Raw genomic sequence first — 144,179 nt, forward strand, 5'->3', positions numbered from 1 at the left:
GGGAAGATTAAACACCCTTTCCCCCTGTAACTTGGGTGGTACCTGTCATAACCAAATGAGTTGAGTGCCCCTGTCACAATAGAACTGCATAATCGCTCCACTTTTCTAATCTGGCATTTGGTCAAGGGGGCATGTCTAAATGGAGAATGACCAAATGCCAGTCAAATGTAAAACATGAGGGTGAACTATGCTCGGAGTGTGAGGGAGTCATGATGAACGCGCGATCAAATAGCCTCAGCCAATCAAGGGTTACATGAGGGGCGTGACCGCACGGCCGGCAGTCACAGCCTCCTGAAAGTCAGCAGATACACGGGACACATTTTGATTGGCTCGGTAGCTTATAAAAAGGGGCAGAACACAAGCACAGGGGATCCGCGCGTCAGTTTGGAGAGGCCTGACCACCCTTTCCACGATCCTGCGTCCTCGATATCCTTCCCCTTGGACACCCCCACTCGAACGTATCACTCGACTGTACCACTCGAACGTACTGAGCTCTCGTGTTGTTGTTGTTGGTCCTGTTATTGTTCGTGCTGTTGCTGCTGCTTGCAACTGTAACGTCACAAACAACTGTTAAGAAGTTCTCTGGCGAAAACTGTGAGTAAAGCCTCAAGCTATTGCATCATTTCAATTCATGTCCCTTTCGTCCCCGGGCCTGTTCGCATCTGAGGGTTAGCCATCCACCTCACGTCCCGCAGGGCGACAGTACCCAATGTTGTAGTCCCCTCTCCAAATGTAGGGAATGTTAGCAGGGCAGGTGCACTGTGGGGTGAAACTGCCTGTGGCACAGTTTTCCTCCTTCCCCCTGTAGAGCAAGGCCAGAACACATGTTAAGGCTTAACTATATACAAATTTAATAATATATAAAGGTATAGTGTTAACATATTTACAGATAAGATATAGGAGATAAACAGCTTAGATACAGGTCAATACAAACTTTCTATATACAGGTGAGAAATCAAAAGAGGTCAAAGCAAGTGTCTCATTAAAAGTCATTCAACCTTATACTCTAATGACGTGTGAAGTTCATAAAATATAAGGCGCAGGGTTCACAAAATATGAGGCACAGAAACATCAGATGAAAAAGCTAGATCTCGAAATGCAACAAAAGAACAGCCCATGTTGTGCTGGGGCAGTGGCAATGCCCCAAAGACAAGGAGAGGGAAAAGATCTCCAGGGTCCTTCAGGCTCCCCACTACCCAGCTTGAATAGCCCATGAAGACCCCTGGCAGCGTCTCCCTTTGGGGCCTTCCCTCCAGCTGCTAGCCCCAACTGACAGGGAGGAACCCCTCCTCTCCTGTGTGAATCCCCCGTCCGAGGGCAACTCACAGCTCTCTGGGCCTGATGAAGCTGCACTGGCTTCCCTGGGTGAAGCATCTCCTCCCTTAGCAGGGAAGTCCCCAGCTGCTCATGGCTCCCTCCAGCCCAGGCCCCCTCCAGGCCCTGTGCACTATCCTTGCACTGATAGCTCTTCTACGCTGCTGTCTGGCCTTATGCCAGGGGTTGGAGACTTGAGCCACCTCGTGCAGCTCCCTGGGTCTCAATCCCTCTCATACCCTCTGTGCACTGCTTGCCACACTCCCTTGTGGTAGAGCTGGGAAATGTGGCTGCTTTGCTGTTCCTTTCCTGATGAGGAGGCATCAGGCTCTTCTGGGGCAACAGCTCCACCCTGCTGGCCAGCTCTTCACAGCCCTCTTCTGTGTCCCACATTGTAGCTGCCCATGTGCCAGGCATGCTGCCTTTTTATTCTCTTCTGGGGCTCTTCCCCAGATTGAAAATGGGCAAATCAAAAGGAAGGAGCATTAGTCCCCTTTCAGGTCCAGCTCTTTACCTCATCCCTGGGTAGGAACAGGGCAAGGCTCTCCCCTGCCATCGCCTGATTGGTGGGAATGCCCCACCAATAACTCGGAGCCTTTCTGAGCCAGCAAGCTGGGCTGCTGCCAGTAAGCCACCACACCCCAGTCAAACCTACTGCTGGCTGCAACTGTGGACTACAAATCGCAGAGGCACCTGGAAGCAAGGAAAGGAAGTGATGAGCAACCATGCAGAGTCCTGGTACTGTGATTTTGGACTGCAAATCCCAGAGACCTTGGGGGCAGCAGGAAGAGGAAGCAAACACACAGCCCATGCTGGCTACATGCCAGAGAAGCTTGCTCTATCACCTCCTGGCTTCTGGCCTGAGCCACTGCAGGCCTGTGGCTTCATTACCTGAATCAAAGGTAAATGTCTGTTCACTTCTGTTTCAATTTAATCTCTGCAGCTTAGACTAACTTGCAAAGACTGAATCAATTCAGTCTTGGGCTTTTTCACTGTCTGCACTTAGCCTAAATGTTGATCTATGCTGGTTTTCCTCAACACATCTGCACATAGAGTTACGTTGCAGGCGGTACAGAAGTCTGCCTCCACCTGTGTGCAAGGTCCCTGCAGGATACTGTCTCACATGGTCTAGTGCTGAAATGTATTTGGCTGTCCTGGAGGATTTCTTAGTGTTCATCATCCTTGCTCCTCCTCAGGGTGCAGCATGCTGCAGCAGCATGCCTGTGAGTGCTTTAAAAGCCAGTGCCAAAACCCTCCCACTTCCCTGGCTGGCCCAGACTGACTTCTGACACTGAGCCTACATCATGGGCTCAGACTCTGATTTGCTCCCTCTCCCTCCCTCCCTCTTCCCCTTCCCTCTCATGCTTCAAGGCTCCAGTGTTTCCCATCCTTTTCTTTTCTTCCAGCTTTTTATTTTCTCTCTCAGCACGCCCATGTTTTTTCATAGTTTCTGTGAAAATTGTGCAATCATAATTTTGGTACATCCCTAAGTTATAATATGTGCTTTTGGTCCAGTGGTGACATAGTCTGTACTGATGAAGGGGCACAGAAGGCATCTGGGTCCATTGCAAGGCCTGGTGCCTTGGTAAGAATGGGAGTTAGGTAGCCTGTTGCTTGAGAGTTTAAGCCAGTGACTGGCAACCTTTAACAAGCTGCAAGCTGGAATGACCCAACTCCGGTTTGCTGTGAGCTGGGTGGCTTCAGCTGTGTGTCAGGAGTAGGGTACTTTGCCTTTACCTATGCTGCCATCCTTACCTCTGCCCTCCTGGTCCCTGGCTGCAGTGCAGGTGCCTTTGGAAGCTTTTTCTCATAGCCCTCCACCTCCACGCTGTAGCACACCTCCCCACTAGCTAGAACCTGTGGCTGTGCCGCATCCAGGCAGGTAAGCTAGGGGAAGGGCAGTGACATGAGCACAACTTCCAGCTGCCCGGCCCTAGTGCAGCTCCTTGCTGCCTGCCTCTGCCAGCTTTGTGGGCCAGATTCTGTGGCTCTGCAGGCCAGATCGGACCTGCAGACCATATGTGGCCAACCACTGACTTACCTTATGCATCTCTGATTTAGTTAGTTTCTAAGGTGCAAATCTACCCTCTCTTTTTAGAATCAGTCTTTGCCCAAATACAAATGCAATGATGAAAGCCACAAGGCAGTTCTACAGGGATAACTGAGCTAGCTTGGGTACTGGAAGCAGTACAACTATGCCAGTATGATGCTCTGCTGGGACTAATTTACCCTACTTCACAGCAGGCCTAATTAGATGACTACCACTGTTCAGTGTACAGAGCTGCCCCAGGTATCTCTATATGCAATGTACCAGAGAGACATACTCCCCACAGCCATTAAGGAAGTGTTTGGGCAGGAGACAGGAGGCAGAAAGAGGTCATACTTTCATAACAAGAGAGGGTAATTCCTCTTTAAGTGCAGGACCAGCCAAGATCAAAGTGCTAACAGCGAAACATTCACACTGCTGTAAAAGGTACAAGCTAAATGAGTGGGCAAAAAAATGTTGACAAGTACAAGGTAATGAATTTGGGGGAAAATAATCTGAACTATTAAGTACTCAACGATGGCTTCTCAATTAGCTGTTATGACTCAGGAAAGAGTCCTTGGAGTCATTGTAGACAGTTCTCTAAAAATGTCAGCTCAATGTGCTGAAGCAACCAAAAAAGCCAATAAAATGTTGGGCATTGTTAAGAAGGGAATTGAAAACAAAATGGAGAACATCATCTTATGCCATTATACAAATCCTTGGTGCATCCATATCTTGAATACTCTGTGCAGTTCTGGTCTCCATATTTCAAAAAGGATACAGAATTAGAAAAGGTACAGAAAAGGCCACCAAAATGATCAGGGCTCTGAGTATTTGCCATACCAGGAGAGACTAATATGGCTAGGACTCTTCAATTTGGAAAGGAGAAGGCTGATGGGGGCACATGATAGAGGTCTATAAAATCATGAAGGATGTGGACAAAGTGAACAGGCAACTGTTGTTCACCTAGTCCCAGAATACTAGAACTAGGAAGTATCTACTGAAATTAGTAGGTAACAGGTTTAAACCTAACAAAGAAAAAGTACTTTTTTATGCAGTGCAAACTTGTGGAATTCATTGCCACAGGAGGTAAAGGCAGAGAGCATAGCCAGGTTCCAAAAGGGAATAGACAAATTCATGGATGACAGACCTATTAATAGCTATTGAAAGAATAGTTGGAGATGTATCCTCTGGCATCTCTAAACCAATAATGGTGAATGCCAGAGAGAATATTGAATAGGAGATAAATCATTCTGGATATATCTGGTTCAGTGCTCTCCCTTTATAGCATCCTTTCCGCCACTATCGGAGGCAGGCTACTGGGCTAGATGGACCATTGGCCTGACCCAGTATGGCGCTTGCTACATTTTTAGGTAGTGCAGCTGTATTCATTTGTCCACTTGTAACTTGCAGGAAATGAAGCCAAACTGCAGTAATTTGCCCCTCTCATCACCCCAAATCAGTTAGTGTGTGCTCCCAAGGGATGAGCTCCATACCTCTCTCTTTATACCCATGCACATTTCTCCTGTCCATGTCCACAGAATCCAGGATGTTGTTATGGGAGAGCCAAGCAATTCTGCCCTTGCGCACACTCCTGCAAACTTTGCTTCACCATTCCCACCTAAGAACTCTACAGTACTGTGAGGCAGGGGTGTCAGACTCAACTTGGTTGGAGGGCAGCATTCCCTCCTTTGCAGAGGCTAGCAGGCTATGTCCTCCTCTCATGCTGGCAGCCCCAGAGGTGCCACAGGCGGAAGCTCCACCACTGGTAAGGCGGCTTCCCATGATGGCAGTCAATACCCTGACAGCAAGGAAAGGACACAAAAGAAGGAGACCCTGTAAGGACACACTGGGTGCATCTACACATGCAATTAATACACCTGAATTTACTGTGCAGTAAATTCAAGGTCATTAAACTTTGCCTGGGAAAGCATCTATATGTGCACCAGTGTTAGGTGCATATTTGCATCCAATGGGACCACCCTAGTCCAAGCCTACTCCTGCCCTACTCCACCCCCTTGCAGCTGCCTGGGGAGCTCCAGGCTCCCCAGGGTCCCAACTCCAGGTTGGCAGGGTGTAATGATTTAGGTCCTGCAGTGAATAATGACAACTAGGAATGAGGAAGAGAACAGACCTTTAATGATACCACAGCATGGGGTTCCTCTAGCACAGGCTGTGTGGCTGCCTCCATCTTGATTTCTTCCTACTCCCTAGGGATCATGTTCAAATTCCTTACATGATAAGACATTCCCTTGTAAGGGATTGTTTCCAAAGTCTAACCCTTATCACTACATCTTCCCTTAAAAAAATAAATAAATAATATAACCATCACAATATAACAACAAAAACTCCACAACAACATCACAGACACAACAACAATGCAAGACAAAACCACCACCACACCAAACCATCCATAACCTACAGAGGAGAGGTTACCAGCACTTCACTCTGGAGTGAGTCTTTACCACTCACTTTCCTATTCTTCAGGTCCCTTTAACTTATTCACAGACCTTTATGAACCTTTCTAGCCATTTCACCTGTCTCCTGGTTCTCTGGAGTATCAGTTCCTAATTGGAGGTTTGGGGACTCTCTGTTGGATCATTAATACCTTCACCTTCTGAGGAGGAGGAGGAACAACTAGGAACAGTTAACTGAGGCTGATCCAAGTCCATATCTCCTGCCAATGTCTGAGAACTAAGTGGAAGCACGAGTAGGTCTCAGCAATTACGTCGAAGCATGCCCCCTTGATCTGTCTGAATTAGATAAGACCATGGGTGCACTAGCTGTTTCACCATACCTTGCTGGTTCCATGTTCTTGGCAAGTAATTCCTCAGACAAACTCTATCACCTGGCTTTACTAGTGAAAGCTAATGAGCTCTTGTATCAAAGTAGTATTTCTGTTTCTTCTTCTGATCTTCTTTCATTCTCCTTATGGCTACCGTGTCAGGACTCTCCAATAGTGTTAGTAATGGGCATATTTGGCCATATCCACCAGCCCATTAACAACTGTGCTGGAGACCAGCCATTGCTCAGTGGTGTACTATGAAAAGCCAGTATTGCTTTATATAAATCCCCTTCACTGTCCAATGCTTTTTTCATTAGGTTTTTCACCATCTAAAGGAATCGCTCTGCAAGGTCATTCAATTGGGGATAATTGGGACTTGACGTGCTATGACGAAAATCCCAGTTCATGGCAAATTGCCTAAACTCTGCACTGGAGAACTGTGGCCCATTATCACTGAATATTTCATCTGGAATTCCATGCCTTCAAAATATGGCCTTCAAGCAAGCTATTACTGAGTGACTGCTAGTACATTGCAGTGTACAGATTTCTGGATACAAAGAGTAATAATCAGTAACTATTAAATACACCCTGAAGCTCCACGTAAAGAGATCAGTGCTCACCTTCTCATAGGCCCTATGTGGAACAGGGTGAGGCCTTAGTGGTTCTACCTGCTGGTAGGGTCTGAATTTCAAGCAGGTGGAACTTTTCAACTGTATTAGCAATGTCCTGATTGATCCTTGGCCAATACATCACCTCTCTTGCTCGCTTCTTGCATTTCTCAATACCTAAGTGTACTTCTTGGATCTTCTGTAGCATTCCTTTTTGGAGGCTCCAAGGTATTACAACTTTACTGCCCTTGAAAATAACTCCTTCAATGAATGAAAGTTCATGTTGGCAATTCCAGTAGTCCCACACATGCAAGTCACAGGTACTCCTGTCCTCTGGCCAACCCAAAATTATCATTTCTTTCAGGATCCCTAATGAGTCGTCTTTCTCAGTTTCTTCTTTTATGTTGTAGCCTCCTGTCCATGACTGGAAGTGAGCTAACAATCAAGTCGACATATACATTGCATCTCTGTCTCGGAGATCTTTTCTGCTTGTCCAGTAGAGGCTATTGCCCTGGACAGCACATCTGCTGTAAACAGAAACTTGCCAGGTGTGTAGTTCACAACTAAGTCATACTTCTGCCTTGCAGAGAAGGTACTCACAGAGGCTCTTGTTCCTTGTTGCTCGTATCTTCCAGACCCTGAATTACCACCTTTCTGCTAGGGATAATGCTGCAGATCAAGCCAACATTCCCCATTCACCACTTCTGACACCATGTAATGATTTAGGTCCTGCAGTGAATAATGACAACTAGGAATGAGGAAGAGAACAGACCTTTAATGATACTACAGCACGGAGTTCCTCTAGCACAGGCTGTGTGGCTACCTCCATTTTGATTTATTCCTACTCCCTAGGGATCATGTTCAAATTCCTTACATGATAAGACATTCCCTTGTAAGGAATTGTCTCCAAAGTCTAACCCTTATCACTATACAGGGAGTATGGGGTCAGGCCTGGGCTCCAGGTGGCAGGGGGAGTGGTTCCTCACTTGGAGGGCAGCTCCCAGCCCCATGGAACTTGGGGTTGGCTGCAGCCAGCACTCTTGGGAGGAGTGTGTGTGGGTCTGAGCCACCAGCTGGGAAGGCAGGGCAGGTGGTGCCTGTACCATACTTGTCCTTCCTTCCCCTTGGAATTGCAATAGAAGCAGCAGTGGGGCCCAGAGCTTCCCCACACTGTGTGTCCTACAGCTGAGGGGGAGGTGCTGGAGTGCAGGGCAGTAGGGACAAACGCAGCACCCCCAGAGCTGGGAACTGCCCTCTCATCGCTGAACAGTCAATCCCATCCCCAGCTGGGCTGTCCCAGCCCGTTCCCCTGCAGCATCTGGTATAATGGCAGAGCCCAGCCTGACTTGTCACCAGCTGTACCTGGCTCTGGGGCTTCTGTGGAGCAGGGGTCTTGCTGATGTGCCTCTAGGCCTGCTTCTCCCTGCACAATTACTATACCAGTGAAGGGCTGCTCCCAGTACAGCTGCAGAGGTCTTGGCAAGGAGCAGGAAAGCACTGGTGTGCCCAGCCCCCCTGTATCCCCATGCCTGCCTGCTCCTTGCTCTCTGCCATGGGCTGTGCATGAGGGCAGTTCCCAGTCCTGGGGCTGCTGCGTGGTCCCTGTTGCCCTGCACTGCAGCGCTTCCCCCTCAGCTGCAGGACATGCACTGTGGGGAAACTCTAAGCCCTACTGCCACTGCGATCACAGCTCCTGAGTAAAGGAAGGATGGGTATGGTATGGGTGCCACAGGCCCTGCCTCTCCAGCTGGTGACTTGGACACACATGCGCTCCTCCTGGGAGCACCAGTTGGAGCTAACCCCGAGGTCCGCAGGGCTAGGAGCTACCCTCAGAGCCAGAGACAGCTTCCTCTGCCCCCTGTAGTTTGGGGATTAGCCAGGCAACAGTGTGGGCTCCTGCTGCTTGAGCTGATTGAGAGCAATTTGGTCCTGGTCAGTGTCTACATGTGCACTAATGTACATTTTCTTAATGTGCCGTTTTTCTAGTTCTTCTATGTAGTCTAATGTTCAGTTTGCTAGTACCAATAATGTAATGTGCAGTAATTGCTGTACATGTGTAGACAGTAACACTTTACCAAACATTAGATTACTCTAATGCACAGTAAAGCATCTCGTGTAGACATGCCTACTGTGTGTGAATGAGCAAGTGTCAGTATGTTGTGAGTGTGAGCATGAGTTTAAGAGAGACTCTGCAGGAACAGGCATCCCACCAGGACCAGGCACCGCTTCTCTTGCTTTTCCCCAGACCGGGATCATCCTGACCTGGTTTCAGAAGGCACAGAGCAGGGAAGAGGAGATGGCTGCAGCAGGATTTCAACCCAAGCAGCAAAGGGGACAGAAACTCCACCACTGTAGCCAGATTCCCAGCTTCTTCTGGAGTGCCAGCAGCTCCACCAGCACCATCGGCAGAAGCCCCTTCACCATGACCAGAGCCAGGGCTGCAGTTACACTTGTGGGGCTTCCCATGATGGCAGCCAGAGCTTCAGCAAGAGTGGGGGAGCAGCACTATAGCTTTGGCTGTCATGATGGAGTTTCCTGTGGTGGCAGTCAGTGCCCTGTTCTTTGCCAGGAGACAGGCAGCTCCAGCAGCACTGTAGTAGCCAGAGCCTGCTGAACTGGGTATTTTGTCCTGGCCTGGCAGCTGTAGCAGGGCTTCTGCTGACAATGCTGCTTAGTGCTGCACTCCCTAAGGTGCTAGCAGCTGCTGTGGGAAGCCCCACTGCCACAGCCAGAGCTGGGGCAAAAGCCTGCTGGCTGGATGACCAGGGTCAGTGGGGTATGACTATGACTGACACCCTGCTGTAGAGTATTCCAGCTCACTAGTAAACCTGAACTTGTTTTCCACAGGTTCTTATGTAGCTACAACTATGCCAGCCTGCTTTGCTTTCTGAAGTCTTCACCAGGGTCTAAACTTCTTTTGGACCCACAGTGAGAAAAAAGGCAAAGGGCCAAGGAGCAGACAGGAGAGCACCAGTTGCTTTAAAAGGTGGAAACTTAAGGCCTAATATGGAAGGGGACACTACAAAAGCAGTGGTATAAAAGTTGAGGCATAGCACACTGTGCAAGTCTGTCCTTGTTTCAAAGAAAAATTGGCAAGGCTAATGGAAACTGCTATGCCAAAATAATACAATGTTAGGTCCTCCTGATCTTTCCTCCAGTGCTTTCTTGGCTAACTTACAGAAAGGTCATTTGCACATTATGCAAGCTTTTAAATGAAAGGCTGAATAATGAAGAGTAAAATACAGGCAACCATGAGAGAAATAGGCTTTTGGGATGCCCATAGGTTCTTTCAGAATCCTCAGACAAAAGCCAAGCTATTCTGGCAATTTGCTTTCCTGAGTTCTCCAGTCCCATTTTCTTTAGGAAATTCCCCTTTATTCTCTGAGGGGAAGAGCACTTCACTTAGCTTTGCTGCAGTCCTCCAGGTCTCTCAGATCATCCTCATTACAACCTAATGGCCTGCCACATGCTTCCCACTTGTGATGTTCTTCAAGGAGAAAACCTGCAGCAAGCATCAGGGGTTCTTTACATTTCCTTTTAAGGCCAGCTTTTCAACTGACATAAAGCAGGGTAGCACCACTGAAAGCAGTAGAGCCATGCTGATTTACAGTAGCTGAAGAGCTGATCCTCATTTCTCAACTCTCATCGTAAAATAGTTTATAAAACTCACCCATATCTCAAAAATCCTCCTTCTGAAGCACAGCCTCAGAACATCATCTCCCAGTATATGAAGCCCTCTGGAAGGGATGACATCAGGCTTAATTAGGGTCACTGTGTAACTTTGTGTTTTAACCTGCTTGTGTGCATTCCCCAAGAGTAAGCCAAAAAACAGCCATTTCTCTGCAGTTAGTCGTAGAACAGACTGGTCTCCAGAATCCCTTATGATGCTGGGAGAAATTGCTTTTCAAACCCTGTTCAATCATTCTGTATATTTAAGTAGAAATCATTTGCTTTTACCATAGTGGGAGTTAACCAAACTTCAGATTTCCTGCAGCTTGTTGGCTTTTTGTACAACTTACAGAACACTTCCCCCATTACAGCATTACAAACTCTCTGTTAATCTCATACTACTACTGCACTGTAGGTACACATTGACTCCATTGTACAGATGGGAAAGGGTTGGACTGAGTGATGGGAAAATTGCCTCTGACTGAGATGCCATTACAGCTGCAGAAGTTCCTGCCGGACAGACCTGTATTCCAGCTGCACCTTTCTGACTTGTCAGAGCTTCCATCTGATATTGTTACCCTCATCCTCATAGTATGGGGGTAGCATAATACCCCATCCCAGTACTTAATACTACTTCCCTCCTTCACAACACCCCTATGCGGGAGGGAAGGTACCATCAGCCCCACTTTACAGATGGGGAACTGAGGCACAGAGATAACGTGACAAGTCCAAAGTCACAAAGAAAGTCTGGGGCAGACCAGGGAATGGTCTGCAAAGTCTCAAGCTAATGCTCTGACTACTTGACCATCCTTGCTCTTTGATCTCCTTCAGATTCTCTCTCTCTCTCACACACACCAGCTCTCCCAAAATTCAGCAACTGTGAGCTGCATCCAGCAAGTTCTGTTGGCTTGCTAACAATTTTTAAATATAATGCCATAGACCACATCTGTGCCACTGGTGCCACCAAATCAGGAGGACTTTCTCTATAGTTTTTTCTCCAGCGTAGAGAAGGCTCCAGAGTTGTTGCTAACTCTCCAATCTCTGCAGAAATTCCAGCTCTCAAACTGAGCAGAGAGATGGGAACAGAGCATTGACCCCATGTTCACTGCACAGCACAGTACAGTGCTTCTTCCCAAGTGGTTCAGTTTTTCAGTAGAGGCCAAGTAAACATGAATCTAAATTCTCCCCAGTCAGCATCTGGGAAAAAATCTCCTTCTGTGCCTAAATCCAACATTGCATAACTGAAAAATATTTACTCAAAATACATTCTTTTGGAAATAATTTATCACTTCCACAGACAGCTATTGCAACAGCACACAGCCTGAGGACCAGAGGTAGAAGCAAACAGAGCAAGCAAACAGAGGACCGGGATAGAAGCCGGTTCCTACTGTTTTTATTGAAAAACAAAAATATTAAAAACCATGCCAAGTTTTAGAGCTCTAGTTGTGAGCTTCAGATTCTGTAGTCAAAATAACTCAGTACGTGTTCATCTCTCATTAACCAACTGTTACAATTGTGTCTAATGAAGGAATAATGCATCATCTAGCAACATTTCTTCTTTGGCAATCCCTCACAGTTAAGGATGATTGTCTTCCATGGCTGTTTTATCTGTGTGTCCAAAGATGGCTGACGATGCCTATCCAGGATCGACAGACTCTACTGCAGCTCGGACATGTGTTTCTGTGTGGGGGGGGGGAAAAAAAAAACTAAAAAACCAACTCTGTTATGATCAAGAGATTAAGGTGGTTGAACTGTCTAAACAACTCTGATTGCAGTGTGATAAAAATTTGTTCCCCTCCTTCCCCCATTGCAGATTGAAGGACATTTGTTCTAGCTAAACACATGAAATCATAAAAGGAAAGATGAATTAAAAAACTTAATAACCTTAATTTTTTTGGAAAGTCAGCCAGGACTGAGAGCAAGCTTGCTTCACCGACTGAGGAAAGGACAAATTGTTTACCCTTTCTAAAAAGTAACACCAGCCTCCCCCCACCCCCTCCATACTGACCACTCCCATAAACCAGTGTTACTTAACTTTTACATAAACAAGCAGCTCTTAGAAGCATCAACTTCAGAGAGAGGACTGGAATTTGGACTGGATTGATGACTGTTTGAGAGCAGAAACTGCAAGCAGCTAGAGGAGTTTCTGGAAAATCTTTGAAAAGGTAGGCAACAGCCTGGATTTTTTTTTCTTTTTCCTTAAACAAGCTAGCTGCAAATGTGTGGCCCAAAATAAGTCTCCTTGAAGACTGTCCTAGTGGGATTTGGCTTAGATAAACAATTCGCCATACTAATTAAAACAAAAATCAATTGAATGAACTTTCAGGTGATTTGATTTCTGTAAGAAGGAAGCAATTGAAGTTCTCATCCGAAATATAAACTTCAGGTCTTTTTACAGTCAGATTTGATAGTCTGCTTATGTCTAAGGAATATGTGCAATGATAGTCTTAGTTCAATTTTGATTCATTATAGTAGAAAGAAATTTAGAAGCAAGCCAGGACAGTAGTCATGACCACACTGTTTGGCTGTTTTGCTCAGCAATGCTGTAGGCTAATGGTGTGCCTAGCCACCGCTGCTCACTTTTCACTTCCACTTTGCATTAAGAGTTGGTATAGTTCCCAACCCCCACTATTTGTCTTGGGAGCCTTTTGATTTGAAATGGCCATTTTGGGCAACACCTGGGTAAATGGTTGTAAGTGAATGAAGGAAACAGGATACCCAAAAGGCTCCTTCCAGTTCTGTTTCTTACATTTCCTATATTTTTGTAGGTTCTGAACTGCCAACATGTTTCTATCCCTTTGTCTGGTATCCGTGGGGCTGTTCCTATCCTTACCTGGTGTTGTAAGCGGAGAATTGGAGCCTGTTCCTGAAACAGAAGGCCTGTTTCAAGAATTACGGAAAAAAGTGAATGACTTGTGGCAGAATTTGCTCTACCCACAATTTATCAGAGACAGTGACTGGACGGCTTACGCTACTTGTGAAATGAAGCCCAGCTCCAAATTAGATGCTGACAAACCACAAGTGACAGGACAAATCTTGTTCAAACAGTCCTACCCAATTGGAAAGCTAGAAGCTTTCTTTGACCTGGATGGGTTTCCATCAGAGAACAATCAGTTGGGTAGGGCTATTCATATCCATAAGTTTGGAGACCTCAGCGACGGCTGTAACACTACTGGAGGACACTATAACCCCTTCAATGTGAACCATCCTCACCATCCAGGGGATTTTGGCAACTTCTACTCTAAAGAAGGCAAAATTAGAAAATACAAGTCAAACCTGTCTGCTACTCTGTTTGGCCCATATACCATTATGGGCAGATCTGTCGTTATTCATGAGCAGGAAGATGACATGGGCAAAGGTAACAATAAGGCCAGTTTGGAGAATGGAAATGCGGGCAGACGTCTGGCTTGCTGTGTCATTGGGATATGCGACAAGAACATGTGGGAGAATAAATTCTCCAAGTTTGTAGAAAGGAAGAAAAGAGGCTCACAAAATGAGCACAGAAGCAGGCCCAACTGAGGGCCTGAATACCAGCTCTCTCCAAGGCAGCCCAGAATAGATTTAGTCTATGCAGTTGTTGCTAAGAGATATGGCAAAAGATTTCCCATTTCCATTGGAACTTGGCTCTGTTGTTCTCTAAGAAATGCATGATGGTATGTAGAGCTTTTCCCTTCTGTAAGCAGATTAATAAAAACAGCATCAACACAACATTGCAATGTATTCTTTCTTCTTAAATGTAAGACTCCCACTTACGCAGCTCTGAAGTTTACTGCATCCCAGTACGGGCAATAAGATATCAAGTTAATGAAATCAGAAAAGGATGTTTCCACTCTAAGGGATCACAAGCTAAGGAGTAAAGGAAAAATAGCACAAATAAATGAGAAATTGCTTTTGACTTGATGCTTCCCATCCGGATAGTATTTTCCTACCCATCTGAAAGGTATAAAGATTTCTGTGCCATCAACTATTTTGGGCAGCGAGCCAGTAGAACTAGATAATGGCCTTCCCCTTCAGATTAGGTGAAGTGTAGACATTATTTCTATTTTTGACTTCAGATCCATTATAGTATTCTTACTTATATTTGCCCTTTTTATTCTCCTACATGTATAAGCGTCTTAACTGGTTTCAGTTAGCTATATGTTTATGGCTGAGTCATGCTGTTTACATTTGAAAGCAGATTTATAAGAACCATTCTGGCTTTTTATTTTTTTAAATAAAAAGCCAGTTTGAAAGTGTTTACTGTGTAGATAATGTACCTAGTAAAACTTATTTAATGCCACTGACATAGCATAGACAAATTAAGTTACAAATAGATGCTATACAGTATTTTCAAGATAAAAAGTAGGGTGCATATTCATACACAAATATATGTGGCAAATTAGTCTGTTCAGAGCGCAAGCACTAAATGATAGTAGAAAAGGCTTTCAGTTTAGACAGGATTTGTTTGGTTTTGCCCTATACAAAAATCAACATTCCCTTCTGTAATATATGATCACAAATTAATGCATATCCCACTGAAATGCAACATGTTAAGTCATAATTAAATGTTATCCTATACAAAATCTCTCATAAGTAGAAGATAAAGAAAGAATCAGAGCAGGCAAATACATCAGGAAATGCTTTTCTTTATTCCAGGTGACAAAATATATATTTATGTAGTTTAGTCATGTTACAGGATGATTGCAGATTGCAACAAAAGAAAGGTTTGCAAATAAATAAAAAGTGCATCTCTTTTTAAATAAAGCTATAAAACAGCAGCTGGTAAAAAATCCCCATCTTTTTTAATTTTAATAGGCGTTCAACGTAATCTCAGCTAAGATTCTAAAATACATTCCTGAGCTCATATGGATTAAAGAAATTCTGATTTCCTTATTATACAAATTGCCCTTTGCATAAAAATAGCTGCATTTAGAAAGGAAGCAGCTTTTAAAAAATGTTTCTTAGTCTGCCATTTTCACACACTTGTGTTTTACAGATTCATTGAATACCCTTTCTGAAATAGCCACAACACAACAGTACCCTTAAAGTGCAACCTGTTCTTTCCAGTTAACCCATGGATTTGCTATTGGTCTCCATTACAATTTTACTATCTCTTAGAAGCATACAAAATAAGGGAAGTCGCCCAAGTGTTACCATTAATGATAGTGGAGTCTTAAAAAAAAATCTCTGAAATGTTGGCTTTGACTCCCCTCTCTCCCTCCCCAATCCTATTATTGATAAGGTTTGTGGCTGAGTAAGCCTACCACAAGACACTTTTAAAATCTTAGAGAAGGAAAGCATGTCTCAACATGGAAAACAATGAGCAACTCCACAAAGACAATAGTTACACTGTTATCAGAAGCGCAGGGACACCTTGGGCAGGGAGGTGGGTATAGGGGTATGCTGACCACTGTGCACCACAGGGGAGGAGGGTACAGAAGGGGGAGATGCGGGCGAGGGGAAGGGAAGGCTTGCATTCCCAGGCTAGTGCTGCCACTGCTGCTTATACAACAACAACAGTAGCAGCATTACCTCTGCTCCTTGACTGAGCCCTGTGGCTGGGCTGTCAGAGCTGACTGGTGCCTCATTTGCTTTCTCCCCCCGACCAAAGACATACATTAGGCACAGGGTTGTGACTGCTCTTGCAAAGGCTACTGAGGGGCAGGAGGAAGGGGAATGCACCATTCCGCTTGTTCCATTCACCCCCTGCCCCCTAGATGCACTGCTTGGTATGGTGGTACCCTGCTCAGCTCCTCTGGCTGGGCAGAGGCAGTGCAAGTCCCATGGGGGGGCCACAACTTTGCATCCGGAGCTGGCGCCCTGCTTGTCCACCCTAGTTACACTACTGACCAGCACAGCAGCAACTTCAACGGAAGGAGAATAAAGACCACAGTGTACAGTCAATTGTATGTTAGTACAAACAAATCTTACTTAAAAGAACGGTACATATGAAAAGAGCACAAGCTACACCGGACTCTGTCAGGAGAGGCCGGTAGTATAGTACTGAAATGAGGTCTACTTGGTGGTGCCTGGCTAGAAATGATGGCAAAAGAACAGAAATGGAATCCACGTGGGAGGAATGGCATGAGGTTAATCCTTAAGAAAATTTAACATGCGGGATGACGATATGAGTTCTCTTTCAGAGCTGCTCATCTGCCCCCCCCCCCCCCCCAAAACAGAAACAAGATAACATTTCAGGAACCAAAGACAATTGCATAGATTTCATAGACATTAGGGCTGGAAGGGACCTCAGAAGATCATCGAGTCCAGCCCCTGCCACAGGGGCAGAAAGTCAGCTGAGGTCACAGGATCCCAGCAAGATAAATGTCCAATTGACTCAATTTGTGGACCTTACTCTTCTCTCATAGGCCCCAGCACCACCTCCATGTAACATTACTGTTCATTTGCAGACTGATCCAAAAAACTCACAGAAGTCATGGAAAGACTCTCACTGACTTAACTGAGCTTTGGCTATGGCCCTGTTCCATGTGGAGGAGACTCAGGGACACGAATTCTATCCCCATTACATTACATAAGGAGTGTTATATAACAGTTTATCATCATTTTTAAATTTCCAGAAAGCCCCAATTTTGGCTGCATTTTTGTCATATCTACATTGGCATTGAGCTTTGGACCAAAGCAAGCTGCAATGAAAGATGGAAGAAAATAAACTCCTTGGAATGCCTGCAATATTTCAATGATTTCAATGTGGGGCTTTTTCTTCAGGCCTGTCACCATTGTTGTATACTTGATGTACAGACAGACAAGCAAAGTTCCCATGAGATAAGGAAGGGCAGAGCTTTAGACCCTGTCAGCTGTTCCACGGTAACAGCCTGTGCGCGCACACAGCCTCAACTAACCTGCAGCAACCTGCTCCCACTATCACCGAGTACAAAGCTAGTTAACTGTTAACTGTCACTTACCTTGGGTAAGAGCATTCACATGGGTAGTTACTACGCATTGTAAATTCCTTTCCTTGTTTCCCCTCCATAACTTATTCACATGCCCTCAGTAATGTAGACTGGGGTGGCCGTAAGCAGTACAAGCAGCTTGTGTGTGTGCCAAATGGCAGAACAGGGAGGGGCAGGCAGCACAGAGACAGAGAGGTCAGGAGGGAAAAAGCAGAGCAGCAGATCAGGCAGGGGGAAGGGGATGGAGACAAACTCGGGGAGGCTATGGGACAAACTTATGGCATGTCTGCCAAATAAGTTGGCCCCCACTGATGTAGACAGTCATCATTAATAGCAACAGCATAATCACCGTTCAACTCTTCTCAGTCTTTGGGTTAGGATGAACTTAGATTAGAAATAAGGGAAGAAAGCTTCAACTTCTTATTCTTGCTTGCCCCTAGAGTATTTAAATGTAAAACAAGCAAGTCTGGTTTCAAAGGGCTGTTTTTTATACCAGTGAAATGCCATACCAGACCCTTTAAATACAAAGGAGACATGGTAGAGGAGTGCTGCAAGTATTCCTTTATTGCCTGAACATGGTGGCAATGACAGAGCAGTCAAACACAGTAGAGAAAGGGTTACACGCATGCTCCCATTAGGGCGAATGCATAAAAACACAGAGGCAGGTCACATTTTTCAGTGTCCCATCATTCCTTATATTCAGATGTTACCATTAAAAACAGGCTTTCTTCTGCCGAATACAAACTGCTCATGGAATTAAACACCTTTGATTATGGCAACACCTGCTAGCTCAGCTTCCACATACAGAGAAGCGTGTCAGCGTTCCTAATATAAACCCTGTTTTTCAGTAGCTGACAAGTGGGCTGTAAAAATTTGCAGCTGGCAGATATTTGTCAAACGAGGACTCAATCTGGGAGGGATTTTCCTTTTTATTAGTAGCATTTTATTAAATTTGGTTTAATTCTCTCTGATTGGTTTCAAGTTTCTAGGAGTGAAAAATGAATATTTACAGACAATTAGGTCCCAAGCCAGCAGAAAAATTGCCTCTACGGCTGCTGGCCCATAGGATCTTCACAGCTGCAGACACTGTTCCTTCTACAACAGGAGAGGAAGGAAGCACCCTCCCCTCCTCCAACAGCTGCTATCACCAACATTAAGCATTGCCTTGAGGCTGCCTTTCTTGGAGGAGTGGCATAGCTCCAACATCACTGGAGATCTGGAGATTTGCTCTAAGGAACCCCCTAACATTGAAATGTTTTTCTGAGGACTGACTAACAATCTGGGAAGAAAGTTAAGAGGGCCACTGGGACTCAAATTACTCCATCACTATCCCAAAGAGGTGGTAAGCAGATGTGAACAAGAAACACCGCCCTCCTTCCAGATAGAAAAGTCCACTTTTCTTTAAAAAAAGAAAAAAAAAATGAAAGTGTGGATAGACTTAGATTAACTTTGTTTCCTGCCAAAGGGCCAACTGCCCATGCACTGTTTCAACTCCTGAGGGCAGGAAACATACACTTCCATGAACTGATACCAAGAGTATGGCAGGAGGACAAGCCTATGCCTCTTTCCCCAATCAGCTCTGCCATACCTCCTAGAAAGGAGTGCGTTTTTCCAGGGAACCTTCCCTTCAATAAAAGACAGGACTTCACAGCTGTATCTAAAACAAATTTTCATGCAGTTTCCAACGTGAGCGGAGGAAGGAAAAATTTACACTCTGTAGAAGAAATGGAGCTTTGAGATGAGGGAACTGTATGTGCTGGTTTTGTTTTTAGAGCAGATCAAATGCTGCTCTCCTAAATGCTCACTTGCAGCAACTACATTCAGATAGGGAACAGAAGTTTAGAAAACAAATAAAACCCTGTAAACCTCAAAATTCTTTTCAGTTTAGAATGACAAATCTCCATCAACTAAAAAAGACATTTCTAACCCTTAAAAAACATGTTCTGCTGCCAAGAATATACATACCATTGAGATCCAGCTAAGACTAGATATGATAGAGCATAATGGTGGGTCTCCTGACCCCATTATTCTCAGTTATGCCTATCCACCTAGAAACTTTAAATCACTGTAAATACTAGAAGCATGATGAAAAAGCCATCAGCTTCAAGTTCTCCCCATTACATATTTACATTTTTTGGTACAGTATAATCACTATTAATAGGGAAAAAAACCCTTTTTAATAGACAATTGTTGACAAACTGATGTAAAAACCAACTCTACGGCAACACTGTTTCAGCGAGTACCCACATTCACAACAACACAGCGTGCACTGGCAAAGAATGACAGGAGATGCTTGAGGGCTTGGACTTCATACCTCAAGCCAAGCTGTTATCCAGTTATTCAGTTTTCAGCAGGATCTGATGGTCTGTCACTCTCTGGTTCAGGGGGATGGTCCAAGATGTTATTTGTGCGTGCAGCTGTAGCAGTTACATCTCCAAGTCCTTCGGTATCCAGTGTCTCACTATTTTCATGCTTTTTCTCATTCAGATTTTCACAAACACTCTCTGAGATTTCATAATTGTCTTTCAGGACTTGCTCAGTCTCTGAGCTGGAGGCTTCTGTGGGGTCAAATGAATCAGGGCTGGATAATGGGGACTGTCCCTCAGATGAACCACTGAGCTCTGGTTGGCCCCTTGGACTCTGGCCCTCTGCTGGACTTCCTGTTTTGCTCCCTCCGAGTTCTGTAGCTGCTTGTTCTTCTGTTAATTTTATTATTTCACTTCCAAGTCTGTTTATATCTTCTTCCTCAGAAGGTAACTGGGGTAGCGAGGGGTGAAGATGCTTATTTTGGTTACTGTTATTTAGATGGGCTTCAGAAACCTCAGAAGATTCCTTTGGAGCTGTCAGCTTATTTGTAACAGTGCAAGTATCATCTAGTTCTCCCACTGCTTGTGCTATAAAGGAAACAGGACAGCAATACACTGATTAGTCACTTGAATTTGTATGAATGGGGCTGACAAAGAAGGCCAGAGTGACAATGTTGATGTAAGTAAGTTTGTGAAATCTGAGTGGCCAAACACCATGGTAAGAGATTGATTTGAATAAAATATCATTGTGTACATATCTACACTGACTCCCTGTCCCATTCTTCAGAGATCAGAACCAGAAAGTTATCAAGCCAAGCTCATTCAGATTGTCTTCCTTTTAGAGAAGTGTGACTGCTGTAAAGAGATGCTGGAGCTGATGAAGGCTGGCAGACAACATTTAGGGAAAAGATCATACTCTCTGAAAAGCTCGTGGTTGTACAATTTCTGGTTAGAGATAAGTAATAGAACTAGAAAATGATACTCTTCAAATGAACCTTTCTCCAATAAAGAATAACCTTATGGAATTAGTCTGCAATAGATTTTGTGGACAACTTCAGAAAATGTGCAACTTCTGGTAACAGCATAAGGCAGGGCAGCAGTGGAAAGACATGTTAAATGTACCATTACAACAACACCTCAGAAAAAGCTCTTCATAGGAGGCAGAATGTAGAGGTGAACTTCTCTGTACCAGAGAAAACCCTTAACCTTCTCATCTGGTGTACAGAATAAAAAAAAAAAAAAAAAAGGAAAACGTCATTAAATTCAGGTGCAACAGTCAAGCACCCAAAAGCTCAAAAATGCCTGAATTAACGTTGCCCATGTAACACATAAGTCACACTCCTTGACCACATACATTACAATAAAATCTATAAACTACAAGCATATACTATTTTCCTCACAATAATTTTGCCTTGTTTGGCATACAGAACAGACTTACCCAGGGGATAAGTCAAGGGCTATGTACCAAAGGAACCTGCCTTCTACAGGACAGCTCTCTCCCCCTTGCATCACCTGTAATACATTGGAAGATTCTCAACTGGCGAGATAACGGATTGCAGGAAGTTCATGTTTAAGACTGCCAGGAATGCTGCTACCCCGGAGAACGGCCTATTCTCATCTCTGCCACACAGTTGCTGTGTGCTGCCAGGTGCATCACGTAATTTTTTGTCATCCTTTTTGAGCATCCAAATTTGAGACCCTTTTGCCTAATACACAGAAGTGCTGCACTTTGAACATACGAACATACATAACAGTATAGAAAAGCATTACATGATACAAAGCACTTTGAAAGATCAGGTCCCACATATTTCCAATTAGGCACCCAAAATGAGTGGAAATTCTTGACCTTAATCTATGTCTCAGTTACCTATCATACCACAGAGATTTTGTGAAGCGCTCATTATAGCAACAAGCACCACAGCCCACGAGAAAAGTATCAACAGTGTTTTAAGAGCAGGGTTTGGATACAGTGAAATAAGACGGGAAGTCACAAATTGAACAAGAAGAAAAAACATACTGAACAGCTACTCATTAGCTGAGCCCCATTCACCTTGCACAGGGAATGAGGCAGCGGTCCTGTGGAAGAAAACAGCCTTTAGTTAGTTGACCATAAATGCCAGAATGTAGCACAAAAGGGTCCAAATTAGGTTTACATCCCACAGACTTCTGCCACCTGAATTAACAGATTCACTGATAGCAATAACAGTTTGTTACCGTATTATACAGGATAACTAGGACAAGCTGTTGGAGGTTGGACCAGCCCAAGAAGGGGATAGCATACACACCCAGACACTTCCTGGGAGAAGAATGGTGAGACAGGAACTTGGGTTTCATTCTGGGTTCCTGGGGGAGGGGGGAGAAGAGTCTGGACCTTGAGAGCACACCTCATTATTCTCCTTCTTCCCCTCCATTTATTTCACTGGCTCCCAAATCCACTCTCTCTCCATGAGTGCCTCATTAATCTGTTTCTTATCACTCTGCCACTCAGCATCTCTTCCTCTATCACATGCTTTGGCAGATCTAAGCGATACTCCATCCCAGCCAATTGCCCCACCCATTTCCCTCATCAATTCCCAATCCCAGCCTCCGTTTCCCTGTCCCAATCTGTTCCTTTCTTTCTACTGATGAAGGTTTTGTCTCATCAGCCTGGACCAAAACAGTTTGTGCCCTCTGGGCACCAAAGGGGATCATTGGAAGCACATGAGAAACAGGCTCCATGCACTCAGTTTCAGTACTTGGACCCATCCCAGCCTGGAGCAGATAGGAATAGGCACTGCAGGAACGAACCTTCCTTGCCCTGTTCTGGAGCAGACTGCCACTTGGGGAAGAGGGGAGGTGGCGGGTTGGGGGGAAGCACCAGAAGCCATGATGGGATGTGAACATGCCAGGCAGAGATGGATTTTTGGTATTTAAAAGCTAAAATCTCTGAAGTCACTACTGAGCATGTGTGAATAACTTAGTCAGATTTGGTGACATTTTTCACATGGAGGATCACATGGATAAAACCCTGACCCAAGGGCTAGCTAGTTGCCCATCACATTTCAAGTTTCAGCTCCACAGCATGGAAAAGATCACCAGATCTTAACATGGGAAAACAACAACCAATATTTTCCAAAGAGGCAGGGGTGGGGAAATCAACCTGAAGCAGAAAGCTGTGGAGAATGTCACCTTAAAATGTTAAAGTCTGATACAATTATAAGCAACTAAAAGCAGTCTGCTAGTAAGTATTGCATGGCCCTACCAGATAGGCTTGGCAGGATCTCATTTTGATTGGTAAACACTGATAAATGGCAAGCTCACCTCACACTCACAGGTTAATGGAAAAGTATTTCCATTGGTAATAATCAAAATTTATAGAAAGGGGACGTAAAAGTAAGCTGCTACCACAGTGCCAGGGCAGGTTCCTGCTGTGCAGAAGTTGGAGGTGGGAGGTGAGCTGGGCAATGTGTGTTTGTGCGTATCTGTCCCTGCCCCTGCCTCCGCAGCTCCGTGTCTGCAGGGTGCTAGCCAGCTGGGCCCTCCCTTGCAAACTCGGGTGGAAGCCAGCAGGCAGAGGGAGTTGCTGGTTGCAGGGGGTAGTTGCTGCTGCAGCAGCCAGAGGTTTTCTTGCTGAAGAGTGGGAGGGGGCCAGGGGGCAGCGACTGCTGTGGGACAAGGAAAGCAGGTGCTGATTTCAGTGATGCTGTGCACAGGGGCAGTGTGCTGGGATGGAGAAAGAAATGGGTGTGTTTATGTGTACATGTCTGTGTGTGTGTGTGTGTGTCTGTATGCATGCCCCCACACTTAATATCATGCAATACTGAAAATTCAAAATCAACAAAAAATCAGAATGCTTAAAAATAGAAATTGATATCATCTGTCAAACCTTTTTTTTTTTTAAATCAAATTTTGCCAAGCCTACTAGTAGATAATACTACCAACTGCATGCTATGTCAAATAGGGAAGGCAAAGACAATATCATGCTACAAACCAAATACTGAATACAGCGCTTAAAGAATTAATTAGAACAAAATGATTAAGTGCTCAAAACAAAAATGAATATTTATAAAGTTACTACTTTTCAATAGAGGAATATTTAAATACAGTTATTTTAGCCAAAAAATATCAGCTGATCAAGATTATAAAAATGATCAATCTTGCTGTCAAACTTTATCAGATGATGACATGGATAATAAAGTCAAAATGAAACCATGATCTATTTAGTTTGAAAAATTAGCACAATAAAGCATTTATGAACCTTCATGATTGGCTGAATAAGATCTGGGCATACCAAAGATCTCATGGCCATTAAATAGCTTATTCAAATGTTGATAGGCAACTATCAAAAGGCATTTCCCATCAGCACAAAAAAAATAAAACTAAAGAAAATTTAGTGTGTCAATTAAAATATTGGCGTGCTGCTTGGTATCAAATAGAGCTGGGACAGACTCATGAAAAAAATGTTAAAAGCCTTTTCAATCAAAAGCTTCATCAACATCCATATAGATCTATAAAAGAAGAATAAGTGAGAGGAGTTTATTTCCATTTACAATCAGGAAGCCTTTCATCCAGAGATCAGGTATAATGCAGGAGAGTTCTAATCCAGTTCCATAGTCTGCTTACCTGCAGTTCATTGTCATAGAAGAGGAAGAACAGAAGGAAGCTAGTAACACACATCTCATTTTGTAGCATCAGTGACATTGCTTTATTATTTCTCTAGCACTGTGCATCCATCAGACAGTCATTTTTCAGTACCTATATACTGGCATTTTTACTGGGATGATCCACCTCCTTTTACCTGCGGTTGCTTCATTCACTCCTCTAGGCTTATTGAATCTTTACCTTCTGCTATACAGTCATGAAAACTTGGCAGTCATTTTTATTTTATGACTGCCAAGTATAAGATGAAAGGGGAATAGTCTATGAGCACAATGTTCCTCTATACCCCAGATGCTCACCTTCATGCCTCTGTGCTTCATTCTGTGGTGGCTTGCCAGTAAACGTTAATGGTGATCTTGACCGCTGTATAACAGGCAGGGTTGGATCACTGAATGTGATAGTATCCTTTCCACCTAAAAAGAAGAAAGCATTGGAAACATTAAATCACCAATTAAACTGTATGTTCACCAATGAGTTTGGTGTTGTTTAAGTACATCTTAAAATTTAACTATTTTTTCCATTAAGAAGTACAGTGATACCTGTCAGTACAGAAAGTTCAGTACAGGAAGTTAGATAGGCAATAAACTGCAACTGAAGTGCACAAGTCAAATATAAAAAAGGGCAGATTTCTATCAACACTGCTGGGTAGAGGACAGTTCTCTAATTTGTTGAAAGGCTACCAGATTTTGCATTCAGCTGTAATCAGATCATATCTATGTGATACAAAAAGTATTTTTAGATTAAAGCTTTATGCTAATACAGAGATCATTTGCATTTAGACTTGAGTAGCACACCATTACCAACAAGTATTCAGCACTGACCGTGTACCCTCTACATCCCGCTTTCATTGCCAAAACCTCCCTTATTACAAATGCAATTTTGTGCATTATTCTTTATGAAAATTTTATCCCAAAGTTCTTTCAAAAAAAGGTAGTTTAAGAGATGGCTCAGAATCAGGGCAGCAAACACAAACATTGATACTGCAGGGAAAGGGGACTAGAAGGTTTTTAATCCACTGAGCCAAATTCATTTCTGTGCATTTTAGTTCAAATCCAGCTGGAAAGCAGTAAATTGCCCCGTTCCTTGGTGGATGAAATCTTGTGAACTAAACTCTTCAGGCCAGGCACTCTGTTGTATATGACTAGCTAGCAGGGGCTTTAGATTCCATGGCAATGTGAAAGTAAACTACAACAGCTTACCCCACATGCCTTCTACCATGCAAGGCACTCAGAGGTCATCAGGAAAGACACTAGACAAACTGGAAATAGCACACATTTGCAAGCTCAAATGACAGTGGCATTCTGAAGGACAATACCAGCTGACAAATAACATCTGGTAAGGTGGTTTGCTAAAACAATTACTACTGTTCTACTCACCTCTATTAAACACATAAGACCACAAGTTAGTACACCATTACTCTATACGTTCAAATTAGCTTTGACATAGCTTGCAACCTGTCTTAAATCAAGATCTTAAACCTTGGGAGTCTTAAACCAAGGCTAGGGGTTTCCTGGAGGGACTAGTGATTTTGGTGTCCTCAATTTTTGGCTCAGCCTGAAAACAGCCTCCCCTCCAAAGCTCTCATCCTTTAAAGCAAGGGCGAGCAATTATTTGGGGTGGAGGGCTGCTTAATGAGGTTTGGTGAGCTTCTGAGGACCACAAGGGTAGCCCTGCTCCTTGACAGTTGTTCCACTGCCTGGTAATCATCTTGGGACTGGAAGTCCTGCCCCCAACCCCCCTGACCTTTGCCACCGGAAGTCCCTCCCCCTTTCCCTCTGGAACTACTCCTTTTGGGAGGGGGGTTACATCTTGCAACCAGAAAAACAACAAATCATACACTAGAAGTCAAACACTTACTAGAACATATTTTAATTTTAATACAAAAAATATTTTGTCATGATTTGTGTTTGTCTGCTGAATATAGAGCTGACTGCATAACTTAAAAATAAAAATAAAATAAATTCTTAATCTTGTATATTGTGTGGAGGGTGTGGTTGGGGATGGTGCGGCGGTTGAGGGGGTGTGGCTGTGCATGTGGGGGCATAGGGTATGTTGGGGGGGTGTCTATGTGGGGGAGGTTGTGAGGGCAGGGTATGGGTGTGTGGCATTTGTGGGACATGAGGGAGGTTGGGGGGTAGGGACCCCCTCCACACTTCCCCCATGGCACAGCAACAGCAGGTGGGGGCGCCCATGGAGCTTGTGCTCGCGCCAAGCATGAGCTCCCTGAGTGCCCCCCCGCTGCTGCTGCACCATGGCAGAATTATGGAGGGGGTCCCTATACCCCCCGCCCATACCCTACAAATGCCACATACACCACTGCAAGGAGCTTCCCTCTGGTGCTGCACGAGTGTGGGGGATGCAGATGCGCAGCGGGTAGTGCCAGTGATAGAGGTGGACTGGCTGGGCTGCACCTCTCACTGTGGTGTGCAGTGCTGGCTGGAGCTGCACTCTGCCAGGCATGAGTGCTCCTAGCGCCTCTGCCTGCTGTTGCTACCGCTGCTGCCTGCCAGAGCTGTGTGCAATGGGCAGTGTCTGGAGGGGGTCCCCACATTCCCCCCCACCCTCCCTCACACCCACAGGCTGCTCACCCAAGCTCTGCGTTGCCACCGTCCCCCTAGGCGCAGGCTCCCTATTGCCACCAGCTGCAGCCCCATGCTCCCACCCAGATGCAGTTCCCCCTCACCCACAACTTCTTTCCTACTTGGTGCATGGAGTGAGTGGGACGCCAGGGAAGCTGAGCAGGTCCCTCAGCAGCTGCAGCAGCAGCTCTGTCCAGAAGCAGCGTGCTGGCTGGGCTAGGGTCTTCCACTCACAAGGGTGGGAGTGAGGCACAATTGGGTATGTTGGCAGGGGGGGTGTTTACATGGGCGCCTCACTCCCACCCTTGCTGGCAGAAGAGGTCGGTGGGGTACAATTAGTTGTTCGGTGCCGCGAGCTGGATGAAAGTGCCCGGTGGGTTGGATCCAGTCTCTGGGCCATATTTTGCTCGCCCCTGCTTTAAAGTGTCTTGAGATAGAACCCTAACATTTCTAGTCAAGTTTACCGACCTTGGCTGTACGTGTCTGGGGACAGGACTTTTCCCTGTTTTTCTACTGCCTGATACAATGAGGCTCTGACATTGCTGAGGTACATGTTTACAGTAATACAAATAAATAATTCTTGAGACACTTTGACGCTGTCAGGATATTAGACAACAAGCTTCAACTGAATTTGCATCTGCACTCTGCTTCTTCTATAGCACATAATACAATTAAGCAGTTAATTAACAAGTAGCCGAGTGAGAGAGAAACTATAATGTAAAGCCAAAAGGAGACATTTTTAGCTAAAAATTTGAGGGCTTCTCCAAATGCCAAAAGCTGAAGTGGGAAAAAAGTCACTTAGTTTCCCATGACAGTAGCAAGACTATGCAAAGAGATGGGCACAAGGTCAATGTCAAAGGGGCAGTGCTGGTAGGAAGAGGAACAGTACACATGGAAGATCTATGTGACAGGGAAGAAGTGATTAAATCACCAGTGAGATTAAAGAATGGAAAGGGTAATTTTCAGCCTGAAGAAAGTAGCTGCCAGAGGAGCTATTTGTGCTAAATGCCTCGCAAAGTCATCTCAGAAGCAAGAAAGTAAATGTAGGCCTGCAACTCTTGTGGCTTCCAATTCAAATATTAAATGACAAAAAGTGCTGACTTGCACCAGCAATTACACACTCACTTTCACAACATTTTACTTTGAAACTGACTGGTTACACATGTACTGGTTAGATTGCCATCTACCATTAAAGCAGTATTGTTTCACTGGCCCAAGTGGTATTATTTATATAATGAAACAGTGATTCATGTCCTTGTTAAGTAGGAGGCTAGAGTGTTGCAAAAGCACAGCATGATTGGGGTATACTAATGAAACCTGAATTAGTTGACTGAACCAGGTTACCTCTGGAAGCTACACTGCTCAGCACAGTTCCTGGAATGTGCACAGTCCATTAGTGAACCTCTTGGGGGGGGGGTTCAGTTAAAAATGTATGGGCAAGTGAATGAGAAGCTACAAGGTAGAACAATAAGCTAATTTGTTCCTTTCACCAGAGGAATATTGTTTTCCCAAGTGTAACCTGGTTGATCCCTCTCAAATTTTTGCCTGCATTTAAATAGCTCTTCTAGAAAGGCTCCCATAATGGCCACCACCGGTGTACCCAACACCTGCAGAGAATATCAATGTTGTTTCTCAACTGGCCTAAGTTAATGACTGTTTAGAAACAAAAGCATCTGCAGCATTTCTTGTGGTCACAAGAAGAAATGTTGTTCAAAACTATTTTTCTTTTTTGCTCAATTCTTTTGCAGTAGGAATTAGTATTTCAGAGCACAGTAAATAAAGCTGCAACGAAGTATCCAATTACACTAATGTCTAAGAGAGCTAGACTGACACTTTCTATGCATATTTGTCTAGTGAACCAATCACTCCAATACCTAGGCAGCAAATAAAGGCTCCCAGGATACTGAAACAGTATATTCTTTGTTTCATCCTAAGTGAAGATGAGCTCATATTAATGGGATCCAAAAAAATTAGTGCCCAAGACCTCTCCATGTAAAACCATGTCCTCATGACCAGTCAACTTCCACTAGTACATCAGCCACAAAGGGAGACCTATAATTGCAGAGGGCAAAACTTTCCCAGGGCCTGAGCCACTTCTAAAAAAGCACAAAACTCTTGCTGTTTGTTACCCATATTTCTTTCATTCGTTACATACAAGGTAGCAATCAAAACATCTACAATTTGTCAAGCTAGTTCAACTATAGGATGACTTAAGAAGGAAGCAAATATTACCATATTTTCTTGCATATAACCCACTCTGAATATAACACCCTACTTTTATAGCGTGTGATATTCACTTTATTTTTAAAATATTTTTAAAAATATACCCTATTTTTAAAAGGTATCATGAAGAAAAAAAGATCTTGCCTTGGGTAAATATCTGAGTAGCCACAGCTAGGGAGCCTGTTGTCAACTCCACGCGTCAGATGGGGACCAGGGACCTGGTCTGGGGCTGCATGGTGAGCCCAATCTAGCACAGCAGGTCTAGGGCTGCATGGAAGGTGTGAGGCTGTGCAGCCTGAGAGCATGTTGAGTCTGAGACCACCCATGTGCCAGGTGCGATCCCATATCCTGGCTCCAAGGCTGCCCACCAAGTCCAAGGCTGCACGCTGGCTCTGGAGACATATTTTGGGTCCGACCCAACACTTGACTGTACAGCCAGCACACTAGTGGTCCTAGACTTGGTATACCAAGTCTAACCTGACACATGGCTCTGGAGCCAGCACACAGGGTTGGACCTGGCACATCAGGTCCAGGGTTATGTGTTAAGTCAGACTCAGCACACTGGCTCTGGCCATGGACCAACCCTATTCACTGGCCTGATGTGGTGCATGGATGGGATAGAAGATCCCCCATAGGTAGAGACCTACTGAATTCACGGAGGAAGTGGGCTGCACACCAGCTTCTTTATTCTTGCAGAGTCCCCTGTGCAAAACACCCCCTTCTCCCTCGCTGATTGCTAGAGGGGCCCTGCTCCTTAATCAGCAGGGAGGCAAACACAGTCGTTTTAAATATGGACCTGTTTTTGCCTCCCAGCCAGTCAGCAACAAGCAGCAGGGCCACCAGGGTCCCTCAGCCAATCAGCAATGGGGAGGAGGGGCCCTGCACAGGGGAACCAGCAAGATTAAAGGAGCTGCTGTGCAACCCACTTCTACCATGAATTTAGTAGATCCCTCCTCATAGGTCTAGAAATTTAGTGGCTGAGGGACAGAGAAGGAAGCAGTGGCAGTGTTAACTGTCATGACTCCCAGAGCTGCAGCAATTATCACTGCCGTCACTCTGCCCTGCCCTCCCACCCCTACTAAACTTCTGGACCTGAGGGGATCCCTTTTTCTCATATTTAATGCCTCCCCAATTTTCCCCAGCTGGCTTTGGGTGGAAAGGTGCAGATTATAAGTAAGAAAATATGGTACTTCTATTTTTAAATACTTGGAAGATGTTCCAGTAGCAGAGTGATGGGGAGTGGTGAAAAAATATGTTCTATTGATAGTGTTCCTAGCGGTCACCACCTGAACCTGATCTAGACTGACGGGCAGCTTTAACCAGGTCTATGGGCCTCCCTACCAAGTCTAGAACCATTTGCTGCACTTATGTGTGGGTGAAGTGGAGGGGCCTTTTCTGGAGAGCAGGCTCAGCGAGGAGGCAACGTAGATGTAGCCTTCCCTAAGCATGATTGAAAAATCAGTTTTCCTCAGCAAGTCTTTACACTGACAAAAAAAAAAACCACCTCGCGGCAAATTAAGTGATTATATTTTGTTTGAACTCTAGCATAAATGAGATTAGGTGCTCTAAGGTCTCCACCACTTACTCACCTAAACCCACATTCAGCCTCAGGGTCCATTATGATAGTCCCAACCACAGTTGAAAATTGTGCGCTGTTTGACAGAGCAGAAACCAGTCTACAACCCTCTGACAAGAATACCCCCATTGAAAATTTATGGTAGATCCCAAACAAAAACACCGTCCTGATTTACTGGTCTGGTTCCAGAAGTAAACCCCACTGTTCATCAGAACTACCAATCCAGTGTAAAATTCAGTTACAACTATTTAGCATCATCCTTCATTACCATTTTCCTCAATTTAAAAGAACTGCCTTGCACAGCACTCTCTATTTCCCTTGTGGCCATCTAACTCACTCAGTTGAACATCTTAATCTGACAGATATAAAAATGTTCAGATAACATTTCCATTTATTTACATGCAGTGACAATATTTAACGTACTGCTAAAATTAGTTACTAAAAATATACACGTCAAGCAGAACCTACTCCCAAATCCCACTGAGACATTGTAGCTCAGGCCTTCAGGCAGCAAAAGAAAGGAAGGAAAGAGACAGTTGTTATTGTATAAATATTAATTTGAGATCTTACCTAAATAGACCAACAATGAAGCAAGACATTCTCAGTGTCCCAACTGTTCTATTTTACTCTTTATACTTTCACAAAAGTTAAAACACTGCATTTATTAAGCTACAAATTTCAATGAACCCTATTTTTGAAAGAATGTAAGAAGCACCAACAGCTTGAATTTGAACAGGTTAAAGTTTACATGCTATTTCTATTAGCATATTAACCTGTAATACAGAGTTCCAGTATAAATATTACATTGGCATCTCCCATCAAGAAGATATGGGAAAACCAGAACTTGGAGTTGACCTGACTAGGTTTGTTACCAGGATTCCAGATAAATTGCTGACTATTTAAATTTTGTGAAAAGTTTTGACCTAACTGACAGTGTTAAAACACCCGTAGCCTTGTTTATATTAGTTCCTGCACATGGTAGCAAATGTGGGAAACTAGGCAAAAGTAGCAGAATGGTGCAAACACTAGGGAGGAAGTGGAATCATTCACAATGGTTAAAACAAGACACAGCTAGATGTAATGGGAGGAAAATAAACAAAAGCTGAATACTGAACATTTTCCAAACAAGCCAGCCTAGTAAGCAGTAGCTTAAATCTCCCTCTACTTGAGTAATTTAAAGCCAAAAAAAATATTAAGAAAATGTTCTGTTCTGGCAAATATGGACTAGATCATTTAAGATCCCTGTGGTAGTGTTAAGGGTACTGCTGTGGCCATGATGGTCCAGGAGATATGCAAGAGGCAAGGATTTTTCTGGGTGATATCTTATACTGGACCAACTACACGGTTGGAAGATATCACCCACAAAAGTCCTAAGATCCTTTACATTTTCAGTTTCTCAGTTTAAAAAATTCTATAGAAATTATCAATAAATGTTGCAAGTAATACAAGGTTACTTTAGTTACTCAAAACAAGTACACAATAAATAAGCCTTGCAGAAAATCATAGCTATAATCAGTTTATACAAGAAGCTTAAATCAGTTTAATACTTTTCAGCATCAAACTATGGCAATAATTTGACTGTTTCATTTGTTGAAAATGATTTTTTTCTATTATATACAATAGCTATAAATTAGAATGATATACGAAGTAAACATTTTTAGGAATGACTAGGCATTTTGGGTGCCCAAAAGACTTGCATTCAAAGGGCCTGATTTTCCAAATGTGTTGAATACTTTTCAAAACTAATGGTCACATTTAAAAACAAACACATTTTTGCAAGTTTCTCATAGAATTCATACTCAAGGAATTTCTTTTAAGTTGAAGAAGTTGCTTTCCTGATTTTTTACTAACCTGGAAGACTCCACAAACCAGAAATTTCCAATGTCCTTAACTTCTTCTCCAGCTCTGCCACTCGGTTTCCTAGAATTCTTGGAGGGGGGACAACACATAATTAAACAATGTTTTGGTGAGAAAATACAAAATTAATTCTTGAAGAAATGTAGTCCATCAACAGATATTCATGTGATTACTGATACATTCTCCACTGTCCCAGAAAATGCATATTTATTAGTTAATACTTTTGTCACTCATTTTAATAACAGTGATGGACAAAGGTCACTACAAATCAAGTCTGGATGTTTAACTAAGCCTTGCTCGAATGAAAAGGTCTCAAATCTCTAGTAATTCAGGGTGCAGACAGAAGTGCAGCTCCATGGTGTAACTGGGCATGCTTCACAGGAAGTGTTCTGGGTTACAACCATCCCCTGGACCAAACAGAAGTTCACTGCTGGCTCCAGGGGGGAGAAGAATCTACCTGCTGGCTGCAGCCTGCAGCTGGTTTCTCATAGCAACAACCCCTCCTCCCTGCCAGCCTGCAAAGTTTTCAGAATGGGGGTGGGGAGGGAGGGAGAAGGGAGCAGAGGGAGCCCAGCTAGTGCTGGACGGTGAGGTGAGTGAACTGGAGCCCTCTCACTCTGGAATGGGGTAGGTGAACTGAAGTGCCCCTCCCCCCCCAAGTGTGTGTGGGGGGGGGGGGGGAAGGGGAGCTCCAATTCACTCACCTCACCCCTTAGCAGGTGCTGAAAAAAACCTTGACTGACCTCCCTCTGCTCCCTTTCCCCCCTCCCATTCTGGAAACAACAACAGGCTGGAAGGCAGCACAGACACAAGTTACAGAAGACACTATTTAAAAGTCTTCATTTGAGCCTGAGGATTTTCACCCGAATGGCCATTTTTGAAGCAGTCTGCAGCCATGTACTTGTGTTTGGTCACAGCTATAAAGTGCTTTCTGTTGCCAGATCAGGTGAAAACTGTCAATTCTGTCTGCACTCAGTGACAACAAAAGCACCCCAGCATACTTCCACTTCCTTCCTTGGCTCACACTGTAAATGAAACAGTACATAGAAGTTCTTCTTTAAATCCAAAATATTAAGGTTGGCTTTAAAATATTTGTTGTAGCCTTGGTCCATTTTTTTAAATTCAGTTTAGCTTGCTCACCACTCTATAATATTCTATTTGATACAAACTCTTTACTTTTTCTCTTGTTAAACCATCTCAACTTATCAACTGCTTTCAGTTTTCTCTGCATTTCTTAGGTCTTGTTTCCGAGTTTTACATAAATACTATTTGAAACCAGTTCTCTTGATTACACTTCAGCCTAACAAGTGCTTTAACTCCTATGAATTCTGACTCAATCGGGATTTTAAACAATTCCTTACCAGATATTTGAGACTCACGCTTTCAAGATACCTGCCTTGCTTCCCAATTTACAGCACAGGTTCCCCGGGTGTCCAGTGCTAACATCTGCATTAGGAGGGAATAGCTGTCACAGGGAAGTAGACAGCACCTTTCATGTAGGGAAACTACTACTGGTGGATTCCCATCTTCCTGTTCTAAGACCCAGTACAGGCTGGCTGGGAAGGCTTCTAGGGGGTCACGGGGGAAGGGACAACTTCTCCACACAAGTTCAGCAAGTGCTGCACACTCTCATGATAAACTGGCCTCCTGTTTGAGACTCAGGGTGTCACTACTTCAGCATTCATGTCACAGCTACTAGCAAGAGAACAGATTCCCTTGCCACCCTCATTGGCACTAGTATTATTTCACCTCCTTTTCATTGGTAATTCTAGAACCGGGACAGGAAAAGGAAGGCATGGCCCCACTCTCTCATGGATGCCACTAACTCAAAGGGATAACTTGGCCCTCTATATGGGGTCAAATTTACTGCCATGACTTTTGTTATTGATGCACTGGGTCTACCTCCAGGCCTCTTGCTGGATTCCTTGAAACAGGGGCTGGGGAATTGTCTACCCCTGGTGACAAGTCCCCAGATCAGAATATCATTATGAGCCTGGGATCACTAAATTACAGGATCATGCTTAGCTGCACTCCTTACAGGTAAAGACAGAGTAGAGAGGTTTTAAATATGTGGGCTGAATTCTGTCTTAGTCTGTCCCAGGCTACATTAATTTTTCCATGCTTCTTTTCAAATATGAGTGAATTGCACATAAAGCCAGTGCAAACTTGTCAAAATACATTCCTCAAATAATTTTCTAGTAGTTTTCACTATTGCTTGCTTTGATTTTTGTTCTTTAAATAAAATCATTTGTCACTACAGCAGGTGCTGGGAAACATGGAACTGTACTACTGTTAACCCAAAGCCCTTGATTCCTGATCAACGAGTATTTGTATAGAGGCTATAGGGAACAGAAGCAACAAGTTCCCCACTGTGTGCACAAATCTCTTTTCTAGATCATGCACCATTAGATGTCCAGGTGATGTAAATTGCAGCGTCAAAGACAAAGCTGCTGCTGACATCAGAAAGAAGCACTATTGCCAACTCCCTGTTACCCATATGTCTGTCATCAAAACGGTCAATCTGGGCCTCTTGTCATGGATCAGGTTTTACTGCACATCCACCTCACTGTTCACACCACAGTAGCAACACCAGCTTCCTCCTCACCTCCTGTCTGAATTTAGCAGATCACACCAGAGCTATCTTATACATGGGCAGAAACTCAAGGGAGCTCTGCTGGTTTATACCACCCAAGGTGGATCCTCCTTTTCTTTCCATTTAGAAGGGTACACACCATGAAAGGCAGTGCCCTTTTTCTCCACTGACAAAATTTCCCTGCTATCTATAAAGAGTTGTCACTGTCACATCCCCAATTCTACTTATCACAGAAATTTTAATTTAGCCTCAGAATGACATAGTCCCACTCTCAGTCCTGTCTATATTTAAGTTAAGTTTTAAAACTTTAAGCTCAGTGCATGCTAAATGCTTGCTGGAACAGTCTGTAGGTTTATGAATGGGGGCAAGCTAATCTATGGGTATACCTGGGTAGCAGAAAGTCAGCTATAAAATATTTATAACTAATTCAACTCAAGCCAAGAAAACTGTTGTCCCCTTTTAGCCACAGCCTTAAGAGTATTTTATTCTCTCATTTGCATAATTGATGCATCTTAAGCTGAAATAATATCACATACAGAATTTATTTACAGTCAGCTTCATAAATCAAGCTGATATGCTTGAGAGAAAAAAACAACAACAGATGAACCAAGAGCAAGCAATACCCATTGTGAACAGGAATCCTCCTTAGTCCTTGCCTTGCATTTAATGACAGGGCCAAAAAACAACGATCAAAGTGGAGATAACCCAATTATGCCATAAACCACATACTCCCATGATTATATTTAGCATGCAGTTCTCCTCAGATGTCATTTCCTTATAGAAATAGCAAGAATAAAAACACTTACACTCCAGGAGTAAGTGTCAAGGGAACCTAAAACGTTTCTGCAATAGCACTAGAGCAGAAAGTCAGGCTCAAACATATTATCCAATATCTGATCTAACTAAAACCTATTCTAGTGTGGTTCTAATGTTAAACAAAAAAAGCTGCTCTGTCACTTGGTAATTAAATAGTTGTGTCCCAGGCTTCAAACAGTGAAGAAGCTTTGGACTTTGGGAGACAAGTGAGTTCACAGAGACTCAGGATATTTTTTCTTAATCTCTTTTTATTTATAATGTGTACATGGTAGTTAGTGTTGCTGCCTTGAGCAAAAATAAATTAACAGTAAAAAAAAAAAGGAATGGAAGCAAAACTCATAGCTATATTCCCAGAGTTCAGTAAAATATAGCTTTGTGTACAAATCTAAATCTACATTCTTCTGTCTACTACTGCTAACTGTTGCATCTGTACCCTGCAACCACCACACCAATACCCTGATGGGACGGCATGCACTTGGTGTGTCACTCAAAAAATACTGCTCTCCTATACACTGAGTTTTGGGAATTGTGTTCATCACAACTTCTTGTCTGCATTTAGCACTAATCAATCTTTGCTTGTCCTTCCTAACAAAGTTGGAGCTATTTAAAATGATTATATTTGAAGAAATTCCTGCCACTGACCCTAACAGAGAATTGCCTTTAAAACCTACTCTTAAGTACTGAATAGTATAAATCCATTCATGATGCAAGGGTTCAATGGCCTGCTTTTGTTTCTTTTCCTCTTAGTAATTACACCCTGGGGAATTATGCAATCATGCACCCATGTAATTTTGCCCATAAAAGGCATGACTGTGCATAATTGCATAATCTTGCATAATTTAACCATGGGAGTCTCTGTGCCTCCACCTCTATGATGGAGGCACAGAGCTGTACAACTGGATGCTGGGTAAGTGGGGAGGGGAGCTCCTGCCTACAGGAGGGGTGGGGTTTGTGGGTGGGTGTGGACCATGCACCATTAGGCCAGGCCAGCTGGCTCTGTGCCTCCACATGGGGCTTCCAGCACTCCAGCAGGAAGCTACATGTGGAGGCACAGAGCCTGCCCAGTCTGGTGGCATGTGACTCTGTGGGTCCATGTGCAGCTTCTTGTTGGAGTGCTGGAAGTCCCATGTGGAAGGCCGGCCCAGCCCGATGGTACACAGACTGGGAGCCAGGCAACATCAGACTGGGTGGGAAGCTACACATGTAGGCATGGAGCTACGTGCCATCGGGCTGGGCAGGCTCCTGCTTACTTGCACGTGCGGCTTCCTGTTAGAGTGCTGGAAGCCCCATGTGGAGGCACAGAGCCTGCCCAGCCCAATGGTGCATGTGGTACACATGCCATCGGGCTGGGCTGGCCGACTCTGTGCCTCCTCATGGGCCTTTCAGCACTTCAGCAGGAAGCCACGCACGGAGGCATGGAGTCTACCCAGCCTGATGGCACATGGCTCCTGCCTGCAGGGCCACAAGCCCCACTTGATTGCACAGAGCCAGCCTGGTCTGGTTTGAAGGTGTGCGCCAGTAGGCTGGGCTGACTCTGCACCAGTACATGCAGGCCGTAGGACTCAACCAGAGGCATGAGCTGCCGGGGCCTCTGCCTGCCACAGCCATGAGCACCCTGAGGGCCACTGCCTGCCTGTTGCTGCTGAGCTGGTGGCGGCGGCAGGGGTTGTGTACCATGCGGGGGGGGGGGCCCACACAGCTACAAACCCCATACACGCACACACCCACATCCCTTCACAACCCCCCCACAAACTTCACCCCACACCTTCACAAATCCTATAAGCCCCACACCTGCCTACAAACCCCACACATACCTACATCCCCCATACATACCCCCAACCATACGAAGTAACTGCATATATTTCTAAAGAAGTTTCAAATAGTGTTATAATTTATTTATTTTTTTACAATTAAACTAAAGTAATTAATTTTACATCATTTTGAACTTTCCTGTGCATCATTTTGAATTTTTCTGCACATAGTTTCCTGGGGTTTAAGTAATGCCAAAATCCACCATCTTTTCAGATTCAAAATGTTTTCTCCTGTAGCCAGCCAACAGAGGGTGCACATTTTTTACCTAATTACATTCTAGGAATAACATCCATATGATCCACAAAGACGATGCACACAAAGACAAAGCAGTAAAAAAACACAGAAGTTACATTTTCTTGTGCCAAAAGTCAGTGCTGTTTGATTAAGAGGAAAGGAGGAAATTAGTAGGAAAATAAGCGGTAATGCTACAGTACTGTAGTAGCCATGACAGTTTAGGAATTATGTGAGAGGCAAGGGTTTTTTGGGGGGTGACATCTTTTATTGAACCAACTGCATGGTTGGAATAAAGTCAGACAAGCTTTCAAATGCAAGACGTTCTTCATCAGATCTGAGGAGGGAAGCAAGCAAATACAGCTGAGAGTAGAACCATGAAGATGAGGAGGGGAGGGAAATTTTCAGGGGTAGCAGAAAAAGAATTGTTTACTGGAAGAATGAAACCCATCAATATGTGTCGCCTTTAAACAAGGACACGCCAGTAGAAAAACAGAAATATCTTTGAAAGAGCCATTTAAATACTCCGCAGTAACCTGTTACAGTATAAAAAGAACCCCCCTCCCTCCAGTGACCATATACTCTTGGTGGTCACCTACCATCCCACACTGGAATTGATCAGAAGAAGCATCAAACAATTTATTAGACCAGGCCAAGAGAAATATTCCAAGCCCCTTCAGTTCCAAACCCCCCAGCCTTGCCCAGTTCACAGGAAGCAAACTCCCCACTGCTCACCAGACATCAAATGGGACACAGCTTTGCCTTAGCAACAGATGCTTTAACCTGTCAACACATCTCCACTGCTTCCACAATCAACACTCCCCACAATGGACCCATAAAAATCCATGGATCCCACATGTCTTTCCTGTCACAACCCAAAGTTGTGATTTGTTGTTTGTGTGCGCTTCGGCATTGCTAAATTATTTTTCCCGCTAAATTGCAGCCTCTTTGCACGGTAGAACTCTCTGCTGCAGAGGAGAGCTCTGGTGCAACAAAGTATTTCCCGCCAGATTTGTAGCTGTCTTTGCATGGTGCATTTCTTATTGCATTTGAGAAGTGCTCAGTGCAAAGAGTTCCCGCCATTTGTATTAAGATTTGCGCCACATTATTGGCCAATTCTGAGTAAAGGCACACGTGGCGGCTAGCTATTGGCTTGCTAGCCATACAAAAGGCTTGAGTGGTTTCCGCCCAAGCCAGAGAGAAAGGAAAACTGGAGAGAGAGAGAGAGAGAGAGAGAGAACTCGCCAGGAGGAGGAGGAGACTTCGCGCTGTGTGAAGATCTCAAAGTGATGTGGACCCTTACGGACCCAACGCGCCTCTCTTAAGAAGGCAACAGAGATCTAAATAGCCTTTGGCCTCTCCCCGTCGCCGAGCGCAATCCTAGACGTATCCATTTCCTATAAACCCAAGCCGGATCTGCGGAGCCTTAACAACTCCGTGGTAGAGGGAACTGAACCAAGCCCGCAGAGCTTTAATAACTCCAGGGAAGATTAGTACCGTACGAACCCAGAGATTCAGCCACTCCGGAGGGAACCGAACCCACGGAGCTTCAACAACTCCGGGGGAACTGAATCCACGGAGCCTCGACAACTCCGGGGAAAAGAGCTGACTTGTTATAATCCTCCAATGGGGATTCAAGCGGAGCTGTGCCTGGAAAGCTATCCAGCCTACACCACTACCATCTTTTGGTGTAAGTAAACAATCTTTTAATCAACCACTACGCGTCCGTAATCAATTCTAGTTTGCCGCGGTCTTCTCCGGCCCCGCGTGCCCAGGCTGCTGACCACAGCCCACGTGCACAAAGACGGGCCCTGGCTTGCCCCCTGTCGACCTGCACATTTCGCAAAATGTAATATTGGGAAAAGTCAGTTTCATCTGAGGGTAGATGTTTGGTTAATGCAAATCGTCTCTCACTACCAAGCGGAGAGGTGCTGTAACAGCACATTCGACAGACAGACTGGGAAAGCTGGTTGTGGTGTTAGCTCCTAACTATGGAGTAAAGTACACCAAAGTAAAATCCAAAGTCAACTTTTCTGTAGAAAGGGTGTGTTGTGCGCACACACCCTAAAAGTAAAACAAAGTGAAGTTATGAACAAATGTAACATTTAACCACTTGAAAAGGCAAGAGGGTGCTGCCTGCAGGAGATCACATCAGCTGTTACAGTGTATGCAGGCTCCTGTAGCACTGCTGTAACTTCAGACCTGAAAGAACTGCTTTTGATACACTTGTATCATTATAGAATCCTACATAATAATAGCTTATAGCCTCGGACATGTCCGGAGGGTGCAGATGCCAACCACCCCTTTCTACTGTGTAGTTCTGCACTCCAGAGGCCTAGGCTGCCCATGGAGTCTGGATCACACCAGAGGCGCTTCTGTCAGGGACTTGTTTTTAAGTTTCTAAAGCAGGTGAGAATCCCCCTCCTCACCCCACCACCAACGGTTGTCACCCCCTCACTTCCCTTTCATGCTCAGTGGCACCTCCCCTCCCATCCATTTCCTCTCCCCTTGCTTGGGTCCCCTAGGTGTTCCCTGTCAGCCTAGGAGGAGGCACAAGGAGCTGGCAAGTGTCATAGCCCAAACACTGGCAAAAATATTCGAAACCTCATGGCACTCAGGTGAAGTACCTGAGGACTGGAAGAACGCCAGTGTAGTACCCATCTTCAAGAAAGGGCGGAAAGTAGATCCCAGGAATTACAGGCCAATCAGCTTGACCTCAATCCCCAGTAAGATTCTGGAAAAAATTATCAAGGAGACCCTTCTGGATAACCTGGCTAAGGGCAATGTCCTGAGGGACAGCCAGCACAGGTTTGTCGCGGGTAGGTCTTGCCTGACCAATCTCATCTCCTTCTATGACCAGGTGACATATCACCTGAACAAGGGAGAAGAGACTGACATCATATATCTGGACTTAAAAAAAAGCCTTTTATCTGGTGTCCCGTGACCTCCTCATGGAAAAATTGGCCAACTGTGGCCTCGGCTACATCACAGTCCAATGGCTGGGAAATTAGCTACGAGGTCAGATCCAGAGAGTAGTGGTCGATGGTAGCAAATCATTATGGTGCTTCGCGACCAATGGCATCCCCCAAGGCTCTGTCCTTGGACCGGTTCTCTTTAACATCTTTATCAACAATATGGACACTGGTGTCAAAAGTGCACTGGCTAAGTTCACCAATGACACTAAACTCTGGGGCATAGTGTCCATGCCTCAGGACAGGCTAGTGATCCAGGCTGACCTGGATAAACTAAGTAAGTGAGCGGATACAAACCTGATGATGTCCAGCACTGATAAATGTAAGGTACTCCACCCCAAGGAAAAAACACCCACAGCATATTTATAGGCTCAGCAGTGCTACGCTTGCTAGCACCACTGCTGGAAGAGACTTGGAGTCATGATTGACCACAAGATGAACATGAGCCACCAATGCAACGTCGCAGCTGAAAAAGCAAACAAAACCCTGGCTTGCATCCATAGATGTTTCTCAAGTAAATCTCGGGATGTCATTCTCCTGCTGTACTCAGCCTTGGTGAGGCCACAGCTGGAGTACTGCATCCAATTCTGGGCTCCACAATTCAAGAAGGATGTGAAGAAGCTTGAAAGAGTCCAGAGGAGAGCCACTCACATGATCAGAGGGCAAGAAAATAGGCCTTATGAGGAGAGGCTGAGAGCCATGGGACTCTTCAGCCTGGAAAAGCGCAGGCTCAGGGGGGACCTGGTGGCTGCTTTTAAGTACATAAGGGGTGTACATCAGGACCTGGGCGAAGGTTTGTTCACCAGAGCACCCCAAGGAAAAACAAGGACCAGTGGTCATAAACTCCTCCAAGACAGCTTTAGGCTGGACATAAGAAAAAATTTCTTTACTGTCCGAGCCCCCAAGACCTGGAATAGACTCCCTCCAGAAGTGGTGCAGGCACCTACTCTGGACTCATTCAACAAACATTTGGATGCTTATCTTGCTGGGATCTTTTGACCCCAGCTGACTTCCTGCCCCTGGGGCAGGGGGCTGGACTTGATGATCTTCAAGGTCCCTTCCAGACCTAACATCTAGGAAAGCTATGAAATCTATGAAGAGATGACAGCAGGCTGAGCTGTCTCTGGGAAGCTAACTGCTAATAAGCCAGCTGCCAACAAGCAGGCAGACCTGTAGTTACCCAGGTAGCAGCTACCCTTGGGGGGAGTAACTCTTTAAGGAAGCAGTTGCAGAGCAGTAAGCAGCAATAGGGCAGGCATTTAGGCAGCTCAAAGGGCTGCAGGCAACAGAGCTAAGCCCTAGTAGGGAAAGCAGACTGACCATCAGGCACAGAAGGGGCCTGTGTATGGTTGTAGAGTCCTTTGACCAGAAGGGGCAGGGCCCAGGAGGCACATAAAGAGAGTGTCTGAGATCAGACAGTCAAGTCCCTGCTGCTTGCATAGCCAGACAACTATGCAGCAAGACAGCTGCAGGGAAGCAATTAACTGATACCTGAGCTGCCTTGGGAACTACAAGTAAGGAGCCGAGAGCTTGCAGGGATTTAGTACCCAGGATGAGAAGGGTTTGTTATACAGCCAGTGGAGAGTTGTAGTTACAGCCAGTGTGCTTGTAGTTACAGCCACTGGTAATCTATGGGATGGCCTCATCCTGAAAGGCCATCTGCAGTGATGTCCCCCAGGGATCTGTGCTTGGACCCATGCTCTTCAACGTATTTATTAATGACTTGGATGAGAGGATGGAAAGCTCAATGATAAGACTGTGGATGATACTAAACTGTGGGGAAACACAAGCCCAAAGGATAGGGTAAAGATCCAGGATGACCATGAAAGACTTGTTTTATGGGTGCAACGGAGTCAGATGAAGTTTAAAAGGAGAAGTGCAGGGTTCATAGTTTCATACGTGGTAGGGTCGGAAGGGACCTGAGCAGATCATCAAGTCCGACCCCCTGCTCTGGGAAGAAAAGAATGCTGGGGTCAAACGACCCCGGCTAGGTGATTATCTAGCCTCCTCCTGAAGACCCTCAGGGTAGAAGTGAGCACCACTTCCCTTGGAAGTTGGTTCCAAATCCTAACTGCCCTGACCGTGAAGTAGCACCTCCTGATGTCTAGCCTGAATCTACTCTCGGTCAACATATGGCCGTTATTCCTCATTACTCCTGGCAGTGCTTGGGGGAACAGGGACTCCCATAGCCTGCTGGTCCCCCTTGGCCAGTTTGTAGACAGCCACCAGATCCCCTCTCAGCCTTCTCTTGTGGAGGCTGAACAGGTTCAAGTCCTGTAGCCTCAGCTCATAGGGCCTGCCTTGCTGCCCCCTGATCATGCAAGTGGCCCTCCTCTGGACCCTCTTGATGCTGTCCACATCCCTCCTGAAGTGTGGCACCTAGAACTGGACGCAGTACTCCAACTGCGGCCTGACCAGTGTCGCATAGAGTGGGAGGATCACCTCCTTGGACCTGCTCGTGATGCATCTGTGGATACATGACAAGGTGCGGTTAGCCTTCCTGACCGTGTCCCCACATTGGCGGCCCATGTTCATCTTGGAATCAATAATGACACCAAGATCCTTTTCTGCCTCTGAGCTGACTACAAGGGAGTTCCCCAGCCTATAGGTATGCTGCTGGATCTTCCTCCCCAGGTGCAGTACCTTGCACTTATCAGTATTGAATCACATCCTGTTTTCATCTGCCCACCCCTGTAACCTGTCTAGATCTAGTTGCAGCCTGTCCCTCTCCTCCAGCGTGCCATGCCCACTTCTCCCCACATCTTAGTGTCATCTGCAAATTTGAACAAGGTGCTTTTCACCCCCTCGTCCAAGTTGCTGATAAAAATGTTGAACAGTGTGGGACCTTTTCCAGTCTTCTGGCACCTCACCAGAACACCATGAGTGCTCGTAAAGCTGTGCCAGGGGTCCTGCAATGACCTCTGCTAATTCCCTCAGCACTCTGGGGTGAAGATCACCAGGACCTGCTGATTTGAACACATCTAGTCCCACCAGAAGTTCCCTGACTAGGCCCTCTCTGACCCGAGGCCTGGCAGCACCTCCCCTGGGTCCGTTGGGAATCCCAATGGGGTGGATGCCCCAGTCCCTGCTCAAAAAGATGGTGGTAAAGAAACTGTTAAAGAGGTTAGCTTTGTCATCTGGTGTGACCACTAGATTTCCCAGTGTATCCTGCAGAGGCCCCACGTTACCTGGTACCTTCTTTTTACCTGCTATGTATTTAAAAAAGGACTTGTTATCCTTGATCCGGGTCGCTAGTCCCAGTTCCATCTCCGCCTTAGCCTTCCTAACAGCCCCCCTACAGTCTTAAGCAATGGAGGTATAATCCTCCTTGGTGATGGCCCCTCCCCTCCATTGGGTGTATGCCTCCTTTTTGGCTTTGAGACATTCCTGGATGCTTTTGGTGAGCCTTGGGTAGGAAGAACTCACCTGGGTAGGAAGAACTTCACCATAACGACATAGTAGGTGGTGGTACACTGGCTGACAGCATCTGAATGGGACCTGGAGTCACAATCAACTGGAAGATGAACATGAGTCAACAGTGCGATGAGGTTGCCAGCAGGGCATATATGCCTTTGGCATGCATCAGCCGATGTGTTGCCAATAGATCCAAGGAGGTGCTTCTCTCCCTCTATTCAGCATCGGAGCTGAGTACACAGCTGGAGTACTGTGTCCAGTTCTGGACACCACACATCAGGAAGGATGTGAATAAGTTCGAGAAGGTACAAAGGAGGGCCACCCATATGGTTAGGGGCCTGGAGGATAGGCCCTATGAGGAGAGACTCCAGGAACTGAGCTTGCTCAGTCTGAGTAAGAGAAGACTGAGAGGTGACTTCATAGCTGCCTACAAGTACGTCAAGGATGAGCATCGAGATCTAGGGTAGCAACTCTTCAGGAAGGCATCTCAAGGGAGGACGAGGACCAATGGGCACAAGCTAACTGAGGGAAAATTTAGGCTGGACATAAGAAAAAACTTTTTTTCTGTAAGCGTTACCAGAATCTGGAACACACTCCCCACAGAGGTGGTGCAGTCACCATCCTTAGATGTGTTCAAGATGAGGCTGAATAAGTACCTTGTTGAGCTTGTTTGAGCCCACTAACTCCCTGCCCATGGCAAGGGACCAGACTTGATGATCTTGTAGATCCCTTCCAGTCCTTCAATTCTGTCATTCTATAATTTTTTGTTTAAGCTTAACTGGAGGACTGGATGTAGTTGCAAAAAGGGGGAAAAGGAGGCTGCGGGTGGGGTGCCTTGAGGGGCACACCAAGCTCTGAGCCCTTGCTAGTGATCGGAAGAAAACGGCATGAGCTCTGTTAGGGCTGTACACAAGCCACGCCGGCAGGGGCCTTGAGGTCTGCGCCCAGAAATTGAAGCTCCAAACAGCAGGCTGAAGGTAAAAGAACCCAGATAGATAACAGGAGCCAAGACCAGAAAGGCTGAGGCAGAAGCCTACAAAGATGCTGAGGCCTGAAAGGCCAAGTATTGAGTGGGGCAAATAACTCAGTTGTGCTAGTGACTGGTAACACTTGCAAGGCATGGGAGATGGGGAAGTCAGAGGCCATGAATACAACCATTAAGGTACTGGGTCCCCAAAAACATTAATAGGGAGCAGCCTAGGAGCAGACAAGATAGCTTCTGGGCCTTGGGTAGCCTGCCAACTGTTTTCCCAAACAACATCAAGGTGTGGCAGGTAAGTGACAGAGACGGGCCCAAACAACCCGAGAAGGCAGGGGCACCAAAAGAGGGCACTACTGTGTCACTCAACCCCACCCTGCCACTGGGGACTTAAGAAGTCCCTGGCTGCTGCTTCACAGCGTGGTCTGCCTTCCCCGATTGAGGAAAGGGGGAGGGGCTGGGAGCAAGGACTAAAGCCACCCATGCAGTGATGGTCACTATTCCCACATTCCCTTTTCAAAATCCTGGATCCACATAGACTTACAGCAGTATCTGTTTACACTGATACTATTATTATATCTCTCTATACCCTACATGTCTTCATAGATACATGTTTCATTACAGGCCAGAACAGATGAATTAGAACGGTTATGTATTGACAGAGTATTTTGACATAATACACAGATTACTGCAGAATGACAAATGTTGACAGGGTCCTTAGAGAGAGTCCTGAAGGGTCCCTTGATTTCTCCTAAGATCCTCTCCACAATGCTGATGACATATTAGCTAGCCTCCCTTTGGCTAACCACATTCTTGTTTATCCAAAGCATGCAACTGTTCCCCCAATTCTGTTGCCATTTCTATAAGAAGTTGCTTTGTATTAGAAGAATCAATTTTCAAAGTAAATCATCTATTCTAGTGTCATCCAGTTTCCTTCAGTACTACTTCCTTCCCTGAAAGAAGACTGTCTGCTTCTGGTATCTGGTTCTAATGTGCCTTTAATAAAAGGCTGAATTACCTCTGATTACCCACAGTGATTCAATAATGCTGAACACATTCATAGAACACTTTCCTCCTAGAATCCCACTTTCACAATACATAAAGACAGTCACTGTCAAGCTGCATCAAAGGACAGCTATATGCCATCATGCTGGGTACTAAGGAAACCCCGAAGTGTGCGAAATAGCTAGATTATTACTGATTAGCTGGGCACTTAAGAGTAACTTTCAGCATGCAGAATCTGTGAATTAGTAAGACTGTTAAAAATCACACAGTACTGTTAAGAACTGAAAACGTATGCATCCTAAAGCCTACAGCCAAGCTGCTACATTAAGAACTTTCCTGGATGTGTTCAAGCAACACATTTGGGACAGTATGGGGCTGCCTTATCTCAGTCTAGGTAAGATTAAATGCTACATCCAGAATTGTCTCAGGCTCTTTCTTTTTCAGAAAACCACTTGATGATTACCAACAGTAATCTTTAGCAGACCTCAACATAAAACTGGCTACCTTTCCCCAGACCAAGAGGCTTCCTCACTAGAGCCTCCTTGCTCCTGGCAGGTCTTTCTTAGTCCTACTAGCCTGGGAATCTCTGCTCTAGGGCCTGCCACAGCTTCCAGTTTCCTAGAACGTCCCTCTTCAAATGGTCTTTGCAAATTTTTGTAGGAATCGAGAGTTGCTTAGGCAATCCCTAACTCTTTCCCAGGTGGGTGTGATAATCCTCTCTACCAAACCCAAACATCTATTCCTAAAGGGCTCAGTCACAAAACATGGCTGGCAGGCCCTAAATCCCCTTAACAGAGTAGACTACCTGCTCACAGCAAGAAAGAAGTTTCACTGAAGATAGAGACAGAACATTTGACCATCTTTTCCTTCCTTCTTCAGTACAAAAACTCTAATATTAAACAATTTTTAAAAATCAGTCTTGTTTTCTCCTTGCTTCCAAGTTCTATCACCTACTTGTTGGTTTGTCTTTGGTGTTGTATGACCATGTTTTTCTCATGGATGGTTTCCAGCAAGGCAGTGGCCAAAGACTTGAGGTCTGAAATGGATTGGGGTGTGGCTGGTAGACTGCACCCGTGATCCTCCGACAACAATTCTTGAACTAAAAGGTTACAAAGAGAAGTGAGTTTTAGGTTTATTTTAATAATTCATGCAGACAATATTCAACTGTCAAAAAAAAGCATTTCTGTTTGAGCTGATCAGTTTCTGACAGCAGTTGACTGGACAATTACAGATGGACTTATTTTCTGCTTAGCTAATTTTTTTTTTTGGCAAGTAAGTCTCTTTCCAGGAGGAAAGATACTTAATTCCTCTCTGCCATTCGGGCACTTGTTCTCTTAACACTGGCAAAAATGGAGTATTTTCTCTACTTTAAATGAAAAAGAAAATGGAAATAAGGAAGCTTACATTTTATATTTAGAATTATTGATTCCTTATGGTTGTTTGAGACCAATGTAAAATGCTGTCACATGTAAGTTTAGAGAGACTGTACCTTACATTTCAATAGCCACATCAACAAGCCTCCTGGCATCTTCAGTTTGCTTACCTTGTTTACTTATATTTATATAGCCACACAAGACTACAAGACTACATCTGGGATGCACTTCTGTGTTCACACACATACCTGTGTGTGCTTGGACAGGGGAGGGGAAGGAGTAGAATCACACTCTAAAAAATAGTAATACTAGCATCCAGAAAAAGAATGCTTTTTTCTCATTATACTTTTCCTTTTTGATCTGTACTGTGTTTCAAAGGGCAACTAAGGGCTGGTTTCGCTTATTTCCTCCTGGGGGAAACAGCTCTGTTTCTCTTCTGTAGGAAGGGGCTTATTATGCAGAAGCTCCCAAGAGCAGGAGTGGATCTTGAACTTAACTGCCATTCCCCCCACCTTCTCTCTGCCTTCTCCACACTACTGCTGAAACAGAGAGTCCTGGCTGGGTCTGCCAGCTAAGGCATAATTCCTAAAGAAACTCATCTGGATCAAAGTTATATAGGGCTTTTTGAAAGGAAGAAGCCAAAGTAGTAGAGGGACTTAGGAGGAAAAATCATGATTAGACGAAAAAGAAACAGAAAATCATTTCAGCAGTTTTATTCTAGATAGATTGGAAAGGGACTTTGGGGTACAGCAGGCAAGAGAAAAGTTAGAGAAAAGTAATGCACAAGATAATTAGGGAAAATATAACTTTAGTTGATACTGAAATATAAATGAAGTTCTGCGCACTCACGTGACATCTAGGTAGTACCTTGTTTTGCAGAAAGGACTCCCGTCAGAGCACTGCTACTGGATCTACTGTGACTCTTGGAATTCTTCCGTCTCTCTAGAGCATTCTAAGGCAGCAAAAATATAGAGAGATATAGTGATACAGAGATACACTGGCAAAAAAAAAATCACAAGAGTAAGAAAATACCAAAGCTTTGTGATCCTATAGCTCAACCTTTGTGATACTATGTGCTTCAACCTTTTCAGCATCCTCTGTCACTAGGTTGCCTCCACCATTCAGTAAGAGACCGACTCTCCCTCATCTTTCTCTTCTTGCTGACATACTTGTAGAAACCCTTCTTGTTCCCCTTCACATTCCTTGCTAGCTGCAACTCCAATTGCGCTTTGGCCTTCCTGACTTCATTTCTGCATGCCCAAGCAATATGCTTATAATATTGCAATATGCAATATGCTCCCTAGTTGTTTGTCCATAATATAATATGCAATATGCTCCCTAGTTGTTTGTCCAAGTTTCCACTTCTTATAAGCTTCCTTTTTGCGATTTAGTTTACTGAAGAGTTCTCTGCTAAGCCAAGCTGGTCTTCTGCCACTCTTGCTAGTCTTCCTGGGATAATTTGTTCCTGCTCTCTCAGTAAGGCTTCTTTAAAGTAGAGCCAGCTCTCCTGGACTCCTCTCTCCCTCAGACTGGCTTCCCAGGGGATCCTGCCCATGAGTTTCCTGAGCGACTTGGAAGTCTGCTCTTCTGAAGTGCAGGGTCCTTATCCTGCTGCTCTCCATCCTTCCTTTCCTCAGGATCCTGAACTCAGTCATCACACAGTCACTGCTGCCCAAGTTGCCATCTACTAGTACATTCCCCACCAATTCTTCTTCCTTGTTTGTGAGCAGCAGGTCAAGAAGAGCATGGCCCCTAGTTGGCTGCTCCAGCACCTGCACCAGGAAGTTGTCCCCAAAACTCTCCAAAAACTTCCTGGATTGCCTGCGCACTGCTGTATTGCCCTCCCAGCAGATGTCAGTGTGACTGAAGTTCCTCATGAAAACCAGGGCCTGTGATCGGGGAAACTTCCGCTAGCTGTTTGAAGAAAGCCTCATCCACCGCTTCCTCCTGGCCTGGTGGTCTATAGCAGTCCTTATGCTCTTGTTCAAGAAAGGGGATCTCAGTGACATTAAGAACCAATAATAGGTATCACTCCTGTACACTCACTGAAAAATTCTAACCAAAGTCCTGGCCACTTGATTCACAGTGATCATGGCCTCAGTTGTAGGCCATGAACACAGCTACTTTGTACACAGCAGAACCATCCAGGACAACCCATTTCTACTACATGACTTGTAAGCCATGGAACTCTCCAGCCTGAAAAGTGGTCTTGTCTCCCTGGATCAAGGAAAATAATTTTAACTGGGTCAACTAGGACTTCTTATTCCCAACTCTGGAAGCCTTTGGCTTTTGGTCTCTCTTCATCATTTAATTGTCTCAGCTCTTGTACTGGGGCATCTCTAGCCTTCTGAAGGTGAACAGAGCAGTATGTGTCCCATTCCCAGCATGCAGGGTCATTTGCCAGGACTGCTCCCTATCTGGAATGCTCTGTGCCTTAATCATTGAGCCACTGCTCCATGCACCATTGCAGCACCTGATAGGCTTGGTCCTTCTGTCAGCTGCAGCCCCAGACATTGGCCCCCACAGTTAAGGTGACAGCAGAAACCAATGATGTGACTGTTTTTATGAGCAGTGAGGTTGATGTCTAGTCCCTGATCCATTGTCGGCAGGCCTATGAGCATGCCTACTTGGCCCACATCAAGTGGGCCAAAAGTGACACTTCTCTGTTGGGCACCTGGGCTGATGCTCAGCCTCCAGATCCGTCTGGAGGCCTATCCTGGTGCTTTGATGGTACCTAAGACCTGGACATTTTTCTAGGCCCACCAGCTTATCTAGCAAAGAATTGGCAAGTTCTTGGCAAGGAGGCTGAGGCACGACTACAACAGTGGCACTGGAGCCTACCAGCCTCTCCTACCACTTCTGGATCCTGGTCATGAACGACCTGGCAGCTACCATCCTGGACCCATCAATGACCCTGCTCAAAAGACCCCAGAAGGTCATAGACTTCTGGAACAGGAACCACTGGCTCCAGCGTTGGTTTCAGTGGTTCCTTATCTGACCGTCAATGAGGGGGATCAGGGCCTGATCAATCTGGCAAGCAGGATGGCTGCCTTCCTCCTGCAGGTCCTTCAGTGCATGCTTTTGGCTAATAAACCCTTTCCCTGGCAATACTTGGCCTCTGTTTTCCTGCGTTAGGTGGGAGACTTCAACCCTCATCAAGAACTTTTCTTTGGATCCTGATCACTTGAGCTGGGATGCCTTCGTGCTTTTCTAGCAGAGCATCACACAGGCCTGGCAGCCTCCTTCCAACAGAAACCCCAGGGCAGGCACTTGTGATTTCCAGAACTGCTGAAGGAGCTCCTGGTCTATAACCTGACCTTGCAGCAAAGGACACCAATGCTCAGCTCTGGAAGACTCATCACTTCTCTCATCTCATCACACACTGTCAAGTGGATCCACCTCCTTGACTCAGCCCAGCATGCCTGGTGCTCAGCAAAAGCTCTGGCTGACCAACTGGGCTTGTACTCCATTCACTTTGCTTCACGTGTTTTGTCTGAAGGGAAAGATTCCCTCCACAAAAGTGCTTGCTACCTTAAAGGATCACCTCCACACATGACAAGCCAGGCAGATTTTGACAGGCTCATGAAATGGGCGGACGAGAACCTGATGGTGTTCAACACCAAAAAATGCAAGGTTCTCCACCTTGGGAGGAAAAACCTGCAGCATACTTATAGGCTCGGCAGTGCTATGCTGGTTAGCCCTACAGATGAAAGGGACTTGGGGGTCATGATTGACCACAAGATGAACATGAGTCTTCAGTGTGATGCTGCAGCTAGTAAAGCGAGCAAAATGCTGGCTTGCATCCATAGATGCTTCTCAAGCAAATCCCGGGACATCATTCCCCCATTGTACTCGGCCTTGGTGAGGCCACAGCTGGAGTACTGCGTCCAATTTTGGGCTCCACAATTCAAAAAGGATGTGGAGAAGCTCAAGAAGGTGCAGAGGAGAGCCACGCGCATTATCAGAGGTCAGGAAAACAGGCCTTATGAGAGGCTTGTCACAACCCAAAGTTGTGAGTTTTTGTTTGTGTGCTTTGGCAACGCTAAATTATGTTCCCGCTAAAATTGCAGCTTCCTTGCACAGTGGAGTTCTCTGCTGCAGGAGAGAACTCCGGTGCAACGGGGAATTTCCCACCAAATTTGCAGCTTCCTTGCATGGTGCATTTCTTTTGCATCTTGAAGATGCACGGTGCAAAGGAGTTCCCGCCATTTGTATAAGAGTTCGTGCCACATTATTGGGCAACTCTAATATATGCATACGTAACGGCTAGCGATTGGCTTGCTAGCCGTATAAAGGGCTTGGGTGGCTTCCGCCCAAGTTGGAAGACTCCACGAACACCAGGAGGAGGAGACTTCACACTGTGTGAAGATCTCTAAGCGCTGCGGATCCTCACGGACCCAACGCGTTTCTTAAGCAGGCAACAGAGGTCTGATCAGCCTCTAGCCTCTCCCTGTCGCCGAGCGCAATCCTAGACGTATCCCTTTCCTATATACTCAATTTTCAAACCCACGGAGCCTTAACAACTCCGGGTCCTGAGAACTGAACAGAGCCCACGGAGCTTTGACAACTCCGTGGGAAAGAATTGCCGAACCCGCGGAGCCTTACAACTCCGGGGCCAAAGAACCGAATTTGTCGTAGTCCTCCAACGAGGATTTAAGTGGAGCTGCACCTGGAAACTGTCCAGCCTACACTGTGACCATCTTGGGTGTAAGTAAATAATCTTTCAATCAACCATTACGCCTCTGTGACTAATTCTAGCCCATGCGTGCCTTGCCGCCGCCGCGCGGTTTCCTCTGGCCCCGCGTGCCCGGGCTGCTGGCCACAGCCCGCATGCGCAAAGACAGGCCCGGCTCACCCCCAGCCCGCACAAGGCTGAGAGCCACGCGACTCTTCAGCCTGGAAAAGTATAGGCTAAGGGGTGATCTGGTGGCCACCTATCAGGGGTTTATCAGGGGTGACCACCAGTATCTGAGAGAACATCTGTTCACAAGAGCACCCCAAGGGATGACAAGATCGAACAGTCACAAACTCCGCCGCGACCTTTTCAGGCTGGACGTAAGAAAGAACTTCTTCACTGTCCGAGCCCCCAGGTTTGGAATAGACTACCGCCTCCGGGTTCAAGCACCCACTTTGAACACCTTCAAGACACATTTGGATGCTTATGTTGCTGGGATCCTATGATCCCTGCTGACTTCCTGCCCTTGGGGCAGGGGGCTGGACTCGATCCTCCGGGGTCCCTTCCAGCCGAAATGTTCATGAAACCTATGAAAGCCCTCCCAGATGGCAGCTTGCTAGACAAACCACCCTCATTCCTACCTATTTTTCCAGCTGTGGCTGTGTGAAACTTTTGGTACCCTGCTCCCTCCCCAAGTTGAACAAGAACAATTGTGGGATCTACTTTGTGATCCTATGTTGTACACGTGGACAGTCAAAATGAGTCATGCTCATGTCTTCACCAGCTGCCCTGACATGATCCAGAAGTGGCGCCTAGTGGCAACAACATTAGAGCAAGCCTGCTTGGCCTGGTGCACCCTGTACAAGCTACCCATCACCAAGAAAAATGGTGACATCCAGTGGTGGCTGCTACATGGTCACCACTTAGACTTAGCGACATCACCAGCTTGCCCTTTCTGCAAGGAGGTGGAAGAGGTTCTCTTCCACACCTTCCTGGGCTGCCCTTCAACTGTGGCTACTCTGCTTCCCCCAGCACCCCCTTCAGTATGCTGGACTTGAACTTCTTTGAGACTTCTTACGTTTTCTCTATCCATTACTGAGCAAGTGAAGGGAGCATGGTCTGCCTGGCCAATTTCCTGCTTGGCCAGGCCAAGATGGTGACCCTGAAAAGCCAAAGAAACCAGCATGCAGGGGCCACCTCCAATGACACCCTCCAACTGTTCTGCTTCTTGGTCCAGGCACGTCACATCTGAGTTTGGACTCTTTACCTTGCAACAAAATGTGGACTATTTGTGCTGTGCTGGGTCAGTGAGGGGGAACTCTGCAGGGTGGAAGACAGACAGATAGTCTTTAATGTGTAACCCCATGAAGGGTGTTGGAGGGGAGGGGATTTCAATCTCTGGTGGTATAAGTATTTTCATTACTGACAAATGTTTTATGCTCTGCCGTGGGGAGGGCACTCACTTTTGCATGTTTACTTTTTGTTTTTAATATTTTTATAATAAAGGTTATAATATAAAGAGCACAAAAAATGAACCTAAATAAAGAGAGAAACCAAGCATAGAAGTACACTTAGTAACTTTACCTTGTACTTAACAATGTTAGACTTAAGAAGATTGACCTCTTCTTGAAGTTGCTTTAATCTCTCTTGGAGGTACCTGGAAAAGTATGGCAGATAATATTACATTACAGTCATGTAATACTGTTTCCTCTATTACTTTTTAAGCACTGGCCATGAGTTCACCATTCTGCACAAGGCACACCACTGAGAGCTGCTGCCAGAGTGTTCTGTGTAATGGGACCTCTACTTTAGAGCTCCTTAATGCCCTCTGGTCTCTCAAGCTTGGATGTGTTAAATCTTATGGATGATCTACAAATCTCATTTCTTGCCTCTAAGCTCATGGGCAGGTGGACTGAAGGTGCCTGGAACTATCTATCATAAAACAGGGGATATTTATTGGTATTCCCAATTCTAAATTTGTGGCACGGGCATCTGGAAGATTATATTTCAATAAATTTTAGCAAAGAACTTGCCTATGCAATTTTTGCATCATTTCATAATGATCAATCATACCATCCTATTCTGTCTGACTTTTCACTAAAGTGTAACATTTTAGCCACATTGGTTTAAAGCTGGTAAAGGCCACATGCATGTGAACAGCTGCTCTTCTGGTAGAAGCTACGAATGTACAAGCATTTGTTCAATTTCTCCCAGGGAAAACACGCCCTTCTCTAGGAGAAAGATCTTCCACGGGTCCCTTATGGGAGAAGCTCACTCACAAGAATGAATACCTGTATGCTCCCCTTCTGGTCTAGTCTGGGACTAGAGTGCAGCAGTAGAGAAATGGTCCCTAGGCTTCTTCCAACTGCGGACTGCCTAGTCAGGGGGCATTGCTCCAGCCCCCTCCTGGACTAGCCTGGGAAGAAACTGAAGCAGCTGCCCCACACTTCCCAGCACAAATGGGGGGCTTTGTCCTGCTGCCCCACTCCCCTCTGAGTCCAGTCTAGAATCACAGGAAGTCTTTCCTTGACCCTCCACTCCTCTATGGAGAAAACGGAGCAACCACTGCTTCCCATGCTTTCCCCATACTGGGATCACCGAGGTCTTGGAAAAGCACAAGCAACAGAGGAGAGAGGGTGAATGCCTGCACTGCTCCCTCTCCTGGAAACATCTCTAGTGGCAGAAATTTCTCAGAAATTTCCAACACTAAAAATGAATGCCTGTTTGTGGCTATAATTAAAGGGGTGTAACTATTCTCCTACTCGTGCGGATGCAGTTATAAAGGTATAAAGATGCAATTACCCCAGACAACTCTCCCCATGTGGAAAGGAGAATAAACTATACCAGTACAACACATCTTTATACTCTTAAAACTGTGCCCACACTAGGCTCTGCACCAGATTAACTATTTCAGTTAAAACTGAAATTATCATAAAACAAACTGACACTACTAAATCAATGAAGAACTACACAGATGAGGTCAAATAAAAGGTAGCGATTCTGGAGCTGATGAGCACAAGGCAGTACCCTGGGTCATATTTCTCTACCTCAAAGTGATGTTGAAAGGAGCAAATGACGTTTGTAAACCCATTTCTGTTTTCTAAATTATTTGCAAGTGTTCGGTAATTACCAAAAACATAAATACTTACATTAACAGTGACTAAACCTTTGTTATCTTAGGAGAGGACATGGATCACATTGAAATTACATTTCTCTTTCCCAAAGTAGTTGCAAATAATTAGAGCTTGCCTAGACAGGGAAATTTATCCACATAACTACAATGAAAAACTTGTTGGTGCATATAAGCCCTTATTACAGTTAAACTTTGGTCAAGAAGAGTTCCTTCAGGGTGCTTGGGCCCCTTCCTTTACAAATGAAGTCTCTATCTGGTCATGACATTCACCACATGATGTCTGAATGGTACAAAGATGCTGACTTCTGAGTCTGCTTTTGATGCTGTGCCACAAACAGACTCAAAACAATGCAGTCTGCACCACTCTTCTTCCCCCCCCATTCGAACAGATGGCAAAACATCATTGTAGTCAAGTGAAACCCAAATATTTCCCAGAAGCTTGTAATTCTCCACCATGAAACAGTATTATCTTGAGAAGGAATAAATCTTTAAACCAACAGAACAGCAATCAAAACAAACAAAATACCAAAGGTCCAAATTTCTCAAGGTTCATTATTTGAAACATTTTCTGTAAAGTTCTGCTGCAACTGAGCTCATGATGCACGTACCAGTTTAAGCAATCTGCTGCACATTTAAAAAGAGTGCACTTACCTGTTCTCCATACACAGAGCATCCACATCAATGATGCGGTTTTCATGTCCTCCTAGGACATGATTAAGTTCCTGGTTTAGTCGGTCTGCTTTATCCTGGTAAAAGGAGCGTTCTTCTTTTACATCCTGTAACTCATCCAACGCTGCTTGAAGATCATGTTCTAGAGTCTCAATCTGAGAGGAAAACATAGCTTTATCATTGTTTTTCAGGATTTACTGAAGATTGCATGATATCTAGGCACAAGACCCACAGACAAGTCATTTCTGAACAGGATTGGATTTAGAAGACCTGTTTGTATTTGGTTAAAAACAACCCCATAAAAACAATGCAAAAAGACAGTCACCACAATATTAAAGAACAACAAAAAGTACACAGATCTAGAACCCTTGGTTCAAAACATCTTTTAATTTAGGACAAACTTAAATCAAGATATAGTAATTTACCGCGTACCTACTTAAGATAAATGAGTATAGGGGGAGAGAAGAAACCAGAATACAAGTGTCAGGCAACATTTTAATTCACAGTGGGCATGTCTACACGTGCCCCCCAGGGCACAGTTGTTACTACGCCATCATCATTTAATACTTGCTTTTGCCAGTACACTGTTATTTTTAGATGCTTTGATACTGTAGCGACGTGCTATAACAAGGTAGATCGTCATTATGGTGATGTAGCAGTAGCGTCACAGTTTGTGCCCACTGATGCTACATCACTGTATTGTCTTGTGTAGACACGCCCAGTATCCCTATATAACTTCACTGGAATTATCACAAAGGCCTCCACTGTAAGAAAAGCTGATGTATATAACCATACCACTGCGTTTCTTTAGCTACTCACCTAAATATTCATACACCTTGTCACAAACCCACAATACTGTTCACGGAATTCATTTTATTGATGTGGCATATTTGGTATCAAATGTATAGGTAGCAGCATCAAGATGTTTTTTAACTTTATCATTATTATGTCTGTATGAATGGTCATACATGATATGAATATAATTATTAGATTTCATATTTTGGTCAAGACTATTTAGTAGGGCAATAATTAACTTGTGTCCCTCCCCTATTCACACTTAAGACAAGTAATCACTGAGAATTAGCATCTGACATAGGTATGTTTAATGGTCAGTCAAACAGACCCTGGAGCCAGGCCCTTCCAAACAATGATAAATTTATGTTTTAAAAGAAAAGACCTGTAGGAAGCACAACACTTAGCTATTCAAAGATAAGTATTTCTCACAGCGGGGAAATTAATGAGAGACTTTAGGGTATTGAATCAGTAATCTTTATGTCTGAAAGGATGTAAATATTCTCCAGGTTCATTAGAAAAGACTTCAGGTCTTGTAAACCAATACACCCTTCGGGGCAGAAAGTTATATGAATAGCATAGGCGTCCCAAGACTCTAATGGTTAACATAGTAAATAAATGGCCAGATAAGAAACCATGTTGAAGCCTTGCCCTGAGAGCAAGTGTTTGCCTTTATATTTGCATCAATCTGCAAAGCACGTGAAGTTTCCGCAAGACAAGTTGTTGCTGGTGTCCCACTCTGAGGTGACCTTGAAGATTTGGTTCTGGTCAGGTTTTGCCTTCAGGTCACCCATGTAGTTGACCAGTATGGTGTCCTTCAAAAACTTCTCCAGGCAGGGCCTGATTCAGGGGGTTACAGTGATTTGGCTGGTGGTTGGGGTGGGAACAGCAAGACCCCCAGATCCTGCTGTTCCTTGTACCATGACCAACAGCAGCTGATGCGTTTCCCAAGGCATCACATGGCATCATGGGCTCAGCTCCACAGCGAGGCAAACTCCCTGCTATCTCATGTGATCTTGCCCCTTAGCAACCCACTCAGGAATGTGGCCAGGCTCTTGTTTAACGGTGGCCTGACAAACCTCCTCTTGGTGGTCATCTTCAGGGCACTGGCAGCAATTCTGCTCACTATGTCATCATGGCAAATTAAGGAGGTGAAAGGAATAGGTGACTACTGAGGTGTCACAGAGGTCTCTCATGCAAGGTACTTTGGCATCCCTCTACCAGTAGTGGATGTGCAGGATCTCTTTGCTGGCCTATTGTTATAATACAATTTTGCTTTTATAGTACATCTTTTCGTTATCTTTTAAAACTAATTTATTGTCAAGGCTAAGTGTGAATTCACAGTATTTAACCATATAGGCAAGCCTCTTCCACAGAAGGGGATCTAAAATTTCTGAGCACATAACCAGACAAGTTATGTCTTAAAGCTAGCAAAGTCCCCTCTGCTAAGATCTGGCAAGACCTAGGAGAGGCAGGTAAAGCTGAGGCACCATAGATGAGAGAGGTGACCTTCAGAGCATCTCAGTCTGTTCTTAGTGGTCAAACAGCAGAAGGAAGAAACAGGCTGGGGGCTGAAGAGTACCGCTGAAGGTGTGAGAACGCTTTGGAAGCGTCTCTCAAAGGCACATCTGACCATATCCGGAGTCAGGGTGCATCACACATCTAAATTTGACTTCATTATCACTTTTCCTCTTTAAAAAGCCCAGTGAAAAAGGAAAAAAAAGATCCTATTTATTGCCATTCTCTTTAAACCACACACATGGCATTTTTGTTTCAGAAATGTGTGTATACTTAGTTGATATTATTTTATCAGAATTAAAGTTAAATCAAAGTTCAACAATTACAAAATATGTAGAAGACAAATGAAAAACAGCTACAGATGACAACCTTGTCCCAAACTTTTGTTGGAACCAGATTAGCAATTCAGTAGTTTCTGCCATAAAACTTCATACTGACAGGCCAAAGAGGTAAGGCAGCATTTGTACTTAGAATTGGGTTAGGCCACTGTGTGATGTGGCTTCAAGGAAAAAAATCTAGGCTAAATGTCTTTTAGATTATTCTTCTCAAGAAGTCACAGCTAAACTAAAAAAGAGGTGGGGGGGGAGATGAATTGTTGGTTTCTGAACTGAAGAAAGGCTCAAAACTGTAATGACAGCTTTATATCCAGGAATTAGTATATTATATGTATATAAATCAGCCTTCATAATTCAAAAAGGTTTCAGTGTTAGGGTTTAGATTTTGAGTCATTTTTCGGTTATAATAAAATGTATGTCTATGAAGCGGAAAGAAACCCAAGCTAACTCCCTGTCAACACTTGTTCTTAAAATACAGTCGTTAACCAAAGTATGGACAGGGACTTGAAGTTCTACCTTCAGTACATTAAACAAGGTTAGGACAAATAACATCTTGGGATAGGAGACATCAATCGGTGGACATCTAAATGCATTATCAAAGCTTGGTGATTCAATATGCCTCAGGTACAATATAAATGATTAGGGAATATTTCCCCAAGGAAAGATGTGAGGCAGTATGGATAAGGTAAAAAGTCAGGAGAGCCTGTAGACATGCAGGGACATTGAAGCAGACTTGATTCATAGATGTTAGGGTTGGAAGGGACCTCAATAGATCATCGAGTCTGACCCCCTGCATATGATTATGACCCCCCTTTCATGATTAATTGAGTCTACTGGATTGTGCTAATTATTGTGCTCCAGCAGCCTCTGCGTTTCATGTGTTCAGTGTCTCCATGTTTCAAAATGGCAGTGGGAGCGCTTTACCTAAAGCTTGGTAGTTAAAGCGCCCTTGCTGCCATTTTGAAGCACAGAATGCTGAATACATGAGATGCTGCGGGTGCTTTAATTCGTAGTTTCTCAACCCATGGTATGCGTACCCCTGGGGGTACATGAGAGACAGGCAGGGGGTATGCAGGTGCCAAAAACCCCCATAGCAAGGGGGCACCACTGCACTCCCCGCTGGGTTTGCACACAGCTGCTTGTCCCACCCCCCACCAAAGCCTGCCACAGGCTGCTGCAGGAGGAGGAAGGTGAGCACACAGTCACCTGTGCACTCTCCACCAACCCAGCCACAGGCAGGTAAGTTTCTTTCTTTATCCTGCCTGGCCTTGGAGGGGGGGAGAGGGGTTGCAGACCAAGACCCACACAGTGCAGGAGGGAGTGTGGTAGGGGAAGGGCACTGTCCCACTCCCTCCTGCACTGTGGGGATTACCCCATGACCTGGCCTGCCCAGGGCCCAGTTCACTGCACGTGGAAGAGAGGCTGCCGCTGCAGGCTGGGGCTAGTGGTGGCACCGAGCTCTTCCTGGCACTCAGGGCAGGCTGCAGTGATGGGAGGAGGGCTGTTGTCATCCCAAAATTCACCGTAGCCCTCCCCAACCTGCCCCCCCCAGCACCGCCACCAAACACTGGGAAAAGCCTGGTGCCACTGCCGGCCCCCGCCTGTAGCCAGCCTAGATTCTGGGCAGCTGCAGCGGGCAGGCTGCAAACAGCTGCATTGGGCTCCACAGCCCCAGCATCCGCTCCATACTGGCAACTGCATGCGCGCCTCAGAGCACAGAGCAGGGGAGAGTTGCACCGCCTCAGACCCTATCCCTGCTCTCTGCTCTGAGGCACACGTGCAGTCACCAGTATGGAGCAGATGCTGGGGCTGCACAGCCTGGTGTAGCTGTTTGCATCCTGCCCGCTGCAGCTGCTCAGAGCCCACGCGGGCTAGAGGCAGGGGCTGGCAACAGCACCAGGCTTTTCCAGGCTGCGCTGCCTCAGGGCCCCCCTCCACCATCCACTCTGAGGCGCAATGCCACAGCCCAGAGCAGCTCTTTGCAGCCTCCTGGCTGCAGCCATGCCAGCCTCTGTGTAGCTGCTGCCAGCCACAGAGCCTGGGCTGCTTGCGGCAGAGCTTGCAGCCTCCCAGCTGCCTGCTGGGAACAGCCCGGGCTCCATGGCAGGCAGCAGCTGCCTCCTTGTCTGTCTGTCTCTCTTTTCCTCTTTCTCTCTCACCCTCTTTTTCTCTCTCTCTTGCCCCTTCCTTCTTTCAAAACTACGGCAAAAAATCTGGCATGCCATACATTGCGCAGCACTTTAAATTCCTCAGTAATAATTTGCCACACTGTGCTTTGCATGGCACTGGGTTCAGCCCTCCTAGCTTTGGCCAACATCACCTCTAGCCCAGGTACATAATTGAGTTGTGCACCCCTGGCGTAAAAGGTGGCAACCCTACCCACACCAGATCAGTCATGTGTCATCTCATGGCCTTATATACACAGCCCTTCTTTCAACATATGGCACACATTAGTTTGTAAATATAAAATCCCCTGGAAAATAGAGTGTTGGGGTAGTTATTAAAATTTTCAAAAGTTAGGGGGTACTTGCTACTTAAAAGGTTATGAAATGCTGCTTTAAAGTGTCCCTGCCCTGGAAGCACATGTAAAAACACACCAGGAGACTAGTAACTGTGAAAATTGAAGAATCCATATCATTTTCTGGATATTAAATCTCAGTTCCCCGATTAAATTTCAGTTCAGACATATTAAGCCAGGACTCGCTGAAGGAGCAATCGGAGACACAAAATGAAACAGAGAGAGGACAGAATCATGGAAACCAAGGGACAATGAGATCTTTAGAAGATGAGCATGGTTGTCTGTTTAAGGCAACTGTCTTGGTTGATGAAAAGAAAGATGGATCAGTCCTGAGCTATGGATAAGAAGAGGTAAGAGTGTTTTGTAGTTTAGTTTAAGGTGGCAGTCAGATTGGAGAGGGTCTGGGATGGAACTGAAAGAGAACTCCAGACAACATATTGTAAATGCCACATTCACCGCACTCATCAAGAAAAGGGTGGTAAAGGCAGCAGTGGAAGAGGCAAGGTTTTTCAAAAGGAGGACAAGATTAAGATATGCTTGTGCTATGATCAAGACAAGCCAGCGGAGAGCAAGTGTAGATGAGGAGGATGAGAATAAGCACAAGGGAAATCAGGACACTGGCATGAAATAGAGCTTCTGGAACAAAAAAAAAAAGAGATGAAAAACTTCAGAAGAATGTTGTAAGACGAGAATGGGAAAGGGAACATTGTATTTTGTCAATTCTCTCTCAAAACCAGCATGATCTGATGCAGAGGGAGAACTGGATAAAGGAAGAGGGCAGGATTTGAGAAGAAAGGAGGGGAGAATCAGGACAGTGAAAAGCAGCTGAGACTTCAGGCACAGGACTCAATTATGATGAACTAGAGCTGTTTAGCAAGAAATATAGCAAACATGCAGCTGAATGAGTCAGATGAATCATCAATGTGGAATCCAACGTCACTGAGGAAGGATAAGTGTGGGAGATTGTAAGAGTGCAAGCAAGTTAGAAATCCAAGTCAAGACTGATGGATCAGGGCTGTGTGGACAGCAGATGAAGGCAGAAAGGATGGGGAGAGAGGAGTTGGATGCAACACTGTTTAGAAGACACGAAAGTAGGGAGAGAAAGAAGGAAGAGAAGACCAATGCAGCAGCGTAACTAGGGCAGGGCAACATGCCACCGGGGTGAAAAGGGGGAAAGGAATGGGAAACAACAGCTTCTGCAGCAGCCGAACAGTCATGGCACCAGCAGCAACTGGAAGACCGGAAATCACTGCTGTCCTTATGGATGGGAGCTGCTCCAGGCAAACTGCTGCACCTGCTGGATCAATTCTTATCTGGGTCTGATCCAAGGCAGGCAGTGGAGGAGAGAGCCATACCATATTATATCACATTGACTGATATGCCTTGGACAGTTTGATTAAAGAGTCTTCAAGACTAATACAAGACTGAATTATTGTATGCTGTTGCTGTGTGCAATAGAAAGCTAGTACAATCCACTGCAGAAGAAAGTGAATTAGTGAAATCCTGAGGTGAAACAATTTAATTCTTACAAGTATCTTGTGAAGGAGAGAAGTGCTCTGAGTGCAATTACTGTTAGAAGATAGCATTCCCATCCGCACTGCTATCTGCGCTGCAACCTAAGTAATAGCAATTAAGGCACAGCAGAGGCACTGTGATTTACTTGTCATTTTGCCAGTACCATAAACAATTACACAATAAATGCCTATTAGTTATTACTTGTTCTCGTGCTTTCTCCAACTGCCGAACAAGGTCTTCACGCTCATGGGCTGCGAAATGGCGCGCTCCAACTTCTTCATCTCCAAGCCTCTGTTTTGCTATCGTCATTCTAAGGAGCTGCAAGAAAAGAGATGAACTGCGTAAGCAATGACACAGACCAAGAGCTTTAACAATATTAGCAGGCTATCCTGCATCATTAGAAGAACAATTCATAGTTAGAGAATCTGTCCACTTTCCCCACATCTCAAAACGAAGCATTTCACAGGAAATATTTACTATCTGTAGACCCAATCCCATTCTCACTGAAGAAGCCAATGGGCAAATATTCATAAGCTCTGGTGATGGTTAGACTGGTCCCTAAAGCAGCAATTAGTTTTTTTTTTTATGCAAGGGCAGACGCTTCAGGAAAGTATACAAATATGGGCTATATTATCCAGAAATGACTATTCTGAATTTTAAGGTTGTCACCACAACTGACTTTTGAGAGTTTTCAAACATACATCCCAAAGTTGCTTCCAGATGAAAATAAGTATCATTAAGATCATTTTAGATGAGGAAAATACAACAACATAAAAGTGATTGGAACATGGAGTTTGGTTTTGGAGTTGTATGTGTAATGCAGGGAGGTATACGTTGGCACAGAATTAACATTAGACACTGTTTTTAGATTTGTTCCTACATGAAAACAATTAGTATTCTGGACCACTCAACAGTGATAGGTTAAAAAAGAAAAGAAAAACCACGAGGAGACAGGTCAGATTTTGGGGGGCGGAACCCTTTGTTAAGATCTTCACCAGATTTAATGGCTAATGAAATAAGTTTGACTTGAATTAGTAACCATTCCTTCTTATTACTATTGATAAATAGCAGCTACCATCAGTATTGGGTAGGTATTAAGAATTAAAACAGTGCAAGATAAGCAGCAGGCAGAGTGCATAGCTTAAATGAACACAACATTTACAATTTTTGGACTTTGCACAGCTAGAAAAAGAATGCTACATCCCAGTGGCCCAATTTGTGAGATCTCCACAGAGGCCTGAGAAATCTGCAGTAAGAACTCCCATGCTTTTCCCCACATTTTTCAGCTGCACAAAGGAATTAATGTGCATCATTATATTTCAGAGTTAGAAAAATCAATCTTCTGAAATAGAAAACTGTACATTAAATCTATCTTCTGTATTTATAGGATGCCAGTCACTGTAGTGCTGACGTGCCAATTACAGTCCTGGTGGTACAAGACAAGCTACCTTCTCTCCTATACTTGAGCCCCAGTTTGGCACACAATGGTGAGGGTACTTACTACAGCCTGACTTAATAAGCCCCAAAAAGCAACTTGCAACTCCCTGGTGATGCTGTGGCCCACAGTTTTTATTTTAGCAAGCTACAATTGCCCCTTTCCCCCCAGGGAAAAGAGGGCAGAATATAATGTAGGGCCAGGCAGATGGGGGCCACATGAGGAATAAGCTGCAGACCAAGGGCTGCTCACAATGGGGGCAGTGCTGCTTCCCCTTCTAGGCTCTCTCCTGCTGTGTAAGGCAGCCCAGCTCCCCAATGCCTCCTAGCTACATGCACTGTGCAGGCAACCCAACACCCCACTTCTCTCCTGGCCATGTGTGCAGCACAGGCAGCCCCCTCATTTTGCAGCATAGGTAGCCTGTCTTCTTCCCACTGTACGTACAGCACTCCCCTACCCCACTATACATGCTGCATGGGTACCCACACTCCACTCACTCCACCACCAAAAGCAAGGGAAGGAAGAAGCTGGAGGAGGGAAAGGGAGTCCAAAGAACCCAGCTGCCATGGCAGGAACAATGGTGGGAAGGGGCAGTAGTGGCAGCCGTGCCACGAGCCCAAAAGCCACATACTAACTCTTCAGGGGCTGTATGCATCCTGCAGGCCACCAGTTAGAGAGCCCTGTTATGATGAGTGGCTCTGAACCCGTCTTGGGAAACAAGCAAATTTTTCAATGGTGACATTTTTAAAACAAACATTCTGGAATGGGGGCTTGGCTATGGAATCATTTTATATATATAAGGTGACACTAAGACACAGAGCTACAGCATTTCCACTACAGACATCTCGCTTCAAGATTGGTAAGGAAAACAGCGCATGGAACAAGGGTACTATCTTAAAGCCTCAGTCCTGCAGAGTAGATGAAAACAGGATTAGGAAACTACTCTCCACCAAGCACCTCAATGCAAGCAGCAATAAATAGATTCCTCCACGGTATATATGCATGAACCAAGAGAAGAATGTTATTAATGCAGTGGCTGAAGTACCATCTAGATCTCCTTCAGTGTATGAAAGGAGTTGAGAGTGTAATATGCAATATCAGCCAAAAATAGTACTGCAAGGGCCAAAATCTGTTCCAGTCAATTCAGAGCTCCTTATTTACCGATGCACATGGAAAAAGAGTCTCCAAAAAAGCATGTCCCCAAACTCCACCTTCAGTAAGAAAGTAAAATGGGGGGGGGGGGGGGAGAAGAGAACTCAATAAAAAAAATACAAAAATGAAAATAAAAAAAAATCTACAAAATGGAAGATTCTATTTTACAGATGAGCAACCAGTCGGAGGGCTGGTGAAGCTAGTCCTCTAATCTTGCACCTGAGTGCACCCTGCTGTAAAACCATCTGCTATAAAGATTCTTCTTCTTAATGTTACAACGTTTTAATCTTTACACCACCAGGTGGAAGATTTGGTTCTGTATTTTAGTGTGTCACGGTGGGGTCCTGCAGGAGGGCCATGAACTCCTTGAGGCCCTTTCCTCCGTGCCAAGTCAGCCCAAGGGCACCCTCTACTCTCGCCTGCCACGTCTTTGATGTTAGGTTAAGTTGGGAGGCTGCCTCACGTCTCCTTGGGCACGGTTAGCTGGGACCTCTGTCCCCCTGTTTTCCCAGACCCACCGGGGGTCTCCTTGTATGATGGGTGCTTCCCAGGCACCCTAGCCTTATGGGCTATGCATGGCTCCAACCACCCCGATACCACACCCCAAGCCTCGCAGATGGGATAGACGTTGGTGTCTGTCTATATTCCTGCCCGTCTCTCGGGCCTTCTCTGTTGTGCTGACCTCTCCTGGGCTCTCCGAGCCCTCTCTGGGGCCTTCCCTGCAATGTCACCCCCTTTCCTGGGGACTTCTGCGCCCCTCTCTGGGACTTCTCGATGAGCCACCCGTCTCTCAGGCCCAACCGCACTGCTACCCCTGCTCTCCAGGGCTCACCACACCACTACCCCCTCTCTCTCAGGGTTCACCGCAGTACACCGCCCTTCTCCATGGTTTACTGCAGCACTAGGCCTTACTCGCCGCACCCGCCCTGGGGCTTCCTAATAATACTTCCCCCTCTCTGGGGCTCGCTGTGCCCACGCTGGGCTCCCTAGTAATACTGCCCCCTCTCTGGGGCTCGCTGTGCCCACGCTGGGCTTCCTAATAATACTGCCCTCTCTCTAGGGCTGGGGTCTAAGCACCCCTTTAGATGCGCCCTCCCTGGCACCGGGGTTCCCACACCGCTGGGGGTTCCCCCTGAGTATGCTGCGCCTGCTCTGGCGCTAGGGTCCTCACCCTTCGTTGCGAGTCCCCAATGAGTACGCTGCACCCTCCTCAGGCGCTGGGGCCCCCACCCCTCTGGGGGTCCCTATGAGGCCTCCTCCAACCCCTTACAGCCTCACCCTAGCCACCGGTGTAATAAGCAACAACAACAAAACCACAAGCCCCTAGGCTACAACATAACTATAAGCCATTTGGCTAAACCATGGTGATCAAACCTCTTCGAGCTGCCCTCCTTCACTCAGCTAGAGCGGTTCCTGCAATGCTCGCATCCTAGCTCCTGCCTCCCTGGCCGCTGGCAGGGAACCGCCAACCTGGCCTCAGCTCTGGGCTTTATAAGGGCCAGGCCTTGCCCCTTACAGCCAGCTAATCGCTGTCAGGTGTGGGTCATTCGCTGCCTCCAGTTGCCCTGGCAACCTGCAGCTGTGCTCATTATGTCCTGCCAGGGCTCTCTCCCTAGCAGTCTCCACTCTCTAGGAGCAGGGCATCCCAGTTCTCTGCGACATAGTATTTTATCATAAAATGTATACACCTATCCTCTGGGTACTGTATTTTTATTCAGTTGTGTCATGCAGAAGAGAACCACTCAGCTTTAGTGAGTAGGCTAAGAATAGATTAATACATACGAAACTCTCAAGACTCCATAAACATTTACAAAAGAGCAGATTTAAGCAAATTGTCCTTTAATGAGCTGCTGGTTCCCTATTGGCTAAACATACATTAAAAAGGTTCTTAACAGAGTTCAGAGTGCAGGAACTCACTAATTAGTAACACTATCCTACACTAGCATCTCTGAAACACCAAGATATTTAATTAATTGTTTAGCTAAAAGAATTATGTATAAATACAGAAATGCACAGATACCCCAATCAGACCTTGCCCGGAGATGTTTTACAGAAAAAGTCTGACTCCAAACCTCAAAACTAGATTAGAAACTAAACAAATGGAACAGAAAGCAACAAATATGCACAACCAGGAAGTTCTTCATGATAGACAACAATTACAGCAAAGTAGCATACCAGGGTCCTGCAGGAATTAGAGCAGAGGTAAACCTTAACAGAGGGCCTAGAACAGGTGCAGGCAATTATTTCAGGCAAAGGGTCAAGTTTTGGCAAGCCACTGAGGGCTGCATGGGTAGCCCCACCCCCTGATCACCATTTTGGGACTGGAAGTCCTACCCCCTAACCCCTGAGCTTTGCCACCAGATGTCTCTCCCCTTGCCCCCTGGAATTACTGCTTTCAGCAAGGGATTTTGCCATCTCTGAACCAGAAAAATACCAAATTATATTCTAAAAATTAAACATGTACTACAACATTCATTAATTTCATTAAAAATATATATTGTTGTCCTGATTTACATGTGTTTGTGCATAGAAGTGTGCATAGAAGTGACAGTATAATAGCTTAACATATAGCCTTACTCTCATATATTGAGGGAGGGAGGGAGGGTACAGGTTTGTGGGTATGTGGGATGTAGGGGAGGGTATGGGGGATGATGTGTGTATGTGTGTGTGTGTGTGTGTGTGTGTGTGTGTGTGTGTGTGTGACTTGTGGGGGGGGTGGATAGGTATAGGGGGGTGTAGAAGGTGGGTATGGGTTTTGTGGGGGGCTGTGTTCTGGAGAAGGCTGTGGCTTGCGTGGAGGGGGAGGGTTTTCCCACTGCCTGCTCATCCCACCCCCTGTAGCATGCAGAGCCCCTTGCCAGCGCTCCTGCAAGCCCAGGCTCTCTGCTCCCACCACACCTGCCCCCAGGGCACCGGTGCAGGCCCCGCACTTCCGCTTGCTGCCACTTGCCCCCCGTCTGCCACTGCTGCCCTTCTCCTAACGCTTCCCCTTCCCCTCTGCCCCCCCAGCCACTCTGGCACCATGTTCCAGCTGCTCCTGCACTCCTGGCACTGCAGCTGGGAACCCACATGTTGCCAGCAGGTGGGTGGGAGGAAGTGGGGAAATGGCTCCGGCAGGCGGGGCGAACAGGCAGAAAGCAGGTGTGCAGAGTGCAGTGACAGCCGGGCAGGAGCAGGGGGTCCATGCCAGTGTACCAGGGCCAGCACCAGAGGGGCCCAGACCAGGGCGGCAGGAACACGGGGTCCAGGCTGCACTGCTCAAGCAGGGAGATGAGGGAGCCAGCCCAGCTCCACAGAACTCCTGGTAGCCCAGCCCCACGCTCCTCCTACCCTGCTCGGGACCCCGCTGGTGCTGGTCCTGGTGCACTGGTGTGGGCCCTGCACTCCCACCCAGCTCTTGCTGGGCTCTGTGCGCCTGCTCACTGCCCCTTCCCCCGCCTGCCACTGCCATTTCCCTGCTTCCCCCACCAAGCACCACGTGGTTCCTGGCTACAGTGCCGAAACTGCAGGAGCTGGCCCAGCTGGCCCCAAGGACTGTGGCCACTGCCGGTGGTCCTCCCCTGCCTCCCTTGACAGGCACCCAGAAGCAGATAAATATTAACTTTCTAATTTTTTTTAGGGGCCCTGCAAGCCAGACAGAATGGCCTGACAGGCCCGGATGTAGCCCACAGGCTGTATTTTGCCTGCCCCTGGTCTAGAACTATCCTAAATTGCTATTTTAAGCCCCAAACTGCAAAGCCTTATGCATGTGATTACCTTTATGCAGTATAACATATTTTTCTGGCAGATACCTGGAACAGATTTATTAATTATCCTCAAAATTTTGGTTATCAGTGGTAAGTTACTAGATTTATTATATCCTACACTGAAAAACACCTCCACCCTTCACCCTCACCTTCACATACATGCAGATTAATAGTTCCTGCTAAAGACACAATCTGTACAAAAGGACCATTGCCAGGTAGAGAATTGAGCACTATTACATTACTTTTGTAGAACATGCATATGCATTTTGAGGGAAGTTCTTTGAATCTTCTTTTGGTTCATTTGGGAAGGGAGAGATCAGTGGCACTTTTAGGTTTTATGAGCTTAAACTACTTGTAAGCAAGAAATGCCACTTCAAGTTGCTTGATCAAGAGCAGACGTGCTGCTGTTGCAAGACTTACGCTGTTTGCGCTTCTGCTCTGCCTCAGCAGTTCTTATCTGAGCATAGACTGTAGCTGCAGTATGGAAGATGCTTCACCAGGTGGAATAATCATAAGCAAGATCTTTCCAAGACTTCAGGTCAATGCTGAAACATTTCAAGGATGACTTGAGGGACTCCTTGAAATGTTTCTTTTGGCCCCCCTAAGAGCACTTTTCCTCCTTTGGCTCACTGCATCTCTTGCTCAATGTGCCACAAACAGTTCAAAGCACATATTGGCCTCATCAGCCACTGACATGCTCACAGAAACCAACTAGTGATGTCATGGTCACCTTCAAATTTGAAGGACGAACAACAACCACTTGTAAGAGTCCAGACCTAGCAACAATTAGGTCAAAACAGGTTGACTGAAACTTGCAGGACCCAGCCCTAAAAAGGACACCAGAACAACATCTACATGTCTATACAAACCTTCCAAATACCTACTCTGGCCTTTTCTGTATTTGTGTTTTAAATGAAAACTTCCCAATTTGCTAAAGTTAAGTGCTGCTCTATCAGTAAAAGCTCTGGTACCGATAGGTGGCTGATGGCATTTTCCCAGCATCCTCTAATTCTGATGGAGAAAAAAAATCTAGATAAAACAATGATAAAAATGTGGGTCCATGTGCTGTACCAGGGTTCACAAGGTAGGTACCAGTAGATAACTGGTGACCTAGGTTGGGAATGTGGCAATTTAGGTTTGAACTGTGCACAGATTTGAACTGTGATAAGCAGATGAGCTACACACAATGAGCAGGCTGTTTGAATAGAGGAAACCTAATAAATTCAAGCTCACATGTTACTTCAATACTGGGCCTGTGAGTGGGATTTCTCTGACCCACTGGATTTTCATGTGAGCACAACTTGCAAGTTCTATACAGGGAGTAGAAGTCACAGTTTATGTAGCCATGGTCACCTGGCTGAATTATGGAGACGTTATGACAGAAGGCAATCATAAAAGCTGCAATTTTAGTTCCCAATTCTCAGAAGATATATGAATGGGATTAATTTTATGCATTCTTGAATATGTAAGTGATTTCAGCCTAATGGCAGCAAATTATCAATAATAGCAGAGTTGTTCTTTTCCGTACAACATGCATCTTCCTCACCCTTAGCAATGCATGAAATTGTTTCTCTTTCAGTTACTTGCGTGAGTTTGGAATTAGATAGCCTGAGTCTTCTGTTCTAGAAGCATGTGGTTTCTCCAACTCATTCCATATCTTTCTTTAAATGGAACAGTGTGATCTCATTGGGCCCCCTGCAGGTTTAAGTATTATTTTCTAAGTATTACTGCCTCAATTCTAGGTAGAAAAAGGGTCTAAAAATTAACTACCCTGTAAACATGGAGTAGTTTTCATGTGTCAGAGTTGATAAGAGATAGTGATCAATCATAAAAATAAAGTGTCTTAGAAGTCTGCTGCTGCAGTGCTGCAGTGTAAATGTAGCTGTATTCCTGTAATGGCAGCAAATCCTTCAAGAGACTACCTGAAAGCATTTTACTATTTATGCCATTGGCGTTACAGCTGAGTAAAAGGAAAAATTAGTCCAGTTAAAAAATATTCAATACAAGTAATATGTCATTACTTTAGTGATTATGTTCTTAACACTTAGCATCCAGGACTCCAATAGCAAGCACAAGGTCATCAGTTAAAATCACTTTCTTAGCCCAAGTGACTGTATTTAACTGGCGGTAAACATTGAAGCAATTTCTAAAACAGTCACGCCATTAAAGCATTTCCATCAATAGAGCAAATGTGTGATATTTAAAGGGGTTTTTAATTCTTCAAAGCTCTTGCCATTCAGTGACAAAGGCTGCATGAGTCACCCATATAGAGACACAGGCGGAATTGTTCATCCATAAGCAGCACCACTTGCTGCAAAAGCAGCTGTTTGTTCATCTCTTGCCAGAAGTAAAGTTGACGCAGACCAGCTGGGCAGGATGCCCTCCTTTGCTTTGAAAAACAGGGAGAGAAAAATGGAAGCATAAAAATCTAAGACCAAGCAAACTGTTATAAATTTTTGGATTTTTGTATATGCTATAATTTATCTGGACTCCATTGCTGAAGTAAAATCAGCTCTTACTTCAGGAGAAGGGATAAGAAGAGAGCAGTCCAGGAGAGAAACCCAGAACTTCCTTTATCAAAGACAGGAGAGAGTTAAGTAAGACATGGAGGCCAAGCCTCCAGTTAAGCCAATACCTGTCAGGAGATTCAAAAGACAGCAAGCTGGTAGTAAAATAAACTCTGTATGTCACTTTTTAAAGTGAAAAGTAGCTGTGTTGCAGAGCTGAAAATCTTTTACTAAGTTAATCCCTGGTGCAATTCTCCATTCCCTTTCTTCCTCCATTTTTTTTAGGAATTTGATGATTACAGCATGAATTTTAAGCAACTCTTGCAGGATAACTGAGTTTACTGAGTGACAAACAAGGATTGCTAAATTCAATCCAGCCCATCATGTAAGAGTACAGATGTTCCAAAGATGGCCGGCTGGAGAAAACTGACCTGTAGAGAGAATTCTGGGCAAAGACAGCTTAGAATGCCAAAAATGGGCCTATGGATATCAAAACCAGAGTTTTAAAGGGAAAAAAAAAATCACAGAATAGGCCAATAAATAAATTAGCTTCAGCCTTTAGCTTAATTCATACCTGTTGTTAAAAGGACCTTAAAAAAAAAACAACAACAAAAAGTACTTCACTCAAAATCAATGGTAGTAAACTACTTGAATCCTAAAATATAGCTGGAAGTAGAGAATAAAATATCTGGAACTGGGCAGGTTTCAGATAGCTAAACTGCACACAACATACTCTAGAAATTCCTTCTCACTGACAAAAATGCATAATTATTTTTAATGTGCAGGGCCACATACAGTCCATAAATAAGTAAATATCCACATATGTGGACAAAGGGTTCAGACAGAAGTGCAGCTCCCAGGTCCAAAAAGGACTTTTGGGGGGGGGGGGGGGTTTGTTTTTGTTATTTTTTTTTTTTTTTTTTTTTTTTTTTTTTACAGAAAGCGCCATGATTTAAACTGATCCTTCTGACCCAACAGATGTTAGCTGTTGCGCTGGGAGGGTGGGACATCAAGCTCCAATTTGGAGCTGATCCAGGGCGAGAGATTGCAGCTCCATCTCCCCCTCCCAGACCCTGTGCTGACTCAGGATGAGAGGAGAAAAAGGCAGGGAAGGGAGATCTGTTCTGGGATTTCCCCAGCTACACCAGAGATGGTGGTGATGGGGATCCAATCCACCTGCCCCCCTCAGCACAGCTGGGGAAATCCCAGAATGGACCTCTCTCCCCTGCCTTCTCCCCCACTCATCCTGAGACAGCACCAGCGGCTGAGCTGTGCTGCAGAAGCCCATCACTGGACCAGACCGAAATTAATGAAACCACTCTTCTTTGGAGTGTCTTCATTTGAATGCTCATACAATGAGGGTTAATTTGTCACTCAATCAGAGTGCCCTGCAGCTGTGCTCTTCTGTTAGGGCATGGCTTTAGAGTGCTTTCAAAGGGCTGATCATATGACAAATGTAATTTCTGTCTGTGCCCAAAGTGGAAAACAGGGCATGAGAACTTTCAGCAGGAATGGTGCTGATGGACAGCAGCACTGGGCTAAGAATTTGGACACAGAAGTGAGTGTACTTATAATTTCAGCAACTACAGTCAAGCATAGAGGGAACAATATGCAGACCTCTAAGGGTATGTCCCCTCCACAATACTGTTTAAAGATATTCTAACTACTTCAGGTACCAAAAGGGTACATGAGCACAGCTATGTTATCATAGCATCCTGTTCCAACCTAATCACCCTGCCTCTGCTGTTAGAACTGGTAATATCCTGAGTATGTCATGGCAACTGAGATTCCTGGGATCCATGGATAAGACCCATGGCTTCTTAGGACTGTTGCTTCCAAATTGTGGTCCATAGACCTCTGGGGTCCACAGACTATGTCCAAGGCAGGGCTGGACAATTATTTGAGTCTGTAAGCCACAAAGGGAGTTTTGGTGAGCTGTTGTGGGCTGGGTCAGCATTTCCCACCCCCCACCCCAGCTCACCAAACCTCCCTATGTAGGATGGGGCTGTGGGCAGGAAGCTGGTGTGGGTGCGGGTGGCAGCTACAGCAGGTTCAGCCTCTGGCCCACACTTCTACCCCAAAGAGGGGCTCAGGCAGATGCCCCAATCCCCAGGGAGAAGCTACTAGCTGAGTCAACAGCTGATGCCAGCACCTGCCCAGTGCTGCTTCTGATATGTGGGCAGGGTGCTGATGTAAGCTGTGGGGTCATCCTGTAGTTGTGGCATGGCTGTGGGGGAGGGGAAGGCAAAGAGATGGAGCAAGGCAGTCCTGCCCATGATGACTGGCTGTGGCCAGTGCTGGGCACTGGACAAGAGCTGGACCTGGCAGCAGGCATGCTCACAACTTCCAGGACCCTTCTGGCTGTGGCTGATTGACGCCTGCAGCAGGGCTGCCCTGAGGCTGTCTCCACTGCTGACACCACACACCACATCCGGGCCCCCCCAAGCCTGTGGGGTGGTGGTGGTGGCAGCGGGGACGAGCCACAGATGTCCAAGGGGTCTGTGAAAGATGATCAATCAAAAGTATGTGAATACCCACACTTACAATTCAAAGGGGTCCGCACCTCCATTCAAGATTGTTTAGGGGTCCACAAATGAGAAAAGGTTGAAACCATTGCCCTAATAAGATTCTGTTCCACGCTGTCCCCACCACTGGGATACAGATTAAATATGTCCTCAGAAATATTTCCCTCTGTGCGGCATTATAGGTCTTAACCCAGCAAGACAAATAGAAGGGATGAAAGCTGTATTTGTTAAAAGATTCAGTTCCTTAGTCACTTCAGACTGCAGACTGAAAAAGCTCCTACTCCAGTGTGCTATTTCAAGATGATCTTCCAGGGAAAAAAACCCAGGAAAGTCAAAAACATTAATTTTCATATTCTTTGGACTTGAAATAAATTTCTTAAACAATTTTAAATCTTAAAGATATCTTTTTTCTAACAGGACATCACCATGTCCTAGCTCCTGTTAGCTTTTGGTTTTGAACTCTTCCTTTATGTTTCTAGCTTGATTTGTGTATGTATTTTGCACATGGCTCTAGCAACAAGTGCTATGCATTTGGTCTGTGGTTAATCATTCCATTTAAGATAGATAATTAATACTGAGTTGGAGCTGCATTAATACTGAGCAGCTAAATTGAGTAATGTTCCATATCACTTGGTAAATTTAGTAATAAAATAATTTGTTTTGAATGCAGTAGTCAGTTGTTAACTGTACGTAACTAAATACCCAACTACCTACTGAAACCACTTGCTGTGCATTTTGAGGGAAAAGTTATGCTGCTTTTTATTTTATCCTCTAATGAAATTTTATCTTATTGTCTAAAAATATATTTTTACCTAAAAAATAAAAATAAATTACATGACAAAGAAAAGCTATAATGCTCATCTGAGTATATTTAAAAGGATAATGTCAGTGATAGAATGCAGAAAGAGGAAGTCAGTAGTGATCCACCCAAAGCAGGATCCATAAGACATACATGAAAAAAATAGAATAAAACAACGCATTACATCAAGGAGCCTAGGTTAATAGCATCCTGTGCAAATTTCTTGGATTCCATTGTTTTGAGCAAGCATTGTATCCTAAATATTCTGGAAACCCATAAATCAACAGAGCAAAGTACTTTTTCATTCTCCTTTTCTGCGGAGTAAACACAAGACCTACGGTCCAGTTTACACATTACATTGCTGTCATCCTTTTAAAGAGAAAAGGTTTACAATACCTTATTGTCGCCTTGCACTTCTCCCAGCCTTTGCTGCAGTTCTTTTATTTCTTCTCCCAGATGCTTATTTCGATCCCGAGAATCACTCAATAGTTGGGCAAGATTAGCCTAGAAAAGTTAGTGCATTATCAGACAAGTATACTTGTGGTGACTGAGAAGGAACCTTGGGTTTATTGGCCACCTTTCAACAGTATTTAGTTTTATTGCTGTTGATATCTAGACCAAATGGTGTGTCATTAGAGACAACAAAAGCCATCAGGGTTCCTTTATCTAAATTACTGCAAAATAAATATAGCATGTGTGGATACAAAGCTCTAGAATAGTACTTAAAAAAACAAACAAAGCCAGATGGGAATACCCACACTCTTTCTCATACCACGGAGAATAAAATACAACTTGACAATATTCTGTATGAAGTAGCCAAACTGTTTTAAACATGTATAATTAGGCAAAAGCATAGCTGGAATACATTATATGAAATAGGCTGGATATTTTCTTCTACTGATATTGTATAGAATTTTCCTACCAAATTAATTAAAAAGACCAAAACTTCTTCCTTAACCCAAGCCCCCAACACAATTATTGTGGAAGCATTTTTATAAAACTGGGGTAAAGTTTTAAAAACTGTAAGCCTGTCCTGAAATTTTCCGGTTACTGAAAAAATTATATTAACTGCAAAACAATATTCTTTCAACAGGAATACCACACACGTACACTCCTCTAAAACATAATGTCCTATAAGAAAAGTTATTCCTGACATCTTGAAAAGTCTGTATTGTTTACCAGACTGATTTCTAATTTGTTTATTGCATTTTACCAGCTTAATCAATAACCAAAATACAGTATAATCTCTTTCTTTGTCAGCCATAAAAAGTAGGGCAGCTGGAAAATGAGCAGTTAGACTTTATTTATGCTTTTTTTTCTGTTGGTGTGCCTCACAAAACATGCATTAGGGCTCAGTGCTCGGAGGTTAGGGCAGGGGAAAACACCCAGGAGTTTTCCTTTTGTCACTACCCAATCTGTAAGTTTTGTACTTTGGATGCCCTATATGCAGCATGTTGATGTTGCTCGGGGAAGTACAGTCAACTGTTACAAAACAGAGAGAGCAAGAGAGAAAGAGTGAGAGAGATTATTTCTATATATATAAATGAAAAAGCATTTCTAGCTTTTCCAAGTAGGATTTGGTGAAGAACTGCAAGTCTCAGTTAGTGATGTGAACAGTTAGATGTTTAAACATTCAACTGTTCACATACCTTACTGGTTATCAGTTAGCACAGGGCAGGGAGTAATCTGGCGTTGAAGGGGCAGGTGGGGAAGGGAAGTGGCACTATGCCCCTGAAAGTGATAGGGCAGGGAAGAGGGAGGAGCAAGGAGGAGAGGGGTGTGGGGGCCACAAGAAATACCTAGTATGGCAGGGAAGCAGTGGGAGAGCTACAAGGGGCCTGATACTTCTTGTGGCAGCACAGCTCTGGCCCCTTCCCTATCATCCACCCTGAGATGCGTGTGCACCCGCCACCGACAATGAGCCAGGCTGGGGCTCCACAGGCCCTCTTGCAGCTGCATGCTCCTGACCGCCTGCCATAACCAGCCCAGGCTCTAAGCAGGCCCCTACCACCCACCATAAAGCCCAGGCTGCTTGCAGCAGGTGGCAGGGAGGCCACAAGCAACAGCAACAGGGTCCATGGAACCCCAGACTGGTTCATTGCCAGCAGAGGTGCATGTACATTTTGGGGCAAACAGCAGTTAAGGGGCCAGGGCTGCACTACTACAAGAAGGTTAACCATTTAACCAAGTGGGAGGAAGTTTTAAAGTGAGACCCAAAAATGAACTTAGGGACCTAAAGTGCTACTTAGGCTTAATTTAGTAAACAACCACTCATTCTTTCCCTCCTTTCCCCACTACCACCCTAGCCCCATAACTTACCTGTATGAATTAAAACAGACAAAAAAAATATGCCCCCAGGCATCATGGAACAATAGGATGATTGACTGCAAATCATTTTACTGGCACATCATGTCTACACACTTGGTTGCATCTTTTTCAAGAGAACTACTCTCTTGTATACTCATGCCCTCAAATGTATGAAGGATTAAATTGCAAGTAATCTGAATGGGCACTAGGTAAAAGGATCAAAATCACCTACATAACTTAAGTACAACTTTTTAATTTATTTTATTTTAAATGTATTTTGTTTATTTATTTTAAAAGAGGACTAAAAGAGGACTTTAGATACCCACAGTCCCTCATTATATGGCCTCAAACATGAAAATCTGACCAATATAGACAGGAAGATCCAGTGAGCACTGAAGCTTCTTTAACATATGCTTGATCGACAAAATTATCTTTTTTATTTGCTAAAAAATGAGTAACAACCATCAATACACTGAACAGATTATGCAGGCAGCTTCAGGACTCATTCAGTCATTGGTGTAACTGAAAGGTGTGTGGGGGGAGGAGGGGTGCAAAAATAACCGCCACTACCATGGGCTGTGCAGCAGCCAGTTCTGCCTGCCCATGCGCTGCCTGCACCCAGGGCACAGAGCTGCCCTGCTACACCTCTGCATTCAATAAATGGTTCTGATACACTGTTTTTAAGGGAAGTTAATATTTCAGGTTATTAGCAGGGCATTTACATCTGAAACAGTGCAGCTGAGGGTGAGGTTCATCTAGAATCAAATAACTTGAAAAGTTCTAATTACATTTTGTAAAAGAAACTAATTCATGTTTGATAAAGGCTGGTTAAACAACAGTATGCTACTTCCAATGAATGCCATTTGTACAAGCCTCCTTGAAATACTTCTATTTGTGAAATCCCCTTTCTATAATGAATTAAAACAAGTCTAAAGGCTGCACTGAATTCTTTCAAACATCCCACTCATCAGCATTTACAGTGGTATCACTGGGATTCTACCAACTTGGAACCAAAATCCAACTCTTATTGAACACATACAGGAGCATTCACACACCCATACTAAGTCTCCATTTTCAGGATTTGTCTGATAAAACTGTTCCTTTGAAATTGCAATTTCCTGCTGAATTTTATTTCCCAGCTCACACAAATGACTTAACTTGACAATAATCTTTAGACTCAACTGGGAGTTTGGGAGAAATACTAAATAAAGCATTTAGACCCAAAAATAAAGACAGTCTCTTTAAACATGCTAGGTACATTTCAGTGAGTTGAATACAGGCTTGCTCCTAAATGTAAAGCTTCTTTTATACTCGTTGAACTAAAGTAAGTGAGCTATGTCACTGATGAATAATTGCTAAAGAACACATTTTCTAAGCTTACAGGCTCCACACAGCATATATTTTAGATTGTCCCAGATTTTAATGGTTTTGGAAAGATATCATTAAGGCTCTCAGTTAAACCTGGAAGAGGAGAGAATTATGGAACTCTAGGTGCTCTGGTAGGCTTAATCGGAGCCAAGAAATCACTGTCCTTTAAACTATGCATGGCCAGATTCTTTGGCATGTGCTAGAAAACTTATTACCAGATGGCTGAAAGATGATAAACCCCTAACAATGGAGGACTGGGAACGTGAACTTACAAGAATCTCTTTTTAAAGAAAAAGAGAAGAAATCTATACAGGGCTCATTTTTCTACCTGGCAACCATTTTCCATATTTGTGGAACAGGCAAAACATACATTGAAGCCAACTGCATTTAAGGACAATGAAACTCACTGAACTTGCCTAATTATTACTGAATATCTCTTTGAAAGTTATTAAAAAGTCAACTATTCTTTTCTTACTTTCTTTGAAGGATGCTTTTAATTCTAAAGAAGCCTTCAGGATGGATATCATAAATGTTAGTGATCTATTTACACCTCCTTCTACTCTTTGATTCTCTACTAAATTATTTAACTCTCACTTGTCTTGATATACTTCGGTACTTTTGGGAGGGAAAAAAGAAAAAAAAACCTAAAACTTTAGAGTACAGTGGCCCTTTACTACTGCAAGAACACTTGTCCACTACAAAATGGTGAAAAATATTTTTTTAAAAACAACAAAAAACCCTATTCCAAATCTCAAATTTCAGCTATTTTTTTTAATACAAGAGACTGGATAATACTAGTCTCCAACACCCAGTCAACTGCCAAACTTTAAGAAATCTTTCTGAAGTTCTGTCAGTCTCTGCTGTCATCAACATATTCTTGGGCTCTCGGAAAAGGCAGAAGACATAATTTAGGTACCTCACTCCTCTAGCAGAAGTTCAATTAAAGGCATAATGGGATCTGATCTGCCATCCCAACAATCATACCTCCTGCCAGGCTACGTGGCAGAAGGCACTGTGGGATCAAGGATAAGATCCCAATTGTGCCCTATTGCCAGTGCAGGGGGTGCCTGGGATCATGATCCTGGGCTATCCTTGCACCAGCAAGTAGCAAGACAGGGGCCCGGTGCTCCTGTGGCTTGGAGCACCTGTTTGCTGATGGTGCTCTCAGCCACTAAAATGCATCAGAGCCCTTGGCCAATCCATGGCTTATTAGCTGAATGGTTCTTCCAGTCAGGGGAGTACATGGCAGCCAAGAGCCAATCAGCTGACTAGAACTCCCAGCCCTGGAACTGCACCAAAATCTTGAAAGCGCCTGTGTGCTCCTGAGGCTGGGAGATGCCACATATTCTATTTAAGGTAGGATGGAGGATGCCAGCCACAAAGTTATTACATGTATTTTGTGTAATAACTTTGTGGCTTATTCCCTGCTTTATCGTGTCATTAACTGCTTGAACACGTGGCCAGGTTACTACTTAAGATGTGATTAACTGGTCGTGTAAGTCTGCCAGGGGCCTCAGCCCTAAGAAATGGCTAAACTGGCTAACTACAACTTCGACCTCACCACAATCCGCTGGCTGGGGAATTGGCTCCGCGGTAGGACCCAGAGGGTGGTAGTCGATGGAAGCCAATCGTCTTGGTGCATGGTCACCAGTGGGGTCCCTCAAGACTCTGTCCTAGGGCCTATACTATTTAACATCTTCATCAATGATGTGGACATCTGTGTCAGAAGCGGACTGGCCAAGTTTGCAGATGACACCAAACTCTGGGGTAAAGCATCCACACCTGAAGACAGGAGGGTGATCCAGGCAGATCTTGACAGGCTCATGAAATGGGCGGACGAGAACCTGATGGTGCTCAACACTGAAAAAATGCACGGTTCTCAACCTTGGGAGGAAAAACCTGCAGCATGCTTATAGGCTCGGCAGTGCTATACTGGTTAGCACTACGGATGAAAGGGACTTGGGGGTCATCATTGACCACAAGATGAACACGAGCCGTCAATGTGATGCTGCGGCTAGTAAAACGCTGGCTTTCATCCATAGATGCTTCTCAAGCAAATCCCGAGACGTCATTCTCCCATTGTACTCGGCCTTGGTGAGGCCGCAGCTGGAGTACTGCGTCCAGTTTTGGGCTCCACAATTCTCAAAAGGGATGTGGAGAAGCTTGAAAGTGCAGAGGAGAGCCATGCGCATAATCAGAGGTCAGGAAAACAGACCTTATGATGAGAGGCTGAGAGCCATGGGACTCTTCAGCCTGGAAAAGCACAGGCTCAGGGGTGATCTGGTGGCCACCTATCAGGGGTTTATCAGGGGTGACCACCAGTATATGGGGGAACGTCTGTTCACCAGAGCGCCCCAAGGGATGACAAGATTGAGCAGTCACAAACTCTGCCGCGACCAATTCAGGCTGGACATAAGAAAGAATTTCTTTACTGTCTGAGCCCCCAAGGTTTGGAATAGACTGCCGCCAGAGGCGATTCAAGCACCTGCTTTGAACGCCTGCAAGACACATTTGGATGCTTATCTTGCTGGGATCCTATGATCCCTGCTGACTTCCTGCCCCTGGGGCAGGGGGCTGGACTCGATGATCCTCCAGGGTCCCTGGCAGCCCAAATGTCTACAAAATCTAAGAAACGTTAATATTCACAATCTGAGCAGAGAAGGTCCAGGCCTAAGAACACATCCAGACCTAAAAAAAATCCTCCACATCCATTTCCTACCAATCCTGACCAAAGCAGCTGTTATCACTATATACAGAGATCCTGCTTGGGGCTGGGAAGGAAAAAAAGTGGAGGACTTGGAGTGCAGCGTGACAGGTTTCTGTTACGTATCAGGAATAAGGGAATATGAATCAGAGATGAAGCCAAGGAGTGAGCAACATGCAGAGTGTAAGCAGACACATGAAACACACACAAAATTATTTACAGAAAAGTACTCTAAATTTTCGGGTGGGAGGGAGATGAACAGTGGAAAAGGGCTTGGCCTTAAGCATGCATAACCATCTCAAGTCACTAGTAAAAAAGTTACAAGTTAAAATATAGGACAGTGAATCATGTCAGGCAGCAGTGTTTTTTTATTCATTACTGACCAAAGCAGAATTTAAACCAAATGACAACGAGAAGAAAAAATTCTACAGCCAAGTAGCAATCCTGGAACATTCCACTCTCCTTGAATTTGATACTTTTAACAGTTTCTCAAAATCTAGCCACACAGAAAAATGTTATTTTCCTTCAGACTACTGTAAAAATGATGGATAGTAGCACAGCCTTTAATGTACCTCTCAATTCTCTGGCACATAAATCTTGTGTGACACTCAAGAAATCCTCCTACCTTTAGACACTGCTTGAAAAGATGGTGGGTTATCTTTTTTTTTTTTTTTTTGGGGGGGGGGGACATAGGAGGTGCAGAGGAAGAGAAGGAAAAAGAGGGAGAGCAGGGGCTAGAAGTGGAGGAAAGGAGAAGGGAGACAACAATGTAGAAAGGAAAGATCTAAAAATATCTTTAATGACTAGAAACTAAAGTGTGTAAATGAAACCCTTTTCTGTGTTAAAACCTTACAGCAGAGGTGCTCAACCTGCTATAAGGTTGTTCATCCATGGAGGGGTGATCAGCCCATGGAGCCATTGCATCTGCCCATGGTGCTCCCTGTGGAAGTTTGACAGCAGGGGAGCAGTGACCATTTATACGGCCACCCTCCCTGCTTCCAAATCCCCAAACCCTATGTGGCTGCAAGCCTGTACCTGAAGGGCCAGGCCACACCTCCCTCGCTTCTGGATTGGGGCTGGACCACGCCCCCTTCTTTCCCAGCAGGACCAGACCATGCCCCATTCCCACTCTGGGACTGGTTTGGGAACTAGCTGTACCCTCCTTTCCCCCCACAGGTCTAGGCCATGCCCCATTTCCTCCCTGTACGGCCAGGTTGAGACCTGAGCCTCTCTCTCACAGGACCAGGTCCATCCCCATCTCCATGGGTTGGGACAAGCTCCTTTCCCCTGTGGGGCTGTTGGAGCTGGCCTGCCCTTGTCCCCCTCCACACAGCCAGATGGTGCCCACTGTGACCGAATGGGCACCTGACTTAGGAATGCTGGCTGGATCTGGCTTGTAGATGAACCAGGCACTGCCAATCTGGCCCACTGGACAAAAAAGGTTGAGCACCACTGCCTTACAGGGTTTCTGTTTCTTACAGCCACACCTTCAACAAACACATACCACCAGACTAGGAGAAAAACAGGAAAAAAAATTTGATGGAACACCTAGCACACTTGGGGAGTGTGATTGATAGCAAATTTAATTGCAGTTTCTCCTTCAATGCTTTTGTATGAAGATGATGGCTGAGTTAATACAGTAAAACCTGCTTTGCTTACCAACATCCCCCATTCGCTGCAAGCTACAAAAATTGATGACCTCTGCTAGCACTACTATTTTCTTATTATGGAAACTAAGCTTAATGTGTTTTTTAGTATGTGATAGAAACCACCCACTGTCTTTCTCCAGAATTCTTCTGAAGCTACCATGACCTGGATGTATCAAACAAAATACACCTACCAGATGTCACATTGGGGGGGGAGAAAAAAAAAAACCAGACTTTTAATAATAAACTGAGGTTAAAAAAAAGTCTGTGGTCTCAAGGCAGGAGGATCTAAGCTCTTGAAAATACATCAGCCAAAACCTGACAATGTTTAGCAAAATGAAATGAGACAAAAAAGGCTTGCTTACTTCGACACCCCTATGGATAACTTTCAATACTGCAATTCTAGAATGCAGGCTGGGATTTTTTTGTAGCTAGAGAGCTGATTAATGACGGATTATGGATTTTTTTCCTACTAAGCTCTTTATGGCAATAAATACAAAAATCAAAGAGCAATACTATAGATAGATGTAGAGCCATTTTTTTGCTTATCAAGCAAGAAATCTTTTACATGTCAGCTCTAGTCACGTACAGAGCAGTATTATATGTTGCCAGCCAAATCCGTCTGCCTGGTGACAGCTGACAAGAGAAACACAGGTAGGCAGCAGCTGTAGCCTCCTTTAAGATGCCACTTTTTTTAACCCACTAGCTTGTTCTTAGCATCTCACCTGCACCCCAAATAAGAACTGAGGACTTCAGCATCACCATCAGAAAAGGTAAAAACAATCTGGCAGAAATACTGCTCAAACAGAGCATTCAATGGTCCCCATATACCAATCACACAGTGCACACTATATCAGGTATTTTTTACTATTACTCTGACTTAGCTAAAGACAGAATAAATAATTTCTGTTTAAAAGCTTTGACATTGGCCCAGAGAAAATCCTCTCATTTGATTGCTTCATAGGAGTCACTGTAATTGTTTTCAGATTTTGAGGTGGACAATTTTGCCTTAAGCACAACATGAAAAAGGAAACAAAATACCTATAGCATTCTTAGTATGATGACTAATTAACATCAGTTTGTTTTTCCCAGGAGATTCAAGTTTACTCTTTGGGAGGGTTCTCTCTATGCCAGCAAAATAAAATGTTGAAAGTGAAGGAGAGAAAACTTGGTGAATGACAGGATCTGAAATGAGCCCCTAGATTTTAAAGCTGCTGTTAACATGACTGTTAGGCTCAACTTTCCACCTTTTATTAATACACATTTTCCTTTTAACCTGCATCTTTTTAAGTGCTATTCTACAGAACAAGTGCTAAAGTGCCATTCTACTACAGTGCTAAAAATGTCAGCTCTTTGCTCACAACACTACTGAGATACCACCTCTCTGTCCCACTGAAGATCTGCAGGAACCAAAGTCTCTCCACTCTGTTGCCTGGAGTCTTCTAGCAGGTGCCCTTGGAAATCTGCAAAAAGAATGCCCTCTAATGCATTCCAAGGACAAACCATCTTGCTGTTTTCTACCTACCCACTTGCACTAAGTCAGCCATACATCTACAAGCCAGAACAAAGCTGCTAGGCCTACTTTGGCAGAGAAGTGGTGCTTTTTATCTTCATACCAACCCCCTTAAAAGAGTGGCGGAAAATCACATTTATCAATCATCACAACATCCCTGAGAGGTAGATAAGGAATTAGTGCTTACCTGTTAGTCCCACTTCTCTGAAGATGTTATTTTGCAGATTTTTGCTCGTAAGTCTTAGATTTTTAAGCAAAACACCAACAAAACTTATGAATCTAACAAGGCATTGCAATACCACTGATCAGTTTTTGACTAATTCATTATAGTTAGAAAGGGCCATAAGGCATACCTGGATGGAATCTGTTTTTAAGCTGAATTCTGAAAAGTGAAGATATCAATCAAGCAGCTAAAATATTAAATAAAACAGTTGCACAGATCTTGGACCACACTACACACTTTTTCTATTTAGGAATATAAGGCTTTTCTGATAGCCAATCGAATATGGTTATTTCCTCACAGATACCATACTGAATTTGTGCACTATAAAGTTGTCAGAGGAAAGCCTCAGAGTCAATACAAAACAGGATGTCCTGATGTTAATAAAGATCTGATACCAGAGTTTCAGAATGATGGAACTGGCCTTGAGAATTTCAACAGTTAAGGACCATGTCTATTCAGGGCCAGTTTGAAGCTACCAGGACAAATGTTATGTGCCTGTTTAGTTTTCTCCTCATCTTTTCTACAAGAACAAGGGATGCAAAAGCATATGATACTATATCCCCAGTGGATAGAGGAGTTGTTTGGAACTGTAGAAAGGCGTTAATTCAGCTGAGCACATCTACCAGGGTTCCTAGGTATTGCCATTACTTGCTTGGAACTAGGTGATACTTTAAGCTGTTTGAAGTCACAAGGGTTCACGAATCATGATAAATACTCCACTACCAACATGGATGAATTTCCTATCCTGCTACTCCATCAAGATGTCCTTGACTGGCCAAACATCAGATGAGAGTAACATGAATAACTTCAACTTAGACATGTAAGCCGCAATCTCCAGAAATTATTTTGTGAAAACAAAAAAACCAAATACCAGTCAATTGATCCAGCACAGAATTAACCCAGTTTCCCTAAAAAGTATTTGAATATGTTCACAATTCAACAGGTAAAGGAATTTCACTAGTCAAAGGAGCTAAGACTCAGAAGCATGGATCATAAACTTGTGGTACTTCTAGAGAAGTAATTTACTGGGGAAACTCTGGTAGAACAAGGATTTCCTAGTACTAAATCTAATGTGATGCATGTATGCACAAAATGTGTAACAGGTACGATTCTAGTCATGACTGCACCATGATGTGCCTGTGGATGTGTTCAAAGCAGGAAGTTTTATCACACAAACACATCCACACACACATGTTATTTACAACTTCTTACAGTTCCACTCAAGTAGATCCTATGCTTGCATTAGCACACTTGTTTTTGTTGCTCAATGAGTGGAACAAACCTGTGTGTGCGCGTGCACACACACACACAACTGACTACAGAGTATAAAAACTGATTTTCTTGCTGCCATAAAAGAGTAAGGTATCTATCAGATGTAGCACCTTATCAATACTTGCACTGGAAAATAATTTAATCTAATTTTGATTCCTAAAAACCCAAACCAAAAACCACCACAGCAAAACAACTCCCCCTCTTTAAGCACAAATATTAAGTCATGCCCTGATCTTGCAAATGTCTGTGCATGTAACTTTACTCATGGGCTATAGTCCCTTTCACTCAATATGAAAAGTCTCATTAAGGATAAGTTAAGCAAGTGTTTGCAGAGCATGGTCCCTTGTCACAGTAATTTTTCCATCCACATATTTTATTTCAAGGAAGATGGTATTCTAAAGATGTCCACAAAAATCGGATTTGCATTACAAACATTTGCACATAAAAGGTCAACAAATGGCCTGATCTACTACTTCAACCACAGGAATTTCACCACCTCCTTCAAAAAATATTGAAAATATAAAGAAGATTAGAAAAAATTAGAAGAGGTCAAGGAAGAAATCCCACTGCCTCTCTAACACCACTCTTCAATATGTCAACACCTAAGGAAAATTTCTAAGTGTAAACTAACAAATGCAGATCCATGTCACTCAATCTACAACCGAATCTCTGCAGTATACAACGAGTACTTTGGAGTCACCAGGTACAGGTAATGGCTAACTAACAAGAGCTACATTCAAACATTCTCTTTAAATGGGGCAACCACCCATACCTGCTGTTTTCAACCTTGACTGTATGGGGCAATTCAATGTGAAGCTTTATACAGTATTAGCGCTGTTCTTTTAGGACAGCAGTAGCCAACTTTTATCAGAGATATGCTATGAATTAGCCCATTGCCTTCCCCAAGTGCCATTTCAATCCCCTGCCAAATCTGCTGCTCTGCTTTCTCCCCCGCCCAATCTCCCTTCTGCTTCCTGCCTTGTGCTGCCAGCCCAATCTACTCTCTACTTCCTGCTCTAGCTGCTACTATGCCGTCTGTCCCACCACCGATCTGTTGAATGCCACCCACGAAGGCAGTCTTTGCCACTTGTGGCACGCATGCCATACGTTGACCATCCCTGCTTTAGGAATGGGTTTGAGTCAACTGTCGTAGGCCCTGCAATACTAATTGTAAAGGGGAACTGCTATACTCCCCAAACATATTAAGAGATGGCTGGGAACATGGATTCTCCACAGCTACATTCTGACTGGCTGTCCACCTTTAATGGCATACAGTTACACACTAGCTTCTAACAGTAAACTGCTGGGCCTTCAACAGATACAAAAACACTGCATCATTCCGATATATGAGGCTGAAGAAGCACAGCTGATTGGAATGAGCTCCTGATAGGAATAAGCTAACGAAGGGATGAGGGAAATAAAGGTAACAGCTTTACCCTAAGGTACCAGGCAGCCATTTCAGAATCAGTCTGTAGATCTTTGGACCCCTCTAGACGTTCACGTAAAGGTCTGATAGGATCTGATGTGCAATCCACACATACTTCCTGCCATACCACATTTGCATGGCAAGAAGCATGACTGGAATCAGCAGAGCCTGCTGAGTTGCCGGCTCCCACAGGCAACATGGGCCCAACTGCAGCTACCGCCCCTGCTCTCCCCAAGACAAAGCGTAAGGTGTTTGTTGTGGGAGACTCCCTCCTGAGGGCGAATGAGGGGGCAATCTGCCACCCCGACCCCTTAACCCAGGAAGTCTGCTGCTTCCCGGGGGCCCGCATCCGGGACATTGCGGAGAGGATCCCAAAGCTCCTCAAACCCAGACCACTATCCCATGCTCCTTATTCATGTGGGCACCAATGACACGGCTCGGAGAGCTCCCAGCCAGGTCATGAGGCGCTACAGGGATTTGGGAGTGGGGCTAAAGGGTCTCGGGGCACAGGTGGTGTTCTCGTCGATCCTCCCAGTCTCAGGCTATGGGCTGAGGAGGGAGAGGAGGATCCACGTGATCAACCAAAGACTGCAGCACTGGTGTCATCAGGAAGGCTCTGGCTTTCATGACCACAGCCCGCTCTTTGGTGAGAGAGGCAGCGAGCTGCTGGGAAGAGATGGCCTCCACCTCTCTCCCCTAGGGAGGAGGCTCTTCTCAGCCAGACTGGCTGACCTGCTCCACCAGGCTTTAAACTAAGCCCGCTGGGGGACGGGGGGACTACCGCCACTGCTGGCCCGCTGAACAATCCTTGCAAAGCCAGCGGGTCAAGGCACTTAAGGGAGCCCACCCCTGGTAAAATCTGTGGGCAAGGAAGGAGCCCCCCAGGGGGCACTTGCCTGCCTGTACACAAATGCCAGGAGCTTGGGGAATAAGCAGGAGGAGCTCATCCTCCTGCTCAATGCAAATAATTATGATGTCATAGGGATAACGGAGACCTGGTGGGACTCCACCCATGACTGGACCAAGGGTATAGATGGCTAGACCCTGTACAGGAGGGATCGTGTAGAGAAAAGGGGCGGGGGTGTAGCTCTCTATGTTAAGGAAAGCTACACGTCCCTGCAAGCCGATATTGGTGACCAGGGTGGACAACTGGAGAGCCTCTGGGTTAAAATCCGTGGGGAACACGGCACAGGGGACACAATGGTGGGAGTCTACTACAGACCTACCACCCAAAGTCCTGAGCTTGACCAGGAGTTTGCCCGGGAACTGGCTGAGGCCACATGCTCCAAGACCATGGCTGTCATGGGTGATTTCAATTACCCGGACATCTCGTGGGAGGATTGCTCAGCAAAATCTGAGTGGTCGCAAAGCTTCCTCTCGTGCGTGGATGACCTCTACCTGACTCAAGAAGTCTATGGGCCAACGAGAGGAAAAGCGCTGCTCGACCTGGTGCTGGCTACTGAGGATGACCTAGTCGGCAACCTAGTGATTGATGGGAAGCTGGGTGACAGCGACCACGAGCTGATCACCTTCACCATCCGCTGAAAAGCTGGCAAGTCAGTCAGCAACACGGAAGTCCTTGACTTCGGGAAAGCTGACTTTGACAAGCTCAGGAGGCTTGTCAGTGAGGCCCTAAAGGACCATGACCATGGTGAGAGGGGAGTTCAAGAAGAGTGGTTGCTCCTCAAGGAAGCAATCCTCAATGCACAAGCTAAGTCTATTCCATCTTGGAGGAAAGGCAGCAAAAGGGCACAGCAGCGCCCCTGGCTCTCCAGGGATCTAGCAGACCTCCTGAGGCTAAAAAGAAAGGCCTACAAAAGATGGAGGATGGGAGTCACCTCCAAGGAAGATTAGTCTGCACTGGTCCGGTCCTGTAGGGAGCAGACCAGGAAAGCCAAGGCTGCAACTGAACTCCAACTATCTTTGAGCATCAAGGACAATAAAAAGTCCTTTTTCAGATATGTGGGGAGCCACAGGAAAAGCAGGGGCAACAGTGGACCCCTGCTGAACCAGATGGGGCAACTGACAACTGACGCCCAGGAAAAAGCCAACCTAATAAATAGGTACTTTGCGTCGGTCTTTCATCAGTCCCATGGGACGCCCATGCCCGCTACGGGACAGGGAAGTCTGGGTGAGGGTGATCCCCTGCCCTCCATTAATGCTGACTTCGTGAAGGAACATCTTGAGAAGCTGGATACTTTCAAGTCAGCCAGCCCTGACAATCTTCACCCAAGGGTACTCAAGGAGCTGGCGAGCATCATAGCCCAGCCTCTGGCACGGATCTTTGAAAACTCTTGGCACTCTGGTGTAGTGCCTGAAGACTGGAAGAAGGCCAATGTGGTGCCTATCTTCAAGAAAGGGAGGAAAGTGGATCCGGCTAACTATAGGCCCATTAGCCTGACTTCTATCCCGGGGAAGATCTTAGAAAAGTTTATTAAAGAGGCCATCCTTAATGGACTGGCCAACGCCAACATTTTAAGGGCTAGCCAGCATGCATTTGTTGCGGGTAGGTCTTGCTTGACCAATCTCATTTCCTTCTACGACCAGGTGACCTATCACCTAGACAAGGGAGAAGAGATTGATGTCATATATCCTGACTTCAAAAAGCCTTCGATCTGGTTTCCCATGATCACCTATTGGAGAAACTGGCCAATTGTCGCCTTGGGTCCTCCACGATCCACTGGCTGGAAAATTGGCTCCGTGGTCAGACCCAGAGGGTAGTAATTGATGGAAGTCACTCATCATGGTGTCCTGTGACCAGTGGGGTCCCCCAAGACTCTGTCCTTGGACCCATACTGTTCAACATCTTCATTAATGATGTGGACATTGGAGTCAGAAGCGGACTGGCCAAGTTCGACGATGACACCAAACTTTGGGGCAAAGCATCCACACCAGAAGACAGGCGGGTGATCCAGGCTGACCTGGACAGGCTCAGCAAGTGGGCGGACGAGAATCTGATGGTGTTCAACGCCGATAAATGCAAGGTTCTCCACCTTGGGAAGAAAAACCCACAGCATCCTTATAGGCTCGACAGTGCTACGTTGGCTAGCACTACGGAAGAAAGAGACTTGGGGGTCATCATTGACCACAAGATGAACACGAGCCTGCAGTGCGATGCTGCGGTTAGTAAAGCGACCAAAACGTTGGCTTGCATCCATAGATGCTTCTAAAGCAAATCCCGAGACGTCATTCTCCCCTTGTACTCGGCCTTGGTGAGGCCGCAGTTGGAGTACTGCGTCCAGTTTTGGGCTCCACAGTTCAAAAAGGATGTGGAGAAGCTTGAGAGATTATTCATTCATTATTCACTCCAAGATGAACATGGGCCAACAATGAGAGAACACGGTCAGTAGGGCTAACTGTACCTTGTCCTGGATCCACAGATGCATCACAAGCAGGGCCAAGGAGGTGATCCTCCCCCTCTGTGAGACACTGGTCAGGCCGCAGCTGGAGTACTGCATCCAGTTCTGGGTGCCACACTTCAGGAGGGAGGTGGACAGCATTGAGAGGGTCCAAAGGAGGGCCACTCCCATGATCCGGGGACAGCAGAGCAGATCCTATGAGGAGAGGCTACGGGACCTTAACCTGTTCAGCCTTCGCAAGAGAAGGCTGAGGGGGGACCTGGTGGCCATATATAAACTTACTAGGGGGGACCAGCAGGGTTTGGGAGAGACCTTGTTCCCCCAAGCGCTTCCCGGAGTAACAAGGAATAAGGACCATAAGTTGCTAGAGAGTAGGTTTAGACTAGACATTAGAAGGCACTACTTCACAGTCAGGGTGACTAGGATCTGGAACCAACTTCCAAGGGAAGTGGTGCTGGCTCCTACCCTGGGGGTCTTTAAGAGGAGGCTCGATGTTTACCTGGCTGGGGTCATTTGAGCCCAGTTTTCCCTCCTGCCCAGGGCAGGCGGTCGGACTAGAAGATCTACAAGGTCCCTTCCAACCCTACATCTATGAATCTATGAATCTGTGGCTTGTTGCTTGTTTTATCATGCCATTAATTTACTGAAAGTGTAGCTAGGTCACAACGTAAGGCATGATTAACTGATTAATCATGCCTTAAGTGTAATGTGTAGACAGGGCCTTTTAGTCACTTTTAACTTACTTTCTGATGTAAAAGTTGTACGGAGAGCAATTTTTCACTATTTCAAATTTTGAGCCCATTCAGAAGGTGATTTGTATATGAGTCAAGCTGAGCTCAATGCAGGGTCAGGGTCTTCATGTTTATAAACAAAAAAAGGGAGCGGAAATTGGTTTGATCACAAACTGAGTGAAAAACCAGCCAGAAATGGGAAGCGCACAAAAAGACTGGGGACTTCTTTTTTTCCTGTGTATCAGAGAAAACACTGGACCATAAATATATTTACAATAGCAGTGGAAAGATATTAATAACTTATTATTTATCCTTTCATAAAGAATTAATTCCCATAATAAAAGCATAAAACTGATCTTTGGAAAGGTCCTGTTAAACTCCACCAGGGTGTTTAAGCATATGCCTTATGCTATAGGCACAATTCTTGGGAGACTGATGGCATAAAGAGTGTACTAGCAGATGATTAAAGCATAACCTCAAGTGTCACATATCCCTTGGGGAGCAACCTATAAGAAACCCCCTTTAAGTGTAGGTAAGAGTGTACTTCTATCATTTATTGTAGACAAGTGTTAAGTTAGCGTGTAGGTTTCTCACAGAAGTCTTCTCACTAGATCATTCTGTTGACTGTTAAGCATTTGTAAGAGTTGGAATAGTCTTACCTAACTGTCATAGATTGCAAACGCAGACTCAAACTGCCTTGTATTGAGGCCCACTTATAATTTGCATTTTCTAGCAGAAAGCCCCCTAAGTGTATCCACAGCCAGGCCAACTTGCAGGCACAGTGATATTATCCTGGGAGGATATATACATGGGCTGTATGTTGTGCATCCTTGTTTTAGGGACTAAGCCAGAGTTGTTGGGGTGAGGGATATTTGTGTATATATTCAGCTGCATCACTTCCTCATAATCTCAGCTATTTCTCACGCATGACTTTTCAGAGAACACTCTTCGATTATAGCAGCAGCAGAACACAAGTCTACATGGGCTTGTTCCATGTTCAGATAAACAAAAGTTGCCTAAAAGTCAACAGTTCAATATAGCCCGTGCTGGGGGTTGATGCTAATTTTTTTCTTTTTAATGACTGAATTCAAGATCAGTGAATTATATTAGCATCCTTACAGTGCCTGAAGCAGCAACTGTGGTCTTATGCCATGGCCAATTTTAATTACAAGGCTTTGACACCCACATTCTAGCAAAATGACAAGAACCAAGTGCCAGCCAGGGAAGGACAGCAAAGTGAAAGCTCTGATCCATCAAGTGTGTGCAAAGCACCCAAGTTCACTGAATAGTCTCTCAATTCCCAAGACACATGCCTGTGGTTGGAGGGCCTCGTTGTACTTTGATACACTACTGATTATTTTCTACAGGATGGAACAAAGTTCCAACCTGTGAAAAGGCCATTCAGGGACCTATGGAAAGTCACTCAGATAAGCATGACAATGGTAGAAGGAATAATACAATGCTCCCCTCCTCATATTTTTGCATATAGAGAGATAATTAAGGTACAATTCTCTCTTCTGGCTAAGCATCCAAATACCCGCTCTGTCACAGTCCCTTCCTCCCAGAAAAGCACAATTCCTGCAGTAATTGTGATATCAGAAATGGTGTAACCTCCAAATCATGTGTATCACCCTCTACTGCACCGTAGCGTCCACTGCTATGGTCATAGGCTAGGTCAGGGCTTTTGTTTCTGGATCTCAGCTATACCTTCAGCATGGCTGTAGTAGTACCCTGGCTTGCCCCTTGGGCCTATGTCCTGGCCCTGTATTCAGACAGTATTGATTTCTGAAGGGATCAGACCCAACACCACACCGAAGTGCAGCCTCCTGCTAGCATCATCCCTCACCCAAAACCTAAGAGGTGACTAGTCAACTCCTATACCCAGTTAGGCACTATTAACTTCCTACTTCCTCCTCCAAAGACAAAGTGTGAGATTTCCTCCCAGTTCTCTACACGAACAGGTCTCCAGGATAAAGAAGCCAGCTTCCCTCTAGGCCTGCCACCTAAGCAAGGTTAATGGAGGGGAGAGAATAGAGACCAGGTCTTTCTTCACCACTGACATAACACTTGTGGAGCTGCCATTCCCCTGGTAGTAGAATTCGACAGAACCAAATATTCAACAGAACAAAGGCTGGCACTGGGGCCAGATTCTATTACCCTTTACATACCCATACGGCTGCTACTCAACTGTATAAGTGGCATTTTTAGCACTTAGGCACAGACTGTGATTCTATTACTCCTGCTAGAGTTTGTAGGGAATTCACCCAGGAAGCAAGAGACACAGGTTCTAGGTCAGGAGTTTGAACCTGACTTGCTCTGAATTTCCTAGTGCAGTGCTCTAACTACTTAACCATATGTTAGACAATAAACTACTAAGAGGCTAGGAAGGTGACATGAGTAGCCCCTAAGTGCTAGAAAAAAAAAAAAAGCAAATAAAAAAAATTCATATTTTAGGGCTTGGATTTAAAAATAAAAATCAGGATTTTTTAAAGTAAAAAATCCCATATTTGTGGGGTCCTGACTTGCTTTTTGGGGATATGGCTTAAGAATTTCATTACCTGGAATTTAAATGCTAAATTAAATTCTGAGAAGGCACAGAGCTTCATATATAGGTAAGGCCCCAAGAGGAACAGACGGTTAAACAGATACCAAGGCCACAGTGCTTTTTTGTGCACCTAGATTAGGACCCTAATACAAAAAAACAAAGAACAAAAAAGTAATCCCAGATCTACATACCTGCTGATTTCAATTTTGGGCATAAATGAAAAAAAGTCAGAACCATTTTCATTTTCTGTGCTCAGAAAACAAAATGAGTCACTACTTAAAGACTGTATGATCTTTCAAGGAACAGAAATGTCTGCTTTAAAATATTATTTTTTATTGGCTTCTCTGATGTAACTGAGGGAATTCTTGCAATTATTTTCACAAAACATGTCTGTGAAATACGCATATAAATGAAAAGAAAGATAATAAGCCTACCTGTTTCCTCTTTTCAGGGGGAAGAGATGGATCCCCGTCCTATAAAGAGAGAGACTCGTTTAACTGTCAACTTTTTCTGAAGCCAGTAACAAAATTAAATTAGTTGCTAAACCTTTTTACATATATAAAACATTTTCAATCCAACTTTTAAAATTGGTTCCCTTTCAAAGATTTTAACACTAAGATTTATTTACGTACATTGCTAAAAATAGCAAGTCATTATACAAGGGTGCTGCATTGTATTCCATAAGGGTATAATAGTTAGTGTGGCATAACAATACTGCGGTTAAATTTTAAATAGAAGTATGACATACTAATCTCCTCAGGCCAGAAACTGTCTTTTTGTTTGTGCATTATATAACAACTGCATCATCAGTTAACTTATGAATAATAATGGAATCACGATCATACATCTAGAAATACTATTGCAAACCAGGAACCAATAATTTATACAGCAAGCACTGCATTCATAAAAGGGGCATGCTCTTTGCAAATCTAGGTTCAATTCTTGACCAAGTTATGGAATGTTTATAAAACAACGTACAATCAGCTCTCGGTATTTCTTCTTCAGTGATTGATGTCGTTCTCGCAACTGATTGGCCATAAGCTTGTACTGGTCTCTTTCCTGTTGACACGTGTCCAGCTCTTTGGAAAGGATTAACAAAGCTTCCTTTTTGCTTTCAAGCTTCCTTTTACACACCAGATACTGAAGGGGGGGGAAAAAAGAAGGTTACTGTACAAGCCGCTTACAAGCAGTGCTGGACTGAACAGCCATTTGTCATCTATTCAAAAACGGGATTTTAAGAGTAGTTGTTCTGGGATCAAAAGTTTGCCTTCGCGAGCATCTTTCTAAGAGAAAACTGAAGCCTTTAGTATGCTTGGGTTACTGGGAAGATAGAGAATCCTAGGATTATCTTAGGGACAGATTCTCTCCTGCTATTTAGGAAAAGAAGTCCCAATAGTTTTAAATTGTAGTTTGAAATTTCTGGTCATTTTCCCCCCATCCCTTCCATAAAAATGTCCAGTAAAATCCCCAGTACCTTGGGGAACAACTGTAAGAAAGAAGCTTTGACAGAGCCCTTTGCTTCTTCATTAACCCCACAGTTCCCTGGGAACCATGCCTGGTATGTAACCATGTTATCAGCAACTACCCCAGCTTCAACAATATATACCTTAAAAACCACCCTCAGTCAAAGAAAGGAAAAGAATGGTATGCACCATAAGCATGACAGACCCTAGACCTATTTCTGATTCAATCTACTCTGGTATATTCATGAAAGCTCACTGTAAATAAAAACAAATCTTTTATAGTCAGGAATAACAATCAAAGGCAATTCTTCTATAAGGTACAACCTTATAGAAGCTTCCGTAGCAAGCCAGCAAGACAGGGGACAGAATAAAAGTTTTGCCAAGTCATTCAGCAACTTGAAGCAAAAATGTCACAAGGGGCTTACACAGGATATGAAAAGAAAAGTATGTAAGTGCCAGATGTGGCGGTCCTTTCCTGAGCTCCTGCTATGCCATTCTTCCTTGCTTGGAAGGCCAAGGAGCATAAAAGATACAGTGATGTACAGAAAAAACTCAAGCTGACCCAGTTACCTGAAGCAAGATAACAGTGCATTAGACATAGCACTCAACAAATGCCAACACAACCAGCTTTCCAGTAGGGTTAATCAGCCTGAACAGAGCACCATGGTCACTTGTACACATGACAGAGGTTTAGTCCCCCAAATTGAAACAGTGGGTTTTTAATTGCAATGATTAAAAACCCACTGTTTCAATTTTGGGGCTTTCATCATTGTTACAGTGAGGAATCCAATCCTACATTTTTTGGAGTGGGGGGTTGCGGAGCCTGCCCGTGTCTCCCTTGGGACCACGTGGGTGGGCTGCTAGTAGACAGGTGCTGCCCGGGGGGCACCGCCATCATGGACGAAAGGTCCAGGGCCCCCACAGCTCAGGGCCCACTGGCAGCATTCCTCCTGGCCACGGGAGAGATGGGCAGGGGGAAAAAAAAAAAAAAAAGGATCAGGCCCCTCCCCACCAATGGAGTCTGCACAGGTAAGAGTTGGATCTGGCAAGTGCAGCCTGCAAGCTGGGGCAGCACCCATGCAGCTAGCAACCCACCTGGCCAGTCCCAGGTGGCACCACCACTGCTACGGAGGGAAGGAACAGGCCCCTGCTACAGCTCAGGGGCTGCATGGCCCAGCGCTAGCTCGGGCAGGCTCAGCTGAAAACAAAACAAAAACAAACAAACAAACAAAAGTGGGGAGGTGCCTGATCCTTTTGTTTTTATTCTTCTCTTCACAGAGCCTGCCTGCCTCTCCAGTGCCTGGGGAGTGAGCTACTGGTGGGCCCTGAGCTGCAAGGGGCCCCAGATCTTTCCTCCTTGGTAGCAATGCCCCCTGGGGCTGCCTGGGCAGGTGGCTAGCAGGCAGGTGCTGCCCCAGATCACAGGCAGCACCCAGCCTGATCCAACTGTTCCCTGAGCCAGAGCCTGGGCGGCCCCAGGGAGCACTTCCACTAACTGAAGGAAAGACCGGGGCCTTCCTCAGCTCAGGGGTAGCTCAGCCCACCAGCAGCTTGTTCCCCTGCTGCAGAAGACACAGACAGGCTCTGCAGAGGGGTAAAAAAAAAAAAAGGATTAGGCCCCTCATTGCTTCTGTTTTTAGCCTGCCTCTCCCGTTTTGGGAGCTGTCAAAGGCTTCAACATTACACATAGCTGTTGCAAACTAAACTACGTGCAGATGTGGTTTAGTTTGCAATGTAGCGAACTCATCGTAAATCGTAAAAAAAATGCATGTGTAGAGTATGATGCAGTTAAAAACTACAAAAACGGCCAATTTTCATCACATGCACAAGCACCCCATGTCAATACAGCCAAACTGCTTCTGGTACCCAAGCTACTTCAGCTGTCTTGGCATGGCACTGCATCATGTCAGGCAGACACACCTCTGTTTTCATAAACTAGTCTACCTGATTACCTTTCCCTGAGCCCTTAAGTTTAAGGAGAATGTGCAAGACATGCAGATGTTGTATGTGTGATGTCTCGGTGTCCTATCTTCCTTCAGTAACTGAATTTTAGTTCTCAAAAATTTTAGGCAACTTGCTTTCATTTCACAATTTGGGCTATCATTAGAGATAGCACCCATGCTAAAGTGCTATATTTCTATTTCATATTTTACACCATCTGATATTTGTATGAGATGTGGCACTAAATACATTTCAAATGTGCTCAGTAAAAGACCAAATACTGTAGCATTCATGAAAACAATTTATAGTTTCATTATATACTCTGACAAGAATACTTTGTTATTATGGGTTCTTCTACAAAGCAAGAGCATCAGCACTTCCACACTGTTCTGGGCTGTTCTTCAGGACAAAAATCATTACTCATATATTACTACTTGCTTGGAATTGACTTTGTTAACCTCAACTTCAAATAAATGAGAAATGGAGAGAGATTCTTGGTACATGACTGTAGCCAGTGTTTTCCAAAAATGGTAAATGCTTAGTTGCAAACAACAAAAGGGGAACAAAAAGCTATTCTAAGATGGATTTGAGCTCCTACAGAAGACACTACTACCTTGGATTAATTTTATTCCTAGCAGCATTGAAGCTGAAATCCTGTCAAATGTTTTGGATTATGCTGCCTTGGCACTGACTTTATGAAGGCAACTGTACCTATGTATTTGTGCCTTTATGGATACAGTATGAATAGCAAGTCCCCTGACAAAAGAACCAACAACACAGAAGACATCCCAAATCTAAACTTTAACACTGTCAATGCATAAGTGTTATAAGTGCATATATAAGTACATTGTGTACATTTCTAAACTTGGAAAATCAATTTTACGTAGCCATTTCCTGTTGCTTTCCCAAACCACTTTTAAAAAATTTGATAAGAAGTTAGGATTCTCTGTACAGGATTATCAATTTATTCTGGCAATTAACAACAAAAGCAGAAAATTTTGGCTTCCGCTGTAGGGTACAACAATACCAAATTAATAGTGAACTCTTTCCATATGTGTGATATAATTATCCACAGTACAGGAGAAGATAGGTGGAAGGAATTAAAAATATACCTAATATTGATAAGTAAATTGACTTTCAAAATGACTTTCCCCTGTCTTTCAAAGACATCTATAAAGACAACAGGAGTCACCAACTCCCCTCTATCACAAGCCCTTTCTCCAACACTTCGGCTAATAACCTCTAAAGAGGGAGAAAAAAGTTTGAAATGATAGTGAGATATCTGTCCATGGAGAGTGAGTTAGTTTCTTTCCTTCCTTTCATAGTCCTCCACTTCTTTTAAGACCTGAAAGGAGGGGAATACTGCATGTAGTCAGCTCGCCATACATTGTAAAACAGGATATTCATAGAATCATACAACATTAGGACTGAAAGAGACCTCAGAAGGTCATTTAGTCCAACCCCCCATTCAAATCAGGACCATCCCTAACTAGATCATCTCAATCAAGCTTTCTCTACTTGGGTCTTAAAAACCTGCAAGGATGGAGATACCACAACCTCTCTGGGTAACCTGTTTCAGTGTTTTACTACCCTCCTCATGAGAAAGTTTTTCCTAATATCTAACCTTATCTGCCACCATTGAGAACAGTCTAGCTCCATTCTCTTTGGAACCACCTTTTAGGTAGTTGAAGGCTACCATTAAATCCTCTCTCAGTCTTCTCTAAGCCCAGTTCCCTCATCCTTTCCTCATAGGTCTTGTACCCCAGCCCCCTTTTTGTTGGCCTCTATCCAACTTGTCCACATCCCTTCTGTAGTGGGGGACCCAAAACTGGACACAGTACTCCAGATGTGGCCTCTCCAATGCTGAATAGAGGGGAATAATCAATTCCCTTGACCTGCTGGCAACACTCCTACCAGTGCAGCCCAGCATGCTGTTAGCCTTCTTGGCAACACGAGCACACTGTTGGCTAATATGCAACTTATTGTCCACTGTAACGCCCAAGTCCTTTTCTGCAGAGCTGCTACCCAGTCAGTCAGTCCTCAGCCTGTACCGGTGCATGGGACTGTTCTGTCCTAAGTGCAAGACTTTTCACTTGTCCTTGTTGAACCTCATGAGATTTCTTTTGGGCCAGTCCTCCAATTTGTCTAGGTCTCTCTGAATCCTAATCCTACCATCCAGTGTATCTACCATTCCCCCCATGCCAGCTTGGTGTCATCTACAAATGTGCTGAAGGTGCACTCTATGCCATCTTCTAGGTTACTGATGAAGATATCAAACAAAACCAGCCCCAGGACCGACCCCCGAGTCACTCCATTTGATACTGGCTGCCAACTAGACAAACTATTTATTAATCACTACCTGCTGAGCCTAACAATCCAGCCAGCTTCCTATCTACCTTACAGTCCGTTTATCCAACCTGTGCTTCCTTAGCTTGCCTGTAAGATTGTGAAAGACCATATCAAAAGCCTTGCTAATCAAGATATACCACATCCACTGGTCTTCCCACGTCCACAAAGCTAGTCATCTCATCACAGAAAGCAATCAAATTTTTCAGGGATAACTTGCCCTTGGTGAATCCATGCAGACTTTTCCTAATCACTTTCTTCTCCTCCAAGTGCTCAGAAACAGATTCCTTGATGACCTGCTCCGTAATTTTTCCAAGGACTAAGGTGAGGCTAACTGGTCTGTAGTTACCTGGACCCTCCTTTTTCCCTTTCTTACAGATGGACACTATATTTACCATTTTTAAATCATCTGGAAACTCTCCCAATCGCCATGGGTTTTCAAACATGATGGCCAGTGGCTCTGCAGTCACTCTGGCCAAATCCCTTAGCACCCTCAGATACTTCTGGCCCCATGGACTTGTACATGTCCAGCTTTTCCAAACAGTCCCTAACCTGTTCTTTCACCACATTTGGATGCTCACCTTTTCCCCAAGCTGTGCTGTCTGGTGTAGTAGTCTGGGAGCTGACCTTGCCTGCAAAGACTGAGATGAAAAAGGCATTGAGTGCTTCAGCCTTTTCTGCATCCTCTGTCACTAGGCTGCCTCCCCCATTCAGTAAGGGACCAACACTTTCCCTGGGACTCGCAACTAAACTGCTCGTTTTGGAAAATGTACACAATGAGCATATACTTCTGAGCATTACCTTTGCTACCTGGGTAAGCTAGCATTAAGATTAATGCTTTCAGAATGTGCAATCGCACTAAAAGAAAAATCTAGTTACAAAAACTACACAGTAGCCTATGGCAGATAACTGCTGTACAAAATTTGTATTCTCACCCAATAAAAATAGATCAAATGCAAAACAAAAATTGATCCTGCCCTACATGACAAACCTCCATTACATATGTACTCACAGCATGAAAGAATAATTCACCTCTTATGGGGAGGAGGTAGTTCTCCCTTATCAATTAGACTAACAATTACTGAACTATAAACAGGTGGTGGTAACAATTGTGTTCATGGTCCAAATGAGAAAAATTGATGATGCCTTCCGCACATAATGCAAGGAGTGCTCTGACTTGAATTTCTGTGTAGGCATTTTTACTTTGCTCATCATTGTGGTATCTAGATTCTACCATAAAATCTGTTAAAAGTTATTTTTTCTAAACAGTTTATCTTTTGATGTAACACTGGCTTTGCTAAATAGATTTTTTTTAAAGATCATGTAATAAAGTATAAGAGTTTGCATCTGTGGACTTCCAAGAACAAAAATCTACACCAACAGATTATCCTCCTAAATTTGATTATTCTCGAAAACTATAGACCTAATTCCAATATATTAGTTTCTGAGGAAAAAACAAATTACACTGAGATAGAATTCAAAGTAGGCATGACAGATGCTGTACAATGCATATGCTTTTCAATGTAAAAATAAAAATATATTAATAATGGCTAAAAAATGAGTAAAACCATCAGAATACCAAGAGAAAGGGTATTTAGGGAAATAACTAAGCCCCAGAGAAATATCTGTATGAAGAAACAAATGAGACAAGCAGACTTAGCGTGATGTGAATTGAGAGAGAGAAACACACAGACTTTGATACTGCAGTTTGATTTGAACAAAGGAAGCAACAGGGGTAATTTTAAATATGGTCTGTAGGAAAAATCTTCAAAGGTGCTTCTGTTTATGTAAACACTGGAGAATTCATCCTCTCAGTTTGAAGAAAAAAGGCTATGTATAGTATACTGAGCGACCAGCGAGGCAAACAAAAGGAATTCTGTAATGTATTATAAAATACTTTGAAACATTTTATACCATGCTCTCAGGCACATCTCCTTTGAAAAATTCCATTAAATTGTTTCTTAAACCCAGCAAAGCTTCACTTTTAACATAAGAAACAAAAAAGTTAACCATGAACTAGCTGCTCTAGTCACAATCTAAAGCTAGGAAAAGTACAATTTTATCTGTCCAGAGACTTTTATCTACCAATTTACTGTTATCTCCAATAAAGTAAATTATAATTGCCACAAGGAAGATCATAATAATTAAAAGAATATATATGACATACTACATTACTGCCTGAACTGCTTTACAACCAGATAACTGCTTTAGTGAAATTAAGTAAGAGACTGACATTACATGAGAGTGAAACTGCTCCAAGGTCACCCGCTACATCAAACACTTACTATTTGTCCATAGTTATTTTTAGTGACAAATCCAGTTAGATCTCATTAACTGCTATACAGACATGGTCTAATAATCTGAAAAAGCTGGGACACTGTCAAGATTTTAGATTTTTTCAATGAACCCATGGCAAAGTTCATATCATAAAACAATTTAGAAAACACTGCAGACTGCATTTGTGTAAATGACTAGCTCAACACTTTGGTATTTCCCTTCTTGACACTAATTAACATAAAAAAATAATGCATTAAGGGCAAAACTAATGATATTATCTATGACTTTAACTTATGCATCACTGTGGACTTATCCACACTGATGCATCACTGTGCATTTTGGGTGTTCTCAACCCTTCAAAATCAGATGAACCTCCTACATTCTAGTATGACATCATACAGATGTCTTGAAATTTGTTGACTTCATCCATTACTATTTCTGTGCTCACGAACTCAAATGATAAAAATCAGATCTTTCAGACAATGGATCCTAGCCACTTCTACCCCATGTGATATTATGCCTATTTTATAAATGAGGAACTGAGGGACAGAAAATTAAGAACAGAATTTACAAAGATGCTCACTAACCTTGGGTGCTTTAGTGACTGCATGCGCCTCCTGAGAAGCCTGAAGTCTGGGTTCAGAAATACTGAGCTCCAGTGCTGGGTGCAATATACCTTAACAATCAGGTATCCAGAAAATAAGGAACACATAATTAAAGGGCTATCTACCAAAAAAAAATAATTAAAAAAAATTTGGCATATGATGTGCCAGTCATAACATCTATGATAAAGCCAAGGATAAAGAAAGTCCCTTCAGATTTGTCAGCTGCCTCCCCATGATATCAGCCTCTCTTCTTGCAGTTCCCTGCCTCCTTCACCATACACCTTCCAAGTTATGAAGCACATGAGGCAGTCCATCATTCACAAATGGACCAAGGTTTAATTACAGATACCTAACAACAGCAAAGACTATTTGACTATTAAGTAGAAGTCAGTATTAGTCACTTGACTTAATTAGTCAAAAAGCTCAAATAATGTATTTTTGTAACACTGATAAAACTTTTAAGCAGTCTGGGTTTTAATTAAACAAATTCCACTGCCCATTTCCACTGCTCACCCTTCAGCACTCATCATACCCACTGGGTCTCTTTTTCCTATCCTGGAACACAGCAGGAAAAGATATGATCTTCATGTCTCACCTTCTCTTGTTACCCCATGTGATGGACTACAGGTTTTATAATGATATTTCTACGTTAACTGTGTTTACATGATAATATTGCACGATTCGGTTTCTCTCATTAGCATGTCCACTGAGACTGAAGGCTTAAGTGCCTGAGGTGGCTATGTACAGGATAAGATGAGATGGACCTACAGCATCAGCAGAGCCTTGAATGACTTTGTTGACATTTCAACTGAGATGAGATGTCCAACACCCAAGATGGATCCAGAGAAGACATATGTGACAATGGGAGGGCAGGTTGGAAACAAGCAGCCTGGCACCACCTGCAGCTGTCTGGAGGCATAAGGGAAAGTATTTCCTTAGTTTCTTTAGCTCAGTGAGATCCAACCAGGGTCCCTTCACATAAGAGACTCTGCCATGCTTCCTGGAACTGTGGGTTGCACTGGGTCATCTCACTCCTCTTTTTCTGGAGTGGAACTGGATGCTCACTTCTGGAGTCAGGGCCAGCAAGAACCAGGGAAGGTGAGATTGAAAGGCTGGGGTTTCAGAGGTGGAAGGAGCTTGGGCTCCCCGCTGCTCTGGAAGTCAAGCCTAGGCTGCCTTCAATGGATACTCTCAGAGATCAGGCAAGGCTACAGCAATCACAAAGGAGCACCTCCTGGAGGGCACTCCATGCTTCCAACTCTCTGTACTGCCTCTTTGTACACCCGAGAACTCTGGTACTCATGTATCGTATTACTAGGTTGTTGCCATTTCCATGATCCTTTTCAAATGACAAGTGCCATACTCCTTGCCCAGTCATTTAGGGTCCCTGGAACATCTGTTCCATTTTGCTCTACCCTGTAGCAATTGACGTTTCCCTGCTGTTACAGAACTCATGGCACTAATAGGGTGGGATGACATCTGCACATTCTGCTTACCACAAAATAGGAATCAGTCCTACTTGCCTTTCTTATCCAGTTTCCCAAATTGGAGTGTTTAGATATGTCAATACTTGCTATGGCTTAATAATTGCACGTTAGATTTAATTTCCAACACCTGACTTCAACTTTCCTATTGACGTGGCATTAAAGGGGCACATGCATACTGCTGTCTTCTACTGCACAGATTCAGAACTGTTCAACTCTCAGAGACATGACACAACCAAGGAGCAGCTTTTTTACTGGTAGAGAGTCTTGTCCTTCACAGTTTATCTCAAAGGAACAGATGCAAATAGGGTCCAAAATCCCTCAGGCTAATTCTAGGAAGCACAGATGCATATTAGTAATCGTAAGTATGCCCAGAGAAAGCCATATGCCCGGGGAGGTGGCAGGGAAAGAGAAGCATCTTTAGAATTAAATCCAATGTCAATCTCTACAAGCTCCCGAAAACTTTGAGGAAGAGGCCAGCTGAAGAAATGCAAAACAGCCACTCTAGTTTGTGGATTCCTTTTTCCTTATATTCAGTGGAAAACACTGCAAATGTGAACATTTGTCAAAGCAGCATTATTTTAGGACTAGTGTTGAACTTTCAATGAAGTCAGTGGAGACCCCCAGTAACATTAATGGGACACGGACTTAGCCCATACAGTGATTAAGAAAGTGGTTCTCAACCGTCATGCCAGGGTCATTCTCATTATCAGCACTGGTAGGTATGAAAACAAGATGCACAGACTATCCAGATTTCAAATAGGAATCTATAGCTTCAGAAACATTCTGACGTATTGTCATCTGAGTTCTTTGCGATGGAAGAACTTCTCTATTATTTTTCTCTTGTCAAAAATGAGCAAAAGCTAAGAGCTGACATTTTCCAAGAGGCCCCTTGAATCTAATGCAGTAGAAGCCAAACTTTTTGGCAGGCATGCCACAAGGTAAGCCCTGCACCCTCTGAGTGCCACTCCAATTCCCTTCCCCTGTCTAATCTGTTGCTCTGCTCGCTATCTTATCTGTCACTATTGCTACCCTTGCTCCCTCCCTGATCTGCTGTGTGCCACACAGCATCTGCCTGTGCCATTTGTGGCCTATGTGCAGCAGGTTGGCCAGCCCTTGTCTAACAAGTTTGAGAACCACTGCTTTAACTCACAATCCCTTCATCATCTAGGCTACCACCCACATGACCCTAAGTGATACTAACTACTTTTATAGTTATTTTCACCCATATCAAAATGTTTTAACAATGTATTATTCCCCCGTATACAGATGGGAAAACTGAGGCACTAAGCTGTTAACTAATTTGCTCAGTCACATAACAGATCAACAGGGCTAAAGGAGCCACCTGGTAGAAGAACCAAACTTTTGCAAACTTTACATATTCAGAAAAAAAATGCAGCGTAAGTCATAAATTGCCATCTTTAAGAAACGTTTCTGAAAGAGTCATGTTCATTGTCCCCATAAAGATCCCAATTACTTGAGGTCTGTGCAGAAAAGTGGTGAGCAAATTCATACAAATTCTCATTCCACAAGGCTGCCCTTTTGTGACCATCTTGCCAGTCTATCAACTGGAATAATGGGTGCTGAATCTCCACTAGTATTTTGAATATCTGCATGGCTATTCTCTTCTATGCTAGCCTATTCAGAGTCAGTTAAAGACCCTCTTCTAAGCATTCAGAAGATTCCCTTGGGGCATGGTGTCACTGTGGTGCACAAAGCGTTGAGGGTCAACAGTATGTGAGAACATATGCAATTGTGAGGCGAAGAAGGAATGAAAAATGACACATAGAGGCAGAGAAGAGACAGAAGCAGCAAGAAGCCGATGGAAAAATGTAAGAAAAGTACAGAAAACCAAGGTTATAGAGGGCTAATACAGAGAAACTAGACAAAACGATGGGAAAACAACATAAAAACTGATCTGGAAGGGACAGTCAACAATGCAGAAGGAGATGACATGAGATAGGAAGAGATGGAAGGCAGTTAGAGGCCCTGAAGGCCTGTGAAACCACAGAGAGAGAGAGAGACAGACAGACAGACAGACAGACAGACAGAATGTGTATCACAAGAATTGAAATAAGGTGATAGGGGAAAAAAAGAGAAATATTAAAGATATAAGGGGAAAAAACAGAGGAGAAAAGGGAGGCAAAGATATTCTGCCTCCCAATGAAAAGTAAAATAAAGACACAGTAAATTAACTGTCACTTTAAAAAGTTAGTTGATATGCTGCAAAAAAATATTTGCAATAACGAAGTTCTGGCCTCAGTTTCTTGCAGTATGGGACCTCAGTTTTTAAATATATTTCTGCAAGAAGACGTTTCTCAGTTTTGTTAAAGCACTTTGGAGTCTTTTTGCTTCCCCCTACATAGTTCAAGCAGAGCCCAAAACAAGAGAAGTCAACAGCAGTCTTTCAATTTGCTTTGACCAAGACCTGTGTGTCAGTTCTTGCACCCAGTTCTGAATTCAAGTGCCTAGTATGTAAGAGATAGGGGAAAAACAGCCACTACCAAACACAATCTATACCTTTGACAGTGTTCAGGCTCTCTTATTTTGATGATACGTTGGATGTTTAAATTTTGTCTTCATCCCTTGAAGCAATAAAATAGTACGTAATATTGACAAATGCATATAATGGCTACTGAATCTAAAACAACTGCATAAGGGCTCTAAGTTGCCTAGGACTATATATTAAAGAGTGCAAGAAAAGTTTGCTTTAAAAGTTAGAGTCCAAGCCCTACAAACAATTAAGCATGTGAGTTATCCAACTGACTCCAAAGGGGGACTCACTCAGGTACACACATGCTTAAGTATTTGCAGGATCAGAGTGCAAACCTGAAATGATCAATGAGCTCTATGTGATCACATGGGTTTAGCCCACCTGGCAACTATTACAGGCTCAAGGCCCAACTCTAACTGAGTTTGTAAGCTGAATAAAGTCAAGACAACCTTTAAAAAGTCAAGAACAGGGACATTTCTTTTTACCAAACTTCTAAAATCCTTGACTTGCCTTCATCCCTCATGTCAGATATTCAAAATAATTCTGTCATGATGCAGGATCACAGAATGTCAGGGGTTTTGTTTCACTTTCTTCCACCTTTTTTGGTCCCTGACATAAGCAAGCTTATACAGATATACTACTGGCTACCACAGCCTGGTAAAGCTAAGTCTGCTCCCAAACTTTTTGCTGCTCTTTGCTTTCTTTACAAATCGATGATGTAAGACCTAAACCCTTGCTTCTAAGCAACTGGATCTTTGCAGATCACCCCTTCAGCGGTCATGACTGTGTTTGGTAGTGGCTGTTTTTACCAACTCTCACATACTGGGCACCTGAAGTCAGAACTGGGTGCAAAAACTGACACACACCCTTGGGGAGAATGAGGAGTTATGGCCACAAACTCCTGGAAGATCGATTCAGGCTCAATATTAGGAAAAACTTCTTCGGTCATGGTGTCTGGTGTCCAGACTGTGGAACAAGCTCCCTCCAGAGGTGGTGCAGTCACCTACCCTGGAAATCTTCAAGAGGAGACTAGACAGTCACCTCACTGGGGTCACTGGACCCCCAGTTATCTTTCCTGCTTTGTGCAGGGGGCTGGACCTGATGATCTTCTGGCTTTACAATCTAGTTATCTATGAATCACAGGTTCTGCCCAAAGCAAATTGTGAAGGGGAGTGGGGGAAAATCAGTGTCAGGATCAGGGCTTGGTCTGCTTTGTTTGTCACCTCAACAAAATACCTCCTTGGTAGGAAAACCAAACTAAAGTGAAACCCGCAGGATGAGCGGTGATGGTCTTTACACCTTGTGAGCACAGAAAGGCGTCGCTGTCAGGTCAGGCGGGAGCACTGACTCTGCCGGTGGCACTTGCAGAAGCACCGAAACTTCTGCCACCGCCCTGCCGCTGGCCCGCTAGGCCACGCCAACTGGCTGCTGGGGGTCGCCCCCCTGGTGGCCCCCAGACTCACGGGCGGGAGGCAGCAGGGCAGGTATTCGCCTCACCGCCCAGTGGTTCTGCCCCAGGGCGCGACCCTTGGAAAGAGGTCCCACAGCGCTCCCCGCGCCACGCCAACCAATGCCATTTGCAGAGCCAAGCCCGAGATCGCAAAAGGCAGCCCACGGGGGCAGAAACACCCGCTGCCTTGCTGCCCTCCAACGGGGAGGCGGGAGGTGGCGTGTCCCCAGGGGCCTCGGCTCTCCCGGGACGGCACCTGGAGCCGGAGAAGCCGCGTGGCGACCAGCCCCCTCCGGGGCCGCCGCAGCCCGTCCCGCCAGGCTCCGCCCTGCCTGTCATCGGGCGCCTGGGCCCGGCCGGGGACGGGGGAGCAGCCAGCGGGCAGCCCCGCGCCCCCGGCCCAGCACCGTCCGCAGCGGCGCGGCGCGGCGCGGCCCGGCCCGTCCTCCCGCCGGCTTCCCCTCCCCGCGCCTCACCTCGCTCACCAGCCCCTGCCAGTCGCTCTCAGAGCGGTGGAAGCTCATGGCTGCGCGCGGCCCCAGGCCCCGGCCCGGCCCGGCCCTTCCCACCCCCGGCTCAGGGCGACGTGAGCTTCCGCGGAGGCGCTTACGGGCGAGGCGGGGCGGGGCCTGCTGCTGCCACCTGCCGCCGGGCCGCGGCCCCCCCCGGCCGCCTGCCAGCACACGGAGCCCAGGGCCGCCCTGCAGCGCGGGGAGGAGCGGGCGGCGGCACCGTCACGTTACGCCCTGGGCCTGCCCGTCGCCGCCGCCCCCGGCTGGAGGGAGCCCCTACGGCCCCGGGATGCGCCCGGTCGCCAGCTGCCTTCATGCGAGCCCCGCTTAGCGCCGCCTCAGCCCCAGGCGTCTTTAGCCCCTGCCCGGGGCCCAGGTCCTGGCCCTGTGGGGACCTGCCGGGTCCTGCCCGGGCACCTGTTGGAAAAGGGGGTGCGGCTGGTGAGGAGCCTCCGCACATGTTGAAGCAACACCGGTTTTCCTCCAGTTAGAAATAAACTGACAGCTTGAAGGGGCCGGGGCCGGGGCCGGGGCCGGGGCCTGTCTGCTGCAGGTTAAGATTGAAGCGGAACAAACGTAACTTCGTTGGAAAGAGTTCAAACAATCTGCCGGCTGGGAAGGGAGCTTTGTTGCCGGGAGCAGCAGGGCAGGAGAAAGGCTAGCTTCAGTGGTGAAACAGCAAGCCCATTAGAAGAAAGGCGAGGGCTGGTAACACCCGGAGCGAAGAGTTGAGAAGGAACCGGGCTATTACAATGATCCAGAACTTCAGCTGAGCCCGGCACTGCCCGGCTGGAAATGCTGCTGCCTTTGCCCGCACTTGGTTTTAAACTTGAGGAGGAGCAGGGATGTAAATGCACCAGCGCACGCCAGCCTGGCCCCCTTATCCACACCTGCACCCACTATCCCTACTGATCCCTCTTTTCCCAGATCTCCCACTTGGTGAGTGCTCTGGTTTACCTCTCTGCAGACACCTGATAACTGAAGCATACAATAACCATTTTTTTAAAGGCTCCTAACACAGTAACTCCATTTTAAAGTAAAAAAAAAAAAAAATTGGTGCACATAGGTAGGCAAAACAGCCTCCATTTCCCCTCCCTCCACTCTGGAGAGTTTTTGTCCTCTTGGGCAGCAATCATCAGACAGTGCCTCTAGGCTTACAATAGCTCTTCAACATGTCACTTCTCGCTCTCAACAGAAAATATGAAAGATAAATGGCCAGGAATTACTAACACCATTTTATTTGCTTCTATCTAACTAATGTAAGGCTTTTTTTTTCTTTTGAACTGGAGCATGTTTCATAGAAATGAAGGGCTATAAGGGACCTCAAAAGATCATTGAGTCTAACCCCCTAAGGCAAAATGACACAATTTGCTTTAGGAATGTATAGGCTGTAGTGGCTCTTGGGTTTACACTGGTCACGTGGGTCCTGAGCCAGTCTGGACTGAATGTCAACCATCCAGTGCAGCAGTTGGCAGCATTTCTGGAATGACGACCCTTGGGTCAACAGTGCCACAAGGACCCACCTGCAGCTGGCACTTCTCCCCAGAACGCCTGGAGCTGAAGCCCCCTGCTACTGAATGGTACCAAAAGCTGCATGGGCTAAATCCAATGGCTCAATGGGCCAAAAGCAACCCCTGGGCTACAGGTTACTAACTCCTGCCGTAGGATCTTTGGGACCCTGCTACTTCATTTGGTTTCTCTAACCCACATTGTCTCTCAGGGGCACCCACAGTGCCCTGCTTTCTAAAATAGCTGGCAATAGATCCATTCTTTTATAAACTTTCTGCTTTATAAATTTTAAATTAAACTCCGTAAGTTTTTCATCCTCGTTGTAGAAAAAGGTTCAAAATGTTCTCTGAGTGCACCTAAAAGCTCCGAAATGAGGAAGCAAATAAACAAAAAATCATTTTTTTAAATCTCTCTTTTATAAAATCAATGCAATTTCAGAGGAGTGGAGGCCTGATTTATGGTTTGGAGCATCTGGAGTTGGGATTACTGAATCCCACAGCATGATTCCTTTGTGAACCCTTTTTGTTCATTTTGCTCATTTTGGTTCTTTGTTATACATTGTGTTTGAGAAGTAGAGCAAAAAATGTCTTCTTTTTTGGCACCCATGTAATATTTAGTTACTCAAACACAAACCCGAATAAGCTGTCTGAGAAAGAAAGGAAGAAAATAAACAGCACAGCATTGTATATATTTACACCTTTTCTGTAGCATGTTTTAAAGTGGGTGATAGGGATCAGCTTGACAGTCACAAGATGAAGTTAACTTTTATCTATCTCCTGTCTGCCTCTCCAGTTTCTTCTTAATCTCTAATTTTAGGTCTCTCTCATGCAATCCTGTTCATACTCCTGAACCATGTGTTCTCTTGCTTCTTTCCCTCTTGCAGTTTCTCACATCTTTCTTAATACCTTCACTTTCACCGCTTTCTCCACTGGATCTTTTTCATCAGCCTACAAGCATATTCTTTTGTCCACTCTCTAGAAATTATTCTCTCTGTTCCCTTCACCTCCCTCAATCTTCAAACTATCACCTTATGTCCCTCTTTTGGAGCATACTGTTACCCCTAACTTCCTTTCCTCCATCTTCCCTGCCAGTCTCTCTTCTGCCTGACCAATGGCCTAGAAACGTCAGAGGGGCATTTCTCTATTTTTATTATGCTTGATCAGTCTTATGCCTTTAACACGACTGGTCATCATTTTCCACAGAAAATATTCTTCAACTTTCTTGCCTTTGGTTCATTATTGTTATAGAGGTTCCAAATGAGATCACGGCCCCATTGTGATTGACGCCATATGTCTGTACATATGTTTATTTGTAAATGAGACAAAAATCCCTGCCCTGAATAATTTACAGTTGGTATAGCCATGGCAAATGGAAGGTGATAGAAAGTGTTTTCATGCCCAATTTGTAGATGGGGTACTGAGGCAAACAACAAACAGACCTGCCCAAGGTCACAAAAGAGGTGTCAAGCTTAGCTGGGAACAAAAGAGCGTTTTTAAGTCTCAATTTAATTGCAAGACATAAAACAGTCTTCCATTTTCTCTAACAATGGAGCTCTCTTGCCTTTTTTTTTGGCCGAGTGACTGCTCTTCCACCATCATCTTACATATAACAGAAAGTGCATTCTTGAAAGTCATAATCTGAAAAAAAAAACTTATATCTCTGTCCATCTGCCACCCTGGTCTTTGTGTTCAGATTCCTTATTTTCCTTCCTCTCAATTCCTGTTCTTCAGGTTACTATCTTTATCCTAGTCTTCCAACACTCTCTAGGTACTCTCTAGACCCTGCTACCAGGATTTTCTCTGCCCTTTCTGCAGCTAACTTGCAAATCTACCTTGCTTTCCCCAAAATCTATTTTCTGTCTAGTCTCATATTTCCATCTGTCTCTCTGAAATCTTCTCCTGGATACCTTGTTTAATATCATTGTACTCCATTAGCAAACACCAACACAGTTCCTTAAAGTAATCCTTTTTTGTCAACTAACTAAAAATGCTATACTAGAAATGTCAATAGAATTACATGGATTTAAACAAATGGTAGATTAATCCAGCAGTTTTAAAACTTTGATTTCAGAAATCAGGACAATGGAACAAAAAGACACCATCATTCTAGAAAAGCTGACCTTTTATTTTATTTGCAGCAAAGCCAATTAATGGGTGACCTACAACATCATTATTAGTCTCATTGTTCTTATTGTTTATTTAGTGAACTAGCATGATTATCATTTCCATGTCCTTTATATGTTAAGCACACATTCTGAAATTTTGGACAAGATAAATCATTGAAACATTATAAAAATATATAATATTTTTTCCCATTTGAACAATTCCATCAGACTTCTTAGAGACGTTCCAGATGTTTAATCAGGGTTTAAGTACCTCTGATTGAAGTTATCACCTACTATAGATAGAATACACATTTCGGGAGTTGTGAAAATGAATTTCAACTTTATTTTCATTTTGTACTCTTGATTGATTAATACACCATCAAGCCTCATGCACCCATTCTGTTGGAGGCATTATATACTTGTGGTAGTGTCATTAATTCTAATATTTGCCCTATCCCCTAGATATTCTCTCTACTTCTATTGAGTCTTTTAGTCTGATATCTAATCTGAGGCTGTTTTTTGTCCATTTATATTCTGGCTGTGCTGCTTCAATTTTCTCAGGTTCATTGCTGGTTCCCCTCTCCTCTATCAGCTACTGTAGTTCACATGCATGGTCTGTCAGCAGGACAATGTGATCTGCAGATCAGAAACAGTTTAGCTGCTCTTCATTTATGCTGAATCCTTTTGTGCCCAGTCAAGTCCATGAAGGACAAACAACAAAGAGCTTTAAAGTAACGGTGTATCCTTTTTACTCCTCTGCTATTTTGAACTTTGAATTCATTAGTTATCTTGTATACCAAATGTAACCTTAAAATCAGACGGCATCTCTTCATTTTTTAGAGCTATTGAGCAAGATTCTCAGCTAGTATAAATTGCACCAGAACTAAGTGTTGTATAACTGTTTATCCTGTGCCCTCAAAGATCACCATTCAAAGGCAACAAGGGTTAGATCCACAAAGATGTTGCTTTGCCCAACTCCTAGACACCCTGCTACCTGGGAGAGCCCTACACCCTGACGTGGTCACCCAGATTCTCTATACAATTCTTAGGGAAAGTAGGGCTCATAAGGAGGGAATCTTCACAAACCAGCTGAATAGGGAAATACCAGAGCAAGTGGAGATGAAATCCAGAGGAAATGGGAACAGCTTGGGCCTATTGCTATGCAAGGGGGCAGTGAGTCTAGGTCGGGATGGGCAATTATTTTGGCCTGAGGGCCACATAGGGAGTTTTGATGAGCTGTCACGGACCAGGTCACCCACCTCAACAACTCACCAAAACTTCCTATGGACCTTGGTGGGTGGGGAGCAGTGTTCAGGAGTGGGACAGGTATGATTCATTCCTTGCATGCCCTGCCCTGTGGGGGGGGGGGGGGGCAGGGTATATGGGGTAGGGGGCTGCCTTGGAGCCAGTTGGGTGTGAGGAGACAAAGTGGGTGTATGGAAGTGTGTGGAGGGGGCATGTGCCGGGCGGGGGAGAGGGCTGCCTGGAAGCCAGCCAAGAGGAGGGGGTGGGGGGGGGGAAGGTGGTGCAGCAGAGCTCACCTGGTCAGCAGCTGCCCTCACAGCACTCATCACATTGCCATGCCGTGCTCCTGACGGCCCCAGCCCTGGCCCTGGCCAGCATGCAGCTTCTCGCAGGGCTGTTCCCAGCTTGGCTTACATTTCACGTGGAGGCAAGGGGAGCACAGCAGCACTCAGCCAATTTTCTCAGGTTCAGGAACAGCCCCGCTGAAAGCTGCACATGCTGGCCACAGTCCATGCTGGTGGGGCTGTTCTGCTCCCCTTGCCTCCAGCTGCGGCTGCTGCACCTGCCCCTGTTGCACCACTCCAGGCTGGGGAAAAGGGAGTGGCCCCTACCCAGTGTACAGAGCTCTGGCTCCAAGCCGCCTTCCATCTGCTCTGCCTGCCCGCAGGTGGCTGCTTATTGCGCCAGACAGGCAGAGCAGTGGAAGGCAGCTGCGTGCTAGAACCTGAGCTCCGTGTGCTGGACAGGAGCCGCCTGGCTGAAGCTTCCCTCCCCGCTGCCCACCCAGAGTGGCATGGCAGGAGCAGAAGCAGCAGCTGCAGCTGGAGGCAAGGAGAGCAGAACAGCCCTACTGGCCCAGGCCCCAGCCAGCACACAACTGCCAGTGGGGCTGTTCCTGGTGCGGCTGCAGCCCTCCGGTTGCTGCAGTACTCCCTTCACCTTCAGCAGCTGCTCCTTCTCCCGCTCCTGCCCCGCTGCACTGCTTTGGGTGGGCACAGGGAGTCTTCAGTCCAGCCCAGCGGCTCCTGTTGGAGGTGAAGGGAGAAGAGGAGCATCTGGACAGCCATACTGGGAACAGTATCGCCAGGAGCTGCATGCTGGCCAGGGCCTGGACTGGTGGGAGTGCAGCACAGGCTGCCCCAGCAGGAACAGGTGGGGCTCAGCTGCATGTGGAGCACTTCAGGGGCAGTCGCGGGTCAGGTCCAGTCAGTTGGTAGGTCGGATCCAGCCCGCAGGTCATATTTTGCCCACCGCTGGCCTAGATCTGTCAGGAAAACTATAAGCCTTCTTCAATTACAGGAACACCACTAGATGAATGCCAAAAGATTTGGAAGTATATGAAGACCCAGGCTGAAAAGTTTGGGGTGGAGGATACTTGCCAGTTGTAGAGGTTCTCAAATGATTCAAAGAATTTGGAACTGATCTGGCTGATCTTGCTAATCTGACCTAGGACATAAAACAATTTCCTTTTAAAAAAAAAAAGGATGAATAACAAATGATTACTAGGGACAACACATGAAAAAGTGGTAATGGGAGTTTAATAACTAAAGTTCTGTGAGGGGACACTGAGCAGAGAATGCTGGCTAGAGCCCATTGCCTCTTGAATGTATCCAAGAAGCCTGTGGATGCCACCCAATAAAATTTTGCCCAGAGGCATGTATGGAGGAGAGGACAACCCCACAGTTGACTTGGTTTCCCCCAGCCAAGTCCTCTTTCCTTAGTATCCCACTCCTAGACAGGATCTAAGCACTATCAGTCAGAGTGGGATGTGTGTATGACTTAGACAAGTTATGAAACCTACAGGATTGGCCCATACTGGTAGGGTAAGTGGGGGAACCCCTAGTTTGAGAATCCTGCTTCAAGCTTCTGGTGCTTTCGGCTGAGCTAGGGTGGGAGCTAGCACGGGAGGCAGCAAAATTGTATATACCCAAAACTTTGGTAGATCTGGGATATCAATAGCGAGAACATCAGTTTGAGGACATCACTAGTGCCTAAACAAGGGACTTAGGTGATCAAGGAGACAGATAGGTATTTGAGTATCTTTGAGGATGTGGACCTAAAGGGCCAAGGTGTCTAAATTCCATTTTCAGAAGTCAATGCAACTTTGGTTTTGAAGTGCTTGAGTCATTTTTTAAAATAGGCCTTCAGCTCCTAAGTGAGTAGTTCTTTGGAAACCTTTAGCCATACTCTCTAAGCACTCTCACAATTGCATTTATTTACATACACAAGCAGATTCAAACATATAAGCACTGCACGGATTCAGGATGTTTTCCAGAGCAGTGGAGAAAAATTGAAGTGCTACTGGACAGACTTATCTTAATTTCAAAGACAGGCAAAGATTTTTTTAGGTGATGTATTTTATTGGACCAACTGCAAAGTTGGGATAAAATTAAACACACTTTCAAGTGCAAAGCATTCTTTCTCTTCAGGTCTGAGGACGGAAGCTAGCACAACGACTGTTAAGACTGTTAAGTGGGTAGAGCTGTGAAATTGAAGTGGGTAGAAATTCCTTGAGGTAGCAGACAAACAATTAACAAAAGAAAAGAAGCTTGATTAATGGAAGATCAATACCTATCAAAAGGGAGGAAGGTCATTATCATCTGTAGCATGTAGGAAGAATTTCAGGAATCAGGTAGATTAAAGTGTATCACAAGTCAATATATGTATTCAGAGTTTGGTTCCTAGTGTGCAACCAGTTTATGAGTTATGCTCCTAATCTCACCTTTTAGGGATATTGGGTAGATTTCATTTGAGCACAAAGATACTGAGGTTTGGAAGGGAGTAGTTGTTTTGTGAAAAGAAGTGTTCCTATTGATGTTTGCATGTCTCTGCCCCTTATAATTTTTCTGTCAGAGTTCTTTCTGGTGCGTACTTGCTGTTTAGTTTCACCCACGTAGTTCCCATGAAAGCATTTGGTGCATTGGATCAGATATATGACATTTTGGGAAATTCCCTGGAATTATGGTTATAGAAGATGCCAAGTCAGTCCATGTATTGGAACCATCTCCTAACAATCTCACTACTAGTTCTCCCCTGCAGGTTTCTTTCAAAGTCTATTTGCTACTGCTTTAGCTCCCCAAAACATGTAAATTATTCTGGATATCCTCTTATGATTACTTCTTTTAAAATCCCTTTGTTTTGTCCTGTAAATAGAGATTAGATTTACAAAAATAGGATCTCAGCAGGTTTATAAAACATCTTTCTACTTTTATAACCTATGAAGTTTACTTCTCTTGTAGATATCAGAAAATGTCAAATTCCTTAGATTTGCTGTCAGAGGCTACAATACTTGAATGAGTTGTTATTGTATTTTCTCAGAGAAATAACTGAATGAGCCTTATTTTGTACAGTGCTTTAGTATTGTGTTTTTTAGTGTTTATGCAGTGTACCAAATATATAGGCCATGAAAATAGAGCCCTGCATTTAAGTTTAAGGTAAAAAATAGGTGAGCAGCAGTGATAAGCAGTCTCATACAGTCCTGTCCTTGCTCCTTCACTGTAATCTAGTGGGACCAGTACTAGGAAAAAGAGGAGATCTCGTTCATTCTTCATATTGATTCATTTCTTACCATCAAAACTGAGATTGCCAGTACTGCTGGTGGTGTCAATATTTCTACTGGAACTTGGACTGAGACAATCAGTTCATTCCATATGGACCATTAAATAGCTTTCATTCACTACAGATTGGGCTGGATTTGTACCAGTAGCCATTTTACCAGTGCCCTAAGCCATTGACTTCCTTTCTTTTGCATTCTTTCTTAAACCATAGGTCTGGCTGCTTCTGCAGTACTACTGGCTTTCAGATAACAGAAAGGAAGTAGCACTGTACTAGTTATTGGGTACTTGTGAATCTCAGTTGGCTGCAATGCATTGCACTGAGGTACAACAGAGAAGTTTATCTGTCTTGGCACTTCCAGTGACTCTGACCTTCCCCCATAATACAGCCCTCCTCTATTTTATATAGTTTCCTTACTCTTAAGCTCTACCAAGAGCCCAGCTCTGCCCAGGTGAAGTGTCCTCCTCCCCTTTACAATAAACCTCACTGTCCCCGCAGAGCGTTCAGCAGTGGGCTGTTTCGTTAGACTCCAGCTAAACTGGACTCCATCTCCAGAAAATTCCCTCCCTTTCCTCTGTTGAGGAAATGTTACTGAATAGCCTGGCTAAAGGAGAGGGATTTTGCAAGGGAAGTGGCTGAATAGATGATTATGCGTTGTGGAGAGGAATCCCTCTCCCTCCATTCCCCACTATAGCCATTTACTCGTTCTCCACTTAGGTCTACCTGGGAAGTGACCAGCACCCTAAGGCAGGGCTGTCCAACTTCAAAGCACCCAGGGGCCAGATGCCTCTGGAGGCCGCATCAGCAGGGACCTCATGCCTGTGGGCTGCTCCAGAGCAAGTCACGGGTCCCTCAGGCCACCCACTGCATGGGTGCTCCCCACCCCCACTACACCATGTGCCTACACAGGTCCTCTCGCCCACCTCTCTGCTGTACTACACAGCTGCATAGACTCTTCCCCTCCACCGCTGCACTACACAGCCCCAGGCTCACCCACAGCTCCCCCAGGCATGCCACACTACAATGTCCCACCCCATGGGGCAGGACAATTTGGCAAAAGTCGGAGGACAGAGAAGCCTTGGGGCAGGAGCCTGCGGGCTGCAACTTAACCCCCCGTGGGCCATGGCTACCAGTTAGACAGCCCTGCCCTAAGGAATAAGGTTGAGAGATCTATGTACAGCTGACCTCAGTGATTTTTTATTCCCATGATCCTATGAATAAGGAAAACTTAGGAATTGGAGCAGAACACAGCACAAATCTCAACAATTTGCCTGTTTAAGAACACGTCATTATAATTTAATTTAGACTTCTTGTAAATGAATTCTGTGTTCCCAGAGGCATCAGACTCTTCTTGTCAAGACAGTTTTCCAGTCTCTCACTGTCCTCCTTTCTTATTATTATTATTTTCCCAAAATAACTTTTTACTGATGTAACTAAAAATGCAATGATAGATTAAAGGGAGTATTTTGTAGAGTGCCTCGGACAGGCACAACTGAAAAGAGAAGTAAGGAAAAGTGTGCTGCATTTAAATTCCTCTAAATGCTATAGAAAAACTATCTATAGATAGGAAGTAGTTTTTAATAAGGAGATAAATTAGGGAAGTCAGACTACTTTGTGTTACAAGGTAATTTATCAAGGGTAACCAAGCACTGTCAGTAGATATGACGTATGAATATCTTTTTGGAGGCTAAGTTCATTTTTCAGTTGATGGATTATACCAGATTTATGAAAGCGATTTGATCATTTCTGGGACATATTTATTGGGTTTTCCCTTCAGCTATTTAGGGCCATGATAGACTGTAAACTCTTTGACCTAAAGGCCGTGACTTTTTATATCAACAGGTAGTATTTAGCCCATTTTAAGTAAATAGAAAATAAACAACAGCCATAGCATCTGAAGAACTTGGTTCTAGCCTCCAAAAGTTCATGTTTCTCTGAACAAATTAATCTATAAGGCTAGGGATAGACATTCAAAAAGCCTGAGCCTGAATTGATTCAATCTTTGCAGGTTAGTCTAACCTGCAAAGCTTGAACTGATTTGGAGGTAGATAGATATTCCCTTTTCATTCCAGAAATGCAGACACATGCCTGCAGTGGCTCAGGGGTTGGGATTGTTGCCAGACCCTAGCTGCAGCTAGCACTCTGAGGCAAAGGGGGGAGGAGCGGGTGCAGTGCATGCATCTGTTGATGATACTGAGTTTTTCAATCTCCCTCTTCCTGGCTGAAAACCTGAAAGGGCTGCATACCACAGTGTTTATCAGCCCATTAGCAAAACAAAAGCCTCTCTTATTAGTTCAAGTTCTTTTTAAATAGCTTTTTCCAAGGAGGGACATTACTAGCCTGCTTTGATTAACTCCAAAAAAGCCCTAAGTGGACACTGTCGTGTCTGCCTTTGTCCTGTCTGCCTGTCCCAGTGAAATTGGAAACAAACACACACAGACACCTCTCAGCATTAGCTACCATACCACATGCCTAGGGTCCATGAGGCTGGGGTCCATGCTGTGGGAGATGGGATGGAGGGAGGGAGGGACAGGAATCCCTGCTTAAGCAGCAAGCAGTGAGGGAAGCCAGGCAGACCCTGCTGTGCCTGCAGTGTCCCCCAGAGCTCTGGCTAGGGAGGAGAGGGGCAGGGCCAGACTGTTCTCTGGAGCAGAGAAAACAGGCTGGCCCCACCCTGCCCAGCCCACAGCTGCAAAGCATCTCAGATGCTGGGGGACTCTGATTTAACTTAAACCAGGAAGGAGTCTGGGACAGACATTGCATAAACCCGTTCGATCCATATCAGTTAAGTCTGATACTACATTCAACCAATTTTATCTTAAACCAGATTCAGCCATTTTGAAACTGGTTTATATGCACTGAACTTATGTTTTGTTATGGGTTTAAACCAGTTTCTGATCACTTAAACTGGTGTTTGTGTAATGTCTGTCCCTAGCGTCAAGTTACCACCCTGTCCTACCTTCTGCCAAACAACAAGAGAACAAACTAAAGAATGCCACAGACAATCTAGGTTTCAGTTCCTAGTAGAACAAGTGACTTTAGAGGAACTGAATAAGCTCCTTTTACAAACAGACAGCAAAAGAGCAGCAGCTGGGAACATGTCTCAGATAAGTAGAGCTAGCTGGGAATTTTTCCAGTGAATAATGAGGATTTGACAAATCTGACATTTTTGCAAAAATATGTATAATAGTTTTGACAGAAAAGGTTTCTTGGATCAAAGATGGAATTTCTGGTCAAATCCAAAGATAGGCTATTATAGAATAGTTATATCTCCCCGTAACTGGCCACTACCTGAGATGGCCAAGTCCCAGTTTGGATTACCTGTTCAGACCAGGGCCCTTGAACTTCAGTCTCCCACAGGCTAAGCAAAGACTCTCACCACCAGCGGCTTCTCAGTCTCCCTGCTGAAGTTGTTTCACTTCATAAAAATAATTAGATATTAACTGGACTTGAACCTTCAGCTTCCATCTCTCAGAGAATACTGACTATGGGGCCAGTCCCTCTTTATGGTCCAATAAGCATTTGTACAATATGGAACAGCTCCAAGAGAAAAAAATTAAAATACTAAATTTCAAAACCCTCCAATCCAAATCAGACAAACCAAGAACATGAACCTAGGACTCCACAATCCAGAGGAGTATCCAAACTGCTGGGATCTTGGCTCTTCTGGAATGGAACCAGTCTCTCTCTCATATCTCAAAGGAACTGTACATTTATTTATTTACTCTGGCAGCTGGTGGAAGCAGCCCACATTAAGAATAAAATCAGAAGTGTAACTGGACACTTAAGTACTTTTGCAAGCACCGCCTTGCAGGGTCAGTGCTCAGAGCTGGTGCTCCTATGGCCCCCCACTACTTTACAGTATTTGATAAGATTCGTTCCAGAAAACCAACAATTGAAGGAGCTGAGATCTTCCATCAACCTATAGGGCAAATGAACTCTACCTCTTTGGGCCACCTAGTTCTAAAAGAGAACTATAATAATAGAATTAAGTCTCAGGTATGCTTTGACATGGTGAACTGTCCTGTGAGATGAACAGGAGCTGATGGGGCTCAGAATTCTTCATATGTTCAGCAGCCCATTAGATGTACCGTGTGTGTGTGCACATGCACACACTACAAGTGGTAGCTATTTATCTGGTTGTGAGTTTTGTGCCAGGCTTCTTCACTAGTTAAGTTAAAATATTTTTGCTTTATATAGATATGCAACATTAGTGTTTGGAGAGAGGCTAGGTAGCATTAAAAATAAAATTAACTGGAGCTATGTCTTGTCTTCCACCCCATGGAGAGCTTGCATTAAGGGCCAGATTTTTAAAGCTATTTTAGTGCATAAGGATGGCTTTTTCAAAAGCACCTGGATGCCTGACTCCCACTAGCATTTTTAGTACCTTTAAAACTACACCCCTTCTACCTAAGAGAAACTTAATAAAAATACTCCTTCTCTTAATGGTCCTAATAATGCTCATAATGAAGCCAATCGGATTCTCAGTGTTAGATGATCATGTAGTTTGCTTGCAGAATTGTCGAAGTGTTGGCTTTGGTTTAGCAGTTCCAACTTCCATAAGCCACTTGTTTTCAGACACCAAATAAATTAAGCTTCCTTGGCTATGGCAGTATTTGGGCAGTACAAATTGCAATTGCATGACTGGTGAGAAGCCCTGTTATACTACAATTTGGTATGGTCGTCTAGTAAAGAATACAAGGGTAAAAGTGAACATTTGCACAGGGCCCCCAAGAAGCAAATGCCACCACTGTTCCTTGACCACGTAATGTGAGGATGAGTCCATTGCACTGCCATCCCCAAACTCATCACAGATGATGGATGTTGATAACAATTAAATGTAATTTTTTCCTGCTCCGATGGATGCGCCAATTCTGACACACAAGTAAAATGTATTTATTTTCAATTTGGTAGTTAACAAGGTGCACAGATGGTGTTAAAAAGCAGGTAGAAGTGGTTAATCACCTGTGAATTTTAGGCATTTTCCTGCTGCCCACCGAGGAAGTTAGTTGTACATTTACTGCATGGATTTCTCTACAATGATTTGCATTTTCATGGTCATTTTCAATCAATCACCCCAAAGAGGTTTGCAAATCATTTAATTCCAAAGTCATGAAGACCTGTCCATGTCCACATTCCTAGCGCAACAAATGATTTGGGAGTTGAATCATGTGGTATTCAGCATTCGTATTCATGTGTAGCCTTACCTCACTGCACCCTGAATTGTCTCATTTTACTGACACCATCTGTTTCCTGAGCCTACACCAATTTGTATTCCATTTCAAAAGTTGTCTTCTATACTCTGCTTCCTGACCTTGTAAATCGATCTCCTGTACAGTCAGTAACAAATACTTTCCTGAAATATGGATGAATTATGTCAATGATTTCATCTTTATCAATTCAGTAATGTATTGAAATAACCCTAATACATTTGTCATACATGATCTTCTCTTAATAGAAGCACGCAGGCTGCCCCTTACTAAATCACATCTTTTACTGAATTGTAATCTTGTCCTTATAAATGCTTCCATTATCTTTCCCACTATTAAAGTCACACTTACAAGTCTATATTCCTTTGGATTGCTCAATATCTTTTGCCGACAGCTCCAGTGACCACTTACCAGGCAAATGTGTTTTATGTAAATATCATTGACACACAGCACCTCAGAAAATACAACTTAGAAAAGGCTATTCCTGCTGTTCAAAAATAGTTTTAAAAATTTGTTACAAAGAGTGGGGAGGGGGAAAAAGAAAGGATTTCTTTATTGCTGGCAGTTAGTGGCATTGATGGATCATGGCATAGCTATTTGCAATATGGCCAAATAATTTTATTGTATAGAGTTTTATATAGCTACAGCTAAAATTCAATGAACTGATTCAGAGGACTCAGTATAAACTATAACAATAACTTAAGCCCCCAAATTGATTTGGTATCTTAAAAGGATAGGATGAAGCAAAATGCTTGCTCATGTCATCTTCCTTCATAGATGTGACTTTAACTGAGACGGTAAATTTAGACAAGAGTGTTAAGGGATAAAGGTTTATAATGTGTGCTTTAGAGCAATCCTGAAAATCAGTGGGGATTGGAGTACACCAACTCTAAAACATAATCAGGGTTATAGATGTCCATCTAAAAAGTTAGGAGGATATTTTTGGGGGAAAATAAAGAGAAATGTGATTCTTAACAGGCTATTTTTGAGGAGTGCCAGGCAAGATGAGGGAAGAAAATGTCAATGAAAAGAAGAAACAAAGAGAGAAACACACACATAAGGAGTGACTAATAGAATGTATGTTTATCTATGAGCTAAGGATGATTTCCATCAACTCTATCTCAATACAGCTCTAATCAGCTTTCATTGTCTTATAGCCTAATAAGCCATTTAGGGCAAAGATCAAGTTTGTCTTTGTATTTGCCTGTAAAATGCTGTGCACACCAAGGAACGAGGAACAGATAATGATCTGATTGGAGGAAACAGCCTCTGAACTGGAAATCCTGTTGCAAGGTGCCTGTTTTAGGATAATCTCTGTTAAATTTGCATTATAATGCATAATCCAGCTTCTTCACAGAAGTAGAGAGATCGTTGTCTTGTTTTATACAAATCCTTTGGGCTCATTCCCACTCCTACCTACATTAATGTGGAAAAAATTCCAGCTTTCAAGTTCTTGGGTCTGACTCCTGGTTTTCAATTCACAGGTTTGTTGATATGTCACAAATACCATATATAAGTTCCTGTCTGAAGTGAAATTCTGGCTACACTAATGTTAGGCCATGAACGTACAAATGAGTAACTTCATGGTAAGTGAGCCTGGGTGGAGGTTTGCAGCCTTGTCAATGGCTTCACAGTAACTACCCACATGCACACACTTACATCAGGGTTGACACACTACAGTCCACAGGTCAGATCCAGCCTGAGGTGCCACTGGATTCAGCCTGTAGAGATGGCGCTTCAATGGCATTTGGTGGCAGGGGATTTACCATGCTGTACTTCACCACACTGTAACTAGATGACTGGGAGCTTTGCTTGTTCTGCATCGCATCCAGGTAGCAGTGTGAAGCAGAGGCAGCCAGGTCTTACTGCTGGTCTATCTAGTACCCAAGCTGGACCATTCTGGCCTACCATCAAGCATTGCTGAACTGTCTTAATGTGCTATATGAAAGTTTATCTATGGTAACTTGCTCTTCTTTCAATGAGAGCTATCCTGCCATGTGTTGGCTTTCATTTACTGTGGATTAAGTGTATATACATGGGAAGCAACTTCAAAACAGCTAATGCTCAGTAAAGCCCCATCCTTTTTCACTACCATAAATTTGTTTGTGTGCCCATAACTTTATAAAAACGTTCACTATTTACTTCTGGGAACCCAAGAACACCCCCCAGAATGTTTCAATAGCTTTTATAAAAGTTACTGGTATGTTGTAAATAGAAAATTATGCAATTGCAAAAGAAGTTCTTTAGTGATATCCCCAAAATGATTCAGGAAACATTCCCACTACTGGCACAATAAAATCTGGATTGTTCATATCCAGGTGGTCCAGAACCTGTTTAATTCAATCTCACTTAATAACTTGCCTGCAGCAGCTGAAACTTGAAAAGGACAAAAACCACCAAATATTGTGAGACTTAGAATAGTATCATAAGAGTTGGCAACACTAATAGCATGCCAGATGCATCACGACTCAGAGGCAAGTGTTCAAGACACCTTGTTTCATAATACCACATGAAGAGACTTCAATCATTGAGTATGATGGATTTCCAAATGGTAAAAACTGTCATGAGCATGGAAGCAAGAACAGATTCTGGATACAGAGGTGATCACAGGAGATGGTGATGAAGTACAGAAGATAGAACTTTTGTTTTTTATTATGCAGATGGAGAAAGGGCAAAAAATTAATAACCATTATAGCCATGATATAATGTTGAAACAGTGCTTATTTGGGTGAAACTGCTAGATCTTTTAGTTAAGATAATTGAGATACACAGGTAAAGCTTGTTTTTTGGAGCCAGGTGACTTGAATTATAGCTGCCTCCAATCCTAATACTAGCATTTTTCACTGGCCAAAACAAAGGTATATGTGCAAAGTATCTGTGAACAGGCCTATCTGTTTTGTGCAACATGGTGCATGTATAATAGAAAAGGCATAAAAAACAAGGATTCAGAGGCAGAACAGCCTAGGACACCACCTGAACAAGATTAGGAGTGTGGTACTCACAAGGCTTCTGCGGGGGAGGAGAGGTGGGAGGAGGGAGAGATTTTTAGGGAAAAGGACTGGCTGAACGGAGACTTGGACTTGTGAGCAAACACACTGTCTCGTGTTTGATTCTCCCTATTATCAGGACTGAAAACAGCTCACAAGACCCCAAATTTCTGATTAACCAATTAGGCCAAAGGGAGTAATAATTCCCTAAATAAAGCCAAGATCGTTTGTGAGATGGGCAATTCCAGGCTAAGGCCAAGATTACTGCAAGAAACTGAAACAGCAATAAATACTGAACTGTCCAGGGAGTGGAGCATAGCAGTGACAGTCACACATGCAAAAAGAGTACACAAGCTCAAGCCCAGGAAGCACTACAGAGACAAGAATGCAGACATCACAGTTTAACATACATACCAAAATCAACATGACAGGGAGAAAGGAAGTTGCCTAGCCTCTAAAAGTTATTATAGTGTAAACTGAACTACAGAGACTCCTAAGCATAAAGACTATAGCTGGGAGAAGCATATAAGAAGGAAAAAATCAAAGAGCATGATAGTGAGTTGTAACAACTTGATTTCTGAGGGACTTCAGATAGACTCTAAGGAAGGCTGGAGGCCTCTGAAAGGAAATTCCCAGACCAAAGGATATGAAGATAGTCCAGTGATTTTTAGTAATGGCCAACCCTCTTTCCAGATTCTGCACGTACTTATCAATAGCCTATGAACCTTGAGACAACTAGAGTACTATGAAATAACATTGGGATGGTCAGACACCTAAAGACACTCACTTGAAATAGTAAAGACTTGTAAGTGAGACACAAGCCATAAAGTATTTAAGTTCTGTGGAGTAACTAATAAGATGCCTCAAAGTTTCCTGTGATAAATAATAATACAAAACCAGTGGGTTAGAGCATTTCCTAGTAACACAAAAAGGGGAACTCCCTGTGCTATTTGAATGGAAGGATTTAATCAGGTCCACTTTGAGCACAAGGTGGACTTGCAACCTGATCAGTGATCACAAGGTGTTATAGACTATTGTGAAGAAGCCACTGCTAAGTGCATCCAAGTGACTGCTGGTCATGTTATTAAAATTTTAAGGTTGTGAAGGGAGGATAAGGCATGCCCAAGAAAGTCAATGCTGGTGGTAGAACCATGAGTACTGGTGCTGACCAGTCAGACCAACCAGATTACGTTGCACATGGCTCTGCTGAACAGAAGATAACATGCCACAATATCTTTGCATTTCTGATGGGAGACTCAAAAGCACCAAATAAGTGTGAGTGCTACATACAGTAAAACTGTTCATACTTCCAGTGTATCCATATCAGAGGAAACAAGAACTGGGAGGAATTTGAATGGTTAGTGAGGAGACTGGAGAGATGAAGGAATAAACATCAGGAGAGTGAGTACCAGGGGACACGTATCCCCCCAGATTTCTGCGCTGATAGCAGTGCATGGGGTTGCAGCCCGGCCGGATCCAATGTCTAGCAGTGGCTGTGGTGGCATGGAGTTATGCCTCCCGCACTGCAGCTGTGGCACTGAATTGTGCTCCCCCCCCTCCTCAATGGCAGCACTTACACATCACCTATGGAATGAACAAACAAAGTATGAAGGCATGGAAGCAAAGTATCAGGTTAAGGAGAAGTCATAGAATTAGGGAAGCTGATGGAAGATTGAAGACCAAGACTGAGGCAAAAAAGGAGGACAGGAGCCAGGGTATGGAACAATAATGGAATAGGATGAGGTGATGGTTATTAAAGCTGAAAGTTAGTAGTGGAAGACAATGTCAAGGGAACAAAAGAGAATTCCTCCACTTCAAGGATTAAGCACGGATAAATGGAGTCCCACTCTAAGCAGCTAGGGAAAGGCTTGATTTTTTGGCCAAAGGTAAACTATTCCCTTTTGTAGACAATAAACTCGTTATATACCATTATGATTAACATCTCTCTCTCTCTCTCTCATCAGGAGAAGCTTTTAGAAAAGGAGCCAAATTTGTTACTGGTGTAAACTTTATTGGAGACAATGGAGTTTTGCCTATGATGAATTTGGTGCAGGAAGTAGGAGGCAATAAAAAGAAAAAAGCCCATAAAAGAAAAAAAATAAAGTGGTTCTACTGCTATCATAAACAAGCATTTCAACCCTTAGGGGTTACTCATACAAATGAATCTCATGCATAGCCTGTCAGATAACAGCAAATTAATAGCATCTGAGGAAATAAGAACCAGCTGTCTTAAAACCAGAGATGTGTTCAACCACAGTATTTGACTCAATGTAGATTTCAGTTTCAGCATAAGTTGATTGGAGTAGAAGTTTAATTCAGAACACAATTAAGATATCCATTTATGACACTGAGTTCAAGAACTGGATGTGAATTCCAAAACTCCCCCCTCGAACTCTTGAACTATTGGGATCAAGGTTTTTGGTTCAGGCACATCTCAATTTAAAAACACATAATATCTCTTAGTACAGTTCTCATGGGGAAGAAATAAAAGTTTGAGCAATCAGAGACTGCCCCTTGGTATATGCTCCCACCTAACCATTCCTTCCATCAAGAAGTAGAAGTACAGGAATTTGCACCTCCAATATGATGGCAAGAATGATTCCCAAGGAAATATTTTGCATTTTAGATGTAAGCCTGAAAAAATTTCAGAATGAACTATTGGAAGAAATGCCTAGAAGTTAACAAAGCTATCATTTTTGTATATAATACTCCAATACTGAAAACTCAAAAAATATGACTTTATATTGTCACTAGTCAAAAAAATTCAGAGTTTCAGCAGTATCGTGGAATCATAGATAACAAGGCCTAGAAGGGACCTCCCTTGTCTGTGGCAGAATCACCCCTAGGCAGCCATCCTATACAAATACTTGTTCATTTTATTACTAAAACTATGCAAATCAACTCTATTGCACAAATGTAAGGCATAGCACCTTAACCCATCCCAGGGAAAACATGGGGGACAACAGTGTCCTGCTTCCTCAAGGGTTTTTAAAATGTGCTAGAGAGATCCAAAAAAAGAGAACCACACACCCTCACTACAGAGGAAGGCAAAAACCCCAACAGTTCAGACCAGTCTAACCATGGGGTAAAATTCCTTCCTGGCCCCAAATGTAATCTGTCTGACCCTGAGCAGAGGGGCCAGGAACATTCAAGTTTTAGTCATAGCAGGAACATTGGCACACCTGAGTCAAAATCCCCAGCCTTGGCTGCAGCCCAACACACAATGCTTGCAAGTAAAGTGAAAAAAATAACAAACTTGACACCTGTAGTAACTGGAGAGGGAAAAACATTCCTTCCTGGCCCTATGTGGCAAGCCGCAAAGTCTAGAAATATGGGAAATACTGAACACCATCCATTATGCTCTGCCACCTGAGGACAGGAAACACAACTCCACACATCACACCTTCTCTAACTGGATAGCCGGAACTCTCCTTCCTGTCTCCCCTCCATAATTTTATCCCAGTTCCTTTAATATTCTTTCCTAACTAAGCTAGTTCCATAGCTATGCTTCGTCTGCTCTGATCTTGGGTATGGTCATCTCTAATATCTACCTGCCTTAGGCTACAGAGCTTTTCTCATTATCTCTCAGCAGTTCATGTTGGGCTTCTAACTGATGCTGTCTACCAAGAGAATAAGAAATAATCCAGGTAAAACCACTCTTCATAACAGCAGTACTATCATTCTGCTATTCAGAAATCCTGATTGAGCCTCAGAAAACATGAAATTACCTTATAAATTCTGAGATTTTAAAGAAGACCTCAAGATTTCTTTAATTCAGTCTCTGGGTTCTGAGTAGTTGTATTATAATCATGTTACATTTTTACATTTCTCTCTAGAACTATGAAGTCCACAAATTTACTTTTAAAGCAATAAAAGCCGAGATTATTATATGGTCATGTGGGCTCATTTGATTAAGGAACAGTGACATTAAGAAAATACCTCATATCATGCAAACTCACCACTAACTGTGATAATGTAAGAGACATTCTGATTAAAAACAAATTTATGTTAGGTAGTCTATGTGCCATTGGTTCCTTGCCTGAGTAATTGATTTGGACTGGCTGCGGATTGTTTTTGCATCTCACTCTGTTTTGTATATGAAAGGCACTTTTTTGTTCAAAAAATTATTGTTAATGTTTGTGGCTTGTTATATTGTGCATAAGCCTATTCAGGTAACAGAAAATACCCTCTTGTGACAGGGATAGAATTGTGTCCTTGCCTAGATTAGCAAAGTAACATTGTTTTTCTTTTATAATACACTAAAACTGGATACCAAACCCCTTTACAGTTTGTTGTCAGCAGGCAGGTGCTTTGCTTGTATTTTCTGGTCTGTCTTCTGATATCTGAACTCCCACTACCTATCGTGCGGGCGTGTGTGTGTTCCTTCTCTTCTTGAGAAATGTTGTCTGGCTGCTGAGTGGTGCACCCCATCCAGCACTGCTTTCCAGAGCAAGTCTGTACCATCTCCATGGTGATCCTTGCCTCACACCACATGCGTGGCACACACTAAAAATGTATCACCCAGTCGCTCTGGTGTGTGCCCAAGAATGCTCTTGGGATTTCAGCCTCAGACTCGCTCCAGAGAGCAGCGCTGGATACAGCACACCACAACAGATGTGGAGAAACTGCCTGCTGACTGAACAAACAGTAAAAGGGTTTGGTATCCAGCTTGAGCATATTATAAAAGAACAAAATATTACTCTGCTAATCTAGGCAAGGACACAAGTTACAAGAGAGAAGGTGAAAGCATCCCTGTTACAAGAAGGAAGGTGAAAGTATTTTTTATTTATGACACCCACCTGTGTCTCTAGTGGGTTATGGAATAGAGAAAATCCCACACAATTTACTGATTCATTTGATGCACTGGCTGGGGGAGTAGTTAGTTGATTGCACGATTTCACAATGATTACACGCGTAATTCATACAACACAATTTTATTTTAAAATTCTTTGCTACGCATATAACACTGCTTAGCTTTAAGAAATACCACAAACATTAAGAACACAATAACTACATATGTCAGAAACAATGCTCCAAATGCACTTCCTTCCCAAACAATGTTATAAGAATTAGTACTACAAAAACAACTACAATTACAACTAAAAGTTAAATTTGAATCAATACTATTATTTTTCATAATATACTTACAATCCTAGAATTCCAAGAAGCCAAACACCTAGATATGCTTTCATTCTTCAGTAGTACAATTTAATGGGTTGGCCTCAGTAGTACGGTTCAATGGGCTGGCCTCAGTACTGATAGGACTAAGTCCCCTTCCTTCAGTCCCTTTCGGGTGCTCCGCAGCTTCAGCGTGAACTAAGAGATTCATGTTCACGGAGAAGGTGGTTCAGGTGATCAGTCTGATCCAGCCTACACTTGCAATTCTTCCTTCATTGTTCTGCAAGTGAGGTTACCTCCAAATTGGAACAGTAGGTTACAGTTTTTATTGAGTGAGTTGCTGTCTTGGGCCCCTCCTACTCAAACCTGTCACTACTCCCAAATTTGGGCTCAGATCTTACTTAACAGATTCTTTTGCTTGGCAATTAGTTTCTTTTGTTGACCATTTTAATTACTTTGGGGAATTTCTATATCACTGAATTGACTTTTATTTCCAATCTTTTAAAAGGCTCCTAGGTTTGATTTCTCGGAATGTGGGATGTTTGCTTAAGGGTCATTTTTAGGTTAACTTTGTTAAAGGCCTCTAAAGATATAATTCAAGAGTTAAGACTTTGAGCAAAGTCAGGACCTTCCACAGTAGACCAAAACAATGGCCTAGTTAAGAAGATAAATCTTGTCTTCTTTCTAAACTGGCTAATGGGCAACTATTACAAACATTCAAACAATTTCATTCAATATGACAACCTGTTGCATTGTATCTTAAATTAACTTTTACATTCATCAAGTTAGCTGTGTACTTTTAAAATATGTTTGTACAAAGTCCTTCCTAATTGGGGTGGGGGAATGCTACTATAATATCTATAATTTTTTAATTCCACTTATGAATATTGGATTCAACTGAGTGATCAAAGTAGCAGTAACATCTGGATGACTTCAGTTCTAGAGATCTCCATGCCCTCCTCCTTGCCATGTATCGTAACATTTAAGTCAAAAGTTTTGACAGAAGTTTAAGTTATGATTTTTTCAAGCCAACCGAGGGATTTAGCTGCATAGTTCTGTTGATATTTATAGTCAATCACATTCAATGCACATCTCAGCTGTAGGCAAGATCAAGACTTAAAAGCCTCCATTCAATCAGTGACAAAATTTCCCTGGATGTGAATGGTGACAGGATCAGGAACTTTGACTGTAAATTCTTTGAAACAGAAAGAATTTAGTGTTTGGCTGCTACTAGCAAAGCTGTGCAAATAACTGATTTTTCCATTTAGGCACTGATTTGAAAAGGAAATTTAGAATTGTTCCAGAGAAGATTTTTGATAATATTATTCTTTTAAGCCATTTCTAGCTGAAACTATGTATTACATTTGACAGTTTTGGGTACTTAACAGTTTTGGGTGCCACAAAATGCATTGTTTGTTAATGTAATATTTTTGCCTAGATCCATACCAACCACATTGTCCAGACTTGAATACAATATTATTATGGATGTCTCAACACGCTGATTATTCTTGATGAAGCAATTTAGCCTTGTAAGCATTGCTCAGTTCATTATAAAATAAACTCCGATTTCTCCTTTTACTCCTATTGGAACATAGATCTCAGTGTTTTTCACTGATCTTGCCATTGGTTTTCAGGGCTGAGAGCTCCCATGGTTAGCTTTGTATGCTATGTGTATGTTGGTATTTGTAAAGGCATCCTACATACTTTTCTATGATAAAGGTACCCTAGATTTCCTACTAGGTTCCATCCTAGGCAAAAGGCAATATTTGTTTTGCTTCACCCCTTTCCTACTCTCCCCTTAGGAGTCACTGCTTGGTCTCTTGATTACTTTACTTTTTGTATAATTACTAATTTGTTGTTACTTATAGAAAAGAAAGCCTAAAACATGAAGCAACATCATCCTTACTTCAAAGGGCATACAATATATATATAGACAAATGACAACAAAAGTACAAAGGGAGGCAGATAGATACTGCATACAAGCAAATGGGTAGAGATGGTTATTTGTCTTTAATATATGTGGAGCAGGCCTGATCTAACTTCCAATTTAGAGTGAATAATCAGCCAATTTGTTATGGGTTTGGCCTTATCTAGTTATATGATGATCAGTTGATCACATACACATGCTATGTCCATATAATTAAATCTAAACTTCTACTGTGATAAGTTGGCCAAATTCTTGTAGAAGTGCATAGGAAAAATAGAGCATTCTGAGAAACAAAATGATAATAATAATAATAATAAATCAGTAGCAAGAATGTATTCCATCCATGTTAGTTATTTTTATACGGCCACAGTTATTGTATTACCTTGAACACCTCAAAAATATATATTTTTTGTATTTGCATGGACAACTCATGGGCAAGTGCTATTACTCAAATGTTAAAAGGTGAAGAACTAATGAAGCTAAAGCCAGATTCACCCAAGTCCTTTTGTGCCTAAAGTAAGACATAGATGGGTGCTTAAATTCAAACCTCACTCCTGAGCCACCTAAGTTTTTGCTGGTAAAATTTCCCGAATGTTCTGTTTCTGGGCATGTCCAGAACTGCCTCCATCCTAGGGCTGAGCAGTTCAGTCTGACTGACGTCTGACCAGATCCTCAAAGCCCCCTACCTCTTGTGTTTTGTACCATAACAGCAGCATAAGCTTGAGCACAGCTTGCCCCTGCCAGACCCACTAGACTCACTGATTCGTTCCAGAGATGGATGTTGGTCAGTGAGGCTGTGGCAAGCTCATTCCCAGCAGCATTCTCAGACCTTCCAGGGACTTAGCACTCAAGACCAGGTGCTGGAGAAAAAGCCCAGAGTAGCCCCTTGGGACAGATTTATGGTTGCCAACTCTGACTGAAGCTATTCTGGGAGATTTTTTTTCCCAACATGACATAATGTCATTAATTGTACTGTTCAACCCATTCACAACATCAATCTCCCAGATTGCTTTCAATAGACACCAGGAGATTGATGCCAATTTTGGTAGACTCCCGGCCAACCCAAGAGTATTGGGAACCTTAGACAGCTTTGGGGCATTTTAGTGGACTTGGGTCAGCAGGATGGGCTCAGGCCCCCCAGTGCCAGGACATACTACAGTAGCATTATAGACAAGCCCTTAAGGACCTAATACCAGGGGTCTGCTACAGGAGAGAGCTCTGCATGTAGCCTGACCAATTTTGGTACCATGAGGTACATGCATGCATAGCAGTGTCTCCTCCAGAGTCTCATAGAAGAGGTGACCTTTTCACTTGTTGACCCACTTAGGAGAAGTACATACGTGCAGTAATGCCAAAAGAATCAATGGGGAAAGTTATGTAACATCCTCAGGTAAACTGCAAGCAGCCACCTTGATTGACAGTGAATGACATGAAAGATTGTAACTGGTTGTGATTAGTGACAAGTGGCAACCCACCCTGATTGGACAGGAGTGCGTGGTGGGATAAGAAATGTTGAGACTCTAATAGGAGTGTGTGACAAATGGTTAGTGTGACAAGTGACTTGGTGACAACTGATGAGTGGCATGTAGACGCAGGCTAAGGTAGCTGGTATTTCGGGAGAGTGGTGATCTCCATTGGTGCTGCTTTCTGCTATCTTTGTCTGCCCCTGGATATCTGGGGGATCTCCTTGTAAGGGTAAGTCTTGAGTCTTTGTGGTGGAAAAAGAAGAATCTGTCATTTAATCCTACGGGAGTAGTTCAGCTACTCTAGGATTATTGTCATGGGGCACTAAAGTACCTGCTCCTTTAAGAGCAGAAACTGCCTAGGGAGAGGGCCCTAGGAGCCAGCTGAAGCCCCACAGGTGCAGGTTACTGTGGCAGCAGGCTAATGAGGGAATTAGCCCGCACCTGCACCCGGTCAGCTGACTGGAGGAAGGTAGGGCCCTAGGCACATTTAAACCCCAAGGTGGAGGCCAGTAGGGTTTGTTTTCTGGCAGCAGCCAGGGGAAGGAGCCTGCAGAGGAGAATTGCTCAGAGATGAGGTAGCTGCCTGATATGCTACCTATAGGACTAATGGGGCTCCAGGAGCTTACCAGGTACCCTGGGCTATGAGGTGCTTAATGCTTGGGAAGAAATTTGCCTCTTGTAAAGAGACAGAGTGCACCCTGCACAGTTTGTATTATGTTATAGCCCAGGGGCTCATATTTTGGTTTGTTGTTTTAAACTGGTGTACCAGCCTGAGGCTACTGGGGAGAAGGCCTCATTGGGGCACACTACAATGTGGAGGGCCCACCGCCAGTGTGGGTGTAGAGACAGGGCTGTCAAGGGCCCACCACCAAAAGGAGGCTGAGCTATATTGAGGTCTCAGAGGGACAACATTTAAATACCATCTCTGAGGCATGATAAAGGGATGGTTTTGGAGCCACACATCTAGCCCATAAGGCTGAGGGTATCCTGTGAGGCATCCATTTTGCATGGGACCCAAAAAGGGATCCAAAAACCACAGGGTTCAGTGGAGTCTATCAGGACTGTGTCCAAACAAACTCAAGAGCAGCTCCCTATTTAGTATAATTACCAGCAAAATGTGTCAGTCAAGAAAGGGTGCCCACTGGGCAAGACTGGCATAGTCACGGAGCCCTAGGGGCATCATGGCCATCCCTGGGGACCCCAAGCCATGACATTTATAGTGAGGAGATGGGCTTAAAAGCCCCTCAGAAGCATCTCTCTATTGTGAGAAGTGCAGCGCTCTTAACTATGAATCAGAACTTGTGGTAGAAGTGATCTTTTATTAGATCAACTTTCTTTACTTGCAAGCTTTTGAGCGCACACACCCTTCTTCATGCATAGGAAAATGCAAAGATTGTAAAATTTCTCCTAGGTGGAAATGAAATTTTGCCTGTAGATCAATATGGCTACAGCCTGTATCCCTGAACTCTTAACTAAGAATTATTGTTGCTGTGGTGAGAAGAGAAGTGTATTTGATATACCTCTCTGTGCTGAGCTGAGACAAAAGTAGAGCTTTATCTGACTGTATTGGATATGAAAGAGAGAGATCTAATAAATGTTATCTTTCTTTTTGTCTTTAATTTTATGGCTAATAAACTAATATTCCCAAAAGACCAGGGACAGAATTTGTGCCAGTGGTATAAGCCCAGACACCCTCACTAACCTATAACCCTTTTCACCCCTTTCCAAGTGAGGTTGGGGTTCAGGTTCCTCAAAAATCCTGGGTGCAACATGCACAGCATGCAGCAGCCATAGCCATTCTCAAATCACTGGTGGAGCAGGAGCCACTCACCCTCATATACAATAATAATCTAGTAGGAAGCACACTCATTCAGAAAGTGGGAGACCATAATGCCCTCCTCAGTCTGGAGAGAGATTTCAAAACTTCTATCTTCCAACCCTCCTGGAGTGCTTTAACTGCCATGCTATGAGCAAGGCTGGGTGAGAGCATCCTACCCCCAGCCGTGAATGCTGAACAGTTGTGCAGCTAAGAATGCAAGGAGAAAGAAAAAGCATGAACATTACTGAATAGCCTGATGTTCAGGGCTGTCACCCAGAACATGAGGGACCTGTTCCAGGAACTGCTCATGCATTTTATCCAATAACAGTTCAGGCTAAAATATGTAAGCCTTACTTGGACCACAGACTGGAATGAGGCTTCCCTTTTTCCATCTAAGTACCCTCCTGACCCCTGTACAAAGGTTGTACTTGACATGAGGGCCAAGGGCTTAGGAGGCACTCTCTTGGATGGCTGAGGTGGAGATGAGGTTCCTCACCTCAGGACAAAAGTTCTCCTACATCTAGGGTGAATGCTCTAATCCAGGGGTGTCAAACACACAGGCTGTATGATATGGCCCATGGACTGTATCTGGCCCATGGAGCCCCACCATCCAGTGCCTGGTGTTGCACCTGGGCCTTATCAGATCCACACAGGGCACAGTATGTTCCCATAGCATCAGACCATTTCACAGGCTGGAGAAGACCCATGTACCTCTTCCCCCCCAACCCCCCCCCCCCTTCCACCCAACACCTGCTCCTGCCAGTCTGGGACCCACACTGTAGGTAGCACAGATCCTGGAGAGGCCAAAATGGGTACCATGTGTGGTGCAGTCCAGCTTGAGCGGCAGCCATGCTACATGTAGTGGTAGCCCCAGCTAAACTGTCCACACGCAGTGCCTGATCTGGGATGTGCACAACACATTGCTCCAGCTGGTCGGGGACCTGCACTGCATGCAGCACTTGCAGGCACCCCAAGTTGCATGGTTCCCAGCCAGGCTGGAGCAGGCGCTGCATGCAGCGCAATCCTGGGGATGCTGGTAGAGGCACCATGTGTGCCACAGTCTGGCCAGGGCAGTCACCATGTGTAGCATAGCTGCCATTCCATCCGGACTACACCACATAGACACCTGTTCTACCTGCTCCCGGACCCTCAGTGAGCATCTCATACCAAACTGCTTCAAGCGGTTGCCCGATCAGGTATGCTGAGAGGGCAAGGAGGTCCATGGGTCTGAGTTAGCCCAATGACTTGCCCTGCAGCACTCATCCAGGCCCTAGGGTTGGATGAGTTTGACACCCTGATCTAAACTCTGAGCTATTTCAAGGGTGGGACCACTGGCACTTCCTGGGGCTGTTTTAAAGGTATGACCCCATCTCCATTAAAAAACCCACAGTTGAGACACCTAACTTGAAAAGAGTCCCTGGTTGTGAAACCTCATCTAGCATAAACACCTACCTGCCTGCAGCACAGTTAGGTACCTAAGAAGAATAGGATGCGAGATATAGTCCTTTCTTCAGCGTTGCCTACTGTCTAGTTATGTATTCTGGTTCTCTGAGCATGCTGATTATTGTGAATCCTATTCTGAATCTCCTTATGACCAGTATAGAAAGTTTAGGGATTCAACACAGAGCTGTGGAGTCTGTGTTGAGAGCCAGGGGCATACAGATGAGCATTGCAGCACAAAGGTAGCTGCAACGCTATCCCTACATGGCTTCCTTAAGCTCTTGCAAGAGATCAGGGGCAGAGCAAGAAACTGAACCCAGGTCTCATCCATCCCAGTCTTAGCCTTAGGCACCGGACAGTCCCTCCTCTTAAACGCTATCATACCACTGTCACCACAATTGTACCCACAATACCAATAAAATCCATGCTTTGGCCATACTAAAGTTAGTTATATCCAGGTTTGTAGTAGGGTTGGAGTGTTGTTGTACCCATGATGGTCCAGGAAATGTAGTAGAGGGTTTTTCTGTATCCAATAAGATATCCCAAAAAACTCCTCCTTTCAGTGTTAGTACGAAACAATTTTTTCAGGTATCCACCAGAGGGAGCTCACATGGTCCTATGAACATAAGAGAAATGCACTGGAATTGGCAGAGAGAATCAGATTGAAAAACATGCGTATTAAGCATATCATTGTTTTTCCACCTAGCCTAAAGTCACTATGGATCTTAGTCCCTACTATTTGATTTCCTTCCCAGCCCTGTGATTCTTCTAGTTATTTAGTGCAGTTATTTAGTGCAGCTTTTATAGCAGTTTATCTAAGGAGAGTCTCATACTCAAAAATATAAGACTGTACATGAAATAACAGTGACTTTTGTTTTAGCTCATCATGTCAGTAAAAGCGGTCACCCCAGAAGGAAATCCCAAGACTTGAGGAGAGGCATTTTGTGGCCAGAATTTTGTGTCATCTCTTCCGACTATGTAGCTGAACTAATAGAAGATATTACTCAACAAATCCTGCGTCTTGTATATTGCCTGGACCATCATGGCTACAAGACCAATACAGACTGTACTAGACTAAGGACTTGCTGGATGTCTGAAGCTGTTTATTAGTGGAGCTGTCTCTTGGCATTTTCACTCTAGCAAAGAGCAATCACACTGTGTACTGATCCTCATTCTACAAGCATTTCCTAGGGCAGGAACAAGCAAAACAAGAGCCTCCTGTGGAGATACACGATCAAACCCTTCTCAAAGCATGACTTAAGAGCTGGAGTCTAATGCTTATTATGGCCCCATTTTCCCACCCTTCCAGATGAGTTTAAAGAGCCTCTGTTGTAAACAATGCTTTGAGCGTGTAACTACTTCTACCATTCCTGCCGTAGACTCCAGATACACCAGGGGTATCAAACTCACCTTGCCCTTGGACCAGATCTGGACTGTGGGCTCCTTGCGAACCAAATCTAGACACAGTGGCAGCTGCACAGGTTACTGCAGCAGTCACTTGCCCCACTGCCACTGCTGCTTATACCCAGGGGGGCTCTGTGCCCTGGATTTTGATGGCAAGCCCTACCCCTGCTTACCCCACCCTCAAATCCCCAGCCCCTGTGTATGACAGACAACAAAGCTGCACAGGCCAGATTGGGCCAGCAGGGGTCTAAGACCCCTGAACTCATGGAAAAGGATTTAACCCCACAGGTGAGGGGCACAGTAGGGGACATGCCCAGAACCACTGTGTGTGTTTGTAAGGGGTGAGGGACACAGGTTAGAAAACAGCTGAAAGAGGTTTCCTGCTGAAAGGAGGAGGGAAGGAACTTGAAATATCCTCCAGTCTGGTCACACAAGAGGCATCCTGATTGTCCAACTTATTTGGCCCTGTGGGCCAGATCTGGACTTCACAGCATTTCACAGGTGAGACAACCAACCTGCAGTGGCAGAAAGCAGCTTGTTCTTGTGGCTGCGAGAGCATCTTCTTTGGCTTGGTTCCAGAACCCAAAGGTTGAATGCTGCTGCTGCCACTTGCCTCTCGTTCCTTACTGCTGAGTTCAGTTGCCATTAAGCACTTTATTTCTCTATGGTTGTTTGGGCACGTGCCGCTCATTCTTTTCCTGTTTGAATCAGCTTGTTTAATTTTCCCAACAACTTTGTGTTAAGATAAGGCCTGCATGTCAAATAACAAACTAAAATTAAACTTCAAACAAATTATCTTTTAGGATTTAGAAGCATCTTATCTGGTTAGGAATTAATCCATCCTCCTTGTTTCAGAGCTTTAGTGGGCCATAGGGGATTCGCAAAAGGGAACATTTTTTTTCCAGTTTGCTGCACAGCTACAATGCACAATAACTGTAGCCACATGCGTAATCCTCTGACTCTGCTAAAAAAAATTGATGCCTAAACATCTGAAGTATAGCTCAAACTGATTGCAGGACAAATGCAGCTGCTGTACGTCATCAGCTGTCACTGTCAAAGCTGCAATCTTGTGACTAATGCCCCTGCTTGCTTCATTTTTGTTCATCAGTGCAATGCTTAAACAACTCGGTGAGCCTAGTGATTCTTCCTAGGCTGTTGAGAAACTAGCCACTGCACCCGTGTGGTTGTGGGAGATGATGTTTTCTGAACTATTTTTCCTCCATAAAGAGGATTCTGCAACATACTCCCTGCTGAGCAAAGTGATGAGAGGAGCCACTGGAGCAGTGGGTCCCTGTGGGGCTAATTTTGTTAAAGAATGAGAGTTTAGCCCAGAGGTATCAGAAAGAAGCCTATGACAGAAAGTGTTTGTTAAAGGGAATGGACAGATACAGAATAAAGGGCTAGTGGCTTGGGGGCTACAGACCATGAGGGGCCAGCACGCAACCTGTGGCTCCCTGCAGCCACCTCTCCCAGTGTTGTATGGTAGAGGAAGGTCTGGGAAGGGACATGTGCTGCCAGTGCTGCCCACGTGACAGGGGAGGGGGAAGTCTAGGGACTATGCAGCATGTGGGAGAGAGAAGAGTCCTGGAGCGTCCCCCCACATCCTACGTGCAGCCATGAGCTAAAGCATGACTTGTCTGATACACCAACTAAAGGTGCAGGGACACTCAATTTATTCCAGAGAAAAAAAATAGAGCAGAAACAGGATGCACAGGGACAGATCCAGAGGGGGTACCATGGCATTATCTTACCTCTGTTTCAGACCACACCCCAAAAGCAGCTTTTTTAAAGTCCCCGAAGCAGGTAAGAACCCCCCCCCACCCCCCCAATTCTCCATGCTCATATTCCCTTCCATGGTCCCCTCACACTCCCTCTTCCCCTACCCACAGCTGTTGCTGCCCACATTGTCCCAACAGGCCCCAGGGGCAGAGGGAGCTCCAGAGCTGCTCCTGCCCCCTACCAGCTGGGGACAGCAGCAGCAGCAATGGTAGCAGGCAGTTCCTCCTTCCTGCCCAATCTCCCTGGGTATTCTCTACCAGCCCAAGAGCAGGCAGGGACCAGGAACCTGCCACGACTGCTGTTGTTTGTGGTTGAGTCCAGCACCCCATAAAGTACAGATAGAGCAGGGCAGGAACAGCAACCCATATCCCAAGGTCAGTCAGGGAAAGTAGCAGTGGCAGGCAGGGGGAGAAAGGACATGAGAGGTAAAGGGTGGTGCTGCTGAGCATGGCAGGGAAGGAAGGGGGTACTGATACAAGGGGCATACATGATACAAAAGTCCCAAACTAAAGCTCCTGTGGCATGATCTGCAGGGGTAGGCTGGTGCGCGGCACCAGTCACTGCATCCACACTCCTCTCTACAAAGCCCTGGATCCACCCATACAAAAGTCACGGACACACAACATTCACACTGAAGGAAATGCTGCTCTCTGATGTTAAGATATTGCTGGGGAAGTTAGAAGCAAATTTACTCTGGACAATGTACTCTAGTATACGTGTCTTGTAACTCCAGTATACGTGTCTGGTGCTGCTGGTAGTTTCACTCCGGAGCCATTTTTTTGGTGGCTGCCCTGCTACCTCCTGGGCAGGCACCGTAACAGCATGAGCTGCATTCCAGAGTTCCAAAAGAATTGGCACTTGAAATCAGAGATCTAGAAGCAACTCTTTGTAATAAATCCAGCAGGGTGGAGGTGGTACCTGCTCACTGGAGACTATCAAATATAATACCTACACTTGAGAAAGTGAAAAAGCAACCTGGCAACTGGAGCCCTGCTAGTCTGTTGTCAACAATGACTACAAGCCACCAATGTTTATGCTGTTATGAAAAATACAAATGTGTTTTGCCAGGTAAGGCATTTCCAAGACCTCTTCAAGGCACTGAAAAGGGCTCATCTGGAATACTGTTCTGGTTACCCATTTTCAAGAAAGACACATTCCAAATGGCACAGGTGCACTGCATCCCTTGTATGACGGTGATAATGGTGAGGCTCTGATGAGAGACCAAAATAGCTTGGCATAGTTAGTATAACAAAATGAAGGCTGAGAAGATATATATTTGCTGTCCAGGGAAGGGAGCATAGGCAGCGGAAGCAGGAGCTACCGGGGCTCAGCCCCCACAAATGCAGGGCAGCAAGTTTAGCTGCAGGGCAGCCCAGCCACAGGCTGCTGCATCAGGGGGGTAGCAGCCTGCACACTCAGATACCCTGTGCAGCCAGGATCTCAGCTTCGGTGTATGGCTGCCCAGCATGGCAAGTTTCAATCTACTTTCTTGAATGGGCTAGGGTGGGGGTAGATCGAGACCCCCAAAGTGCAGAAGGGAGTGGGGCAGGGGTGAATCATTCACCCCTGACCCTGCTCCACTCCCTCCTGCACTGTAGGGATTTTCCCATGACCTGGCCCAGCCGGGGCCCCATTCACCATGAATGAGACCCCAGGCGGGCCAGGTTGTAGGATAGTTGGTTATAGAGTCCAGTGGCTCATCCAGGGATGCAGGGGTGAGGGGACGGTGTTCCTGCTGCTCAATGCACCATGGAGAAGCCAAGAGGTGGTCACATGCCCCCTTCCCCCCTGGATCTGTACATGGGGCAAGAGTGGGCTGCAACGCCATGTGTGTCCCGCCGCTGGCATCATGCCACTTTGAAAGCAGTGGCAGCAAGGCACAGAGGCAGGGAGCAGAGCCCAGTCTGCAGCGCCAGCCTCTCCTTGCCCTGCACACAGATCGGGGGGGTATATGCCCCCCACTTGGCTCCCCCACAGTGCACGCAGCAGCAGGGCTCCCCCCTACCCCCCCCCCATGCCCCTGGACAAGCTGCCGAGTTCCAACTGTCCCACGACCCAGCCCAGTCAGGGCCCTATTTATGGTGAATGGGGCTCTGGGCAGGCTGGGTTGTGGGACAATCCCCACAGTGCAGGAGGGAGTGAGGCAGAGGTAGGGATGACTGATTCACCCCTGCTCCTGCCCCACTCCCTCCTGCATTGTAGGGGGTCTCGATCCCCAGCCCCAGCCCCACTCCCTTCCTCACTGCCATGGGGAGGAGCAGATCAAGGCCCCTGCATGGAGGGAGTGGGGCACAGGCAGGAGCAGGGGCTGAGGTGGGTGGGGCCCTGGCAGGGCTGGGTGGTGGGACAAGTGGAGGCCCAGGGGGCACATGTCCCCCCCCCCAATCTGTGCGCAGGGTGGAGGTGGCTGCCACTTCATGCTGCGTTTTGCTCCCTGCTGCAACTGCCCCAGGAAGAGTTGACACCACAAGCCTGCTGCCACTGGGCTGCACCGCACCCTTGCCTGCCCAGCGGTGAGATGCACATGGCATTGCACGGTTCTCGGGGTAGCGGAGCTCAAAGTTCAGCACACAGTGGCAGCTGCCTCCATCCTGTGCACAGATTGTGGGGGCACATGCCCCCTGGGTTTCCACTTGTCCCACCACCCAGCCCGGCCAGGGCCCCACTCACCCCAGGTCCCACTCCTGCCTGTACCCCGCTCCCTCCCTCATCGCTGCGGCCTCAATCTGCACCCCTTCCCCCATGGCCCTTTCCCTTCCTCCTGCCACTTCCCCCACAGACTTACCTGCTGGGGGGAGGTGTGCACCCGTGCATGTGCACACATGCACTCAGCCCCCTCAAATTATTTTTTCTCTCTCTGCCTATGGGAGGGGGAGAGCTATGGAAACTAAAAGACCATATAGTCATAGGAACAAATAATCTATAAAGGGACTGTGAATAATTTGAGCTGAAAATTAAGAGAAAGTTTCTTATCATTAGGGCAGTAACATTTTGGTACAGGTTTTTAAGGGCTAGTGGAGGCAAAAACCTATCTGGTTTTAAAATGTAGCAAGGTCAATTTATGAATGCAAGCTTAGGACATGGATGCCTGCACTGCAGGCCCTGCAGTACCAGAGGACTAGACTCAGAGACCCGGGAGTTCCTTTCTAATTGCCAATTACTTATGGTCATCCACTGATTACAAAATAGGCTACAAAACTTCCAACTTAAAGGAAGAGAAAGACAGATTACTCCAAGAGGACTTCCTCTGCTAGTCACACTAATGGCATCCAACTCACACTGGGAATTTCTGGTATCTTCTAAAGAGCAGCCTCCATAGATTCAACTGTCATGCACCAAGGCACAGGTCATCTCATCTGACTAGTGATTTACACACACCATTAGCTGAAGGTCCAAGGGGTAGCCAGGGTCAAAACCAGAGGATCAGCATCCAAGCTAGGGCCAAAACACTAAGCACAGCAAGGTCAGGGAGCAAGCCAGAAGCTATGAGGGCCAAATTCCAGCAATCCAAGACACAAGGCAGAGGCCCAAGAAGGGTCAGCAACAGGCGGTCACATCTCTATAAGCAGGGCACAGATGCAAGGAAACAATAGGGTGGTCCAAGGACAGCAGAAACCTTGCTTTCCAAACAGTTTCCTCAGAAACAGCTACCCTTATATAGGCAGGAGGATCCAATCAGGGGTCAACACTAGAAGGCCTTTCCCTGGCAGGGCTCCTTTCCCTGCCATTCTGCCTTCCTTCACAAGCTATGGCCTGTTGAAGGGCTGAATTAGTTCTTAATCCCTGGGCCCCAGGATGGGAGGTTTGGGATCAGGTCCTGACATCAACTTGCTCCATACCTCTATCCCCTTCCCAAATACAGTAATCAAAAGGAGTGACCCCAGCTGTCTTTCACTTCCCCTGACCAACGATGCAGTGAGCCAAGGTCAGTCACTTGCAATGCTCTGGATGCTTTCAGTGACACT

The 144,179-nt window shown here is 44.6% G+C and overlaps 2 protein-coding genes across 5 annotated transcripts; one reads left to right on the forward strand and one right to left on the reverse strand.

Annotated features, from left to right (window-relative positions):
* Positions 1-12,426: 12,426 nt before the first annotated feature.
* Positions 12,427-14,110, forward strand: SOD3 (superoxide dismutase 3). Its single transcript, XM_006260427.4, has 2 exons — positions 12,427-12,567; positions 13,171-14,110. The coding sequence occupies exon 2, from the start codon at positions 13,187-13,189 to the stop codon at positions 13,919-13,921; it is 735 nt and encodes a 244-aa protein (XP_006260489.1). The 5' UTR covers positions 12,427-12,567; positions 13,171-13,186; the 3' UTR covers positions 13,922-14,110.
* A 901-nt stretch (positions 14,111-15,011) lies between these two features.
* Positions 15,012-108,832, reverse strand: CCDC149 (coiled-coil domain containing 149). 4 transcript variants are annotated; one of them, XM_019480240.2, is made up of 13 exons: positions 108,616-108,832; positions 95,058-95,219; positions 94,514-94,552; positions 75,382-75,489; positions 63,023-63,139; positions 56,126-56,298; positions 53,926-53,998; positions 48,534-48,618; positions 47,248-47,392; positions 32,466-32,542; positions 24,536-24,649; positions 21,037-21,110; positions 20,099-20,186 (listed from the first exon to the last, which is right to left on the reverse strand). In XM_019480240.2, exons 1-12 carry the CDS (start codon positions 108,661-108,663, stop codon positions 21,049-21,051), a joined length of 1,203 nt encoding a protein of 400 aa, XP_019335785.1. In that variant the 5' UTR covers positions 108,664-108,832; the 3' UTR covers positions 20,099-20,186; positions 21,037-21,048. The 4 variants fall into 4 exon arrangements, with proteins under 4 accessions (XP_019335784.1, XP_006260490.1, XP_019335788.1 ...); XM_019480239.2 differs by lacking the exon at positions 21,037-21,110 and having other exon boundaries at positions 15,012-20,186; positions 108,625-108,826; XM_006260428.4 differs by lacking the exon at positions 21,037-21,110 and having other exon boundaries at positions 15,012-20,186; positions 108,616-108,826.
* Between the last annotated feature and the right edge of the window lie 35,347 nt (positions 108,833-144,179).

This window comes from Alligator mississippiensis, chromosome 2 (genome assembly GCF_030867095.1).
Source record: "Alligator mississippiensis isolate rAllMis1 chromosome 2, rAllMis1, whole genome shotgun sequence".
In the NCBI taxonomy this organism is placed as follows: Eukaryota; Metazoa; Chordata; order Crocodylia; family Alligatoridae; genus Alligator; species Alligator mississippiensis.

Bases quoted from the DNA above. Each gene is read 5' to 3' on its own strand.
- SOD3 (XM_006260427.4), top strand. From the start codon at position 13,187: ATGTTTCTATCCCTTTGTCTGGTATCCGTGGGGCTGTTCCTATCCTTA.
- CCDC149 (XM_006260428.4), bottom strand. From the start codon at position 108,663: ATGAGCTTCCACCGCTCTGAGAGCGACTGGCAGGGGCTGGTGAGCGAG. The intron at 75,490-94,513 runs GTAGGCTTATTA...TAACTTTTCTAG, and splicing joins CCCCTGAAAAGAGGAAACAG to GCTAATCTTGCCCAACTATT. The intron at 24,650-32,465 runs GTTAGTAAAAAA...TCTTCTTTTTAG, and splicing joins TGGTTTGTGGAGTCTTCCAG to GTGGAAAGGATACTATCACA.